This window comes from Cololabis saira, chromosome 14 (assembly GCF_033807715.1).
Source record: "Cololabis saira isolate AMF1-May2022 chromosome 14, fColSai1.1, whole genome shotgun sequence".
NCBI lineage: Eukaryota > Metazoa > Chordata > Actinopteri > Beloniformes > Belonidae > Cololabis > Cololabis saira.
Genome location: NC_084600.1, coordinates 21,746,331 through 21,877,921, shown reverse-complemented (window position 1 = coordinate 21,877,921; position 131,591 = coordinate 21,746,331). Strand labels below are relative to the sequence as shown.

General features: G+C 41.3%; 2 protein-coding genes across 11 annotated transcripts; one reads left to right on the top strand and one right to left on the bottom strand.

The window, feature by feature from the left end:
- The first annotated feature begins 12,899 nt into the window (after nucleotides 1-12,899).
- Nucleotides 12,900-105,146, top strand: camkk1a (calcium/calmodulin-dependent protein kinase kinase 1, alpha a). Of its 9 annotated transcripts, none has more exons than XM_061740137.1 (19): nucleotides 12,902-13,207; nucleotides 15,946-16,082; nucleotides 46,346-46,376; nucleotides 46,975-47,422; nucleotides 53,674-53,721; nucleotides 56,236-56,289; nucleotides 71,437-71,488; nucleotides 73,154-73,287; nucleotides 79,476-79,512; nucleotides 79,791-79,812; nucleotides 82,137-82,225; nucleotides 85,561-85,760; nucleotides 87,348-87,401; nucleotides 87,726-87,799; nucleotides 90,360-90,447; nucleotides 91,399-91,527; nucleotides 97,471-97,574; nucleotides 101,835-101,882; nucleotides 103,102-105,146. In XM_061740137.1, the coding sequence occupies exons 4-19, from the start codon at nucleotides 47,096-47,098 to the stop codon at nucleotides 103,172-103,174; spliced, it is 1,533 nt and encodes a 510-aa protein (XP_061596121.1). In that variant the 5' UTR covers nucleotides 12,902-13,207; nucleotides 15,946-16,082; nucleotides 46,346-46,376; nucleotides 46,975-47,095; the 3' UTR covers nucleotides 103,175-105,146. The 9 variants fall into 9 exon arrangements, with proteins under 9 accessions (XP_061596127.1, XP_061596121.1, XP_061596119.1 ...); XM_061740135.1 differs by lacking the exon at nucleotides 46,346-46,376 and adding an exon at nucleotides 19,098-19,229; XM_061740140.1 differs by lacking the exon at nucleotides 15,946-16,082.
- Nucleotides 105,147-108,139: 2,993 nt separating this feature from the next.
- On the bottom strand, nucleotides 108,140-128,961 carry p2rx1 (purinergic receptor P2X, ligand-gated ion channel, 1). Of its 2 annotated transcripts, none has more exons than XM_061740146.1 (13): nucleotides 128,622-128,961; nucleotides 123,671-123,815; nucleotides 116,464-116,535; nucleotides 116,054-116,123; nucleotides 114,778-114,865; nucleotides 113,520-113,600; nucleotides 113,244-113,385; nucleotides 112,970-113,115; nucleotides 110,682-110,772; nucleotides 109,598-109,663; nucleotides 109,411-109,506; nucleotides 108,767-108,802; nucleotides 108,140-108,673 (listed from the first exon to the last, which is right to left on the bottom strand). In XM_061740146.1, exons 1-13 carry the CDS (start codon nucleotides 128,756-128,758, stop codon nucleotides 108,668-108,670), a joined length of 1,176 nt encoding a protein of 391 aa, XP_061596130.1. In that variant the 5' UTR covers nucleotides 128,759-128,961; the 3' UTR covers nucleotides 108,140-108,667. The 2 variants fall into 2 exon arrangements, with proteins under 2 accessions (XP_061596130.1, XP_061596131.1); XM_061740147.1 differs by having other exon boundaries at nucleotides 116,066-116,123; nucleotides 128,622-128,960.
- Between the last annotated feature and the right edge of the window lie 2,630 nt (nucleotides 128,962-131,591).

The window sequence follows — 131,591 nt, the reverse complement described above, 5'->3', positions numbered from 1 at the left end:
TGCAGTTCTGTACTCTGCACCTAAAACCATACAGGGAACCAAGTCATGTCTAAAGAGCATCAGCAGTAAAGCGGAGACCAGATTGAGCAGAAGTTCACGTACATTAGTGCCAATTAGTGCAGCATGGGGTCCAATTAAAGCTTCCATCTGGCCAAGATATCCTCTTAAACACTGGTGGCAGAAAGGCCTGCAAACATTGAAGGTTATTGAAAAAAGGCCTAAAAAAAAGGCCTGGAAAAGCACCTCATCTAAATGTTAAAATAATGATCATATTTACAACTATGACAATGTTGAATATCATATTTAAGAGAAACATTTTAAATCAAAGCTGTCTACACTTTGATCACATCTTGATTGTTTTATTTCAAATCTATTGTGTTGGTAATTAAAGCAAAATCGTAAAAACTCAAACATGTGATGCCTAAACTATCTTTACTATACTAAAAAAAGAACTATAACTCAAGTATTTTAACTATTTTTGATTCTCCAGTAAAATGTAAGGATTTATTCACTGCAGCACGAGACTTAAGTAAAGCTGCCGTCGATTGTTTCCTGAGGGTTTCCTGTCGTACTTTGACGAGAGGTGTTGAGAGCTTTCACCTTCAGACACTTTTCCTCAGCAACCAACAGCTTCCTCTTCTGCTTTGTCTGATGGTTCACAGTTATACCAGATTCACTTTCTCTCTCCATCAGATTCACACCTAACATCTTCTCCAGGAGCCTGGAGGCTGATCTGCTGCATTTTCCCATCCTTCTTTGGATCTGTGACTGGTTAAAATGAAGATACTGGAGTCATTCTATAATTAGGGGTACATTTCATATCAACCAAAAGTGACAAAATCAGTTTTCTTTTTTGATAATTAATCTAGTTGTTTCCATAATATACACCCTAAATGTGCTAAATTCCTTAATTGCCAAGCTTAAACTCTAATTACATATTAAATATTTTAATGAAAATAAACATTGGACTCATTATTTTGTCAACCGTGTTACGGACAGATGTTGTGTCATGTACAACAAGAACTAGGTACTACACATTTGATAATACATTTGTTTGAAAGGTTTTGAGTCTATTAACCAGGGGTTTTAAGGTTGCCTGTCTAACTGATTTGAAAATATGAATTTTGAGCTTCATAATGGACATTCTAAAATTGATAAATAAAATGGATAAATACAGCCCATGGACATGACATGTACCCCTAATTATAGAATGACTCACTGAAGCAAAGTCAGTGATGGAAATGTTTACCTTTGGTACTGTCATGGTTTAACTGGAGACAGTTTTACACGTTTATATTCACATTAACTCATGTATTTGTTTACACATCAGTATATCTATGTCAAAAGCTGTGGGAGCCTCTTCTCTTTTGTCAAGATTCATCTCAAGTCAAAATCAAATCTCTTCGTTTGTTTCTACATGCTGCGGCTTTAGTATGTCGCCACCTGATGGTCATTTTCTGTCACTGCAACTCTGCTGGACTTCAGCCTGAAAAGAAACAACACAGATAAACGAGATGCCACATGATGTGTACATGACATGTAAACTGTAGGGTAGGGATATTCAATTGGCGGCCCGCCAGGAGCTTTTATGTGGCCCCTGGTCATATTTCAAAAAAGGGGTTGTTTGTTGAAAAAAAAAAAAAAAATTACATTTCAGATTTTTTGCCAGTAATAATGTTTGTCACATTATTATTGTTATTATTGTGTGGACTTTGCATTTCAGATGGAACTTCTAAGCCTCCTATAATTTCATGTGATTGTTTTGTTTTAATGATATAATGCACAGATGTGTCATTAATAAAGGAGCTTGTGGTTAATATTTTAGTTGCTTATTTATAACATCAAACTGGCTACTATGGACTGAAATGCTTGTGCCCAATGCTTAATATAATATTCAAATAAGGAAATCTTGGTGGAAAGTGGTGCTTTGTCATTATGGTGTGTTTTATTAAAAGTAGGTCGATATCAACTTTGCACAATGCATGGTTTCAAAATGAACTTGCATTTAAAATAATATTTCTTTATTTGAATATTATATTTAACATTCACAATGACTAAATCTGGAGACAATTAATACACAATTCATATGTAAACTAGATATATTCAAATGTATAATACAAATGTATTATATACATAAGTCTTCGTCTTTGAGTGCAAAATACATTTTGAAAACCCCCAAATTTTCAAATTGTGCGGCCCTCTCCATACAGTCCTTTTGCAGATGTGGCCCCTGGCCGAATATAGTTGAATACCCCTGCTGTAGGGTATGTGACACTTACGACCCGTTGGGTGAAAAAGCAGTGTAATGTGAATTTTATTTGAGAAGAATGATACATGTGAGCCTTGATCCGTTATGTTTCACTTGTGTGACATCAACGACAAACACAGTGTCAACTGTTGCCAACAAGTGAATTTATGGAAAGGGTGACATTGACCAGCAGGTGGCGACATTCTTCCACTCTGGTAGAGGGAACACGCGCTGCAGGTAGAAACAAACAAGGAGATTCCATTTTTGTGTACAACTAATAATCAAAACAACCTCTTGTATGGACAGATTCTTTCTTCTGCTTTTGTTGGACAGAGTAATCACAGTCGTCATTATCCCACTGATGTAACCTGATTAAGTCATATTAAAAGGCTTTTATTAAAAGACATTTTATTTAGTTGCCTTACTTTCTTCCTTCAGTTAATAAAGGAAGAAAAAGAAAAATCGAATCAAATCTAAACATATATTGATTTCTATGGCCAAAATAATCCCAGTAAATCTCCCTTCCATCACCACCGTACAAGCTTCTGTGATAATGTTCGTGTGTAATTTCAAATTTGGGGGGGTTTAATCGATCCCTGTCTGTCTTTAGTGTCTCATGTTCAGAACCTGGTTAATAGATTGAGACTGACGTCAAGTTTTTACTTCAGAATTAGATCTTGTCTTTCCTGTAAAGCCAGTTAGAGGCTGGGTGAGGCCACCTTCATGTCTGCTGGAGTGTGGCGATGTGATTTCTATGCCTGGATCATCAGTGTCCCAGTACTCTGGAGGCTGTTTATCACAGTGGACTGATGTGTATATCAAACCTCAAAGCCAAGGGTCCTTATAGGTGAAGGGGAGGGGACTCTGGATGCCATGTTGGTGGACTCATCTGAGGGTGGATGCTTTATTGGGTTAACTCGTGCACTCGTCTCATATTCTTATTCTGTTTTGAATATACAAATCTTGATTTTAATATTATGTCTTTGACATATTGTACGATTGTTTTGGTGTTCCATGTTCATCCCTGTAGCCGTGTTTTAGCTGCTGCCTCTTGGCCAGGATGCTCTTGTAGATCTCAATGTGCTCTCCCTGGTTAAATTAAGGTTTCATTGATTGATTGAAAAATACTGCTTCTACCTTTAAAAATGTGAAACCCTGCAGGTTGAAGGGACCCTCCTCTGTATCATATCGAAGGGAATAAAACTGATTGGAGAAGACTTTACTGCAGCAGAACTGAAGGAGTCTCCAACTACTTGGGATGACTCTTGACGAAAGAGAAGAGGCTCCCACACCATCTGAAATAGATATTCTGATTTGTATACAAATACAGGAGGTAATGTGAATGGCTAGTAGCTGTTTGTTTATTCAAAACTTAAGTATCTTTACTGCATTTCAATTGGTCAGTCTTCACAGTTCTTGTATCTTGTATCTTCAACTCTGTCAGGAAAAAGGCTCAGCAGAGGTTCTACTTCCTGCGTCAACTCAGGAAGTTTAACCTGCCACAGCAGCTGTTGATCACCTTTTACACTACCATAATCCAGTCTGTTCTCTGCACTTCCATCACTGTCTGGTTCGGATCGGCCAGCAAACTAGACAGGCACAGACTGCAGCGGACAATCAGGTCTGCAGAGAGGATAGTTGGGACTAATCTCCAATCTATCGATGACCTGTACCGGTCCAGGACCAGGAAACGGGCAAGTCGAATCTCTGCTGACCCCTCACACCCGGGACACAGTCTGTTCCAACTCCTCCCCTCTGGACGGCGCTACAGAGCTCTGTGCGCCAGAACTTCGAGACACAGGGACAGTTTTTTCCCCCAAGCGGTTGCTCTGATGAACTCCCACAAATAATAGAGTCTCAGAGTAACCAATCACGTGCAAAAATCATCTAGCACCTTCCTTGACAACCATGTCTGCCTCACTCAGCTGCACCCCTCACTGTGTATTTCTTTGTATAATTTGTATACCGGTAATCTTTTGTATTTTTTTTTTTTGTATAATTGCCCTGTAAAATTGTAAATAGGTTATGTTTATTTTATTCAGAACTGTCCCTTTTTCTTTTCTTTCTCTCTCTACCTCAAACTGCTGCACCTTAAATGTTTATACTGTTTATTCTGTATCATAGAAATACCACATTTGTTTTATTGTTTATTTTATTTTATCACCAAAAAGCGAAACTACCGGAGTCAAATTCCTTGTTGGACAATGTTCGAACCTGGCCAATAAAGATGATTCTGATTCTGATTCTGATTCTGATGAATAAATGTATAAAACTGTCTCTAGTTAAACAAAGATAGTACCAAAAGTAAAAATTTACATAATCTCTGATTTTACTTCAGTATCTTCGTCTCCACCAGTCACACATCCAAAGAAGGATGGGAAAGATGCAGCAGGTCAGCCTCCAGCGGGTGGATGACGCAGGGTGTTTGGTTGGAGGAGATGTCGGGTGTGAGTCTTTTTTATTCTTTTTCTTTGTGAGTCTGATGGACAGAGAAAGTGAATGAATAAATAAACACACTATGACCTTTCTGACTGATTTACCAGTGTTTTAATATGTAGTTGAAGAAAGAAAAAACGAAAGAGAAATTTAGTTTACATTGTAAAAATAACATCTGTATTGTGATTAGAAAACTCTTTTCTGCACTTGTTTTAAATGTGTAAAACTGATTTCCATGTGAGAGGTTTGTAGAAAGGGCCATTAGCCATAAAATGAATGCACTTTAAACAGTTAAGACTACATAAACACAGGTCCAGTCGCTGAATTCTGAGCTGCCTTGAATGAAGAGAAAAACAGGATCACAGTGAGGATTTTATTCCAGCAGGGGGAAATGTGAGACCACAATTTCTTCTTCTGCGAGGCTGCCAAGTATCTGTTGATGCTGAAGTGTTTTTAAACTTATTAACTGATTTCTTAAGACTTACTTATTTGAATTATTTTACATTTTCATGAAATTGTACTAAATCTACCAGTTGCTCTGTGGATATTAGAACTGTTTCAAGCTTTGTTAGATTTCACTTTGGGGAAGGAAACAAAGTCACATCCTCTCCAGAGGAGAAAGTTCCTGCAGAGGAACTAAGATCCCGAGGGCTGCACATGTACATCTCTCTGGTGTGACGCTGTTATTTCCACACTGGACCGAAGGGGTGTTGGATGACAGAAGTCAGCAGGGACTCTGTCCTGGGGAAGGATACACAAACACACACACGGGCCAAGATAATCAGCTGAGAAAACGAATGACAAGGCCACTCTCAAGGATAGTAAAACTTGTGTTTTAAATGGAGTGGATCCTTTTTGTCTTTGTGGGACGCAGGATGTCCGCTGACTGACTAGAGGAAGTTTGAAAAGGTACAATGAAAACTGAACAACAGTCAGAAAAAAAAAATCAAAGTCTAACATGAGTGGGTTAAAAATCTGTACAGATAAAATTCAAATGAAAAGTTCAAATTTAAAAGTTCCCTGTAAGTTGGATTTTTTTTAGTCCACACCGATGTTTCTGAAATGACTCATACATTTACTTGTTTTTCTAAAACTAACTACAGCCATATCTCTAAATTGTTGTACTGTTTATGTAAAAGACCACACATCATGTTAAACTGTTTAAAGCATCCACAGCAAGTATTACTTCAAATTTCCCTACAGATGAAACAAGATGCAGCATGTCCACTTTGAACTACTCTCATTTGGCTGCCTTACCATGCTCATACAGTACATGACTATGCTGCAGCTGATTCTTGACAAATGTCAGCAAATCATGGTCATCTGGGAGGACACTTATCTTGAAAGCCTGTCTCAGGGCACAGACAGCGGGAGAGCACTGAACTTTAGGGACATCTTTCTGTGATGGAAGAAGTGTGGCCCTTATCCCAGCCTCAGTTGTGAAGTCGTTGCCAAGGAACCAAATGAACTTGCTGTGAACTTCCACGCGTCTGCAGCGGGGAAGGGGAAGTGGTCTCGAAGGCAGTGACTCATGTCCACCCATTACTTCAGCATTTTGGCTTAGAACTGGTCTCATATAATGCTCAATGTGAACAGCAGGGTAGCTACAGGACAATGAGGCTCCAATGGGAGGTTTCAATTTTCATGCCTCTTATCTCAAAATGAACAAAAAAAAACAATGTGTTTACTCCCTTATATTTACTCCACAACAGCAATACTGCTATTCCAAATAAATGTACAAGGGAGGAGCAACATTCAAGCTTCAGCACATGAAAAAGCCCTGAAATAACTACTTATTCCCTAAATAAGTTAAGATGTGCAAAGTTAGTATGAGTTAGGCATGTTAGGGTGTTGTTAAAGATGGCAGGACAGGAGGTTTTATTGGAATAGGAGAGTCCTCATTCATCATTGCTGTGTTGATGGGACCTCAAACATGAACAGCGTGGATGGGATTACCATGTGGATAAGAACAGCTGTAGCAGATGATGCTCCTAAAGGAGGACAGTGGTAAAAAAGTAGCTTTACACAATTTCTTGTGCTTCAAATATTATTTTTTATTGATTTTCTTTTTCTCTAAAAGAAATCCATTGTTGGGTGCACTGATAGTCGGGAATGAAAAATTAGTTCCATCTATTAAAGATTTATTTGAACGTACAATTCCTTTTAATCCAAGGGAATATGTTGTGTTTCCTGTGTAGATGAGGCCATGTTTCAGGAATAACATGGCACAGTTTTGAATTGTGTACATAGATTCCCAGGGGAGTACTACATACTGCAAAAAGGAGGGGGTCCAGCACGGAACCTTGTGACACCCCAAGACCCTCGCTCTTCACATTAACTACATCTACATATAAAAAGCCTCTTAAAATAGGATTGTTTGCATAAACTTACAGCAGTCACAAAAGTAAGGCAATTTGACCCTGTGGAGACCTGAGTAGCTCAGCTGGTAGAATGTCAGTCTTTCCTTCGTGGGTCTGGTGTTTAAGTCCCCTCTCGCCTGTGCTTGTGGGGTTGCATCAGGTGTAAAACCTGTGTCAGATCAATGTAAAGACTGTGCTGCTCAAAGAGCAATCCATCATTGTTGTTTTGAGTGCAAATTAATCTAAAATATTTTTAGGCTATTCATGAAAATCTATACTAAATGATTAATTAATTATAAAACATACTGCGGTAATGTACGGAAGCATAGAACTGCCACAACTTGAAAAGAAAATTAGAGCCATATCACGTTATAATGTAAAATGTAATGTTATTACAATATCCATATTTATCATTATCGTTACAATAAAAAAATATGTAATATTTATATTATAATAACGTGATCATATATTATTGAAACATGAAAGATATATTGTAACTTCCAAGTTGTGCCGGGCAAATGTACTTGGAAATGAGTATTTCAAAGGAGGTAGGTAATTCTTGAAAATGAAAGGAGGATAATTACTCTTAGTCACAAAGGAGCATTTTTGGTGCCATTTCCTTTTAGAAGTTGAATCAGGACACAAGCGGCTTCATGTATTACTCTGAAATATACTCTCACATCGTATAATCCACCCTGTAATGATTTTTCAAGTAGCATTAGAATGTAGGGATCCACTGCTACAGTCATACAGATAAGACATATCAAGTGTTGATTTACATTTGTAACATAAAATATACATCCTCTGTGTGTCTAAGTTACACTAAGAAGATTTAAATAAACATTTGATTTAAGGTGGCCTCCTGTGTTAAACATTAATGCCTTGGTGGTCATTTTCAGTTGTGTTAAAAGTGAAATACTGTATATATGCACACTTTTTGAACATTCATTAGCTTATTTTGATTCTGAATGAAGTTTCTGAAGATCTCTCCAAGTCCAAATGTTTGCAACCCATCTTCCTCTACTTGAATGTTTGTTTTAGTTTGATAAAAATGCAAAGTCTGACACTCATCATGCTGATGAGGATGTTCCTCTGTCATGTCAAACTTGTTGTGAAGCAGTTCTTGCTTTTTGACACTGTAGATTTTGTCCTTTAATGTTTCTCTAGCTGATTTTGAAATGTTGGATGTTTATGAAGTTTTAAATACATTTCTTTTTCGTCCCATCCTGACTACCAGTGGCAGTAAACAAAGTGGATATGGCTTCTCGCATTCCGTGCACTTCAGGTTTTTATATAAACAAAGTCACATTTGTGACCCGTTGCTACCGTTGCGCTTGTGGTATACATACCGCGTGGTAGACATTGTCCAGTCTCTTAGATCTTCTCGAGCGGTGGCCTGGTGTTTTTCGCAGATTGCTCTACTCCATATCTGTAATCTGATCAAGACTGCAGATTTAACGGAGGTATATGTTCGGCACTTGTGATCCTACCTGTGGTCCAGTGGCCAGAGTGCAATTGCTGCCCTCCAAGGCTGTGGTTAACAAGCAGTCCTAACTCTAATAGTTTTCCTTTGTGTACTCCCGGGAAAGGCGTGTGGTCGCGTCGCTCACCTGGTTTAAGTGCTGCGGTCCCGTGGGGTCCCAATAGCGTCCATGTCTGCTCAGAGTTCTCGCTTGGCTGCTCTCAGAGCATTGTCAGAGAAGGTAAGTCACTAGACGGTGACAGTGGTCATTCGCCGTTCTTGTTGGATTTGCCGGCTTCCCGTGTTCACATCCTGTACAGGTTGTGAGTGGTTGTAAGACAACTTTGTATGGAAGTTCCAACTCTGCTGTTTTCTCTGGAGTGTGTCCTCGGATTGCCTGGTTTATACCCCTTGGAGACATATAATGCTGCTGTGTGCATCCTGCCACCTGTTCTTCTGCTCCTCTCTGTGAGGAAGGAGAGGTTGCAGCAGGTGGAGAGCCTCCTGTTTGGGTGCGACGCCCCACCCTCTGAGCCTCCACATACGGGTGCTGGCTCACACAGACCCAAAGGTCAAACGCAAAGGCTGGTCCGGCATTGGCTGTGAAAAAGACTGTGATGGCCCAGGCTCCTTCTCACCAAGAGGTGGAAGTCCTATGGGTAGAAGACCCTGGTCAGATCCCAGTCACTGACACCAGTGCCACTTTCTGGTACATGGCCAGTGAAGGCCCCATCTTAGGCTCAGGTTGGCTTGAATGACAGGCCGGGATGGCGTTGCTCACTTAAGCCTACAACATGGCTGCTCGGGTGGCACATATTGGGAACTCCCTCTCGGGAATGACACAGCCCTTTATGCCTTTGGCCTGATGACCAGAGAACTTGGGTTGGCTGATGTCGTCTTTGGTGTAGCTGGCACGGGCTCCCCTTGGTGGCAGACTTCTTGTTGGACGACTGCCAAGGGGGGCCATTATGATGGCGCCCACTTGTACACAGAGCAAAGGCTTTTTTTTATCAACTTATTTCTTAATTGCCTAACCACACCTGGCTTCTTTGAGTGTGGTGCGCTTGCCAGGCAGAACACATTCTGTGACAGAGTACCTGTCATGCCAGACGCTGTCCCTGGGGGAATGGAGACTGCATCCCCAGGTGGTGCGAATGATAAGGGAATGGTTCGGTGGAGGCTTGGGTGGATCTGTTTGCCTCAGAGAGTGAGAGGGACAAGACCCTGAAAGAGACAATTGCCCCACTGGGCCTGGATGCCCTCACCCCACCTGGCCAGAGGGCCTCCTCTATACCTTCCCTCCAGTGTGCCTCTGAGTTTACCCAGAGGTGTGTTCATCCTTGGACCCAAAAGGAGTGTTCTATGACGGGACTAGGGGCCAAACTGTGTCCAAACAGAGGCTCTCCAACTGAGGCAATCAAGTTGGCATATGCACTGACAAGTTCGCCTTCCCTCGTGAAGGTGGTCTGTCATTCCACCTGAGGCGTGGCCAGCTCATGGCCATCAATGACAGACGTGTCGCTCCGTGATATCTGGGCAGAAGTGTTGCCCTGCACCTCAACATGGCCCATCGGGCTTCATTGGCATTGGCCATCCTGCTTCTGGCCTCCACCAGCTGCTTTTTGGGTGAGTGTTGTCCCTCGTGACACTGCTGGTATTAGTCATCCACTTTGTTTACTGCCACTGTCAGTCAGGAGGGGACGAAACAGAGCAGAAGTTACATAGGTAACTATGGCTCTGTGAGTCCCTGGATGACACAGGTCAGTTGCTTCCTCCTTGGCACGAAAAGATCTTGTGAGACTGAACCTCATCTACTACGTGGTATTTATAGCACAACCACAACGGCAGCAAGCAGGTTACACACGTGACTTTGTTTACATAAAAACTTGACCTGCACGGACTGCAAGAAGACAAATCCACTTTGTTTACTGCCACTGGCAGGCATCCAAGGACTCACAGAACCATAGTTACAGTACCTACGTAACTTCCAATGACTCTTACACGAAAGAATGTCTCAGGGAGCACAGCGAGTCTTAATCGAGTCTTGAGGGTATGTCATTCCACTGGAACTGGAAGTGCTCAGTGTTTAAGAGTAAGAAACTGCTATGGAATTGCATTGAACCATGATTCAACTGATTCCTCTCAGGCAGATGTTATCTGACAATTTACCTGTCTGACTGAGCTTCGGTTCAGCATACTCAGTACATAATTGGTGTGTGTGTGTGTGTGTGTGTGTGTGTGTGTGTGTGTGTGTGTGTGTGTGTGTGTGTGTGTGTGTGTGTGTGTGTGTGTGTGTGTGTGTGTGTGTGCTTTACCGAGGAAAGGACAGGCAGCATTTCCTGGTTGTTGTCTGTCAGGGACTTTCCTGCATAACAGGTGAGAATTACCTGTCACATGTTTTTGAAGCAGGTTTGATAAACATGACTCAAAGTTACTCTTAAGAGCAGTGGTATAAACTGGTGACTGCTTTCATGTGTGTCAAAGGAAAATATGACATTATTTGTCTGGTTATGTGTTGCAGACATTAGGAATATGTGGAAAAAATGGCAGGAGCTCCAAGTTAGAAAGACCATTAGGCCGGCTTCTGCTTCATTGCAAAGCAACTGTTCTTCAATTTGGAGCTTTGCAGGAAACATTATCACTGACCATGATGCTTTAATGTAATAAGTGAAAACAAATTCCCGGTCTGGCATGTTCATACTTGGCCAATAAAGCTTATTCTCTAATAAAAAATAAAAAAACATTTTAAATTTCCAAAAATGTAAATGTAGGACGTATTCAAACTATCAGCAAGACTAATCTTTTACCACTTATATACAGCCGGATATTCTACGATAGTTGCAGTGAATGAACCATAATTACAAAGATGAATGGAGGTCTGTGCTGCAGAAACCACAAACATTGCTCAGCAAAAAGTGATGTGGATAGATAATTCACAATATTTTTGAGAAATGTGATGGTGTATGTGTGCGTGTGTGGTGACCATTTTTTCATGGTCACCACAAGATAAACATAAATATAATTTAGATACCATTTTTGAATAAAAATATGTCTTGTATCTGAAGCATTTTTTTTTGTCCAGAGATCACATTTCAATACAATGTACATTATAGACCACCATGTTTGATATCACTCCTGTCGTCATTAAATGTGTTGTGGAAAAAGATTTCTCATCCCTACAGTAAGTAATGAAAAACAACTGTTTATTCTAAGGTGTTCATAATATTGTTCTTGCTTCTATATTTTATTCATTTTTATTACATTCATGTCTACATGACAACATGATACATTTTGTTTTAAAGAGTTAGAATAGTACTGTTGAGGTCAAGCCCAATGCCCTCAACCTCCTCCACTCATCAGTGGGATCTCATCGGTATGGGCTATGAGCTAGTATGTGAAATCCCAGGTATCAGTTTACCTGGCTTAGCTTATGCTGACCTATGATGCTAATTGATATTACTGTATGTTCATTCTTGTCACATTTTTCCAAACATCAGCATTTCAAGTGTGTTGCTACTGAAGCAAGTGCCATGAGAGCCAAAATGAGAACCAGCAGAGCTCCGCTGGGACCTACAGTCACTGTGGTATATAGTTGAAGGTTGGCCCTGATGGATCCAAGGATGAAACATCATGTAAGTGGAGTAATTATTTCTGATTTTGCAATCAAACAAACACTTGAAATGGTATATGGAGATTGACTCAGTTTTGGATGCAGCCCATAGTGGACAGTTCAGTCAGAGGCTTCTTATGTTCGTTGAACATAATCTTACGTGGGTTGAAAAATAAATAATTGAATTAATTAAAATGGGTTAAACATGAACTGCCTGCAGTATGTTGAGTAGACTACAACAGAGTGTGTGTAATTAGACTATAAAATAGTCAGGTTTGTGGATTTTTATTGCATTTTTTTTGTCATTTGAGCAGTGAAGCAGAACAGTGACCAATAGAGGCGCTCTTTTCTTTCTACTTACTAGTTTTTAATAGAGAGGCAATTTCATGATTCCACGTGTGGTTTTAAAGCCTATTATCAAATTCAGGGCAAGTATAAAGCTTCATTAAATAAACTGGGGAAAACTGAACGCTGCAATTCACCGCCAGCAGAGATGCTCGAGATGTAGCTGCACAAACCTGGCGGTTTCTAGGACCATGGGTGTATCCCTTGTCGAATAAAGCCCGATGTATGGTTCCGCGTTAAACCTACGGCGTAGCCTACGCCGTAGGGTACGCGGCGACGCGCACCGTAGGCTCTGCGTTGGTTTGACGCAGAACCATCAATCAGCCTTAATAAAAGTTGTTGGACCTGTGTGTGTGTGTGTGTGTGTGTGTGTGTGTGTGTGTGTGTGTGTGTGTGTGTGTGTGTGTGTGTGTGTGTGTGTGTGTGTGTGTGTGTGTGAGAGAGAGAGAGAGAGAGAGACTAGTGCGGCTGTGCAGCAGCTGCAGGGTCTGTCTGCCTTCACGCTGGGAACCGGAGCGTGCGCGCTGCGCTGTCCTTGTGCTCCGGGAAAGAGAGAGGCAGAAACATGGGACACATTTCAGGTCAGCAGCTGATCCCGATCCCGATCCCGATCCTCACGCACGCCTAGGAAAAACAGCCAGCACTGTACAGCTGAGAGGTCGGCCGTGGAGACAGAATCCAAAACATTCTGCGTGAACGGGACACCCCCTGCGGATCCGCAGGCACGCTCCAGAGCGCGTTTGTGGGTAAGTGAAACTTTCAAGACCGCCTCATGCCTGCTGCATTCATATTAAAAAAATATGCATTGCATAAAAAATATTCATTGCATATTTTTTTGTGGGTGCAAAAGTAGATGATCCTTGTGCAGTGCAGACGGATCTCAGCACACGTGCGTCCTCACCGGGTTTTATTGGTGTTCAGTGAATCGGTTGCTCTGCAGTTTGTTGCGCTGGATTGTAACCAGCCTGCACTGAAAACACACAGCATGCACGATCTGTCATTGATCTGTGTCACGCACCTGGCATGAGGTGATGCTGCTCCGTTCACGCTGCAGGGAATTTCCTTAGATCTAACTTGTGCGAGCAAATTCTGCGCAAGTGGCCTCCGGTAATATCTTGTTTTTTTCTTCTTTTGTCTGGGATTCAGTCCATCGCTGCTGTCAGGTTTGAGCCACAAGGGTGTGAGCATGTGCTGCAAAGCAAGGTGCCTGGCAAACAGCAGCCTGATTTATTGATTGCAGCAGGGCCTTTCCTAGCTTTTAGTGGACCCTTTTGCAATATTCTGTTTGGCAGGGCAGCTATTTTGTAAACCTCCCGTGTGCTGCAGAATTCACATTTTACACTCAACACATAATTCTTTTCTTTTTAGCCAATTTATAAACAAAAACAACAACAAATAAATAAACAAAAAAAACTAAATGTGGCCATATTCAAGTGTAAATATGGGAGAAAAGCAAATGTACAAATGGGGAAAGACAGTGCATAAGAGATTCTCACTAAAATGTTGCTTTTTTTAAAATAAATGTGCTGCATTTCTACAAATGAGGACAATTGCATTTTATTTTTCCCCAAATAATGCATGTCATCCTGACCTTTATGGCGGGGGAGGGTAAGGGTCTTTCTGGCTTCAGGGTCATCTGCATAATCTGCATACAGCAAGAAACAGCTCTGGGTTGTGTTGAAATGGACATCTTCAGGGTTCTATTGACAGCAAGTCTGTGGTGTGCAGTTACTGGAATAAAGTCTATTTTGAGACTTGATCTCATACTGCTGCGAGCCGCTCAGACTGCCTCTGTTCAAAAAGCATAAAACAAGAGCATCTGTATCTACATCGCTCTGGAGTGACTCTGTCTTATTATGGCAAGCAAAGGCTTGCCAAAGGCTTCCTGTCCACCTCAAGTGGTGCTCACTTGTCACTGTTTACATGTTGTTAAATCCCTCAGTTATGAAGCTGGATACTGAATTGCTTCCTGTACCTTATCAAGTGCAGGGGAGGACTTTGAAATCAAATGACTCCCTTTGTTGATACCATTTGAAGAACAAGTGCAATGCATTCCCGACACATTAGTTCTTCAAACCTGCATTGTGGCCTGGTGCAGGATAACGACGTCAAGACATCAAATGAGTTCAGCTGAATAGCTGTGTTTTATCACAATGAGGATGTGTTTAGTCAGCACATAACTGACTTCCCTCATTTGAGTACATTAAATGTTTTGCATGCGGCTTTATCAGGCATTAGTTGCCATATATGGGACTCGGAGACATGGTGCCGGAAGGTTTGTGTGAAGACCAAGTGGAGGATAAAATGATTCACTCCTTTGAACAGACCAACAGTGAGTGGAATTTTGGATATTTATTTTGGTCATTTATGCACCAGAAAAACCAAAAGATCACCCGGAAAAAAAACTGTACAGGTCGTACTTGACTTCCTTTCTTTCTATTTCTCTTTTCTCTTTGCCCTCCTCCCCCATACATTGTTAACAGCTTTCTTCCTCTTTTTTGCATGGCCTTTAGTAACCATTACAAAAACTGCAGCAGTCACACTGGAATAGACAGATCATCACCAGACCAAAGGCGGAGTGAGTGAGAAATTAGTATTGCAAGTGTATGAGTGAGTTTTCCTCTATATGTATAATGATGTTACCATATTACTTTCTGTAACTGAAGCTGCAGTTGTGCATGAGTGAACATCACATCTAGAGCTGTTTTGCAGAGCTCCACTCTGGGGGGTGGGGGGTGTAAACTCTTGTCTGAGCTTGTCCTGAGCTGGCTTACGAACACCCATGATGGTGTGCATCACAGTTTTGGTCCTGGCAGTCAGTTTAACTTTAATTTTTGGTCGTCTTGTCGGTGGACTATGATCACCACATCTCTGTTGAGCAACATTCAATCTTTGATATCATCACGCCGAACCAGCAGATGCTGTCTGATGTGTGATTGGCCAGGAGAGAAGATCACGATGATGTGCACATTTCATGATCTTTGTGTGTGTGAAAGCAGCAATTACTGTGATGGATTTACAATCAACTGGAATATGGTGAGGACAAGTGGGATTTTTTTATAATCGAATCATTTTCTTTTCAGAAGCTGATAAACATTCTTGAGGTATTTATACCACAATGATAATGTGAATTATTATTTTATTATTATTATTATTATTATTATTATTATTATTATTATTATTATTTTATTACTATTACTTTTTTTAAGCATAGCTTTTTAAACATACAGCAGGTTTTTAGTGGGTGGATTCAGCCGCTGAAGAGTAGGTTTAGGTAGGTTTAGCCATGTTCCAGCCTCATTATCTGTGTTATTTAGCCCATATGAGAAATGTGATTTATTTCCTGGGCTAAGATGTTCACGTGCATGAAAAAGAGACTCAAGAAAATAATGATGGATGAGGATACGGGACCTAAAAGCAGCTGTACATGCTGTAATGTCTGTTTGTATAGTCACACGTGCCCTCCCCTCCTCTCTGGAATCAGCCTCCAGTTCCTGGAAGCTCCCATGCTGTTTGCGGAGCTCTGCTGTCATGGAATCAGACAAGTGTCAGAGGATGGACAGCAAGTTAACAGAAGAAGAGGGAAGGTGTGTGCTTGCTGAGATGATGGTCAGAGAGCAGGTGAGGAGGAGTGCATGTGTCATTCTGTTTTCTGTGTTATTTCACTTCCCTGCTGTGGCACCTTCTGCTTGCACATGGATCACTTATTAGGGATTTGAGTCAGATAATTATATTCAAATCTTGGCTTCAATCTTCAGTTCCTTTGTTTATCCAGATATGACTTAAAGACTGCAAATTGCTCTTGGGAGATGTTTTGAGTATCAGGGATGAGGGGGTGGGGGGTGGGGTCCTTACTGAGTGGAATGAGCTGGAAGTGGCAGCCCTTATCAGAACTGGCTGTATCTTGTTCTTACCAAGGAAACGCCACTCAGTCACTGGGTTTCCATCTTGTTACAGCATTCTGCCAGTTTGTTTTTCCCCAAAGTTGACACAGCTTCCTGAGGTTTTGTATCGCCCTTGATGCGTTCACCAGTGTATGTTAGGAATGATACAGGGTAAAGAGCTGTTAAGACAAAAAACACAAAAAAACGGCATAAAATAGGAAGTTTTATATGAATGTGTAGTATGAATGTAGTTTGTACTGTAAATATGGTGAGTTGCAAGTTTAGTTTGTGTCATTTTAATTGTGGACTGTTTATTTTATTCTATTTTATTATTTATATTTTGCACCGTGGGTCAGAGAGAAATGTAATTTCATTTCTGCTGTATGTCTATATAGCATATGACAATAAAGCTTGAAACTTGAAACTTGCCAATAAGACTAAACAAGCAGGACATAAATTTGTAAAAGTAACCCACAGTGGAAAAACACTTTTTTACTGCTATCTAATAATTTGGCTTGCTAGAGTATGTAAACAGCTAGATGTGTTTGGGGGAAAATATTAAATCATTTGGAGTTTTGGATCAGTTCAGTTGCGTTCATTAACAACGGGACACAAGAACTCTCATTTTTCTCCTTTTAGACGTCAGATGTCATAAATGACCTTTCTTCCTATAGCTATCCTCTTTAATTTTTTCCATTCTTGTTGCACATGAAGTTTTAAAGCAGTCGAACAAAAGATTTTATTATTTAGCAACATGGTAAACTTTTGCCCTGCCATGTTTGTTGTGTGATGTCAGACACCCTGCTGTAGTAATCAAGGCAGGGAATCTCAGCAGCCACAGGATAAACTAACATGCAGCCAGACACACAACTATGAGGGAAGTTCTGAGAGAAAAAATAAAAAAACAAATCAGGTCATTCTGGATCCGCTATAATCCTCATGTGCATAAACCTACAGCCTTGAATGAGATGACTCTTTAACGGCCTGGGGAGGCGGCTTATCGCTGTTGATCACCGCTCGCCATGTATTTGCAGCACGGCATTATGTAAGTTGTAGAATTTGCTGGTTTTTTTTTTGTTGTTTTTTTTTGTTGTTTTTTTTTTTCTTTTCTTCAAAAGTTTTGTCAGTTCGAATCTGCTGAATCCAAATCTGTCTTATTCCAATGTCTCTAAGACTCATAATTCAGTTAAATATGTTTCCCAAATGTATTTGTAAATGGAAAATTCTGTTTTTTTTATCTTAGAGTATGAGGTGTTTGAGTGGCGTCACCGTAGTCCACTCACTTCTGTAGTCCATCCCTACCCATCCACCCACCCATGATATATTTATATAGATAGATAGATAGATAGATAGATAGATAGATAGATAGATAGATAGATAGATATCTGAATGTGCATGTACTGTACATGCACAGTAACTACAATTTACTATTCCATGCAGTAACAGTTACCTGCCGTTATGTTCTGTTATGTCCTCCCTGTAACTGACTGAGATGGACGAGTGGCGGTCCGGTTCTGGCTCCGCAGCTACAGGTGGACTCATAACGCAAAAGTCTTTCAGGGACAGCTGGGTCCTGCAGTGTACGTGGTGAACGTTATATTTGCAGTATTTGGTTGTGTAGGCTGCGATAGACTGACGACCTGTCCAGGGTGAACCCCTGCCTCTCGGCTGGAAATTAGCTGGGATATGCTCCAGCAGACCCCCGTGACCCTGCAGAGGATAAAGTGGGTAGAGAAAATGGATGGATGGATGGATGTGTAGGAGCACATAAACAAGCATGGTGTAAGAAAGTAACGCTGGCAGTCACCGATAAATGACTTCCCGTCACTCTTAACCTTCATTTATAAACTATATAGATGTGTATATTAGGGATGGGCGGTATGGACTAAAAAATGTATCATGATAATTTCTGGCATTTATCCCGGTAACGATAAAAATGACGATAAAAAAAATACCAATTCAACTCCACCTTTGTAACTCTTTCTTTCTTTCTTTCTTTCTTTCTTTCTTTCTTTCTTTCTTTCTTTCTTTCTTTCTTTCTTTCTTTCTTTCTTTCTTTCTTTCTTTCTTTCTTTCTTTCAGGCTCATATCTATTTTTCTTTCTTTCTTTCTTTCGGGCTCATCTTTCTTTCAGGCTCATCTTTCTTTCTTTCTTTCTTTCTTTCTTTCTTTCTTTCTTTCATGGCTCATTTCTTTCTTTCTTTCTTTCTTTCTTTCTTTCTTTCTTTCTTTCTTTCTTTCTTTCTTTCTTTCTTTCTTTCTTTCTTTCTTTCTTTCTTTCTTTCTTTCTTTCTTTCTTTTTTTCAGGCTCATCTTTCTTTCTTTCTTTCTTTCTTTCTTTCTTTCTTTCTTTCTTTCTGTCTCATTTCCTTCCTTCCTTCCTTCCTTCCTTCCTTCCTTCCTTCCTTCCTTCCTTCCTTCCTTCCTTCCTTCCTTCCTTCCTTCCTTCCTTCACGTACGTTGTGTGTCGATTTAACGCAGAACCATAAATCAGCTTTACACAAAAACATCATCAACATTTATCGTTTTTACCGCGAGATGACAAATTCTTATCGTGGGGAATTTTTTTGACGGTTTATCGTGAACGGTAAAATATCGCCCATCCCTAGTGTATATATATACTTACTGTATAATTTGTAATTCAATTTTCAATTTTATTTATATAGCATCTATTACAATACTAGTTGTCTTTAGGCGCTTTCCAGAAACCCAGATCATGACCTGCGAGCAATTAATACATACTCCCCTTTAGGAGGGAGGAAACCTTGAGCAGGACCTGGCTCATAAGGGGGGACCCTCCTGCTGAAGACCAGCTGGGCAGAGCAGGAAAAGAGAGATCAGAAAAAGAGGATGAAGAACAGAGAGAGGAGAGACACAGACAAAGGTACAAAAAACACAAGATTTATTAGCATTAACTATCTGGATAGAGCAGGAGAACTAATAGTTCTATGTTCATATTACTGATACACGGTTAGTTGGTGTACTACAGGGATGACTGTATAAACAGACAGCAGACGTTGAGGTGGTCAGAGGTTGGGACTGCAGGTCAGGATGTCAGTAGGTATCCAACAGAGACATCTATACAGACAGGTGGAACCAAGCAGTGGGATGGTCAGAGGGTGGGACTGCACAATTAAGTTCAACTTTTAATTATAGTTTAACTAGACTTAGACAAACACAAAAATAAGAAAAAGATGGCCCAATCTGGCTGGGGAATAAAGAACATTTTTGTATCTGTATACATGTCATTGCTGGTTGTTATGGAAACACAGAGGTGGACAGAGTACTCGACCCCAGTACTTGAGTAAGAGTACAAATACTACTGGTCAAAATTTACTCCGTTACAAGTAAAAGTAGCTCAGTCAAAATATTACTCGAGTAAGAGTAGAAAAGTACTTGCTTTTAAAGGTACTTAAGTATCCAAAAGTAAATGCTTTTAAATTTACTTTAAGTAAAAGTAAGAGTAAGAGTAAATTTCTTATTTTCCACATCAGTAAATTACTATATTTTTTAATTTGAATTTAATTTGAATTTAATTAAATTTTTTAATTTTGTCTGTGGTTTGTCTGTGCCCTCGTTTTTTACTCAGTCGAACTCAAACATTGAGTTAAGATACGGCCAAGGATTTTGTGAAAGTCCCTGCTCCGAGTCCGGCTCATTATCAGACTCAGATGACTCAGCGGATTGTCTTTCTTCTCCTGACGCAGGCGTAGCCGTTGTTGCGGCTCTGTCTTGACAAACGCAGGCTACTTTGGCGGTATCGTTTTGAGGAGGCTTGACGTATTTCCGCTTTATGTACATCCCAGTGGAGAGCGTGCACTGTGATAGGTCTCCTCCTTTGACAAAATCAGCTGGTGTCCAATAGGATTTTAGGGAAGAAGAAAAAAGAGCAGACCTTAAAGTAACGAGTAATTTTCAGCCTTCCTAGAAATTTACTCGAGTAAAAGTAAAAACATTTGTCTTGGAAATGTATTCAAGTAAGAGTAATAAGTACCAAAGAAATCTAATATTCAAGTAATGTACAAATCCTCTGGATATGTACTTAAGTACAGTACTCAAGTAAATTTACTCCGTTACTGTCCACCACTGTGGAAACACAATGCTCAGCCACCACTGATGTTGACCTACGACAGCACTGAGTGTTGTCGCGTGGCTTCTGGTGCGGCGTTTCTTTTGGATCGTAGACTATGTATAACAATGGACCAAGCATTCAGTCACATGACTGAATGCTCACCCAAACACACCCTGATACCGATGGCTGTGTCATTAACAGAGTTGTGCAGACCTTGATGGCAAGCGGATAACGATCTGTAATTAGAATCAGGTGTGTTGATGCAGGGAACCATTTGAAACATGCAGAGAGATCTTGAGGACCAGGGTCGACAACGACTGCTCCAGAGTGATTATTTTCTCCTCCTCCACCATGAAGCTTAGCTTGCAGCTGACGCGCAGAATCTCAGTCAAAATCACATGAAAATGGGCATCCAGCTGTGACTGAATGTTACCTTTCACACTCTTACCTTTGCATCACACTGAAGTCTAACTTAAACTGTCAGCTACCCTAAAAGAAACATGCACATTTAAGCTTGAGTTGCAAGTGTTTTTAGGTGATTCAGAGTGAATACATGAATACATTTATATATCCTCTTTAGTTGATTCTGGGCGACATGTAGAGTCGCATCTTCATCTTTGCCTTCATTATGCAAAGCACGACCAGTAAGGAGTCTGGGAGATCTCAGATCTCTCACTTTAGCTCAACCAAGGGCTACACTCCACTCTACCCACACTACATTATTCTGCATGAGAGACACAGCATGCATGTGATACCCACTGGGAGTCTGCACCAATGAATCTTTTTGATCGGAAGGTTTATTGATAAATTATTAACTGATTTTTTTATTTTTTTTTTGCATCTTTGAGTTTCCAGCTCAAGCTGAAAGGTTTGGGTGTTCAATCATAATCCAGGCTCTTTTAGAATTTGTATACTGTATTTTTTTCAAGTTAATAAATGAAACTCAACTGTCATTTGTATACCGGCATACCATTACGTAAAATACCTTTTCCTAATTTATTTAAATTAATTTAAAACTAATCATTTGACCTTTATCAGTATCACAGATGTTTTACACAACTTTAAGAGCCATTTAACTCATCTAAAGGGCCATTTAACTCATCTAAAGGGGAAAAAATGATGTATTTTGGCAAAAATCGATACTAAAAATAGTGCGATGTTGGAATGGGTAGTGCCTCCCCTGCTGGTTATACTTCCCGGAGTTAGTTGGTTGTTATAAAGAAATAAAACCGGAGTTTGTTTCTCCATAACAATTTAAAATCCTAAAGATCGATCAATTAAGCACGCCCATCCCTAGGATGCCTGTTTAGGATCCCAGTTCAATAGATTGGCTTTTAAATCACCAAATGACTTTTAACACATTTCATTTGTTCATTGTCCAATATCACTTCTGTGACGCCTTACCTCTCAGCAGACACAACACTGATAATGCACAGCAGAGTTAAAGCTGCGACAGGTTTTCACTACGCACATTCTGCCTCTCATTCATGATTCAAATATATTCATTCATGTTTATTTTCTCTATAAAATATTTTCATTCAGATCCAGATTCACATGACAATAAAGACACAATTATTAAGGTGGTTATTCAATGGTATGTGCGTAATTCATAAATAGACTATCACCAGTTCACTGCTGCTGCACAGGACACAGTTGCAAGCACTCTGCCTCGCCTCGCCAAAAAGAGACGAGAGAAACTACAGTATATAACGTTACAATAAAACACAATAAAAAGCAGTAAAAGTTTATTAATAAAGTTCATTCATGTTATTCATGTGATTAATGAGTATTCATTGCATTATTACATTTGTGGGAAGTTATTACAACATTGAAAGTTGAAGATTTTCACTTCCCCACGAACGTAATAAATCTCTACAAACGTAATAGTTATTACATTTGTGGGAAATCGCGTGTTACGTTTGTAGTAGGCAGCGACTATTACGTTTGTGGGAAATGTATTACATTTGCAGGATTATTACATTAAAAGCTGCATATTTTTATTACGTTTGTGGTTTATTACGTTTGTGGGCAATATTACATTGGCGGGCGTTACAAGGACTCTGGTCAACCTTGTAGGATGTGACTGCAACAGGAAGTGCTACCCCAGGCTGATGAGAAGGACAGTGTGGATGGTTGTTGAAGAGCCAAGAAAACATCAAATGACTTAATCCTATGAAAGAGCAAAACTGATATAAGTAAAATATAAGCAGAAATATAAATATTTTGTTTTTCCTTTTTCTCATACATGTATTCCTTGTATTTATTTTCCCTTGTCTCCTCTTATGCATTTCTGCCTCATTATGCAAATGGAAGGTCTGGTGGGGCTCGACCGGGGCTCTGGTAGACCTCATGTCGGCTCCTCTCAGGTGCTGTTTGAGTAGTGACATTTGAAACATTCTTTCTGACGATTAAGTCAGAAAGAATGAAAGGTAAAGCTAGTCAGCATCATGTGTTAACCATAACTAAGTTAAAGGAGCATGAGGCTCCTTTTAAGAAATGAGACTCATTAGCGCCACCTTCGCCACGACGGCCGCCGGGGGTACTGCAGCCAACAGCGAAGCCGGCACGGGAAAACGGGGTGAACGCGCATGCAGCGTCATTTGACGTCACATCCGCAGGACAGCGCGGGAAATTCGGCCCCACAATTGCAGCACATTTTGCAGCACACAGCCTGTTCAAGGCAATGGAGAGATACGGTAGAGGGCTCATTCTTTTTGGTTTGGAACGCTTCATCTGACTTTATTACTAGAAAACTTAAAACGTATACGAATTTTTTTCATAAATTCTGCCTCCATCCTGCCTCATGCTCCTTTAAGCTGACGTATTTATCTTGTGGTATCTGAGTTAAAGGGGACCTATTATGAAAAACACGTTTTTTCTTGCTTTAACATATATAAAGTTGTCTCACCTCAGCCTGCCAACTCAGAGAAGGAGGAAAGCAACCAAATTCTGCAGTGTCTGTACAGCTACCTGGATGAGCCGTCCAGTGTGATGTGGCTTCTACGAGCCGTTCATATTCTGCTCCAGTCGTTAGGTAACGACGGGAGCGATTTACATGTACATAGGTTGGCCTCCGATGTGTGAAACCACGCCCACAACTAACTCCGCCGGCCGGAGCTTCTGCCATTTTTTCGTAGCGGTGTATCGCGTCATTCAGGCAGCCAATCAGCACAGTGTCTCATTATCATAGCCCCGCCCACTCAGAATCCCACATAGAGAATGAGGTTAGAGAATGGGAAGACAAAGACATGGCTCAGAGGCGAAATTTCTAATTTATTTAGCAAAAACAATCAAAAGCTTGTTTTTAAGACATTCAAGGCCTGTTTAAAATAGGTATTAGATGCCATAATAGGTCCCCTTTAAGTTGGGTGTTTCATCTGACTTGCAGGCTTGTTCATCCCACCCGTTTTAGCCTCAACTGGGGTTGGCCCAGTTCCTGCCAACATGGCATTCCTCATCGGCTAAAAAACTGGCTCAGAAACTCTTCAGAAACCCGTGGGTGACGTATCGGAAGCTTTGTCTATATAGTTCATGGAAAACATCAAAAGACATTCAAAATGACCTCCAAGGTCAAGCTATGCCACTTTCTGATCCTTTACTCTTTAAGCAACAATGACAGAATGACCCTGGAGATCCCACTATTAGAAGAAATGCATAAATGCACAAAAAAATTATGGCATTTAATGTATATTTTAAACAGGCCTTGAATGTTTCTACATAAATCAGAAATCCAGCCTGTGGGTCATGTCACTAGTTTTACCGCTTCTAACCTCTTTTTCTGCGCCTCATTTTTAGGGAAGGGGGGGGGGTATGATAATGAGGCTCTGTGCTGATTGGCTGACTGAATGACGTGTAGCAGGGGAGGAGCATAAACCTCGCTCCGCCAGAGCAGCCCGAGCCTGTAAATTATCACAACACTGAATTTTCACAAATGGAAACTTTATTGTTAAAAAAATAAAATATGAGTTGTATATAAATAACATTTATGCACTATTTCAGCCGGATCTGCCCGGCGGATGCTGAACGCTGGCCCCGGAGCCACGCCGGGCGCCCGGCGTGGCTCCGGGGCGCATCGCCCGTTACCGGTGATCAAACCGACAGATTTCGATGAAAATCTCGCAGGGTGAAGCTGGTCCAGCCTGGGACGTACCCCAGAAATCCCTGCTCCCAAAGCGGCTGGGAACCTGGACAATTTAGTCGGACGGACCCCGTTTTGGTAACCAGGAAGGAGACTGGAGCAGCGCGCATCACCGCGGCTTTAACCAGGGAATCTGACCGGTTCCGACCGGCCGGGACCGCAGGAACCGGCCTGGACTGGTAGCAGGGACTCCCGGGGACCGACCAGCGGAATTTCAGCCGGATCTGCCCGGCGGATGCTGCGCGACGGGCGCCGCAACCCCACGGCGGGCTCACAGAACGGCTCCAGAGCGCATCCGCGGCGCATCGCCCGTTACCGGTGATCAAACCGACAGATTTGGCTGAAAATCTCGGAGGGTGAAGCTGGTCCGACCTGGGACAGATCCCCGAGGACCCAGCTCCCAAACCACCCGGGAACCTGGATGATTTAACCCGGATCCGCTCCGCCGCGGCGCCGCGTCCGACTGGTTGAAGGAAGGACCGCTCCAGCAGTGGAGAGAGCTGGTTGTGGGCGTGGTTTCAGCAGCGGAGGCTGAACCTCTGGAAATCTGCTCCCGTCGTGACGTCACGACGGGAGCAGATTTTAATCGGCTCAAAAAAAACCACGAGACACTGGGGGACTCTGTCCGGCGGGGGTCAGAGAGCTTGCAGAAATTCATGGTATTTTGTCTCCCCTGTGCTGGCAGGGTGAGGGGAGACCACTTTATATATGTTAAAACAAGAAAAAACGTGTTTTTCATAATAGGTCCCCTTTAATGTTGGCATGCCATAAATATTCTACGACTGATGAGATAAAACTGGAGCTTTTTGCTCTATGTCCACAGATGTGGGGAAAAAAACCCAAAACAACCAAAGCTTTCAGATGAAAGAACACAATACCTCCTGTGAGACATGGATAGAGCTTGGTTATGTTTTGGGGCTGGTTTGCTGGATTTGGTACGGGCGGACTTGAACGTATGCAGATGACTCGGCAAGCTACAGTAAGCTTCAGTTACAGGTGACAAGTCCTCCAACAGGACAATGAGGCAGGACATACATGTATAGCTCAAAGCAGGAAGGAAAGCTACTGAAAGACACAGGATTGTTTTGAAATTGGCACTGATTTGTAATCCTATTAAACATGTGTTTGGACAGAGCAGAACAATGGAGAAGGCATCCTTCCCACTGAAAAAATTATGTGGGAAAAAAAAGAAGAATTAATTAAGGCGGCCGTCATTTTTGCCCGTGGCATTTTCATTCGATTTTATTTCGAAATATATTTCAAATATATTCTGTACAAATAATGAGTACCATTAACTTTTGTCAGTTTCAGGTTATTTCAGTGTGGGTTTCAGGGCGTCAATAAATCTGTCCAGTTTCGTATGCAACAGCTGAGCCCTGCTTTCACTCCAGGTTAGCCTCCTGTTTCACACCTGAACATCCTTTTCTTTTATAAGGGCGGACAATGTGCAGAAAAGTCATGATTGACGCATTCACACGCAGGGTTTAAAATAGTAAATGCAGATTTATTCCGATTTTTTCTTTTAAACATATGCCCACATATGCACAGATGCTTCTGCCACCCAGGCTATCTGGAAGTGCTATGTGATGCGTACAGTAGTAATGAGATACGCATTAACAGATGGTATTTTCTTTGTTCGGATCTGAAACTGTTGGTTTATGGGTAAACTTGATTAATTGTGTGGAAATGTTTTTTGGAACTGGCTTTGTGGGGCAGTGAACATCCCAAAACAGATGTATTTGGTACAGTCTGTCTTCTTCCTTTAAAAACGGATGAGTTGCATGAGCGTGTTCCTGCAGGTCTGGTCTTTGCAGAAATGAGATCAGCACGGACTGCCGCTAACGGTGCTTTAATTATGAAGGCACAGGCTACTGTTTTGCTGCTGTTAGTCATACAAATTGCTAATTTGTGATACAACATTGTGCAAATTGTTCTATGCCAGCATTTGGCATGCGAGCTGCATGGTGATGAGGGTGGTTTGTTTTTCACTTAAACACTTCGGTTAAAACAGAAATTAATGGATTCCCACCGCAGGATGAATCCCAATGAGTCACCAGCAGGTTGACATCTATGATTTGGAGCGAAGCAACTCATCAGCCAGCGGATTGATTGAATTTTCCCTCAGAAATACGTGTACCCCTTGGGATTAATAGAAATAAATTGGCTGATCCCTTTTCATCATGCAGCTTCATTTTCAACTTTCACTTATTCCAGTAGATTAACCAGCTAAATGCCACGTATAAGAATTAAATCACAAATGAATATTGAAGTTTGAAACCTCCCTGCCTCTGTAAATGTGCACTATGGTGGTGTAGAGAGTTCTGGTGGATTGTTTGCAGGTTTTTTGTTTGCTTGATGAGGAATTTGAGGAATTTCCCAGCTTCAAAAATATGTTTGTGATTTTGAAGATTAAAACAGCAGAAGATCAGCTTAAACCGTTGCTTACAGTAACCCCTCTGCTGCTATTCTGTATGACTCGCTTTACTATATCTGTCCTTGCAGCAGCCTTGTAAAGATGTGTGTGTGGAGGAGTGGAAAGCAAAACCTGACCCCGGCTTTTTGAGAAAGAAACCCATTTTAGCGAACACACCTCTTCTTGAAACCATAGCAGCTCTGCAGATCGACCAGCCACAACCTCTGCAGGCACCAAGGATTAAAATAAAAGATTCTTACGTCATGTTTTCAGCACTGAAAAAGGGAGAAAGAGCTGCACAGCCAATTATACCAATATTTTTATATTGTTGTATTTCCCACAGCGATCTGGCCTCCATGATTTGGAAGTAAATGAACAGGCCTATCAAGGCTGAAAAAAATCTTGTTAACAGTAGTTTCTAATCTTTGAAGGGCAAGTGTTTGGTGCTAGATTCAAAATCTTTTTTTCCCTCTTGAAAACATCTTGTAACTTAATTAAGGTGTCTCTGTGTTTGCCTGGAGGACACAATAATTGTCCAGCAACACCATGAGAATGAATATTCAGAGGTTTTGATGGGCTGTTCAGACGTGACTACAAAATAATTCACAGAAAAAAAAACCTGAAAAATTACATTTCAGCCATGATTTTCAGTTTTGTCAATTTCTCCATATTTTGATTTATTCTTTATTGTATAAACCCCCCAAAATTTAATAAATATATATTTAATGTGAATCTATTAATCATGAAATGAAAATTAGTTTGCTCTGATATGAAATGAGAAAATATATAGATATAAGTTAAAAAAGAGAATATATTTTAAAAAAGAAAATTTGTACAAAGTGTAGCAGAGAAAAGTGTGACTTTAATCTCCAAGCATCGCTATAAATGTAGCGGGGTGTTGTCTGTATTTAGGACCAAACTCATGGAAATTTTCAGCCCAAAGCTCAATAGGGGTCTTATTTTTTTTTTCTTTTTGAGATCAACTGCACACATTTGTTTCTGAAGTGACTACAAAGTCAACAACTGTAGATAAGAATGTTTTAGCAGCAACGGCATTGTAACTGTTGTGATAATTGTGGCTCTGTTGTGTTTTGGGGAAATTTGGCCACAGCAGCTGCCCACGTGGATCCCACAACAGAGCTGCTGAAACATCTGCCGTTGCAAGGTCAAAGAAGCTGGGTAGGCTGCTTGTGGTTTTAATCCCATCATCCAGAGAGGTCAGCCATTTAGAAGTTTGAAAAGTTAACGAGACCGTTAACTTTAAAATGATTGCTAGTGGTTTGATAGGACGAGCCCTTGCTTTACGCACTTGTTCATGGATCACATAAAGTCCTGTCTCCTACGTTCAACCGTCTGCAACCGTCTTCTGTCCGCTGATTTTTTTCTTTTTACCTTTATTTTACCAAGTTAGTCCCATTGACATCAATGATTTCTTTTTCAAGGGAGACCTGGCCAAAAATGGCAGATGATGCGAAACAAAAGGGACTAGATGGGTTCAACATGGACTACAGGCAGGTTACCGGTTTACTGTTGACCTAACGTCCTGAGCTCATTAGGACACCATTACACTGGGTTCAGAAATGGATATTAATCAGATTATTCAGCACTGTACAGGTGTTTGATTTCTTGTAAAATTCAATGCAAGTGGACTAGATGTCCTACAGGAAATAATGCACCCCTATCACGGCTGTTAGAGCCTTGACTTGATTATGTTCCAAATATACTAGAGTACTCTAGTGCAGTTTACTACGTGCATGCGTATCTACATGTGCATTGTTGTCATCAGTCTTAGATTCCAAACAAAATGAACCCATTTTTCCTTGTTTTTGCTGCTGTTGGTTCTGAATACATGATACCTAGTGTTAACAAAGGAGCGTCCCACCACTTCCCAAACGTCAATAAAGGCAGCATTTGAATATGTGAAGAGTTCCACACTTTATTCCTATACCTTTTTTATATTCATTGTAGTCATGGCACATATTTGCTGTGTGTTGGGTTCGTGGGAAAAGTCTTACAACGTTCTTTTGGACACAACATTATTCAGAAGAGTCGTCGCGGGGCTGCCGGTCGTGGCATTCCTCTTTCTGTGATACCAGCAACTCACGCTGACTCTTCTGGAGTCTTTTGTCTGTGAGAGAGCACAGCCATATCTTTTTCCTCTCCCTTCCTTTATTTTAGAGTATTTTTTTTAACTTTTTTTAATTCCAGAATAAGCATTTACTAACTTGTTTTAAGGAGATGTTTCCCTTTCTTTTAAGGGATTATCCTCTGAAACAGCTCAGGATGGTATGTATTTTAGCGAGCAGATAAATAAATCCTAACCATGTGTGACTAACATAACATAACTTAAAGGGAATAATTATCACTGGCCACAAAACGCTGTAAATTGCACTCATTAGATGATTATCCACAGTCAGACGTCGTGAACTATGACAATTGTAACACTTACTGTACTGTAATCTGCTCTTGCACATTTACATGCACACAGGTTACACATCGTCTCAGCATTCTGCTGGATGTTTATGAATTGGGTTCAGCACATGTTTGTTTTGTTTGAATCTTCATTAGTCAGTCTTTAATATATATATATATATATATATATATATATATATATATATATATATATATATATATATATATATATATATTGAAGGCTGGGTGAAATAAAAGCTTTCTGGGTGCCTAATTGATCAATTAAGGTACATTAAGATGCAGCCAGCAGAGGCTTCTGTGCATACGGACTGCCCCAGGAGCCTATGATGAGAAAGGATAGAGATCAATGGGAAGTTCTTCCTCTCTGAAGGCTTTAAAGGATCCCTCACATGAGAAGAGATAAATGACTTCTCAGTTTCCTCTGCAGCAGAGTAATCCTCTGCAGGTTGAAATCCTGACACGCTGCAAGCTCTAGGTGACAACTGTGAGGTTGAAGGATGGGTTGTGTTGTACTCCTCTGCCATATCATCTCTTGCATTTCTCTCATCCTAAGTCCTGACTACTTCTAAAAATAGATAAACTCCAAGCTGCTGCAGCTGGCCGGTGACCAAGGCCCACCCTACTTAGTGGGAGTATCTCATACAACACAGATCTGCACACTGGTTTTTATCAGTCGAGGCGGGGCTGGTGGCGGCGTTTGAGTGGGAAGGAAGGGAACGTGGTTGATGATACTAGACAGGGCTGTCCTTGTTGGAAGGAGCCTTTTCAGGTGACATCTCTTGGATTCCAGGAAGGTCAGCCACGCCGGACACTGCAAGGTCACAGTCGTGTGAGCAGAGGAGAAATAATTGGCTCATCCAACTTGTCAGCTTGCAGTGCTGCACACAGACAGGGTAATCCTGGGCTTATTAATGTATGAGGCAGCCACGCTCAGAGATGCCGGTGGCCCTTAAGTGACACTGGATTTGTTTGGGATTGTCCCAGAGTGTATTTCTGTCGGGTCCGATCGATCACTTCTCACAGACTTGGTGACTGCCTGCTACAGTAAGTCCCTCGCATCAGGCGGGCTGGTTACACCCGGACGTCTTTAACGGGTTTACAGAGACAACTAACCGTGTCTCATCAAGTTACTTACTAATCCTGTAAATTAAATTAAAGAGCTCCAAAATCAGTCTGACATGTAAACGACACGGAAAGTGTTTACTGGAGATACTCGTATTCAGATTTCTGGCTGGCTTTAAGCTCTGACCTTCTTATTCCGATTTTGTTTTTTTTTTGTTTTTTTTCCCCAAGAACTAAATTCAACCGCATGCAAAATAATTTTTTGTGATTTTTGTGTGATCAATTCAACTTATTTGGGGAAAAAAGAGGAGGAACCTAAACAGCTTTTACATTTTCTTTGAAAATGACAACAGTTTACAATACAGTCTTCCCTCTTTGTCATCTATAATCCAACAGAGAACGTGCTTGAGGCTCCTGGATACAGGTTTTTATTTAGGCATTAAGAGAAAACCAATATATAGCACAAGAGACACGATATACATTTTAAAACTCATTAGTATATTTGCTAAATAAAACAGCTAATACAAATATATAAATAATCCGACTCTTGAAAATAGATTAAAAGGTTTTGTTGGAGAAGTGTCTCAATGTTGTGTGCTCTGGGCTCAAGAGATGGATCTAATTGTGTTGCAGCCATCCTCAATAACAGACAATCACCCACCGACGGGTTGTGACTGAACAAATGGACGTTCTGCCTGAAAATACCCTGCTTTGGATTGTAAAAACTCCAAAATCTAAGCATCAAAATTTCAACTTTGAGTGGGAACTATGTCTTTAGTGGCCTTGAACAAGATTTAGTTTGGGCCACCGCCCTAAATCACCCAGACTGCTTACAACCGAATGAACGGAGACCAAGAAATGTCTTACTTTATTTCCAAATAAAGTATTATTTGACCTTACTTTCATAAGGAAAGGGTTTTTTGGAGTATGTTTTTGCATTTACATCAATTGAAGTGAATCCCCAGTTGGGACCCCTTTGACGAAGCAGCGCCCAAGCAAAAGCATTAGAGCATTAATACCAGGCACCAGCTCTGAGAGGGAAACCCTGGAAGATAGCAGAGGCTCTGTTAGCTTTATTTTTAGCCTTGTTCACTAGGGTGATGCTGTTTTATGTCATCATATTAATCCATGAAGCTTTTTCAGACATGAGATGCATGAAAAGTGCTTTCATGTGCAAGTTTGTTCAAGCAGCAGCATTCAGTCTCTCAGACATTGACGTTATTACCACTAGAGGCTTCATTCAGACGTTTTCACAGAACTGGACTGTGAAAACAGTTTTAATAAATGCATTTTTATGGGGAGACAGTTTGCCTACAAGAACAGAATGAAAAACAATAAAGTGTAACAAGCTGACTGGATGACTTTAGTTGTTTTATGATGCTGTGAGTGGATTTGCTGGAAGAATTAAATGTATGATATGAACAATGATAATAGAAGATTGTCAGGACATTTCAGTGGAAAAGGTGTTTTCCCTGAGTCCCAGCGGGGGAGTGGAGGCACTGAGGAATGGCCGCGCCCTGCAGCCGCCGTGAAGCGCAGCCATTTTAATCAACGAGAGCCATCTCACCAGAATCACTGGTTCAGAAGTGTCCCTGAAGCAACCGTTAGCTCTGCTCCGGTAAAGATCCGCGCAGTCTGTTTGAATGCTCGCCTGTGGTTCAGTGGCATTAATCCACACAGAGCAGATCGAGCTGGCAGGGGATCAGATGCAGGATTGATATAACCAATCTGGTCAATTTTCAGAGATGCTCAGCAGATTACCGTCCAAATCTCCAAAAATATTTGAGTAAACTCATGTAACAACCCAAACAGGCAGTGCTCCTGTGCTGAGGACATGGAGTCAGACTGCAGTGAAGCCAGACTGGAGTTCTTCAGCTCCTAATGACACAATTCTGGTCTTACTCGGCACCTGAAACCCAGGTTTGGCCTCAGTTTCTGACCTGCACCTCATGAGGCTCAGTCAGTTTTAAGTGTCCGTTAAAGCAGCAATGACATGATGAAATGCTGCTCCTGCATGTATGTGAATAAGGGAGAGAAGGCAGTCTTTGTCCACCTAGGGATCCCCCTTCTGGACTTTCTGTCCTCCCTCAATACTGTGTTTTATTTCCTTCTGCATGTTAATGTGACCTGTTTTTTATTTGAGTAAGATGACATATGACAGGAGAATGCAATTTGACCTGCTCAACCTGTGGGACTTAGAGAAAAGAGCTGCATGAAGGAAGAACAGGGCTCTTATTTGATATGAAGAAGCGTATGATGATTTGATTATTGTTTTGGGGCTTGTATCGAGTATGAATTAGGAGCCAGCGCGGATGGTGTCTGTTATCAATAAAACCCTGCAGTGAAAAATGTGTTTTCTGTGAACTGGAACTATGATTTTGAACCTCATGAACGTGTCAACAAGCCAACTCTATGATGTTTTTACTGACAGTCAACTGTGACAAAGTGCTTAAATTAGTGTTAAATTATCGGCAGATGTAATCGTCCACAATTGAGTATAGGGCTGTTTAATGAGACACCTGCTTATTTTTGGCACCTTTTATGCCTTTTTTAAAATTTGCATTTTTTTTTTTTTAATGAAGTGAACAGTTGAGTGTTTCATAATGGACCGAGTGTTTTTATATATAATCATATGATGAGCTTCAGCATGAGCAGGGCTGTAAATGTTTGTTACTCATCTGTCTGTTCAGAGCAGCAGGGAGTGCAGCTCAAAGATTCCTTTCGTACTTTGAACCCAGAGATAAGACCTGGCGTATTTGATTTCTTCTTGATCCACTGACATTCATTTGATTTTTGACGGTGTTTTACATTAAAGGATGTGTACTAGTTCCTCTGATACCATATCTCACCTATTAAAGAAAACACACACGCACACAGGGCTCCAGAGTGCGACCTATTAGGTCGCATATGCGACCTAATTTATTAAGGTGCAGTTAAAATTTAATGAGGTCGCTCCGGTGCTACTTGCAAGAGGACTAGTGGAAACAAAAAAATATTTTATATTTTTTTCACTCGGCTGTGTTAGTGCATTAATGGAGTGGTTGATAATACAATCTTACTTTCTGGCTCATTCCTGCGAGTCCTATTTCTCCTCTCTCTGTCTGCCTGCACCTGGTACGGTCTGCGCACGTTACGTGCACAGCAGTGCACGCGCGCGTACACGCAGCGCGCTCAAAAAGGTAAACAAAGCGCAGTATGAAGCGGTCTATAGTCGATTATTTTAAGAAGAAACTTGGAGGCAACAAACAAGGCTGGTGGTGGTGGAGGAGGAAGAGAAGGGTTAGCAGAGGGAGCGACAATAATCATGGATTCTTCTGATGAAGAGAGTGACAGGTTGGCGAAAGAGGCGGGGGAGAGTGGGGAGAAGAAAAAAAAAGTACAGCTTTCAACAACGGCTGGCACGGTTCTCGTGGTTAAGATACGAGGGGCAGGCCCAGGGTTCTGCGAGGGTGCATAAGCAGTTTATGTGTTTGCTCAGTTGAAAAGACGGAAAAAAAGACAAATGGGCGCACGTAAAGCCTTATTTATGGTTCCGCGTTAAATCGACGGCGTAGGGTACGCGTCGACGCGCAGCGTACATTCGCGTCCCCGCGTATCTACGCCGTAAGTTCTGCATTGGTGCAACGCGGAACCATAAATCAGCCAGTGTCCGTCACTCATTTGCGTCCAGCGCGCAGTTTCCTGCACCAGCAAGACGCTGCTCTTTGCTTCTCCGTTAACACAAAGTAACGATGGATATTCAGAAGTGGTTCAGCACAACGACACAAACAAGTTTACAGGACTGTTATAAATTAGAATATTGTGATAAAGTCCTTTATTTTCTGTAATGCAATTAAAAAAAAAAAAAAAAAAAAAAAAAAAGTCATACATTCTGGATTCATTACAAATCAACTGAAATATTGCAAGCCTTTTATTATTTTAATATAGCTGATTATGGCTTACAGTTTAAGATTAAGATTCCCAGAATATTCAAATTTTTTTAGATAGGATATTTGAGTTTTCTTAAGCTGTAAGCCATGATCAGCAATATTAAAATAATAAAAGTCTTGCAATAATTCAGTTGATTTGTAATGAATCCAGAATGTATGACATTTTTGCATTACAGAAAATAAAGGACTTTATCACAATATTCTAATTTTCTGAGACAGTCCTGTATATTTATGGTTATATTTATTTTTGTTGCTATGTTTTATTTTCTGTTGCTAGATTGTCTGATGGGTGAGGTAGCCCAGAGTAAATGTAGCATTTTCTTTGTTCTGCAGCAATATTGCTGAAAAAATGCACTTGAAAGACACTTTAAATATTATTGTTTGACTGGTATCATTCCACTTGAAATGACAGTCATGTTTAGTGATGGTTTTGAGCTGTATAGTTTGAATTTCTATGTTTTATTTTCAGGGTAAGAAACATCTGTTGCTAGATTGTCTGATGGGTGAGGTAGCCCAGACTAAATGTAGCATTTTCTTTGTTCTGCAGTGATATTGCTGCAATAAAGCATTTGAAATACACTTTAAATATTCTTGTTTTGCTAGTATCAATCTGCTTGAAATTATGGGAAAATGCATAATTTAGTGTTGAATAAGATGCCAGGCATGTAGTAAACATTAATTAGCCTAACTGTAGGCTATGTGTTTCCTATACATAATGATTGTTAATCTGTAAACAGTTAATTAATGCTTAATAATGTAACTAATGTTAGCAATGAAAAATATGGTGCTACCTAATTTGTTTTGGTGCTACTAAATGAAAAGCTAGGTGGCACCAGTGCTACCTGTGAAAAAGTTAGTCTGGAGCCCTGCACGCACAACAAACTCTTTAGTGATGGGATGGTGAAACAGCAAAGTTTTACTCTGAATCAGGCCCCACACATCTAAAGTCCTGAATGCAAGAATGTGATTTGGCTCAATAAAAGTTCTTTATTGACCTTATAAACTTTTTTGCCTTCGAGGTTACAACAATAAACATCTTGTTAAGGGGATATGAGATGATCTTAACAATGCTTTACAGAAACCTCACTGACTAATAGACCAATGTGTTGTGGACCACCCCATCCACCTGATCCTCCTGTCTTCATTAAGACTGTGTAGCTCCACCCGACTTCCATCATTTCTGTGGTGGCTCTTAAAAAAAGATCTCAGGGAGTGCTACTGTTGGTGATGTTGTTAAAAGTCCCATATTTTATATACACTGTGTGCGTGTGTGTCTTCATACAGTTGCTACCAATAGAAATCAACAATGGTATATTATACATGAATTCTCTTTTCCCTTGTGTTTTTATATCCATACATTGTGGTCACACTGGTATAAGAGGTTCCCAGCAGGAATTAAATTATGTATTCATTATTAATAGATTGAATTAAGTAGTTAAAATGTGACTATGAAATTACAAAAATAAATCAGTCAATCAATCAAAATCCCATAAGCAAATTCTTTACCATCGGAAGATAATATTTATTAAAAATATCTGTTGTCAGGGTGCCCCCTTGTAGAATAGCAGGACCTTTGCAGTTAGCAAGAAATCGTTCACTTTTTCTGATCAAATCAGCTGCTTGAGAATAGCGTTTTTTTAAGGCTCATTTTCTTCATACAGGGTACAGCCATGTTGCGCGGGAAGCTGACAGGAAGGTTCTCGTTTGTGTATCAATCAAAGTGAGCGGGGTGTGAAATCAAATAATTGACCCTTTGTCAGCCTTCTGATTTGTCCCTCACTGACCAATCAGAAGGATTTTTTTTTTTAACGTAATGATAAATGGTATTAATCATAAATAAAGTGATGTAAACCCCTGTTTTTACAATGGGAGTGGACAGGAGAGATGACAGTTTTGTCGGACCTAGCAACAAGGCCGGGGCTTGACAGAGGATCAATTGAAACCAAAACAATTTTTTTGAACCAGGCTGTAAGTGTGTGTATTTCTGCTCTAAACATTTTAACATGGGACTCAATGGAGATTGACTTGCTTTTGGAGCCAGCCTCTAGTGGCCAGTCGAGGAACTGCATGGATCTTAGTTCAACGTGGCACTCACCCTGGAAGCTGGATGGTTGGCGCTTGATTATTATGCCAGCTGAAAACAACTTAAGTTGCTGCAAGCAGTACCCATAATTGTGTAGACTTCACGTATGACATAAGCAAGTGCTAGCCCTCCTGGATCCCTCAGAAATTGTACTGAAGCGCCTGAAATATGGAAAAAACTGATACGGTAATACATGAGAGTCTATGGAAGAGACCTTGTAGGAGTTTGAACCTGGCTGAAATCACCCTAGCAGAGGCGGGACCACTGGGGTCATGACTTTTATGCTGATTGGATGCAAACAGCGGTAGCACAAACGGTCCAATCAAATCAGTCACGACTGTAACAGAACGTTTGAATGCATGTGTGGTGGTGGTGCATCGCCCCCGATCACCCTTATGAACAAATCACTACGGCTTCATTGTGTTGTAACCACCGGCAACCACGACCCAACAGTATTACCATGAAGAGTACTACATTTCTGAATGTCAATTAATCTGGAAGAGTGTATTGTTTCAACAAGCTTTCCAAATCCGTCAATAGGCCAGTTTCCATCAGCGGGGGTAGTTTTCCAGGGCCTCGCCTGGTTGTGCGCCATTATCTGGAACGGCTTACTGACACGGACTTTCAGGAATTTAGATGGACCTGCAACAAGTCCTTGCCTTGGGTACAATACCTCAACACACCTTCATAAAATGCTGGCTGGGGTGTCCGCCGGGGAACACATGCTCAGATATTCAGGTATTTATTCAATAGATGGACATCTCTGGCTTTTTATTTGACCTATCTGGATTTTTCTTTTATTTGCAGTCGCAAGCAACCGACTGCAAAAGTCAGTGCTAAAACTCACGGGCCTCTGTAAATGTCACCCTCGGTAATACTTCGGTTTATTTTACTATTAAAGGGATGACAGCTGTATGAGCTCTCTTTTGATGTGTCATATCACAAGCTCAGTTGAGAAGACGGTACCTTTTGTTGCTTTGAATATTTGCTGTAATCTTCTCTCAAAGCTTCAGTGCCCATAAAATGGTATCCAGCTCTAGAAGGGGGTGTTGTTGATTTAATGTTGATTTGATGCTGATTGGACATGCTTTAAGCAGGAGATGACTCTGTTCTCCCCTCTCAGCCTCCTTTTCAAGTCGGAATCTTATTTTCTCGTTTATAACCAGTACTGGAGTTGAGGGGGGATGAGGGGGGATGGCATCCCCCCTGAAATAAAAGCGGTCAAAATCATCCCCCCTGTAAAACTGCCATCCTGACTTTAGAGTCATCACCAGAGAAATAACTTATTTGACAATTTTCACCTGTTTCAAGTAAATTTTCACTTGAAATAAGTAGGAAAATGTGCCATAGGGACAAGATTTATCTTCTCATTACAAGCAAAAAAATTTTGCTCCACTGGCAGATTTTTCTACTTATTTTAAGTGAAAATCTACTTGAAACAGGTGAAAATTGTTCTTTCCAGTGATGAGTCTTGTTTTAAGTGTAATGAGATTTTTTTTTTTACTAAAATGAGACATTTTAACTAGAGATAAGACACATTTTCTTGTTAAGATTGTGAGTTTTTGCAGTGATCCATTTTACTTATCCTGTGAAGGACAGAGGCATATTGATAAGTTCAGAAAACTGTTTTTTATTGTTGTGTTTTGATGTATTAGATGTAAGCCCAGTGGATATTTAAAGCTTACAAAAGGCTGCATTTAACTGCTGCTATGTCATTCCTGCAGTATTTTGGTCAGTGCTATTATTTGTAATATATTATATTATTTGTATTCAGCACAAATTATCTGTCCCCATATGATAAAATCCACCATCCCCTCCTGATTTTTTTTTACAACTCGAGTTCTGGTTATAACCAACCTTTACTATATGGAATCACGGTAGCCAGAAATGCAGCCACCACCTCAAATCCCTCCATGTTGACTCTGTTGTTGTAGATTGTTTTCATTCTTCTTCGTTATGGTCTTCTTTTATTCCATCAGTGGTTGGCTAGTAGTATTGGGAGACAGTGGTGCAGTCCTGCCACCTAGTCGTGCAGAGTTGTATTTTGCTAAGTCGGTGGATCCTGCAGACGATGTCTCGGAGAGGATGTTGACCCTACTCTGTTTTACATCGGACCCCTACTAATGGAAATCCACCTTTGCATTTATTCACCTTTATCATTTATCGTGAGGTTGATGATATCTGGATGTGGACGTTGAACATCCAGAAGTTATCTTTTTGAATAATGAATCTATAAACTATGAAACAGCCTCTTCTAACATCGGTTTCTAGACCTGCTTGGTGTCAAGGCACTACAGCCACTTCCACATCAGTAACTTTTTCCTCTTTTTTGACCTGGAGCACTGCTGCGTGTGGCCACAGTATGGTACAAGTTCTGTTCTGCATCAGAAGTTCACAGCTTGTCAGCTGCATCTCCTGAGCAAATTCTTTCCATCATGCAACCCAGATCTTTGAAGACTGATAATGTGGCTCGATGGTGGTTATCTTGTGACTTAAAATAACAATTCTGAAGTCATTGTCTTCCAAACACATCTAGATAATCAGATTGGACTTAATTTGAACCCGAGATGAGCAGCGCGGTGCTGCACCTCCCTTTTTAAAATATTAAATGACAGCAAAAGAAGATCAGAGGTAGCTGCTATCAGCTCATGGCACTGTCTTCCTGGTGTATTCTACACTAACACAGATATGGGCCGGGGTTTTCTTAAAAAATCATTCATGGCAGGTCTGCAAGGTCGGACCTTACATTGAATAAACTGGTACAAAGCAGATCTGATGTGAATAGCAAGGAAATGTGCATTTCCTTTTCTTATCTCTGAATAAACTATTTCATTTTGAATTTGGCCTTGGACATCTCTGTTCACCGGCAGACGACCCAGCGATTGGGGGGGGGGGGGGGGGGTGACTGCAGGCACATCAGGGGTGAGAGCAAATGGAAATGGAAAGCAAATGGATTTTATTTGTTCGTGTCTACAGCCCACCTCTCCTCTCTTACTGTAATAACACTTTCTGAAAGGTTTTTCCTTCAAAACTCAGTTGAAAGATGGACAATTTTTTTTTCAGATGTATGCATAAGTATTAATGGTTAAAACCAAATTTGACAAAACCTGAAAGCCACATACTGTGTGTGTGTGTGTGTGTGTGTGTGTGTGTGTGTGTGTGTGTGTGTGTGTGTGTGTGTGTGTGTGTGTGTGTGTGTGTGTGTGTGTGTGTGTGTGTGTGTGTGTGTGTGTGTGTGTGTGTGTGTGTATAATAATAATGATTTCAATAGTGATTCTTACAATAACAATGGTGGTTGTTATCATCATTGATCACTGCCAACATCCTCAACTGGCACCGACCCCCCCAGGCCCCATCGTGTCCCCATCCATGGCAGCGGTGCCACCAAGGGCAACCAACCCAGCAGACTCCTGCCCCACACAGCCCGGCAGCAGCAGCTCCACCACTCCTGCCGCCGATCAGAGAAAGAGAGAAGAAGATGATGAGGAAGGATAGAGGGGAAAAGGAAAACCAAGCCGACATGATGCGGGTTGGGAGAAGGAGGAGGGAGCCAGGTCAGGGGCAGAGGGCCCGTTCCCGCTAACAATCCCGGGTCGGTCACAGGAGCCCAAGCCACCAACGCGGCCCCCGTACCACCAGGAGGGGCCCATGCCGGGCCGACACACATTCGTAGCTGCGGACCACGTACCCGGGCTGGACCCAGGCAAGGCCACCGGGCACAGCCATGCAGGACCGCTGCCGACTAGGCACAACCGGGTTGGCCATATAATTTAAGTCCTCTCTGATCTGGGTCTGTTATTTCAACAGTTTCAGTTTCCTACAAATATAAAAAAAACACTGAGGATTCCCCAATTAAAGTGAGAGGATTGTATTATTGTGTTGGGAGTCTCTTCAGACACTCAAATATATTCACTCAAGCACTTCTTCTTTGTTAATATGCAGTGAATTACGATAAAGGAGAACCAAGGTCATCGCACTAGATCATATTATTGCATTTCCATTGCACCACATTTATTTAATAAGCAATAGGAGTCTCCAACATTTTCACAAAGTTCTTTGGGGCAAAAGAAACATAAATATAAACATATAAAGGAGAGATGAATTGCAAAAAGAGTTCATGGAGCTACCAAAATAATGATAGATGTTGTGTGGCACCAGAGAGGTGTTTTTTCAAAGTGTCTGCAAGATGAAATGTTACAGAAGGATAAGATATATAAAAAAAATTGAATGGTTGTGCACTCAGGTGCCAGTAAAAGGGTAGAGAAAAAGGGATGTGCAGTCTGAGGACTGGTGATTTGAAAAATTGCAGCAGCTGATCAATCAGGGATAGCTGAGCGGAGAAGGACTGACGCAGGTGCGCCAGCTAGATTGTAATAGTTACTACTCAACAGATTCTCATTTCTTGTGAAAGATTGACAAATGGCTGTCAAAGAACTGGGTGAGAGTAGGAGCGAGTTTGTCATGTGAAATGTTAAACTATGTGAATTTCTTTTTGGGGCATCTTGTGCAAAATCACTCACATGGACAGTGATGCCTATAAAAGGGCAGGAGTGGAACTCATTCTGGCAGTTTCACTTGATAAATATGTGAAAGTTATTCAAATGATGTGGCCTGTGTTCCTTTTTAAAGGCCATATGATAATAACGAGGAGAAATGAAGCACTTTGATTTAATTGTACCAGTCAGAAGTAAATTGTTGAATTAATTCTAATGGCAGCAAAAGGAGTTTTGAATTAATGAGTGGCGCGATGGAGCGCCGCTCGTTGACATTACCTCAATCCTTCATGCATTAAAAGCTTGACAATAACAGACACAAATATTAAATGCTTGTACTCTGTATGGGACTTAACCTCGCATGAGATGGTCACAGTAGTTAGTGTTATTGTGATAGTGTGATGCAGAGAAGGAAAAAGTGGTTTGTTTCCTATCAAATCTGATGAGATGGGTGGAAGCAGCTTAAATAAAAGCTTCAATGTGAAATGAAATATTAATACTAATGCATGATGGAAATGTGTTGCTTCTGTAAACAAACGTGTCAGTGCAGCTGAAATGAAAAGTGGCTGCTTCTCCTCCGCCTCCCGTCTCTGCCAGGATAAAGCTCACACATGCAGCGGGCTGAATGGCGCTGCAGCAGAGAGAACCCGTTTCAAGAGACACATAATCACTAGTTGTGAAGAGAATTAGCAAAATATGAAAGTGCCGCTTTGTTTTTCCTTAAATGACTCAGGACCCAGACAATGCATTTCCCCTGGCAGCTGAAAGGCCTCCTCCCACACTCACAATTTATATCTTTCCGATAACTGTTATTTGGAATCTGCAAATGCAATTGTAGGATTTTTGGAGTGTGTTTGTGGCAGATGCTATGACTCCGACACACGAGAATCACTTTACAAAGTACTCCTATAAATGCTAGTTGGAGTCATGGAAGAGATAAAAAGTTTAACACCGAAGCGCCACAATATAAGCTAATTATCATTACATTATTATGGTTGGTGCCATTAATGAAATAATGATTTAAAATGATGATGATAATAATAATGATAGTGGCTTTTGTCGTAGTATATTGTCTGCTTATAAATCTGTGCCTATAATCTGTGTCTGCAAAACAACTACCGGTAGTATCCTTGATGCCATGGAAGGTGGTGAATTTTTTATTTTTTTTATTTTATGGAAAGCTTGGTGGATTTAGTTTGGTCTTAACATTTATGTGGATGTTTTAATTGATGTTTTCATCCCGGCTGGCAAAGTTTTTTGTTATCAATCAAATATTAAAGTGTCAAGGATCAACAGGGCTGACAGCTGTAATTCATTTATACAAGAGGAACTTGTTTGTAAGCAGTTTAGTTTATAAAATATTCAAAACTACTGCAGTATTCATACGCAAGATGGAAATAAGCTGCAAATTCACTGGCTGTCATCCATCCATCCATCCATCCATCCATCCATCCATCCATCCATCCATCCATCACTCCATCCATCCATCCATCCACCCATCCACTAGCTTAGCCTTTCTTGGCTCATGCTAATCAATGATAATAACTAACGTTTCTTCAGGTTTTGTTTGAATCTGTATATGCATCCTAGTTTTAGATGTTGTGGTAGTGACACCTGACCAGTCTGTGATTCAAATGTGCATTAGACTCCTTGGTAGCTAGCATCGCCTCCAGCCGTCGTCCTGTACTTTGCTGCTATGTCTCGTCGGCCAAGTTGAATCCCAGACTCCATCCTTTTACCTCTTAATTGATTTAAGGCTCTTGATGGACTTAGGTACTATATGGGAATCTGTCATCTAAACTAATCTTATATGTTGCCATCAAACTGATCTTAAACCTGCACCTAAAATGCTGTTTGAGGTGTTGAGGGGCGGGGGCACTGTTTAAAGTGGTGTTTCCTAATGAATTTGAATGAAGCTGAGAACAATAAAACAGCCCAGCAAGTCATATTATCTTTAAAATAATATTGATTACTTTTAGGTCTTAATTCAGAACTTAAAGGTAAAGTTCATCGAATCTACTAAGTAGCCAAAGTGATGACCACAAGCTCCATGACATTATATATGCTACATGACAACTGTGACTAAAAAAAAAACAAAAAAAATAACTTGCCCTTACTTACCTATACATAAAATTGTGATTTATAACATTTTTACCTGATGAAAACACAATAATTCAACACGCTCACCATTGTCATGAGTTGGATATCTAACAATGGAGAACAAAATCACTTTTTGTTCCGACTTTACATTGTTTGCTCCAAAAGTGCCTCAGATTAGCAGGCAGCTCCTAATGGCCATTTGAAGAACTGCACCTTTTCACACGACCACATCAGATTCCTCTCACAAAACTGCACTTTTCCCTTTTCAAAGACAAGTGAAGAAAATACTCATTTCGGTTTTGTATGAAACCAGGTAAAGTTTATTTGGATTACCATTTCCAAATCACAGTACCACACTGGTTGTTCTTTTTTACTTGTTTTTGGCGGTGACCACACTGTACCAGTTTGGCTTCCCTGAAAACAAACATGAATTCCAGTTTTGTGGACCAGGGTGGTGTAGGGAACCGACATTGACTATAGCACAACTTCACAATATGACGTTGAAGCTTGAGTTTGCATATGCATGAATGACTGACACACCTGGACAAAGTAGAACACAGTTATTTTTGAACATGATGTTATACCTTCCCGACACACTTCAGGAATAGCAGAACACGACCCATTTACAGAACATCTCTGAACTGACCTTGTACCAAGATTGGAGATTAAAACACTATGAAGTCCGGCTTTACTGGGATAGACTCCACTTCATGATGAAGGGTTGAAAGATGCGTGGTCAGGCTCAGTTTTCATCACTATCTTGTGCATTTCCAGGAGTAAACCTGCTTCTGACATCCAAGAGGGTTTGGATATTTCTCCTTTGTTAAAGTCTGCCCCTGACTGAAATTTCATTGGAGATGACAACAAAACTCACAAAATATAATAAACATACATATCCTGATTTATGCTGCATGTTCAATCTTTCTGATTTTATGATTCAGTCTTTGAGTGTTTATGACGTACATTCAGCATGTTGCAGGGATACAGTGAGCCACGAGCAAAGGCATAAACCAGAATTTGCCTCCCAATGTTTTTGTTTTTTTTACATTTCTGACATTTATTTGAATTAATGAGCATATGCAAACGGATGGCAAGTTAAGCCATCAGGCCACCCACATGCACAAAGAGATGACATCTCCCATTTCTTTCAGGCTGCTTGATTAAGCTCCAGCCTCTGGCCTGCTTCAGTATTTTATTATTTTACTTGTAAACAAACCCTGAGCTGACTTTGTAAAGACTTGCACATTTATTCAGGCTGAGCTACATTTTTGTCATTACACCCTATTATTAAAATAATCATCCAATTACCTGTGTCCATGTCTGTATAGCAAGCATCTTGTTATGGAATTTGTGTTTGGTTTTTACAAATTGAGTTTTATTTGCTACTGTGCTTTAACTGATGTTCAATGATTTGTGAGGATGAGGGAGTAAATACCAGTACACGAGCAGGATAAAGTGCACATCACAGCCCTATTAGGATGCAGTTATCCAGGTGGGTTCTGTTTTCAAAATTTCTTCAAGGCTGGACCTGCCAAGACAGATTTGGGATGATTCCAATCAGTTTTTTTATAGTTTTTATTTATCTTGGTTTTAGTTTGTTTGATTATTTCAGTTAAGCTTTCTTTTTGGTTTTAAAAAGCACACCAATAGTGTTAATTTTGAGAAATGTGTTAGTTTTAGTCTTTGTCTTAGTTTTTGAGGTATTGACTTAAAGATATTGACAAAAACATCTTGAAAGAATCTTATTAACAATGTCATACCGAACAAAGCTCCTTTATGCTCTCCTTCGAGTAATGAGAATTGGTAGAAACGGAATTACTGAGGAAAAAAACAAAATGGAGTGCCGAACACAAAAATCTTTTTATTTCAGTTAACAGCATTTTTTTCACTGTTCATTTTAAGTTTAGTCTTAGTTTCCGTCATTATGATATATCTGATTCCAACTTTCTGCCAGAGTATGGTAGTTGAATGCTTCCACTCTCATGATCAACACGTGGAAGATAGCAGAGGCTGCAGGATGTGTACGTTAATAGTGCTATCCTTAGCCTTTTATGCGTTGTTTCTCTATGCCCTCTGTATATCGTGCATGACATATGCAGCAGGCATCAACAGAAGGAAGTACACTTCTTTGCGGATGGATCGAACCTTTAAATGCCAACTCACTGCTTTGCACTAATAATTTTTACCATCCGGCACTTGGAGCCTTCACAACTTATCAACATATTACATTATTACATATGTAATACATTATTATTACATATTACATTTAAAGGCAGTTGTTTTTCCAAAGAAATAGTCTTCTATCCATTCAGTTTTCCAAGGAGTGATGTGCTTTGTGTTGTATTAAGTTTGTTGTCCCAAACATTGTGGTTCTTGTTTGCCACCAAGGTAGTCCAACAGTTATTATAACCTCATACAAAGATAATTAAGACAATTCACTGGATTTAATTAGATTATTGTTGAATTTAATCATGTTTAAAAGTATTTGCTCTGATCTGAATATTAACCTTGCACCTTGAGGTATATTTTGTTGTGAATTGCCTCTAACCAAAATAATCATATTTCACTACAAACGGACTGACAAAAACACTATCAGATTTCTCTAATTATTAAGATACAATGATGTATTTAATGGTCATGTTTTTGACCAGAACGAAAGTGAATCGACTTATTTCATGACTGTCATCTAAAAATCAGTTGATCCTGATCACCAGCAGTGTAACTCTAGTTTACAGTAACTGTAGTGGCTTTAGCTGTAGTGGCTTTAGTTGAATTGTAGTGGGTTTAGTGGTAATTGTAGTGTGTTTAGTGGTAATTGTAGTTTTTAGTTGAATTCAATAAAAAATTCTATAATAATTCAATGTCAATAAATTATTTGTAGAGTCATGCATATTAAAATATCTATATTAAAATTCATAGATATTGTATATTTAAAAACATTAGAAATTTTGTTTCGAGTTAAGAATAATAGCCTTCCTGCTTGTTTTCAGCATTTCTTTAAATTAAGAGAAACAAATTATAATTTAAGAAGGCTGTGGGTCTTTGAAAGATGTCGTGTGAGGACTAATGTTAAATATAGATGTGTTTCATTTTTGGGAGTCAAATTATGGAATCAATTTAGTGATGAAGTGAAACTGTGTAAATCTCTGTTGAATTTTAAAAAAATATTGAAAAGTAAAATAATTAAGGATTACAATGCTAAATGATTGGAGTATAATTTGGTTAAGCAGAACAATTTAAAGGGAAATTTCTCTTTTTGTTTCTTTTCATATTGCAGATAATCTGGGTTTTCTGTTGGAAAGTACAGGGTAGGCAAATATAAGCTTTGGCTTCAGCCTATTCCTTTTTCGGTTACAGAGTTTATTATTATTTTTTGTGTGAAACTGATGAGTGTAAACTTGTATGAAAGTATTTTGTCATTTACACACACACACACACACACACACACACACACACACACACACACACACACACACACACACACACACACACACACACACACACGCACACAGTTTGAATTGCAAATAATGTAATGTAACTGAAATAAACAATTCATTCATTCATTCATTCATTCATTCATTCAATTGCAGTGGGTTTAGTTGAATTGTAGTGGGTTTAGTGGTAATTGTAGTGTGTTTAGTGGTAATTGTAGTTTTTAGTTGAATTGCAGTGGGTTTAGTTGAATTGCAGTGGGTTTAGTTGAAGTGTAGTGGCTTTAGTGGCAATTGTAGTGTGTTTAGTGGTAATTGCAGTGGGTTTAGTGGCAGTTGCAGTGGGTTTAGTAGAATTATAGTATCTTAAGTGGCATTTGTAGTGGGTTAAGTAGAAGTAAAGTGGCTTTAGTGGTAATTGTAGTGGGTAAATCAACCTGAAACCTCACAGCCTCTTTCACTCTCTCCTCTCCAGTCCCGGTGAAGCCCTGAACGTTGGGACAGCAGGTTGGCCCAGGTCACGTTGATGCCGGTGGCTGCTCCTTGGAACTCTAACCATCAGAAGCTCTTTCACCGCTTTTACGCCCCTGGCCACCATGGCTATGAGCAGCGACTCCGGCTGTGACGGGTTGGAGCCCAACTCTTCCGTACAAACGAGGGGTCTCTCAGACATTATGGCTGCCATGACCACAAAAGACTCTGATGGATCGAGTGCTAACGGTGTGAAGAACAGCAAAGTCCAGCCAGATGGAGCTCAGGACAAGAGGGCGCACGTACCGCGGCCTCACCTTACTGGGAGGAAGCTGTCTCTTCAGGAGAGGGGATCTTATCCAGCATCTGATGGAGGGTTCACACAGACGTCCTCTCGTGCGACTCATAGACCCACGGTGGAGTCTAAACGCGTATCCATATCAGACTCTCAGGTGAGGCTGGCACTTTTGTTAATATTCAGATTTATAAGCATTTGGCTGTTACAATCATGAAGAAACGGATCACAGATCACAGCATTTGTTACTGAACTTTTGGCCAGATAAAACAAAGGTCATGACTGATCAAAGACCACCGGCCGTGCTCTTACACTAGTCTTTCTGCCATTTAAACCCACTTATTCCAGCTGATATACTGAAACTTTCCTGTCTGATACTTTTCTCCACAGTCTTTAACAATATCTTTAACAAAAGAGTGAAAATAAGGAAGTTTATATTGTAAAATATCAACTGTTAATTCAAAATTGAGTCCATGGAATCAATTACTGATTTCTCTTCTTAACAATTATAGTTATCATTACTTGTCATAACAAAGGCATGCGTTTCCACATTCAGAGTGTCATCTGGAACTGAGTGATGCCAGATCTCAAATATCCACTTCCTTTTTTCCCTGATTCAGAGTGAGGTATAAAAATTCATGAGATCCCGGGGTGTGGAACCTCAGATGCACAGACGTGTCATTGTGTCACTCGTCTATCATTAATGCTTTCTTCTGGAGTTTGTCAATTATGACAAAGCTGCCAGCAGTTAACCAGTCTGGATGTGGAAGTCCCACAGGATCCACCACTCTTGGATGTATCTCTTCTTCATCCTCACTGGATTTCTGGTGCCTGAGACATTTACTTAGCTCTTTATCATTATGTGTCATCTTCTTGAGGTATTCCTGGATCTTTGTTGAATCTTTCATTCTGGATGGGGGCTTTGACTCTCACTAATCCCCACCTTTCCTTCCTGGGCTTCACGTAGAGTCTCACGGTGTTGGACTTGGGGTAGAATCCTCCGTGCATCGTGAGGAGCTTCCTTGTCTTGATATCAGTTGCTTCCATCTTCTCCTGTGGCCGGGCGAAGCAGCAACATTATGGCCCCATCCACACAACGACAAGCTCAGCCCTAAACGCAGAAGTATTTCATAAAACCAGCGTATCATCCACACAAAACCGGCATTTTGGGGGTCTGTAAACAATCATTTTGAAACCAGGTTCCAGAGTGCAAAGATTTGAAGACACTGTTTGCGTGGCTCCGTTGTTACCGTCTCTCTGCTACTTTTCTGAAATGCTTGCGTCATACACTTGTACTTTCTTTTTTCCATCATCATCCCCACAGGCCTGGCATGCATTTTACATCTTCATATTGAGTACATTCACATGGACGCATGTCTCTGTCTTTACGAAGAACGATTTTGAAATTATAAGCGTTTCATCTCCATGTGGATATACTCTAAAACTTTGGTGTGAAGTCTAAGGGGCCTGATTTACTAAAGGTTTGCGTGCGTAAAAACGTGTGCAAACTTGACATCACCCGCAAACCAATGTGCAAGTTGATCTACTAACAGCGTGCAAAGAGGACTGCGTCTCTCAAATGAGCAAAATAGCACACGCAATTCATTTAGTACTTTTGCCCTGATGAATAATCAATATGGGCCGTACCCGCCAGAAAGCGCTAAATACTGGGAGGGGAAGATGCAAATTGGTCCATTTACCACGCGCAATGAGATTTACCAAGCCTGAAAGTTATTGCGGGGATTGTGATTGCGTCTGTATTTAATACGTTCGAAAGGAAGGTGCTAATCTGCTGCTGCTGTTATTGTGGCAAGGAGGCGACATCCAAAATCAAAGAATACGCAGAGAGAGAGTCTTTATTCTGCTGCATGCTATTTTAAAAATGGTTACACAAGTTTTATTAAAGGCCACTTTTTCTTTAGTTCTTCGCTTATATCTTGCCACCTTCTTTTAACCTCATCTGCCGTTCTTTTTGTGTTACCAACTGCATTTATTCTATCGCAGATTTTCTCCCATATTGCGTTTCTTTTGGTAATGTTTAAATTTCTTTGCTGTAGTTCATGAATGTATTTATTTGCCTCTTCCACTAATATCTCTAACTCCAACTCGTCAAATTTCATTTTGCGCTTGCGACTATCCTGCTTTCCATCCAGACTCTCCATGGCGCAAACCGTAAGACACGCAACACCTCATTTAAATACTGCGGTTTGCACCTGTTATCAATTGCGCAAGCATTCTTAGTTGATCACCCGCAAACCACACAACAACACGTGCAAACTTTTTCAGTGCACACACAATTTAGTACTCTTTATTTAGGATCTTAGTAAATCAGGCCCTAACTGGGAAGTAATAAAAAACTGCAGTTCATCAACTGAACACTAGAGGCTGGCTCTGAAAGTGAGTCAATCCTCATTGACCTCCATGTTCAATGTCCAACTTTGCGGCAGAAACACACATTCAGTATTCACAGCCTAGGTAAGGTTACTAAATGCTTTTTGTCTTTTGCTTTTCCAACCACATTGGTTTAATTTAAATTAACCAATGAATATTTGCATAATCAAGAGGATGGTCTTTTGCTACTTAACCATTAACATTGTATTGACTTCTGAGCTGTGAATAAAGACCACACAGAGAATAATTATTCATATTTTAAAGAGAATACACATATTATATTACGCTGCTAAATTTATTCTGGATGTAAATGCAATCAGAATGTGCAGGAAAATAAAGCAGCCCAGCTCTATGTTGTGGCAGTAAATGCAAATGTATTTGATTACATTTTTAAAATTAATTAATACATTCATTTAGATGTAAATGGATACAATCCTCCTTGCATAGTCTGGTGGTTTGCTCACGAAGCCACTATAATAAAAACAGTGTTTACTCCCAAGACTTGCAGCATTTGTACTATGTTTTGTACACATAGCGTACTCATAATTTTCACCCACTGTGAAACTGTGTTTGTTTTTAACACAAAGAATACTCTGTTGGTTGGATTAAAGTTAGAATTAAGATAATGTTGAGAAAACGGAGGGTTTCATCAGTTCCAGAGGAGCAGATTTAATCCTGCATTGCACAACATTGTAGTGTGTTAAATGTGTGTTTGGTTATGTGAGCTCGGAGCTCGCTCACCGCCGGCATAGCGACAGTCAGCGCTGAAAGATACTGGAACAAAAGGTAAATCCAGATGTAGACATGATAACATGAATGATCTGCTGTTTGCAATGTATACAGTCTAGATGTCAACAACGGGTTACCAAATGTTTTCACATGAACTAATCCAGCAGCACTCTACGGACTCTGTGCTTGAGTGTTCAATTCAATTCAATTTTATTTATATAGCGTCTATTACAACAGAAGTTGTCTCTAGGTGCTTTCCAGAGACCCAGAACATGACCCCCGAGCAATTATTACATAAACATAACATGAACAATGGCAGGTAAAAACTCCCCTAGTGGGAGAAAAACCTGTCTGTGGCTGTGTGTCTACACAGCTTGAAAAATGTTTCAGGCATTGGAACCAAAATGGATTAACATAAATTACTTGTTGTTATGTGTGACTAACTGTGAGTTAAAACCATCAGTGGAGGCTTTTTTGACTAACATGTGCATTCGTCAGCCACGATGCAGCACTCTCATTTTGCTTCAACTGTTTTGTGAATCTGCTGAATTTGACATCAAAATTATAGGATCAGAAAATGATTTTACACTTAAATGCTTTAAATACCATTTAACTTACGGTTCCCAAGGCTTGAAGTCTGGTTATTTATTGTAATGAACAGATATTAATGTGGAATTGCACAGTGGCAGGGATGTATTTGAATAAATTGATTATTTTTTGGTGAAAGATGGAGAATTTGATTCAGGTTCAGTAAAAGTAAAGATGGCATGTATTTTTTCTGTGAAGCAAAAAGCACAAATGAGTTTAAAAACAAAATCCCACTTAAAGAGGACATTGTATACCTTTTTAAGCTGACAGTTTCCTGTCTGTGACCTTTGTTGGTCCAAATATCTAAGACAGACAATACAAAAGTACCCGTTTGTCAGCCATTCCACTCGTCTCCACCTCCCTCTTTCAGTGGGTATGCCTCTTTTGGAGTTGGTTTTACAGCTTTTAGCTGCCCACTTCTTATACAGCAGCTGGGTGAGAATAAACACTGAGAAGTTGATCATTTCATGTGAACCTGATCTGTGATGTCTGCCAGATAGATCAGACCCACATCTAGAGAGATGTAGATCTGAAAACAATCCATGGGGCCTCCTGATTTAAGGAGGCCCTATGGATTGTTTTCAGTTGCTCATCAAACTGCCTTTTGTTCAGTTTGTTAGTTATGACCAATCCGAGCAACCAACATGGGCAGTACTCGAGTTGAGGGGGGATGAGGGGGGATGGCATCCCCCCTGAAATCAAAAGGTCAAAATCATCCCCCCTGTAATACTGCCATCCCTCCTTTCCATCCCTTATGTTATTTCATCAATGAATGTGGTTTTACTGCTATTTCAACATTTAGAGTCATCACCAGAAAAATAACACCAGAAAAATAACTTATTTGACAATTTTCACCTGTTTCAAGTAAATTTTCACTTGAAATAAGTAGGAAAATCTGCCAGTGGGACAAGATTTAAAAAAAAATCTTGTTCCACTGGCAGATTTTTCTACTTTTTTAAGTGAAAATCTACTTCAAACAGGTGAAAATTGTTGTTTTTTCCAGTGATGAGTCTTGTGAGAGAAGACATTTGAGAAAAAAGACAAATATTCTTGTTAAGATTTTGAGTTTTTGCAGTGATCCATTTTACTTAATCTTGTGAAGGACATTGATAAGTCCAGAAAACTGTTTTTTATTTTTGTGTTTTGATGTATTTGATGTAAGCCCAGTGGATATTTAAAGCTTACAGAAGGCTGCATTTAACTGCTGCTATGTCATTCCTGCAGTATTTCTGCAGGTGTTTTGGTCAGTGCTATTATTTAATATATTATATTATTTGTAATCAGCACAAATTATCTGTCCTCATATGATAAAATCCACCATCCCCCCTGATTTTCTTTTACAACTCGAGTACTGAACATGGGGATGTATTCAGAGCGATAAAAGCGAGGCAACTGGAGGGCGTGTTGTGTAGGAGAGTATATTAAACTCTTCTGTTCAATTTTAGAAGAAAAAATCTGAATATTTAACTGTCAAAGCCAAAGCCGTTAGTCCTCAGCTGCAGCCGTCTACACCGTTTACATCCAGATCGCTGCTCTAAACCCGCCCAGAGACTCTCTCTCTGATGATGGACTGATTTGACCGACTACCCATGACTTTGGGCATATTTAATAAGCTACCACGGATGGTAGCTACATGTACCTTTAACCTTGCAAGGCGCTAAGGCTTGAGTCCAAATGAGCCAAGCCGGGACAAAGGCCCCCAATCCTCCCAGTCGGGGCTTGCCTAGCCATTAGCACCTTGCAAAGGTTAAAGGTACAAATTTAAATCTGCTAGCAGTACAGATAGACTTTTAGGCTACTGTCGCAGTTTCCTCCAGATTTTAACCAATCACTGATGTATTTTCAGTGTTTTCCTTTCTCTTTTATCAGTCCATCCTCTGTCTTAACTCATCTTCTTTCAGCCAATCAAAGCACTTGTTATACACCTTCTGAAGCTCGCATCTCCTCTTCTGTCTCTCGTCCTTTGTTATAATATCTGCTCAGTGCTTCCCAGCATCCCCCCCTTCATATTTGAAGAGTTATTTCAAGCACAAGCAACATAAACAGCAGGTGATCTAACCGGTTATGTATTTGATATTTTCTGCAATGCCCCGCCTGCCATCAGGTCCCAGTCACGAGTACATGCTGCGCTTGTAGTCCTGCCACATGGTTGCGTTTTCCAGCATGAAGCCTCCGGCTCTGGTCTGGTTCATTCGTGATCACCACCCCCAGCTGTAACAAGAGAAGCACTTTGAAGCCTTTCTCACGCAATTGTATCACCCCACTCACTTTATCTTTGGTACTTTGCTGCTCATGTGCCTCGGCTCTCAGGCCTATCCCCCGTAAACCCTCCCCAGCACCAAACTCTCACCTATCCTCCTGCGTCTTCCCTCCTCCCACTCTGTTCTGCTGTGGTCTGCTCTCCGCTGCCGTGCCCCTGGCTGAATCGGCGCTGTAGCGGTGGTTGCTATGGAACTGCAAATCAGTCGTGGAAGCAGTGGCTTTCTAATGGATTTGCAGACAGTAAACAGAAACTAGAGACTTCATCGTTACATCTCAGAAAATAAATGACTTTCATTTCATATGGAGGCGCGCACATGGCAGGAACATTTTATTAACTATACAAAAGATCTGGCTCCCCTTTGCTTTTAGATGTTCAAAATGTGCTCATGATCATGTTAATGATAATGATTAAGTTTCCATCTTTTCTCCTCCTCCCAGGATTGTGTCCAGTTGAACCAGTATAAGCTGAAGAGTGAAATTGGAAAGGTGAGTTTCATGCAAGTCCTCTGGTTCGCTTCTGCTAAATTTCAAGTACCTTGGGAAAAGAAACATCACCTCAAGGAAGAAGGAAAACAGGCTTTGCTCTGTTGAAAATGTACTGCATGCATCACCTGCAACATGCTGCCGAATGTTTCTTTTATTCAGCCACACGTGCTGAGCTTTGATTGGACCAGGAATAATGCTACATAATGTACCATCTAGGTTACATCTACTCTACTGAAAGTTCCTGAAAGAATGGTTCTTTCCCAAGTGGTTTCACACCGTTCACTCCTTGGTTTATGTCAGCAAAACATCTGACATGCTCATAGTTCAACAAGTTTCAGTAGAAAACAAGCTTCACGACCCGGTGGAGGAGCAGGCTGGTCAGCAACTTGGAAAGTCTTGAAATGAGATCAGAACTGGAGAAGTCTCTAGATGACGGGTGACTTCAAGAAGCAAGAAAATAAGTCCACGTTCACTACTTTGAAATGAATCCTCGTAGTTGGAGTTATCAATTATTAGGCCTCTTTTTCTTGGAAGATCGGAAACGATCAGCAAAAATAGCTTTTTATTGACTAGATAACGGATAAATGGATCGACTAGTTTTTCTGGAATATTGCCACATCCATTTGTTTGTTTTTTTTAATTGGTAAATATGCTAAGGATTTTGGCAATTTGCCGATGGCAAAAAAAGGCTAGTAGAAGACTGTTTAAACAAAACCAGAATGAGGTTTTCAGGAGAACCTGAAGGGTTTGTGCAAAATGAAACGTTTAGAGCAGAGAAACAAACCAATGAGTCTCTCGGTGGTTAAAGTCGTTTCCTTTGGAGACTTTAAGCCAAAAGTCAACATGTACCTCATATTTTGAATAAATCCTTCTCCTTTCGGCTTTTCCCTTCAGAGGTCACCACAGCGAATCAGTTACTTCTTCATCTTTTATTTATAAAGCATTTTAAGCTGCTACGATGGACTAAAGGACTGTATGCTGAAAAAAAAATATTAAATAAATAAATAGAATGAGTTGGTCAGTTTATTTACTTAGTAATGGGGAAATATCAATCTTAAAATGTTGCTTCAGAGATCTGAGTTTTTAATACGGGCTTTAAGGTGACAACATTCACGAATGGTTTCCTGGTTGTTGATGACGGTTTTGTTTTTGTGGATCTTATTCAGCTATTTCTGCAGTCTAATGTTTTGTTAATTTCTGAGCGCTCAAAAAGTCAAAATTTTCATGACAAGGACACTCACTTTACGATGGGCATGTGTCATCAGGAATTGTAATAAAACATATACAGAACAGACCAAAAGTTTGGACACACTTCTCCATTTGTTTGAATGAAAGGTGTGTCCAAACTTTTGGTCTGTACTGTATGACGCAATGACTTCCAGCCCTGACTGGCGCTGATATCGTTGTTGGCTGAACCGTGCTGCTTCAATCTTAAATTTAAATTTCTTATTAAATATACAAAAAAAATGACCAAATCCTAACAACATTCCCGGCGATTGCGCTACGACAGTCCATTAAGAGACAGTAACTGCATTGTTACCCTGTTTACTGAGACACCACACGTTTATGCAAAGGAAAGTCTTCCTGAGCACAATCCTGAGATGCGTATAATCATGTTTTCCCATGAGACGGGATCAGAGTTTTTCATTCCTAAGACATGAAGTGGAGACTTGCAGGGACTTTCAGTGCTTTCCAGGACTTGCAGGACGGCAATGCACCGTTTTACTGGCCCGTGTCCAACATGTGGTTTTGTTGTTGAGAAAAATCCGTTGCACCCTTGATTTACTGGACAATTTCAATTCACCTTTTTTTGGTGGTTAGTGAATTCAAGGGCTTTAATGGCGCAGTATTCTGGCTCTGGTCACATCCGCATCTCTGCGAAGACTTTGACAGAAAGTCGCCTTGTGGTTCAAACCACAACCACAACTCTTATGTACACCAAGGTCATGCATGTGTGCAAAGGGCGTCGCAAACAAAAAGACCTACACAGTCTTGTTAACAAGAGGTATATTGTTATGAGAGACACATTTCTATTAGATTCATGATATTTGCAGATGCCTGTTTTTAATAATCAGTAATAATCAGAGTATTGCAAGATTATAACTTGAGGCAGCGAGTTGAATGATTTAAGGGTAATTTATTTGCAAAACTTCTGGCTTCTCTAAAGGATTAGTTTAAGACAAAACAAAAAACAGAAGAAAGTATGCAGAAATGGCCTGTAAACACGTTCCTGGAAGCGACGTGCGTGCATGTGTGCACGCACGCGTGTGTGTGTGTGTGTGTTGGAGGAGTCATTCTGTGCTGCCAGAGAATAAAAATGTTGTTCTTGAATGGGAGCAAACGTTCTGTCAGTGTGATGCCACCTTCAGTTCTCAAAGTGATGCTTCAGAAATATTGATAATTAATATTCTCTCAACATTTTTTATCTTTGTGTTCTTAATGTGAAGCTGAGTTTTAACGCTCGGCATGAAATGTTGAACAACTGAAAATCTGGCCTCTTCTGCTGTTTTGCAGGGCTCCTACGGTGTGGTGAAGCTTGCCTACAATGAAGATGACGACAAACATTATGTAAGTCGAGGCAGTTATTTTGAATCCAGCAGCTTCTTGTTGCCATTAGTTCAGTCTTTTTTTGTTTTCTTCCTTTGTTCCCCTTTCCTACCTGTGAGGTTCATGAATTGCCTCAGAAAAAAAAACTGAAAGTAAGAGTCACATCTGATGCCACTTAAAGTGCATCCACTACCTTTTTATCGTTCCTAAAAGCAGCTGACGGTGTGATGGCTGCTTTGAGGTCAGCTCACGTGGGAGCATCTCGGTATGAACCAGCGCGCTGGCACGAGGTCATTTTTCAGGTGTTTTATCCATCAAGGTGATGATTTGTCCCTTCAAAAGCTCAGCAGCCCTGAAAAAGCAAGCGGTTGTTTGGCATCGCATAACAGTGATTGGATGAGTCACGTTGACTTAAGCTGCCAACTCTGGATGGGTTTAAGATGTACTTTTGAAGCAGAGCCAGTAGGAGCTCAGAGTTAAACACAATCCAATATCAAAATGGAAGCTCATGAATGCGCTGAAGCAGAATTGGAAATAACCGGATGGTTATGCAAGTGCGTGGACAAAGCTGCACGACAATGAGGAAAATGATATAACGAGAGTGTTTACAAAAGCCTCGACTTTTGTTTGGGTATCATGATATTGAAATAAATATATATATATATATATATATATATATATATATATATATATATATATATATATATATATATATACATATATAATATTGAGTTTGAAACCTTAATGACCTGGAGAATAAGCATGATTTAGATGCCTGGGCATCGCTTGCCATATTTATCTTGCATAAAAGCCTGAACTAAAAAAGGAATTTGATATTGGCCTTACCCAAAGAAAGAAAGTCCACTTATGCAAGTGAATCTCAAATCTTTCAATGCAATAATGATGGTACTGCACGTAAATGACAGGACTGAATATACATTTTTACATGCTATGGTTTGCAGAGTTCTACGATCGCCATATTCACCAACAGCGATCTCTTTTTCTCTTTATGACGGCAAAGTTGCAATGAATAACGCTGACAGAAATAATGCTGATACTGTCCGAATGTCAAGTTCAGTGATGAGTCGATTTAATCTTTCTTGACATGAATGTTCCAACATACTGTACACATGACTACAGAGTTTTACATTATACAGTGAGTAGAGGATTACTTTGAAGACACAACTTTAAAAAAAAAAAAAAAAAAAGTCAACAGAACATTGCAGGATAAACTGAATCAAGCGACGTGAGTTTGAGTGGAGCGAGATTTAGGAGACTTGGAGGAGTTAATAATTTATGCTGTGAACCTGCATTATGGAAATTGGAGGCTGCAGTGTTTTCTGGATTGGATCTATGCTTTTAGGCTAAATGTCATCACGTCCAGGTCTTGCCTACTTCTATTCTGACAAATTCTAGGTTTTTGCATCCACCACGCGCCCCCAGCTCCATTGAAGTGCAGAGCTGAACTGCTTAGCTTCACGTTAAACTAAAAGGTTTTCATTGCCTCGTCAACATCAGCCCTCATTTCAAAGTATATTTCATCAATTTTTTTCATTCATGAATTTTGGATTCACGCACTTACAAATATTTACAATTGGCTTAAATGGAAATGTTTTTATGATTTAAAAAAAAACACACACACTTACAAATAGTTTGGTGTATAAAGCATGATGTATAAACAGTTTACAAATATAGATAACCTCAAAAGAAAATATAAGTGACATGCAAAGAATGGCCCTCTTCAAATGTCCAGTTATCTTTCTTCAGTGCCTTAAAACAACCGTCATTAACCCTATTAAAAAACAATAGTCACTTGTGAACAGCTATAGGTCCATATCAAAGTTTCCCTTTCTAAGTAAAATCATAGAAAAAGCTGTTTTTCAACAGCTGTATAACCTCCTGACACTAAATGACAGTTTTGATGTTTTCCAGTCAGATTTCTGGCCCCATCACAGCACTGAAACAGCTCTAGTAAAGCTCCTTAATGACATCTGCAACATTTCATACTTTTTCTTACCCGACCTCAGTGCTGTATTCGACACAGTCGGCCATAACAACTTGATAGACGGGTTGAATAACTGGATGGGACTTTCTGGCACAGCACTTCCCTAGTTGGAGTCCTATCTAAAAGACAGGGACTATTTTGTGTCTTTAGGTCACTACAGATCAGAGTAACAAAATAACGTGGAGTTCCTCAAGGTTCAATTCTGGGGCCTCTGTTGTTGTTTAACATCTACAGTATATGCTCCCACTAATGAAAAAGAACAAAATGTGTTACCATAACTATGCAGCTGAAACAAATCTATATAACCATGTCGCCAGGAGACTATAATCCAATTCAAACACTGATCAAATACATTGATCAAATTAAAGAATGAATGTGCCAGAATTTTCTTCAGTTAAATGAAGACAAAAAAGAAATAATAGTGTTTAGACCCAAGGAAGAAAAATTAAAATTCAGCACACGGCTTCAAGCAGTAAAGCTAAAAACAAACAGCCAAGCCAGTAATCTGGGAGTGGTTCTGGACTCAGACCTGAATTTTAACTGCCACATTAGACAGTAGTGAAGTCAGCCTGTTATCACCTAAAAAACATATCCAGGATTAAAGGACTGATGTCTCAGTAGGACTTAGAAAAACTTGTCCAGGCTTTTATCTTCAGTAGACTGGACTATTGTAACGCTGTTTTCACGGGTCTCCCTTAAAAAATTCATCAAACAGCTGTTAGTTAGCCCAGAACGCTGCAGCCCGAGTCCTCACTAAGAGAGAGAGTGGACCATATAACTCCAGTCCTAAAATCTTTACACTGACTTCCTGTCTGTCACAGAATACATTTTAAAATCCTTCTGCTGGTTTATAAATCTCTGAACGGTCTCGGGCTAAAATACATCTCTGATCTCCTGGTCCATTATGAACCAACCAGAACTCTCAGGTCATCAGGGTCACACCTACTTTCTGTACCCAGAGTTAGAACCAGACATGATGAGGAAGCGTTCAGCTTTTATGCTCCTCACTTGCTGAACAAACTTACAGAATGCATCAGGGCTGCTGAAACTCTCAGTTGCTTTAAGTCGAGGTTGAAAACCTTTTTATTTACTGCTGAATTTCAGTAATCCAAAACAATGTACTACAATCTTAATTTCTCATTTGTTTTATTCTATTTAACTTTTGTCTGTGTTTAATTTCGGCTTTTAAACTCTTTTACTTTTTAATGCATTCTTACATTTTTTTTATGAAAAGCGCTTTGAATTGTCTTGTACATTAAGGGCCCGATTTACTAAGATCCTAAATAAAGAGTACTAAATTGCGTGTGCACTGAAAAAGTTTGCGCGTGCTGTTGTTGTGTGTTTTGCGGGTGATCAACTAAGATTGCGTGCGCAATTGATAACAGGTGCAAACCTCAGTATTTAAATGAGGTGTTGCGCGTCTTACGGTTTGCGGCGCAAACTTTGCGCCATGGAGAGTGGATGGAAAGCAGGATATAGTCGCAAGCGCAAAATTAAATTTGACGAGTTGGAGTTATAGAGATATTAGTGGAAGAGGCAAATTGTTGTGCCGTATTCAGCACCCCTGCCGTGAAAAGCACCCCCTCGTATATTCAATGATAAGTAGACCAAGAAAAAAAACAACACACTGACACTTCAATATATTTATATATACACACTCACACAAACACATACTTAGGAGTTTATATTATATATATTTACAAATATTATGGAAGACAACACAGTAAGCAGGCTATTAATTAATGACATCAATAACCATTTACCCGATTTTTTTATTTTTTTTACCCGAATCCATGAGCGCATTTAAACATGAATCATTAACACAAAACTGGACGCTAAACAGAACATTGACAACAGAACATGAACAGAACACGGAATGAGAATATAATTTTTGTCAGACGAGGAGGTGCTTTTCACGGCAGGGGTGCTGAATACGGCACAACACCGGGGTATGACTGCAGAACAAGGTAGGCGCACAATGAGAAACACTTTTTTCTCCATGAAAACAAGTGATTTATTTATTATCACAAATAAAAAAATGAATGTGCCTCCTGTGGCAACCTTTTGCTGAATAATACTCGATTTAACATTCAAATAAAATATTTCTCCTTTTGCATGTGGAGATTAGCACCTTCCTTTCGAACTTATTAAATACAGACGCAATCGCAATCCACGCAAAAACTTTCAGGCTTGGTAAATCTCATTGCGCGTGGTAAATGAACCTATTTACATCTTTCCCTCCCAGTATTTAGCGATTTCTGGTGGGTACGCCCCATATTGATTATTCATCAGGGCAAAAGTACTAAATGGATTGCGTGTGCTATTTTGCGCATTTGAGAGGCGCAGTCTTCTTTGCACGCTGTTAGTAGATCAGCTGGCACTTTGGTTTGCGGGTGCTGTCAAGTTTGCACACGTTTTTACACACGCAAACCTTTAGTAAATCGGGCCCTAAATGTACTGTACAAATAAAGGTGCCTTGCCTTTACTTCTTTTAGTTGTTTACCAACAGTTTGTCTGACTTCCTGCTAATTATGTCACATTGTGGTACCTTCATCTTCACCTCCAAAGGATGTGATGGCAACCGACTGGGTAATGCATGCCAGAAATATCTCACCTCAGCTGGACTCTGAATAATTACTTAACTTTGATGGATGGAAATGATCAGAATTATGTTTTCACTTTAATGTTTTCAAGGGATTTAATTGCAAACCTAAATGAGTGTTCACCATTGACATGCGTCCTGATAATGCTGCCTATTCACGCAAAACTGAAAACTTGCCCTTAAAATTGCTTTTTTTTTAAGAACTCATCCATGTTGTGTGATGTATTCATCTAAAGCCTGAAACTTGTGATGAGAAATATATTTAAAAAGATAAATAAATCTTCCATTTATCATTCACATGCGTGCAGGAGTTCAGGCTGCACGTGTCTACATCTAGTTTTTGCAGATCCATCAACACTGCTGGAAATTGCTGCTGTTCAGGACTCGCTGAAGGTCAGAAATGGCAATGACAACAACCAGTTATTTAGGAGATGAGCACCAACATGGAAGGCTGATTCTAATATCAGGCTGTTCTGATATTGCTTCAGACAAGACTGAAAGGATCCTTGTGTATAGAGCAGTGGTCTTCAGCCCTGGTCCTCTTGACCCCGTGTCCTGCATGTTTTAAGATGTTTCCCTGTTTCAGCACACCCTGATACAAATGACATCAAGTGTCATTAGCAGACTTGTGAAGACCATGGCGACAAGCAGATGATGAATATCAATCAGCACAGATGTGTTGATGCAAGGTAACATCTAAAACATGCAGGGCAGGGGGTCCTGAGGACCAGGGTTGAAGACCACTGGGATAGAGTGTCTGCAGTTACAACAAATATTAGTTTATTTCACTCTTTTCCAAAGAGACCACCACTCACACAAGAAAACGTGCCAACTGTCCTTCATGAAATCCAACAGGCTGCTGAATAAATGGGAGAAAGTAATTAAACATCTACTGCACCTGTGATGTTTGTATGTACCTGTATATGTGAGTGTCTATCTATACATGTATACTATGTATGCAGTGGTCCATTTTAAGGCTGAATTTTGTTTTAATGAGACTGTTTTGACATATTAAGAAAAAGATCTTCACATTTGTTATGGACACCATGGTTTCCATCTTGGTGTATCCGTACAGTCCTTCTGGTTGCCTGATAATGTGAGTGTTGGCTGCGCTGTGTAATTACCGTGCTCATAACCGGATTGACAGTTATGCATTTGTGGTGATACCAGGCCTTCTCAGCCTCAGGTATCAAGTAAAACTCATTGGTTCTCTGTTCACTCAACTTATATTAAACTGGGGAGTAGAGAATTGAAAGGGCTAATTATTTGCAGATATTTGCACTCACACGCGTTTGCAGAATGTTTGTCCCTTTTACTTCAGTAGATGCCTGTGTCCTGGAGGAGAGGTCTGACGATGCCTAAACCCACTGTGCAAACGCTGATTGCTATTTATTGGAAATAGTCATTATTTTCTATGTTGTCCAACAAGTGAATTTTTTTTTTTACATTTTCTGTGTTGTTATGATTACAGATTTGCTTGGAAATATGAACCCTTTATACCAAAATATAAACTGAAATCCCAGACACACCAAGGGCCTGATTTACTAAAGGTTTGCGTGTGTAAAAACGTGTGCAAACTTGACATCACCCGCAAACCAAAGTGCCAGCTGATCTACTAACAGCGTGCAAAGACGACTGCGTCTCTCAAATGCGCAAAATAGCACACGCAATCCATTTAGTACTTTTGCCCTTATGAATAATCAATATGGGGCGTACTCGCCAGAAATCGCTAAATACTGGGAGGGGAAGATGCAAATTGCTCCATTTACCACGCGCAATGAGATTTACCAAGCCTGAAAGTAATTGCGCGTATTGTGATTGCGTCTGTATTTAATACGTTCGAAAGGAAGGTGCTAATCTGCTGCTGCTGTTATTGTGGCAAGGAGGCGACATCCAAAATCAAAGAATACGCAGAGAGAGAGTCTTTATTCTGCTGCATGCTATTTTAAAAATGGTTGCACAAGTTTTATTAAAGGCCACTTTTTCTTTAGTTCTTCGCCTTATATCTTGCCACCTTCTCTTATTGTGCCCCCCTCCACTCGCCCACAAGCAGGCCAAGCCTTTGTGCCAAAACTTTGTATTTTATTGATTACTTATCTTATTGAACGTGAAATCATCCTTCGTAAATTACATTTAATTAAAACCCGTGCTCTGTGGGGTTGCCGGTGGCCTGGGTTCCGGGCTACCGTGTCGGCCTCTGGTCTCGCGGGTGGCGGGGTTGCTCCCCCCCCTCCCCCACTAAAGATACACTTCAGGTAGACCTTTGTTTGGTTTATTACACACACACACACACACACACACACACACACACACACACACACACACACACACACACGCATGATCATATACATACACACACACACATAGACATACACACTGGCTTGTTCACCTGCATGCTGGCTCTCTAGTTTTTGGGGTTAGGTAGCGGTAGCGGTAGCTTAGCTCAGACTGCGATCAGATCTCAAGATTTAGGTCGATTGCTGTTGTTGTTTTGGTTGGCTCCGTGCCGGTTTCGTGTTTTGTTTGTGGTTTTTTGTTGCAGATTTCCAGTGCTTGACGTGTGTTTCCGTGTGTTCCTGCTTCCTGGATTGGCAGTGGATGTCGTCACCTCCCCCCACCCCCCCCACAAAAAAAAAAAAAAAAAAAAAAATCCTGGGTTTGTATGTGTATATTCATGTATGTGTACGCATATGTATGCGTGTATATATATGTATATATATGAAATATAGTAATAATGCACTTATATATGCTTTTGGTTTCTACCGTCATGGTATCAATCATTAATATGTGTGCAGACAAGGGAAAAAAAAACAAAAAAACCTGTGCTTATTAATCACAAAACACAGGTTAAACATCATGACCAAATCCGCTCCGACCCGGTGTGTCAGGATCAGCGCAGACAGACTGCAGCTTCGCCTGAATTATGGTTCTGCGTTAAATCGACGGCGTAGGGTCGCGGTGCGGTGTGCGTCGCCGCGTACCCTACGCCGTCGGTTCTGCGTTGGTGTGACGCGGAACCATAAATCAGCCAATCAGGGAGCAAGGGGTTGGGGGAGCTGGGTTGATGTTGATCCGCGGACAAAACTTGTTAAGGAGAATCAAACTCACTCTTATCTACGCGGAAATAACGCTAAAATATAAAGAAGGCTTCCCAAAGTGTGATCTATGGTGAAATAGGAAAATTAAGATGTGCAACTCTTCTAAAGGTGAGACATGCATTTAATTGACTTCATGGCGCCAGCCTTGGCGTTTATTATTACGCAAATGTGGAATGTTTGGGTCTGTCTAATTTCGTCAAATTAAATTTGGAGATTCACCGTTCACATTTTTATGTGTATGCGTTGTATGAGAGAGAGATGGAGAGGGCGAGGGAGGGAGGGAGACAGGGCCGGACTGGGCCCCCAAATCAGGCCGGGAGACATACATCAGTCAGGCCACTCACTCAATGCGCGTGCACATTTTTAAAATGAATTAATTCCCATTTTTACCATCCTGTGGATGTATTTTCATACCAGTATTGAGGACTCTATTTCTTTCTCCTGTAGACCTGTACTGCCTTTTGTCCAGCATATGGGCTAGAGTGTATGTGCATATTCTATTACCTTTGTATTTTTGTTCAGACCAACAAACTACTTTGTGTTTAAATTAGTAATACACAGTCTCTTTACATTTCCATTGCCATGGGAAAATAAATAATTAGTTAATTACTTTCTTACTTTCATGAATATTGGTCAGTGATCAATATAGTATTCTCTTTGTATTAAATTGTTTCATGCTATAACCTATTGTAAATCTCACACATGCATTACTCAATATTATATAATTCAATGACTTGTCCCAATTGTAGTCTTTGTTGTTCTGTACCTGCCACTGCCTGTTCCTCTGAGCTAGTACTGGGCTCTCCTTCTGGAGTTCTGGCACTGGTATGAAATCCACCTTTGCATTAGGAAACATTGACAAATATTGTAAAACTTACTCTAATTTACAACACGGTGGACCCCACCCCATTGTAAACAAGTGTAATGCTTTATGGTGTTATCCACAGTTAACATTTTTGTATTGAGTTGTACTTGAAATGTACTGTAATTCTCCAAATCTGTTAATAAAATTCATCAATCAATCAAACACACACACACACACACACACACACACACACACACACACACACACACACACACACACACACACACACACACACACACACACACACACACACACAGGCAGGCAGGGATATAAAACTGACTGCAACCAGCCAAATACAGCACTGAGCACAACCACACTGGCAAACACAATATTGACTAGGAGACAGCAGTATCACTTGTGTTTGATGTTGTTTTTAAATTTAAGTTTAATAAAATCTAATGTTGTTGTTGCTGAGGGTACAGTGGGGGTACATGGAACAACAAAACAATTTAACAAAAGTGTTCTATCAACATTCATTATCAATAATATCAAATTCATTTTTATATCTGGCCTGGCTCTCATGCTCCCATTTCCAAAACCACTCCAGTAATCAGTGTGACAGTTACCAGCCAGAAAGGAGAAAGCAGTGTGTGTTTTACTTTAAACTTACTTTTTGATTGCACTTGTATGACTTGTTCAGAAGATGACGACTGGCTGGCAGTGGGGCCCGGGCCACTGGGGGGGGCGGAGGGCCTGCCGAACATTTCTGTTAATTTTAGACATTTTGAGGCTTCCTCCTCGAGTGCCTTTTTTTTTTGTCCCTCTCCCGTTCCGCGCCACCTTTCCTCTTATTTTTCCGATCCATAACGTCACATTAACAGTTATATTTAATTACATTCGCCTGATCGCCTCTTCTCTCTTGACTGTCTCTCATTTTGACCAATCCGCTGCACTGCAGCAGAGGTAGGGGGTGTGCCCCAACCAGGCCAGCTGAGAGCGAGAGCCATGCAGTCCTGGGTAGAGTATCATGTTACGGTGCTCACTCACTGAGTCTCTGTAGCGCATAGAAACGCTGCCTGCCCTGAATGCCTGGCCTGCGCTGGATTTTTTTTAGAAACACTGCACCTGAATGTCTGGCCTATGCTGGATTTTTTTTTTTTTTTAAGAAACGCTGCGCCTGGATGCCCATTGCCTGCCTTTTTTTTTTTTTTTTTTTGCAGGCAGGCAGGCAGGCCACTAGGTGGCGGGCCACCGGGAAATGTCCCGGTTTTCCCGATGGTCAGTCCGGGCCTGGAGGGAGAGACGTGGCCTGTACGTCGTTGTTTTTTGTTTTTTTGCAGTTTGGGTGCACAATACACTTGTGTGTGTGTGTATTAAAAAGAAATTTTGCAGTATGTTGTGTAATTGAAACTGGTTTGCTGTGATCGTTGATGGCAAACTCATATTAAGCATTTACATCGCTGGTTATTATGTGCCCCCCAATTAGATCTGTTCTGCCGCCGACTCTGTTTTAACCTCATCTGCCGTTCTTTTTGTCTTATAACTGCATTTATTCTATCGCAGATTTTCTCCGATATTGCGTTTCTTTTGGTAATGTTTAAATGTCTTTGCTGTAGTTCATGAATGTGTTTATTTGCCTCTTCCACTAATATTTGTAACTCCACCGCGTCAAATTTCATTTTGCGCTTGCGACTATATCCTGCTTTCCATCCAGACTCCATGGCGCAAAGTTTGCGCTCACAAACCGTAAGACGCGCAACACCTCATTTAAATACTGCAGTTTGCACCTGTTATCAATTGCGCACGCAATCTTAGTTGATCACCCGCAAAACACACAACAACAGCACGCGCAAACTTTTTCAGTGCACACGCAATTTAGTACTCTTTATTTAGGATCTTAGTAAATCGGGCCCCAAGAGTCTTCTCCTAGTTTGCATGAAAGCGTCATGTTAATATTGTTTTATATTTGTTTCCTGTCGAACACAGAGGACCGACAGGAAATCATCCAGCGTGACATTGGGCATAAATATTGCTTCTAAATTACTGAATTGCTGAAACCCAGCAGGTGGCCAGTGGTGCTCTTTTATTTTGGAGCACTCAGGAAATTAAATCCATTTTTCACTAAGGATATCCCAGCTGTACAATCAACACAATGTGGTTATTTTCAGCATTTATTTCCAATTGCTGATGTTCTTAAACCCTTTGAACCCTAAGCCTATTTGCTCATACTTGCATTCTCTTATTAACGTCCCCAGATCTGGGGACTTTATGGTTTTGACAGTTAAACAGCTGGAGTTTACTTGGGGGTGTATTACTATCTTTAGGCAAGAGTATTTTTTTGTTTTTTGTGAGAAAGCCTCTGCTTTCTTACAAATCTACTGCTTCACTAATCTGGTTTTCGTCTGCTGCTTGTTTTAAACGTGTACTAGAGTCCCCTACAGATGATTGTTTACTGGCTTCACAAGACATATATAGCTTAATTTTAAATTAACACTGTTCATTCGGATTATATAATGTGGATTCACATCTATAAACAACTAAACATCAGAGATTAATTAAACCCTGAGTATAACTGTATTTCTGCCCGTTCGTATCAGTGATCACCTGTGCCATTAACACAACAGTTTATAAACTGAAGGAAAGAAAGAAAAGACAAGGCTACTAGGATGAAAATAAAACTGTCGATTGCAAGGCAAGTTTATTAATATAGCATATTTCAGCAACAAGGGATTTCAAGGTGCTTTACATAATAAAAACATGAAAAGGAAAAATGGAAAAAAAAATCTGTTACAGTGTAGTGGCAGAATAAAAACAAAGTTAGACTTAAGCTAGATTTTGAGTTTAATACTTAAATTAACATTGTTTAAATCTAAATTCAGATGGTTTAAAGTTTGTTCCAGATCTGTGGAACATCAAGGCTGAATGCTGCTTCTCCATGTTTGATTCTGATTCTGGACACAGAGTAGACCTGAACCACAAGACCTGAGATGTCTGGAGGCTTGATATGGCAACAACAAGTCTCTGATGTATTCTGGTCCTAAACCATTCAGTGATTTATAAACTAAGGTATTTTAATGTCTATTTTCTGAGGTACAGGGAGCCAGTGTAAGAATGTACACACACACACACACATATATATATATAGTCAACAATATCAAATGCTGTGCACGACTTGGGGAATCTAGGACTCACATGCTGAAGACGGAGGCGAGACGAGTTCCAAACAAAAGTGGTTTATTGAACTAAAAACACTGCTGAGCAGGATTCTAATGCATAAAAACAAAAAGGCAAAACTAGACAAAACCAGGATGGAGTTCATGAACAAAACAGTAACCACAGCAAGAAACAATACAAGAGAAAACAGTACGGCCCAGCAGGGAGGAAGAGAAAGTTATGACTAGATATACTCGTAGGTCTTAATGAGACACAGGTGCAAACAATTAGGGCGGATGTGAACAAGGGAAGTCAAAACAGAACTAAAACACAAGGAAACAGGGTTTCAAAATAAAACAGAGACAGATAGAAACCAAACCGCACCAGAGCCGAGGTCCAATAATACCAGCACTGTGGTTCTTCCACAGTCTGTATTTATTTGGATGATATTGAACAGCTTGACGGGGGCAGTCTCAATGCTGTGGTGAGCACGAACCCCAGATTGGAAAACATTAAAGTAGTTGGTTAGAGTTAAGAAAGTATTTAACTGTTGAAACACAGCTTTTTCATTAACCTTACTGATGAATCAAAGATTTAATATGGGTCTGTAATTTTGCATTAGCAACCTGTCCAGATCGTACTTTTTCAACAATGGTTCGGTGACTGTTGTCTTCAGGATCTGGGAGAAAAAACACCTGACAAAAGGGATGACTTTACTATTTTGAATCAGACCAGATGCCATGACGGGTAAAACTCTCTTCAAGAAAGCTGTGGTTAAAATATAACGACAACGGGAGGATGACTTTAGCTCATATACTGTATAATGTCCTAGCTGGGTACAATTGTGTCATTTTGTCCATATTGGTTTTGATTGGCGACAGCACTGTTCCTGGACTTGATATCGAATGGACTGACTGCTTTTCCTAATCTTCAGGATTTTCTCAGTAAAGAAGTTGGCAAATACATTGCTGGTTCAGATGCTACTCACACAGGTCAGGTTTGTTTGTTAACCGGTCCACAGTAGCAAACAAGGCGCGACTATTATTGATGATATCAGAAAAGAAGGATTCCTTTGCATTTCTCTGTTTTAAATTATAATGATAGATATACAGTATCACAGAGAACCTGGAATACAGTCTTTTCACCACCTCTGTTCAGCTTTTTGACACTCCCTTTTTTCAATTCGTACTCGTGGGGAATTTCTCCACACGTTATCAGACAGTCTGAAGTAAAGAAAATCCTCTTGTGTTGCACAAAATATTTCGCTTTACTCTTCAGGCACAATAATGGAAATGAAAATATGTAGGAATTCATAATGATTTTTTCAGTTTGGGATTGATATTTTATTGTAATCCATCCTTGTTTTGTATGAAAGCGTACTTTTATGCCCATGTTCATGTCTCCTACAGAACGAGAGGGCCTCCCTCTCCCGAGTGAAGCAGTCAGATATGTGCTTAGTCTGCATTGCTTTTGCCTCTTGGGTTCTGAAATCCTCTGATCCAAAGGCTGCTGATGCCTGCAGCTTCACACGAATTGTATAATTGTTAACCATCGTTGTACATATGGAGGGCTCTATCCAGGTTGCTGCTTTGACAGCAATAAGGTAATGGAGAAAGGTAAAATGTTTACAGCAGAAATAAACATTATTATTACTTGGTAGGAAAAAAAGTGGCTGGAGATTTTTGATAGGGTTATGGCAAAAATTAATGTATGAATAGTAAAAACCTGCATGAAGAAGATGGAGTGGAGGAAAAGGGCTCAAACTGGGGAGCAGGAATCAGCAAATATCCATGAGTCCATCTGAATGAGATGACAGTCTTATGAAGGAGAGAAGTGCATTATTTGACCTTTAAAAAAAAATAAAGTATTCAGCTCTCACCTTGATAAGATACTAATTTAATTGAAGATCGTAATATATTTAACAGCTGTGGAGCTCATGTTCAAACGGCTGATCAGATAAATGTTCTGACAGCCAAAAACCACATGCGTTAGATTTTCATGGGCATGTATATGTATATTTATGTATGTGTACGCATATGTATGCGTATATATATGTATATATATTAAATATAGTAATAATGCACATATATATACTTTTGGTTTCTACCGTCATGGTATCAATCATTAATATGTGTGCAGACAAGGGAGAAAGAAGAAGAAGAAAAAAAAAAAAAAGATTTTCATGGGTGGGTCTGAGGGGCAGCATGGTGGGGCTATCAGCCCAACAGCAGGAAAGGAAAAAGGTATTTCTGCCAGTCAATTGAGACTAGGGGCGATTAGTGTCTAAGCCTCGATGGTGGGTAAACAGTTAGTACGTCCTGGGCTGTACTGAAAGACTGCTCATTTGCACAAAAACGCCATCATACTGTACATAAGTGTGAAACATAACCAACCAACACACAACCATAACATCACGGACCTGTCTGTGTTGGTTTGATTTGCTTACCTTAACTGCTCTTATTCTTCTCATTTCTCATTTCCACCACATCGTAATTATGTTTTAATTTGTCTGAAGCCTTTATCGTTCATGTTTTTGACTGTTTTGTCATTGTCTTTATTGCATTATTTAGATGTACAGTTAATTCGTCAAATAAACTTTGTAAAACAGACTCGTACTGAAAAGGTTTTCTTCTTTCCTGGCAACTAGATGCACTTTGTACATTTCTTGGCGGGTGAAAATCATAAACCTGCATATGAGCATGTACTGTATGGCTGTGGAGTGAGATCTAATCACAAGTTGTCACAGTTTGAAACTCATGTGGAGACACATGTTAACACCAGGTGTTAACAGACCCGCTTAGAGCTGTCCACTTGGAATTAGATCACAGGACTGATGTTGAAGCCAGTTGTAAATGTGGTCATAACCAAACATGTTTCATTTGGCTCGAATGAAATCCCTCACACACAAACGCAGGCCAGCATGGCATGACAAATATGTACCAGGAGGCTCTGCTTTCTAGTCCACCGCTCTGCATGTTCATATCCATGGCGACCGCAGAAATAACTGAGCTGCACCTCAGAAACACAGTTTGTGTTGTTGAAATAAAACATGTTCCACTTTCCCATGAATTACTTAACAGTGAAATTGTTGTGACGTCTGACAGCCCGCCAGAGAAATGTCCAACATGCACTTAATGTTATTGAGTGTCTGTTTTCACCTTTTGGATTCAACTCCTTGTAAAGAGACCGTGTAATTTTCCCTGAGCCGTTTCCAGCTGAGAGACGCACAGGAGCATGTGTGCAAACAGAAACACAAGGTTGTTTCTGAGAAACCACTGGATGTTTTCTTCCATGAGAGATTCAGTGTCTCTGGACTCCCCTGACGTCGTACAAAGAAGATCCATTTTCTTGATCCGCCACCTCCTATTTCACATACTGGACGGGTCACCAGTGTATTATTGAAGTTATTTACACTGATGCTTATTTTCTTTAGCAACTCGCATGTATCAATAATTCATTGTGTGTAGTCACACCGTGTGATCTAAATCAGTTTTTACTTTCCTAGGCCATGAAGGTGTTATCCAAGAAGAAGTTAATGAAGCAGTGTGGTTTTCCACGTAAGTACCCGCTTAATTTTTTGACCTCCAACACATAAGAAAGCAGTAGAAAATGGAAATGAGTATAAACCATTGGAAAATTTCTAGAATTCGTGTAATTTTTATATGAAACTTGCACCCCGATTGGCTGTTTTTATGAATCCTCATCTTCCACCAAATAAAAACACAAGTGATGACGATAATGTTCCTCCTCAGTGTGAAACGCCGTCACAGTCCCGAGAGGATACAAAGACAAAAGACCACAACATCAGATGGGACGTTTTCATAAGTCTGTCTCTGTGTGCACTTTTACAAAGCCCAAAATCTTAGTCATGGAGCCAAAGTGTGTCGCATCTTGTAACGGCTGCACAGTAGAGGTTGGAATCAGTTAACAGTTATGATCTTTAAAATCCTCCATTTTTAACTAACAGACAACTAACAATGTAGTGGAATCAGACAAATGGACACATTCAAAGGAATCGTTCCATTAAATAAATAAAGATCCACAATTGTCACTAAAATAATTTGAAACTGACAAAACACTGAACACTGACCGGCGAAAAACAGACATTGTTTTTGAAATGTGGTGTAACAGGATCATTAAAAACAACAATACAAAAACAAACTGGCCTGAACACATTTTTGGGTATTATGGTAATGTTAAACTGAAGTGTGTCCAGTAATTAATGTCACAAGCGTCTTCAATATTCAGTTAGTCTGACAATTTATGGTGTTCACGACACTAAACATGGACCAGAGAATGCAGAGGAGAGGGTCGTCTGAGGAGATCAGAAAGGACACTTGAAACATCCTGTACATTTGAGACAAGCATGTTAAAGTTTACGGCTAGAAGACCTTCTGCAAGCAGCTTGATTGTCCCGTGACTATAATTGTAAGGTTAGATCCACAGGCCTGTAGACAACCTCCCTGGAGAGAGAAACTGATGACAAACCGAAGAGACGGATATAAAGAATGGAAGACAAAGAGCCCAGAACAACTTCCAAAGAGATTCAAGGTGAACTCCAAAGTCAAGGTCCTTCAGTGTCAGATCACACCATCCAACCAACCAAAGCAAGGAGGACGCCACGATGGAATCTGCCAAAACACCAACTGACGAGTCACAAAGCTTCTGTGAGGATGTATTTTGGAGCTTTTAGGCAAACCCCCATCAACTCTTTGTTGCAGATGCAAAAATGAAGCCTTCAGACAAAAAAGAGGACTGTTGCTACTGTGAAACGTGGAGGAGGCTCAGTTATGTTCTGGAGCTGCTTTTGCTGCATCTGGTTCAGGGTGTCTAGAATCTGTGCAGGAACAATGAAATCTCAAGACTATCACAACATTCTAGAGACAAATGTAATGCCCAGGGTCAGAGAGCTTGGTCTGGAAATGCACATTACAACTGAATTTCATGAAATTATGTGGAGAAGTGTGGCATTCTTGTAAAATACAGCATTGGGCTTGGTTGAGGATACGCTAGTTTATTATGGAAATCGGAACAATTTTTAAAGCACAACAGTCTTTTGCAATTACACATCGATATGTATGGATGCAAAGAATAAAATCAGCTGCTAATGTGCTGTTTTAATCTGCCTTTGAATGTTTTTTAACTTTATGTAACGAGACTAGTGCCAGCTCATTATGATGACATTGATCAGCAAGTAACCTTGTTTGTATGGTGCTCTGCAGGTCGTCCGCCCCCAAGGGGTCCAAAGGCAGCCAAAGGAGAGCAGCCTAAAATCTTAGGACCCCTGGAAAGAGTTTACCAAGAGATCGCCATACTTAAAAAGCTGGACCATGTCAATATTGTCAAACTGGTAGAGGTGAGTGTTCCTTTATATTCCTCATACTGTAGCTGAGAATAAAAAGTGACACAGACAAAGCACTAGCTTTTTAGAACTCGTTGATACGAAATTTCAATTAATAATCATTGAGTTGTTTTCTGTTCAAGAGCTGTTTGAATAGAAGCGTACACCTGGGATCTTTGATCTATAAGTAAACATTTTCATCCCAAAATTGTTCAGATTATTATTTTCTTTTAAGATTTTTTTTTTTTAAACATTTTGTTATTGATTAAAATATCTGCATGTAAAATGTCATAACTGACCAGTAAATGTGCGCATCCAGATGGCCTCCGGCAGGAGGGTCCCCCCCTATGAGCCTGGTCCTGCTCAAGGTTTCTTCCCTCCTAAAGGGGAGTTTTTACTTGCCACTGTTTGGCTTAAGGTTTTTCTACCACCAGGGGAGTTTTTATCTGCCAGTGTTTATGCTATGTTTTTGTAATAATAGCTCCGGGGACATGTTTTGGGACTCTGGAACGCGACTAGAGACAACTTCTGTTGTATTAGACACTATATAAATAACATTGAATTGAACTGAATTTTGGACCAACGTGGAGCCACTGTTGGTCAGAAATTGAGCCATGTGGCCGAGAGCATGTGTGCCCTGTACAGTCGGGGCCAGCTGGTGCACCAGCAGGACAATCCAAAGTCTGGGGGGAAATCTAGCAGATCAAAGAAGGAAGTGCTGTTTCTGCGAGCCCTGACCTGCGGCGCCCACAGAAAACCTGCATGGGTTACAAGAAATCAAGAGTTAGTGGGCCTTACTCATAAAACGTGAGCACAACATATTTGTGTGTAAGCTGAAGAGCAAAATGAATGTGTTAAATGTGAGATGCAGTTACCTTCTAAGGCACGTTATCACGAGAATACATTTGAAATGTAAGACATTCAACTTAGATGATGGGAATTTTGCATAATTTGGAAATAGCAGGTGAATGGACACACACGCCACTGAAAACACCAATTGCTACTAATTTACCAAAATAGATGAAAAGACTGCTTTGATTTAATCGGCTTTTGAAAGTTACCTTTGTCTGCAGATTTATTGGAAGCCCAACATGTTCTCTGATTTGGCCACATCAAGCCCAGGTGGGTGTTCTGTGGGATAAGTAGAACACTCACAGAAAACCCACATCCACTAATGGGAACCCTGCAGGTGTGTGTGTGTGTGTGTGTGTGTGTGTGTGTGTGTGTGTGTGTGTGTGTGTGTGTGTGTGTGTGTGTGTGTGTGTGTGTGTGTAAACAGAAACACTGAGCAAGTATCAGAATATTGTCGTGTTCCTACTTGGACAGCAGGTTAAGAAGTTTCAAAAAGCGAGTGAAAATTGACCGTTTTAAGCCGAAACATCAGCACGGTTGGGCTTTTTAGTCCTTGCAGTCCTACAAAATGAATGAGCAGGATAAATCCTGAATAAGCTTGCAGCTTTTCTTTTTTTGGAACATTTGAATAGAAAATGGAAGAGCAGGTTCTCACAGGGACTGCAGGTTTACCAGCCTTTGTGATCAGGATTACGTTTGCATCACCACTTTGTCTTGAGATGACCTTTATGCCGTATCAGTTTATATAAGACCAAAAGGTGGCTCAACCCTTTGTAGCTGGGGGACAGGTGCACAATATGGAAGAGCTTTGTCCTTTACTGCTCTTATTAACATTTATGATGTTTTGACAATTTTATTGTGGGAAGACTAGCCGTACCCTCCACAGATGGGTTCTTACGTTTTAGTAGAGATGCTTTAAGGGGTGATATGGTTTCAGTTTCTGCAGAGGCGGTTGATTAGGAAAGATGATAGGCAGTTTTGAAATGCGACTCAAGATGCATACCGCTCCCTTGTGACATCACCAGCACATTTTTCAGGCCAGGCCAGATGGTGGGGGCACTCAGGACGTGGTCGGGAGCTGAGCTGGGGCGGTTGGGCTCGAGGAAAGCAAGGCTGGCTTGTCTTGGTGATGTGTGCGTGCCAGAAATTCAGTTTATAGGAAAAAAAAAAAAGCAAAGTATTTGCTCATTAAATATTAGAGAGCTCCTGGAGACGACACCCACTCTCTCCTTCTCTCTCATCATGGCCACATAAGAGCAAAGGAAAAACCTGCTCTCCTCCTCTCCATCCCTCTGTGTTCATGCATTAAAACGGTCTGTGTCTGAGCCAGGATCAGATTCATTACGGGTATCAAACTGACTCCCGGGAGACTGCAGTCCACTCCGTCTAATTATGACCAGACTTCTTCTCCTGTTTTTAAACACGGAAGCCCACGCCATGTGGAACAGATTAAAACTGATGAAAAAGACTTGGTCATTTGTCACAGATGGGTGGGAAGAGACCGTCAAGCTGGTCCCACTCTCACCAACGTGTTCGACTGCTGTGAGAGTTGGTACTCTACTTAGAAATCCACAATTCAATTTCCATCATTTCCCCTAAAATCCAGATATGCTTTCATTTAATTTGAGGCTGTGCTTTTATCATCTGCTGCTAATACAAAGTCAAAGCCACTGATGGTCTGCACATAACAATATTTTTTTTCTGCAGTTAGAAGGAAAATAGAAATTGAATGTGCAATTTAAATAAAAACAGTGTTTAAAATATGTGAACTGCAAATATTAACACACTCAGTGTTTCGAGGCGAAGAAGCAAGGATTTACTGAGCTGGTTCCTCTACTGCTGCATCCTTGGCTGCTGCTAACCTTCTCAGCAGTCAATTATATTCACCAGGATGTTGTATTTAACGCAGGCTTCATTAATTTAGCGCCATGCTTTGTAAGAGCAGTGAGCAGTCACCTCGACAAAGTGAAGCGCTTTGTTTCACTTGCTGCATCTGGCTGAGGCTGGATTACCAGCTCCACAGATCCACTCTTACTCAGCCGCAGTTCATCTGAATGTAATCAACCAAATCTGGAATGAAAATTAAAGTCAGTCACAAGGGACAGTCTACAGAGGAATTAATCCGTAGTGAAGAATACATTACCCACAATGCAGTTCCACCAGCCTTGGGTTACATGTGAAGACAAACCTGCTTCATGCTACACTGGGCGTCAGACTTCACCGTCTTCTCTCCATCCACTGCTGTTTTTCATTTTCACACTGATTAGTCTTCAGCCTGAGCCTACGCTAACTGAAGTGACGACATGTGAGTCATAGAGGGATTAATGTCACTGTTTCAATAAAAATCACACTCAGACAATGATGATGTTTAAAAATGTCCTGCCTGTACTACCTATAGGGCTGAATTGTGTGTGTGTGTGTGTGTGTGTGTGTGTGTGTGTGTGTGTGTGTGTGTGTGTGTGTGTGTGTGTGTGTGTGTGTGTGTGTGTGTGTGTGTGTGTGTGTGTGTGTGTGTGTGTGTGTGTGTGTGTGGCTATCAAACGCAACCATCCTGATTAAGGGATCAGAAAGAGTAGCGGTGCTGAGGCAGTTACCGTGGTAACCAAAAACAAACGATGGAAGCTCACCAACCAAATTTACCAATCAGGGACAAAAGAAATGAGAAATTATCCATGAAAATGAAAAGTGTTCATACCTCTAAAAGAAAGAGTAACGGATGTTTCGCGTTTGAGCTTCAGAACGAAAGTAGAAAACTACACGCACACCTAGTGTGTCATAAATGAGGACTGACAAAGGATCGCATTTATTTGACATTATTTCCTTTTAAAACAAATTTTCACAATTGTTAATGAAATATCTTTGACATTTTTTAGCCCAAATGCCACAGAAACTATACAACAGCCCCTTTTCAAGCACGTCTGCAGAGCTTTGTTCACAGCAGCTGGTTTCAAGGTTGTGTTATGATATAGTTGGTTTGTTAGTCTCTTCAGACACTCATGTGTTCATGATAAATGCAGCACAAAGGAATTTTTGCACATTTTGTTTCGTTTTTTTTGTGAAGGTCAAGCAGTTGTTTGTTTGTTTTTAAGATAAGATTTAAGATACTCGAGTTTGGGTTCTTCAGTGGCTCTTGTTTCTGCTTCTTTTATTACTTTCTTGGTTATCTTAGTTGCCTCTGCAGTTGTTGCCAGAGACAACAGGGACAGGAATGCTGCGTACTTTGGCAGGTTTTTGCTGATAGCGGGGACAAGAAACCAAACCAAAAAACTTAGAGGACAACTTCTTTTGGTCTTCACCACAGTGGATCATTGTGTTAGATACCCTGCTGGATACAACTCCCACGTATCTGGGCCTGGACCGGTGCTTTGAGAACATGCAAGACTCTGCAGTGGCTTGTGGGTTTTTTGTTGTGTTTTGTTTTTTTTTTAAGCGTGGGGTTCGACAAATAATGGAGCTACCCACCCACTGCATCACTTTAATATTCTCACTTTTATTTTGAATCGCTTTGTTTTAATCCGACTGAGATCTGGACAGACGTGTAAACGTGAGTGGTGGTGCAGAACAGCTGGCAGAGGAATGAGTTAACTGCTTATTTACAGATGGTTAAATGTGTGTGACTGAGGGTGACGATTTGATATAAGCTTGTAAGAGCCAGGCAGGGTTGGAAAGGAAGAACAGAGAGCTGAACGGTGGAACCAGGAGAGCAGTACCGGCTCACACGGGCTGGCAAACACAATGCTGATAACGCAGGTGTGTGGCAGGAGCATGAAAAATGGGGTTAAAGTGGTGTAAAGTTGTGAAGGAAGCTGGTGGCAGAGCAGGTAAGAGATTGATTGTAGCTGGTGTCAGTGGGGGGTGTTGGTTTCTGCTATCAAGTGAGGATAGAACCGAGCGTTAGTCATTAATTTCACCTGTGACATTTCTTATCTCTCCCTTGAAAAGGTCTGTTAAAATGAAAAGATGTTGCTCCTCTGAGGTGAATTATGATCCTACTAATTAATGAAACCTCTCGGAGTGAGTTTGATTCATCCTGTTCCTGTTCCTGCAGACCTCTGCAGCCGTGCACCGCTGCTCGGCAGTGACATCCATCAATCCCCGCGACCCGTAAAGCACCTTTGACACACGAGTGGTGCTTTGAATTATGAGCTGCTGTATTTCTTTCTTTCAGTTTAGTTTTTTACTTCTCGTACTGACAGACAACTCCACCACATGTCCTCCTGCTTTTTTAGAATTCAAGCTCTTTAGCATCATGTACTCAGAAATCCTCATCGTCAGTTTGAGTACTATCAGTATCTTGGGTTGGGTTAGGGATCATCCCGGGTATCTTTGTGGAAGAGGTAGTGGTACAGTGAGGAAGTTGAGATGTAATGTCCTTAAAGGAGACATATTATTAGACTTGATTAAGTTAGTCTCAGTGAAATATCTGTGAAACCTGTGGCATAAATATCACATCGATACAGAACAGAAATGACCTTTTTCAGCCAAATCTTCACCTCAGTTGATGGAGGCGGATCGTGGAGGATGGACTCTGTCTCCTCTCTTCAACGGAGTTATATCTCTGTAAAGTCTGGTTTGGCTCAGTTCGGTCCAGAGATCCAGCAACAGCAGCATCTTGTGAAGTCTGGTTCAGACGGGGAAGCTGGATGTATCACCACTCACTGATTGACATGTTGTCAGACCTTAATGGCCAATAAGTGACTATAGAGGCTCTCAAATATCTGATTAGGATTTAAAGGGAAAAAAAATCCTCACATTTGTCCAAATCTGTTCACTCTTGCATCATTTTCTTTTTTTTCTGTCTGATGTGTCCTCTTTAACTCTGCTTTTTTGTTTCCTAATCTCTTTGATGTTCACTGTTTGATAATTTCCTTCCACACTCGGTCTGTATGAAGTCAACAACAGTTGTTTTTATTGACATATTGATTAGCAGCCTTTCTGCACAGAGGCCACTGGATGAGAGGAAAAGTTGAATTTACTTTAGAGTGCACTTTTATTTAAACCCATAATGTAAATTCATTGAAACAGCGGTAATTATTTCATATTTAGTTTTGATTATATAACTTTAGGGTAAAAAAAAAGAGACATTGGCTAATGTTTTTCACAGTCAAAGGCATTCATAGTAACACGTTTTATTCTATCTGTGAATATTTATATCAACTTGCCAACATAATTATGTGATTTCATTCAGTTTAGTTTGTTTTCACGCTGCAACAGTTCATGGACAGGATGTTTGTCTGAAACCTGAACTACACGTTTTTAAAATGATTCAGAGAGAACTGTCCCATAAGCACCTACTGTACTTGAGCTTTCCTGCTGGACGTTCTACATTGCTGACCGTGTTTCTGTTGCAGGTTCTGGATGATCCAGCGGACAACAACCTCCACATGGGTATGCATGTTTGCTTTGTCTTATCCGCCGTCGCTTCATCTTTCCCCCAGCCGTTAGTGCTTGACACAAACGCCACCGGTGAGCGTTTGTGTCCTTTACTCAGGTTCAGATCCTCCCTTCAGATTAGCACCACCTCAGGGCTCATACTCATAGGTTGCAGTTAGGATGCCCGTTATTGAGGAACATTGAACCTTTTATGGCAAATTCAGTGCACCAGTGATCAAATAAATATGTTTTATCTAACATGTGTCCTCTTTCTTTTACCTTTTTTCTGATAGTGTTTGAGCTGATGCGCAAGGGGTGAGTAGAGATGCATCTTTCTATTATTAAATAATTGAAGCATCATCCCTGTTTCCCTGCCTTCTCTTCCTCCTTTCTCCATCCCTCCATCCCAGCCTAGCCTCTGCAGTGCTCTCCTCATTTTCCCCGTCAGCTAACCGAGTACCAGCGTTTGTTCCCCTCCCAGGCTTCAAAGGGACTCCAGTTATTCACAGTTATTACAAACGCCAGACGGCCACGCGAGTGTCTCATGTCCTGACGTTTGTTCCTTCCTACACCCCTGGAAAATGTGTCTGTTCATCATTTGTGATTTATAAACCCTGGGTCGGGGGAGAGACAGAGTCATTCACGTGTGCGCATACGTAATTCATGACAAACATTTAAGTGTTTCCTCTCTTGTTGTGTTGGGGCTAAAGACTGGCAGTGGAGCTTGTTACTACGCCCGCTCCAGGATGGCTCCCGGTGCTGCAAAGAGGCTTTTATAGATAAAACTGTGCTTTTAGAATCACTTCTGCTGCTGTCATAGAAGCTGCTCCCACCACGGCTGCTGACAATGTGGATGTAATTGAGCAACACTCCTGACTCTCATTACAAACCTTGACAAATGTCAGTAAAGTCAGAGCTGTGATCACATTTCAAGCACTGTTTACACTTCATGCCTGCACAGCTGCCGTAAAAAAAGGACTTGACACAGAAACGTACCGGCTGAAATAGATTTTGCCGTCATTAAATTTGTCGATCCGCAGACTATTTGGAAAATGGATTAATCGTTGAGTGAAATAATGAGAAAAGCATGTTAGTATTTTACTTCAATTACCCCAGCAGAGGAAGTGGAGGCACTGGCAGCTGATCGATGAAAGGTCGTTTATGCCATAACGTACCGTCATTACTTTTTCATGGAAAGGGAGGATGAGTTTTAGGGTGGATTTTAAGGGCTGTTGATTTGAATTCATGCACTTTATCGATTGGTGGAGGCAATTTCTTTATGTTTGTGTTTGAAGAGCACTGGCATGATTGTTTTTTTTCCCATGTAAGGGTGCTCTGACACTCAGTAACCCAAACCAACCCAAGCATGACTGATGCAGTAGCAGCTGGTTTTTCATATAAGCCGTGGAAATTACATCACTTGAATTTATTCTGACAGTCGATGTGAAAAAGTAAGTACATCCTCTTCCAGGTTGCGTATCAGGACATAATTAAAACAGATTCTTCTGGTTTTTAACAGGTCTTTAAGTAACACAACAGAGCTTTAGCAGGTTTTAGCTCAGCAGACCCCCCTATAGACGTGGAGGTGAAGTTTTTATTCTTGTTTAGTCTCTTGCGCAGTGATTTTTGTTTTCTCCTCCGTCGTTACTTTCTGGACTAGCCTCTGTTGTCTGCTGTCCTTGTGTGAGCTGGTTTCATGATGCCTGACATGCTGATGAGAACCCAACTAAAAAAGTAAAAGATACCGGCAAAGCTCAAAACTGAGATGAGCTGTGAACATGAGCATTAATTTTCTTCTCTTCTCTCACTAGCTGTAGTGATCCACTTTGTTTCTATTTAGTTTTTTACTTGAATATTAATCAAATCATTTTTATTCTTTTCACATATTGCACATATAAATGCACATGTTTTCACCAGCTCTCACACGAGCCACAAAGTTGGAGACTAAATCATCACATATTACAGAATTGTATAAAAGGTCACATGAGACCTTTCTTTTCAGATTTTCCTGAGGTCTTCCTGAAGTGTCAAAATAATACAGAATTGCAGTTCAACAAATCCGTTTCAACCAAGTCTTTGCGGTTCTGTTCAAAGCAGCCAGTTTTAGGACTATCGCTCCGAACCTCTCTTCTGACGGGTTTGCCTCTTCTTTTAAATCAGTGTTCCACCTTTACACAACCACCTCCATGCTGCAGCAAACGCTGCTTTAGTGAAGTTAAAGACAAACCCATGAAAGCTGAACGGTTCTTCCATGTTCTGGGTCTGTGATTTCATACCACCCTGCGTAGCTATTTACACACCCAGGTGGCTCCAAACGAACGATCGGTCGTGTCCCCGTAGGATATCAGAACCCTAAATATATGCTTTCAAGCAATGAAAATAGTTTTTTTTAACATGTCACGGATGTACAGACTCATTTTTGTAGAATAGATCAATTTTAGCTGTTAATCTCCTGTAAAGAATAACTTTAGTAACAATGTAAACATTTCTGACGTGAGCGGAAGAGCAGGATTGTTTAAACTGATTTGAAAGGGGCTGTGAGAAATCTCCTTATCCTTCCTTTCCATCCACAAGTGAATCTCTGTGGTGTTTTTTTGGTCTGTAGCACATTCGAACAATGTGCTCTTGCCTCTCTGCAGTCCAGTGATGGAAGTGCCCACGGACGATCCTTTTACTGAGGAGCAAGCACGCCTGCACTTCAGAGACGTGATTCTGGGGATCGAGTACTGTAAGTATCTCACGGCTGGGAACCGTTGAAGTGAAATAAATTAGCATGTCTTTGGGTATCTCTTTTGTGCCATAGTCCCACTTTTTAAAGTGCTCATCTGCGCCGTCATTTATTAACACTAAAAGATTTGGTGAACAGATGTGGATTCTTTTCCCAACCACATGCTCTCTTGGTATTCTTAAAAACAGCAATGGTGTGGTTGTTTTTTGGTATTTTTGTGCTTCTGCTTCAATGCCCCCGGGGTCTGGATGCAGTCCTCGTCTCCTCATCAGTACCGAGCTTCTGTTTATGGTTTTCCTCTGGCTCTCCTCTTTTCTGTGGGTGATCAGTTTCACCCATTTACAGTTTGTTCAATTAACAGGCATTAGGCTTGAACCCTTGAAAGTTTACTTTGTGACTCATCTATTATTTGAACGCTGAACATTTGTGCACAAATTAAATATTCCTCCAGCGCATCACCGACAGGGGGAGGGGTTTGTGCTCGTGCACATAAGGAGAGGTGGGAGAGGTTTGTCGGAGTTCATGACGGGGTGTGTTTTCTGGGGGAACACCAGAGGGAGGAGGGGCTGGCTGTCTGTCCTCCAGAGTAAACTAGAAAAAAAAAACTGGAAACAGAAAAAGTTGAATGTGAGTTCCTTCTAAAGCAGGCAGGCGGCCACATCTTTACAGCGAGGAAGATGACAGGAAAGTAACCAACAAGACATGGTGTGAGTAATTTAAACATAAAGACTGAGGTTACTGGAGGTTCTGGAAGAATACTAGGGTAACAGTATCTGACTGATGTCTGACGAGGCCAAACTCACATCTCATCTTCTCTCAGGCTGGAGCCTAGAAACCTGGTAATATCCAATTTTCTGTCAGGTCATGAAAACCCAGAAGTAACTAGTAAGAATATTAAACCGCATAACATTGAATATTTTAATTCTTCCATCTAGTGCTGGGCGGTATACCGGTTCATACCGAATACCGGTGTTTATTTTTCTTATGATATGAATTTTTCATATACCGTAATTCCGGTGAGTAGCGTACACAACGTTGGGAACGCCGCGCGGCGCTACGTTCGCCGCTGGACACTGTTTGTGAGGGGACTGAAAAAAACACTTTTGGTGTTCGGTGGAATAAGTGGGAAAAAAACGAACAATTAATAACAGCGTTGTAATATAAGGAAATAGACTGGCCGCTCCCGTAACTGTTGCGCACCACAAACATAAATCGTTGGCCAACCAAAAAGTAACCACATAAGAATTTTACCTAACATTCACCAGGAGGTGGAACCAAAACAACATAATGCTGGGAAATTAAAAAATGTTCAGTTTTTTCATGTTCAATAAATATTTTCTACCTTGTAATTTTGCAAAAGATTTTTTTCTTTGAAAAGCATGCCTAAATCTAATTTATTTGATTTATGCATCCTCCTCATGACAGTAAAATAGGCCATTCTAAGCCAATTTACTGCAGCAATTCCTTTCCAAATCATTAGAAAATGTGGTTAACACCCAGTTGTGCATGAAAAAAAAATACCGTGATATACCGTGAAACCGATATAATTTTGAAAAATACCGTGATATAAATTTTTGGTCATACCGCCCAGCACTACTTCCATCACAATGACATCATCCAGAATCGCTTACCCTGCCTTTAACAAACGTATCCATGTCTGTTGTTTCTCCTGCTTAACTCAGTCCAACATACTAAAATGTCTTCTGTTTGAGTTAAACCAAATCACAAGCATAAACCATTGTTCTCCACTTTATTGGCTCACGAGTGTCATTAGTGCTGCAGCTACAGCCATAATTGCTGAGGCCTTTTAGGAAGATAATTGCAATCATGTTTCAATAAGACCTCGTCAGACAAGAAGGCACAGCTTATCCAATCAGTGAAGTGTCCAGGGCTCGCATCCAGCAGGCTGTTAAGAGATGTGCTTAACTTCCAGCCCTGCTCGACCTGCAGGTCACCGTCTGCACATATTTCTCCTGCAGCAGCAGGCGAGCCTGAGATCATGATTTCCTCTGGGACGGGATTCCGACTTCTATCTGATCCATGTTGTTTTTGCATGAATCTATTTATAGATATTTTGGCAGAATGAAAGGAAATTGCACATTATTCCACAAAAAAGACGGATTAACTGTATTCTGAAACACTGTTATGGCAACTGTCATGTTGTACTTTTAAAAATATGGACATTATTGAATAAATGATGTGGCTGGTCAGCTACTGCGGTGGAAAGCAATTGGTTATATTTACTTAAACACTGGTTGTACTCAGAGTACTACAGGGTTTGTTCTTGGACTTTTGTATTTGTAATCTAGCAGCTACAGTCGCTGGTTAACATAGGTTATATGATATAAGATATTTCTATTATACAATGCCCCATTTCAAGATTAAGAATAAATAAACAATTGAAAACCTGATTGTCTGTTTACACCGTAGTGGATAAAGTGACCAGCTGTCCTGAACTGCTGTCTGGAAGCATCTTTGTACAGGAGTTTATTCAATAGATGTCCAAGTTTCAATGTCACAAGGAAGCAAAGGCTTTTTATTGTTTTTTTCATATCAACATTTAGATAATGACTGCCTTTATGATAATGTTTCAGATGGTAACAAGATATTTAACCCCAACTGATGCAGGAAGTAGCTTCTCATTTCTTAAACAACAATGTTGGAAGAGAAATCCTGCGGTCGAAAAGATATAAAACTGTTAAAAGGGTGAAATAATCTCCATGCAACAAGCAAAGAAAACATCTAAAGAAATAGCTGAAACATCTCAAATTTGGTGAAAAACGGCTCAACACATCATTAGAAACTGGAAGGATAGTGGGAAGAAAAAAAATCTTGAATGATCATTGGATCATTTAAAATACTTGGTGAAATCAAATCATATAAAACAATAGTAGAACTCACAGCTATGTTTAATAGGGAAAATAAGAGCATTCCCAATGCACAATGTGAAGGGAAATCAAGGGATTGGGACTAAAAAGCTGTGTAGCCTTAAGAAAGCCACTTCTCAGTGGGGCTTATCAGAAAAACCTTCAGAAAAATACTCAAGGAGTATAAATAATTGGACTCTGGAGTAATGGAAGAAGGTCATGTGGTCTGATGAGTCCGGAGTTACCCAGAGTTCCGGTGTTGGGAACATTAGGGTAAGAAGAGAAGCGGATGAGGTGATGCACCCATCATGCCTAGTGCCTGTTGGGGCGGGGCTCTGATGTGGGACTTCTTCATCAATTTTCTTATTCATTTTCTAAAAATCCCGTCATGAAGTTTTCTTTTGAAAGTGCCACAAATCTAACAAAATCTTAATCAGTAATGAATGCCCTACTCTCTGTTATTGTCAGTGCATTACCAGAAGATCATCCACCGAGACATCAAGCCCTCGAACTTGTTGCTGGGTGACGACGGTCATGTGAAGATAGCTGACTTTGGAGTCAGCAACCAGTTTGAAGGCAACGATGCTTTGCTGTCCAGCACTGCTGGCACGCCGGCTTTCATGGCCCCCGAGACCTTGTCAGAGGCCCACAAGAGCTTCAGCGGGAAGGTGAGTCAAATTAGGGACGGATTCCGCTTTTCTCTAATGATGGGGCTGATTAGTCTGACTGTGCAATGAATGTATATGCTGATACTCTACATCTGTAAATATCCATCTGTTTTTCTTTTTGTATACTAGAATTTTTTTATTTATTACTATTTTTATTCTCCTTCTTATTCTTCTTATTATTATTATTGTATATACTGTTTATAGTGTTATAGTGTTTATTATTATTATTATTGTTGTGTGATATTGTGTGATATTGATGCCTCTTGTTTTGCACTATCCCCTTTGCTGCTGTAACCTGGAAATTTCCCCTCTGGGGGACTATTAAAGGATTTCTTATCTTATCTTATCTTATCTCATGCTCTATTCTTATTGAATACTACAGTGGGGCGAACAAGTATTTGATACACTGCCGATTTAGCAGGTTTTCCCACTTGCAAAGCATGTAGAAGTCTGTAATTTTTATCATAGGTACTCTTCAACTGTGAGTGATGGAATCTAAAAAAAAAAAAATCCAGAAAATCACATTGTATGATTTTTAAGTAATGAATTTGCATTTTATTGCATGACATGAGTATTTGATACATCAGAAAAACAGAACTTAATATTTGGTACAGAAACCTTTGTTTGCAATTACAGAGATCAGACGTTTCCTGTAGTTCTTGACCAGGTTTGCACACACTGCAGCAGGGATTTTGGCCCACTCCTCCATACAGATCTTCTCCAGATCCTTCAGGTTTCTATGGCTTATGCCTAGCACCGATGCATTAAATCTAGAAGTGCAAATTAATTTATATACCTGCATATCGATAAAAACATTAAACACACCAAATACTTTAATGTGGCCATGTTTTAGTAAGTTTTTTGTTTAGTTATTTTTTTAGCTAAATCCATATTGGCAAGCCTTTGTTCCCAGCTCCATGTCATGGTTCTGTTCTGATGTAACTGTTTCCTTATCTGCGTGGATCGTGTCCCCTCCTCCAAGAGTTATCTAAAAAGACTTGTTGATTTCCTCAAAGAAATATCTCATCGGTCCACAGAAAGATGAGCCAGAATAGAACATTTTTTTTCTGTTTTTAAAATCAAAAAAAGGGTGAAATGGGGGTAAAAGAGCCACTTATGTGCCTCAGCCATGCTGTTTTCCTGAGTGCTCAAGTAACGTATTCAGACCCAGCGCTCTTTTCTCTTTGATTAGCCCTCTTTCAGAGTTTAGTCGAGCCATCGAGGACAAATGTTGTCCAACATTCGTATGTCACTTTAATCCCCTCCAGCTCTTGCTTCCAGGAGTACATCATGCATCTGATAGCACGTATTTGGTGGCACTGAGGTAGATTGCACTGATATTGAAGGCAGCTCTATTCATCATCCCGTATTTATTAAGGAACACAAATGGATTTTCTTCTGAAAGTACAGAGAGAGGCAGCTGGAAGGCACACGGCCTGATGGGTTACAGCTTTGCCTCTGCTATCTAATCACACAACTCCATCTTCAAGGCATTTGATGATATACGATGAAATCACTCACATTTGTCCTCGACAGTTTGTTTTCCATTCATTTGCATTTAATGTCACATCTGGTTCTTTGTTGAAGGCGCTGGACGTATGGGCGATCGGAGTCACCCTCTACTGCTTCGTCTTCGGGAAGGCAAGTGCGAACAGTTTTCCACTCACTCTTTTATCAGCATCTGGGCCTCATATAGGAGCCGTAACTGGGATAGATGTTCATTTCACACACTGCCCAGCTTGTTAACGGCACCCAGCAGCACGTCTGTGGAAACACTATCTGCCTCCTTTTTGTGAGCGATGCAGCCGCTTTCTGGAGCAATCATTTATCCGAATCAACACCAGAGGCTGATTACTGCTGTTGTAATTTGTCATGTCTATCTTTGGGGATTAAAAGCCCCTCTGATTGAGTAATGCAGTCCTTTTTCTTGTGGTTTTCACTCCCTTTGCTCTGCTCCACCAACAGTGCCCATTTATCGACGACTACATATTGGCTTTGCACAATAAGATAAAGACCAGGCCTGTGGATTTCCCCGAAACGTGAGTCCATCTTTTGCATTGTGTTCCCAGTCTTGTGCTTTACTGGTAATCATGGCAGTGCTGCTTCAACTATTTTTCTTGTCTCACAAACTGCAACCACAGTCCTGTTCAAGGACACTTTAAATGTTGCCCGTCTGTGATCAAAACAAGCGTGTAAAAAGCACAGCAGTCAGGATACACACCTGCTGCTGGGCCTCCCACGGTTTCTTCTTTCAAGTAAAAGGTTAAGAAAAGGTGCAGGGGCCTTGTTGGGTACTGATAACAAAAGAAATTAAGCCAGAAAGAGGATAGATGGCGAGCACACGCTGAGTCAACAAAGTGGTAAACTCAACCAACATTCATGAAGCTCTGTCAGAACAGTGTTGTTTTCCTGATAATAAAATGTCTTTCCTCATTAAGGTCATGGTTGTGCAGATGTCTACCATTAGTTGCCATCCTCCCACATCTTATCTAATTTGTACTAATGAAACACTTGTAGCACCGCGTTGTTGTTAGAAGCGATGGGAACGCACTAGTATTACTGTAGTTACGTGACCCCATGTCGCATCACTGTCACGCAGTTGTTAATGACTCCTGACACCGCCGCTCTTCTCCTTTTGACTTAATTTTAATGTCATTTAAATCTTTATAAGTATTATTTCTCCTTTATCTCATGCTTTTGAAAATGCTTTACTTACAGTAGCAGAATAACACATAAGCAGGACATAATTAAATTAAAATTGAAAAATTGAATAATATCTCATTCATACATTTATCTCAGGATTTTAGCCAACAATTTTCACCTCTTTAAAGCCATTTTGGCCACTTTTTTTTTTTTGTATATATATTTTTATCACCGATTTTTTTTCCCATGTTATCACCCAGTGCTCCTACGTAAGTCAGTCCTAGGCATTGCTCCCTCTACCAACCCCGGGAGGGCCCACACTGAGCTCAGGTCTCCTTCTTATACTGAGGAGTGAGCAAGCCGCTTCTTTTCACCAGACAGGGTGGGGCTTCTCCGGCCGGACGTAGCGCGTGGAAGGATCAGTTATTCCAGCCAGATCCTCCCCACCCCATCTGGCGCCCCGGTTGGCCAGAGGGGGCATGTATAGCCCAGGACTGTGTGCATGTTTTTGTGAGGGTAGCTCACATTAGCTACCCAAGGGGACACGGGGAGAACATGCAAACTGCACAGATAAAGGCCCTTTCGCCAACCCCACCCAGGGTGTGGGCGCTGAAGTTATTGGGGGGAAGTAAATACGTCCTCAACACCCACAGCATCCCCGGCGAGAATTGAACCCAGCCCCTTTTAGCTGCACCACCATGCCCCCCTATTTTGGCCACTTTTAAGCATTACGCTTTACTTGTCAGGTAGCTTACTTTTAGCTAGCAGTGATCAACGTCAATCTTCCCTCACTTTTGTAGCACAAGTAGTATTCTTAGTAATCTTTTCCTCCATTCACTTACTAGCTAAAACACATTTTCAACATGTGAACCAGCAGTAAGCAGGTTTGGATGCTGCATGTCAAATCCCCTTAGAAATTGTTTTTGTTGTTTGCTTCAAAACACTGATTAGTGACACATCCAGTGAGGTACAGGACAAACATCCCAACTTGCCTTCCAGGAGGTCTATAAACATGAAAATATCTCTGAAATCGCTGCTCAGATTTTGTGCTGAGTTTATTTTGAGGGTGTTTTCCTTTCAAAAGACGGTGTGGTCACAAAACCACTTATTTAGTAAAGCAACAGATGACAGGTGGACACATGATTGACACTCGGCCACTTGTTCTGAAACCTGAAGACGGTCAAAGCATTTCACTTGTGGTTAAAGATTTAAGATTGCCTTTATATCTGATTTTCAAATGTGTCTTTATTAGCTTTAGTTAAAAATGTATAGAAATATTCTATTTGAGTCCTTTTAAAGAAACAGCACAATTATACACAGTTTTCGTGCTGTAATGGGCAAGAAAGAAAAAAAACTCCCTTCTCACTCCGGCACACACTTTACTAATCATGACATAATCAATGAAATGCAGGATATCATTCCTTAAAAAAAGAAATGATAGGAGTCAAATAAGGCTGCTTGAATTATTCCTGAATCGTCACTGTGATGGCCACAGTAAAACACAGTAAAAAGTAGAAACTTCTAACTTTTAGCTTCTGTAGTTACAATGGACTGCCAAGTTGACTTTATTTGAATAAGCCAGATTTTTCTTTTCTGTTCTGTTCTTTCTTTTAAATTGAGGCTTTTTAAAACCTCACATTAGTTGAATGATCACACTTATAACCTGGGTGATAACCTCTGCTTTTCTGGAGACGATACTGGATGGTTTTGAACATTGATGGTATTAACATGTGACAAGATGCTTTTATTTAAATGCTGTTTGAAGAATTTTAATTTCAGCCCGTTTTCATGAATCGTGTTCTTCATTACGTCTTTCCAGTGTAAAAAGGAATGATTTCATTACAAGGCTTAAAACTATTCAACGCTGGCTGCCTTGCACAGGAATTTGGAGGGACTTCTCACCGTGATCTTCAACCAGGCACCAGAAGCTTCAAGTTGGGTTTTTTTTTTCTGCAGACCAACGATCAGTGGAGAGCTGCAGACTCTGATCTTGCGGATGCTGGATAAGAACCCGGACACCAGGATCAACATTCCTGAGATCAAGGTAACGAGCTGCTGTTGAGGATGACGGTGTTGACATTGATGCAACACAGCGGTGCTTTTCTCCCTCGTGATTGGCTGGTGTGACTCTGATCTCACCATCATATGTAAGAGCGGCGTTCATTAGCCACGCCGTCTTGCTCCGGGGCATGACGGCACCAGTTCCAGCGCAAGGAGAACTGGACTAAAAGTGCCTGGGCTCAGGCGGTGCAGGGCATGGCGGTTTCAGTACCAGCCACGGACACATGACAGTCCCCGTTGCCCTGCACGTTTCCACGACACAATCTAATCATGTGTCACTGAGTCATTTTCTCACCAGAGACTGTTTGTTTTGGTGGAAAAGAGATAATGAGGGTGTCATGCATGTCCTTGGGGACAAACACTCGCATGAGTACACTCAAGTCAGTAAATATCAATAAATACACTTCGTTTCCTCACTATTTAGAATATCAATCATTTAAACAATATTATTTTAGAGATTTTTAGATTATTTTGCATTATGTCTCGTTCATTATGTTTTATTTTTGAAGTATGATCTATATGTTCATAGATTTGTATTTAAGCTTAGATTGTGTGAAGAGACCTGCACAGATCCTTCTGTGGTGTCACTGGTAGTGTTACTTTGTTAAATTAATAATCCCGCTTATTCATCTAAATTTCTCTCTTCTTACACAGTGACCATCATAGATGCATCACGTGCCAGAAACAGATGTTCAATGTTTACATTTAAGGTTTTGTATTTTTTTTATGTTTTCTTTTTAATATATATATTTTTGACTACTTGATTGATGCTTAAATGCATGTACAGTCCATGACTTTAGAAGAAAAGCAGCAGATGCACAACAAAGGTGTTTTTTTTTAACTCACAAAACAAGACAGAACGTCAGTGCAAAGGTCCCGACATGAGAGTGTTGTTTGTTAGGCGCTGCTGACTGCAGAACCTGTGTGTGTGTAGATGGACCCGTGGGTGACCCGGGGAGGCACTGACCCCTTGCCTCTGGAGGAGGAGCACTGCTCTGTGGTGGAGGTGACAGAAGAGGACATCCAGAACTCGGTGAAGTTCGTCCCCAGCTTTTCGGCCGTGGTAAGAAAAGATAGAGATGGGGGGGTGTGGGGGACTGAGTCTCAGTTTCTTCTGTCTGAAGCAGCCACCGCTGAGTACTGACGAGGCGCTGCTGTGTCATTGTTGAGTTACTTTGAGGCGACTTTGTGTTGTGAATGATAAAATATGACTTTATAACATCGCTGCTGTTTTAATCAGATAACACCTAAATTTATCAAATCATACATACATTTTTACTGCTTCATTTTCAATCAACATGTATTTTTAAAGTCTCTATTTCTATCATTTAATTTTTTTCCACATTCCCCCCCTCATTCCAACCACCGTCCAAACCCAGACATTGCATGCTGTACATACCGTGTCACTAACATACCGATTAATCTCATCCCTGACAAGAACAGCCAGCAGCTCCTCGACTTCACAATCGCCTCACATCCACATAACCGTGCTGTCAACATGTTTAAACCATCGGTTTTCTTTCAAACTAAGAAAACTTCAACAGTGGATAAAATCTAAGGGGCTCCCTCCTCGTGAGAAGTACCCACTTTTTGGATGCATTCAAATTAACTACGTCACTGCTGTATTAGAGGCTTCTGCCATCTGTCAGAAAGGGATATATATATAAAGAAACAAAGAATTACCACACAAAGCTGCACAGGCCACACACTTCAGATTGATTTTTACTCAAATAATGTTGGCATCTTTCATCAGAAAAGGGAGAGATATAAATACAACCCCTAATATAGGTGGATTGCATGAGATCATTCCAAGCGCAAAAAGGACTGTGTGTTAGTTCCTCGATTACATGCATCAACATGATTTGTTTTTTTGTTTTTCAAGTAAAAAATGCCAGCAGAGCTCTCAGGAGCTCCTCATCCCAGCTCCAGTGATCATAACATAGCTAGATCCAACCTGTACAGGAGTTACTTCTACATATGAACTTGTTGGTGTTTGGCATGATATTTCATGTTTTTAACACCAGAAATAAAGATGGACACAGCCAAGTTATGTGACGCATCCAGACACATAGTGATGGAATAATATTTTTTTTTTTTAAACGTTGAATAAAGTAGGAAAAGACAGCAGATAACTTCAGAGGAACGTGTTTGAGTTCAGTAAGCGAATCAGACTTTTGTTCTGTAAAATTTAAATTCTGGACTCGTGTATGAGTTAGCGCTCGGTGATGCAGGCTGGAGATGGTTGATTTAGGTTTTGATTGATCAGGAATAGTTAGATCGGGCACGTCTTAGTGGTCGTCTTCCAGCTAGACGATCGGTGGACGGATCTCCAGTCAAGCCAGGTGTTGAACACTGAATCCAGACATCACCTCTGATACGTCCATCTGTGTGTATCTGTACAAGCGAAGCCCTGCATCCTGCACATTAGAGTGTATAAATACGGAGAATTGCTGTACACAAGTGAGAAACACCTGTAAAGAGCTTTATAGAGCCGACACCAGGTTGAACAGGTCCCATGTAAATGTCAACAGTTTTCCTCCTTCTCCAGGTATCACTGGTGTAATCTGGGGACATCCATGTGGTCCCTGCATCCTCTTGATATTTAAATGTTGGGAAAAATGATGTTTATCCTGAAAACATCAGGGGGGATTTGTTTGCCCTCAAAGCAGCTTCCTGCTTGAACATCTAACCCATAGACGACACGGTCGCATATCTTTTTGGATAAGAGGTCCGTCAATATTAAACCATTAAGCCTGAGTTTGGACCTGGATAGGTTTTATTCATCGATTTTTTTTCAACTTTCTATGTTGTCAGAAACCAAAACAAAAAGTGTTTCCTCCATTAAAGCTTTAAAGTTAACTATTGAGAGCACAACAGTGCTTTATATCTTTTGGTGTCCAACAAAGTGGGAGAATGCACACAGACCCATCAATCACGTCTGTGGAGGGAGGATAGACTGGCAAATAAAAATAAGCACAGCCTCGGGGGAACGACGGCATCGACGACATATCTGACACTCCACTGGCTGGGATTTTTTCTGTGAGGGTGGATAAGGTCACAGGAATAAAAAAAAAAAACAGGACAAAAATCTAATGTCAGAGCAGGACATCTGCTGGTACAGCAGTGAATCTCTGTGAAGGCCAATTAAGTGTGATGAGAGATCCCAGGGTGCAATATGTAAACCAGGAAGCAAGGAAGCTTGTTCTCACCTTGAATAACAAACTCTAAATTACAGACAGTAATGTGCCTCTTTGTTTGAAACTGGTAAGTTAAGCAGGAATCGTAGTAGCTGCTTCCTGACAGCCAGGATCTCCTCCTCACCACAGTTGTAACAAAAACAGACAGGTATTGTTTTTATTTCTGTTGAAAACAATGAAACCCAGCTGAAGTCCCTAATAGTGCTTTAATGAGAAAAAGTTTTGACATTTTAGATGACTTAGAAACCTGGATGTAACAATGTGGTTTCTTACCGACGGCTCAAATTGAGGATTAAGGGGCTAAAATCAGCACACTCTGGTACACATGTCATATACTCGCCACCACTACTGAGGAGGATGTTAAAATATGGTTTTCATTTTCTTAACAAAATTACTTGTTTTGAGAAAAAACCTTGTGCAACCTAAAACCCGTCCCGGTCGTTGAACACTGGACCAGCTCTACACCCTCCACAGGGTGCTCGAGGGTTCATGGGAATTTGCCCAACCAGTCTACATGTGTTTCGTGGATCTGGAGAAGGCATTTGACCGTGTCCCTCGTGCCATTTTGTGGGGGGTGCTGAGTGAGTATGGGGTCCGGGGCCCTCTACTAAGGGCTGTCCGGTCTCTGTATGATCGAAGCAGGAGTCTGGTTCGCATTGCCGGCAGTAAGTCAGACTTGTTCCCGGTGCATGTTGGACTCCGGCAGGGCTGCCCTTTGTCACCGGTCCTGTTCATAATTTTTATGGACAGGATTTCTAGGCGCAGCCAGGGGCCGGAGGGGATCCGGTTTGGGAACCTCAGGATTTCATCTCTGCTTTTTGCAGATGATGTTGTCCTGTTGGCTTCATGGGACCGGGACCTCCAGCATGTGCTGGGGCGGTTTGCGGCCGAGTGCGACGCGGCAGGGATGAGAATCAGCACCTCCAAGACCGAGGCCATGGTTCTCGACCGGAAAAGGGTGGCATGCCCTCTCCGGGTGGGTGGAGAAGTCCTGCCTCAGGTGGAGGAGTTCAAGTATCTCGGGATCTTGTTCACGAGTGAGGGAACAATGGAGCGTGAGATTGACAGACGGATCGGTGCAGCGTCCGCAGTAATGCGGTCGATGTACTGGACCGTCGTGGTGAAGAGGGAGCTGAGTCGAAAGGCGAAGCTCTCGATTTACCGGTCAATCTACGCCCCTACCCTCACCTACGGTCATGAACTTTGGGTAGTGACCGAAAGGACAAGATCGCGGATACAAGCGGGAAAGAGATGAGTTTCCTGGGTGGCTGGACGCTCCCTTAGAGATAGGGTGAGGAGTTCGGTCACCCAGGAGGAGCTGGGAGTCGAGCCGCTGCTCCTTCACATTGAGAGGAGTCAGCTGAGGTGGCTTGGGCATCTGTACCGGATCCTCCTGGACGCCTCCCTAGGGAGGTGTTCCAGGCATGTCCCACCGGGAGGAGACCCCGGGGAAGACCCAGGACACGCTGGAGAGACTATGTCTCTCGGCTGTCCTGGAAACGCCTCGGACTCCCCCCGGAAGAGCTGGAGGAAGTGTCTGGGGTGAGGGAAGTCTGGGCATCCCTGCTGAGGCTGCTGCCCCCGCGACCCGGTAACGGATAAAGCGGCGGAAGATGAGTGAGAGATGAGATGAGCAACCTAAAACTAGATTTGCTATGTAGTATTTTAACCATAAAACCAAAGCGGAAATACTCACAAAGCAGTCGACAGTTTTTAATATTGTTCTACTCTACAGGTCTGTGGCGTCTGCTTACCACAGTCGTAGTGTTAAAAAGAACTAAACAACCCTCTTAAGTCGCCCACAGGTTATTTGGAGGGTTCATTTGAAGTCTTTGTTGTTGTTTTTTAATCAGTTCGGATGACGCCATGCTAGCAGGAACAGAATGGGCGGAACGTATAAATCCAGCAATGACACATGCCCACCTAAGCTCAGCCACCACAAATAGCTATTCTGGCTTCACTCAGCTCATGTAACTGCGATGCTAACTAATGTTATCTCACAGTACTTGTGATTGGCTCGGCCTTCATTTCTAATGTTGCTTCAGCAGCATCAGAAATGAAGACTGTGCAGGCTCAGCGAGAGCTGCTACTACCCAATAGGGCTAGCCTCAGCCCAGCGAGTTGGTCTTGAATGTTATTTGGGTTGGGTATGTTGGGCAAGGGTGGCTAACTCGGAGAAGGCCACAGACCAGAACGGTTATCTGCAGTCACCCCCTCGACTGACATCTCTGGCCAAGAAGCCCACTGAAAAGAGAAAACGTTACGCTATATAATAGATGAAGAAAATGCAGTTTTGATAAAGAATTGAAAATACAGCCGGGAAATATACATTATATATACAGTAAAGACCAAAAGTTTGGACACACTTCCCCATTTCTTTGAATGAGAATGTGTCTCCTTTTTTTTCAAAAAGATTTTAAAATCATATTATTAAATAATTAATTATGTACATCATTCCTTTTTAGGAGAAGCTCAATAAAATACTCTCTAATAAAACACTTCATGGATTAGACTATTAATGTACTTATTTAATTAATTTAGTCATATGGATATTTAGTAAAATTGATATTTAGTCATATGGATATGTATTTCCCAATCAAAAACTGATGATGAAAATCCCTTCTTACCATTTCCATGACACTCATGGTCTCACTTTATATTTCAAACTTTCGTGACCAAAACCATTTTTCTTCTTTTTTTTTTTCCAACGTTTTAATAAGAAAGTTGGTGGAGGTTTACTCTCGTCACAGTCCCAGTCTCATCTCCTTCCTTCTATGTCCTCCCTCAGCCTCTCAGTCACTAGGGACCATCCTCCAGCGGTTTTTCTGGGAGCTTCACATCTGCATCTGCTTGAAAGAGGAAAACCAGATGTTGCTCCTTGGCCTCAGTATACCGTAGATGAAATCTGTAAAATCTGCCAGGAAACTGTGATTTTGTTGATCTTATCAGCAGTACTCACACATGGTCTCGCCCACCCCAAAGTCTCTGCAGCACACCAGTAGCCGGTGGTTATACAGACCAGTGTGGAATAAAGTCTTTGTCAGGCAACATTTCTTCAGTTGCAGCCAACTCTAAGCAGACCAAACACTCTGCTCCTCGGTGAAGCAGTCATGATGTTGTGCAGCCGTGTGAAAAAGATGTCCTTTTGTGGTAATTTTATGCCTTAACGAGGGATCAAAGTGTTTGTCAACTCATTTGAGGAGTAAGCACTAAAAAAAACTAAGTCAATTTCTGAGCTTTTGAATAACAATGCTCAGATTTAAATCCCATGAGTGTATATGTGTATTCGGAATACTTAGAATAGACTTCGTGTAGCAGCATCTTTGTAAACAGCATCCTGATAAAGACTGACAGTTGCTCAGATCAGGCAAAAACTACATCTTGAGATAGTCAGGCAGTCTCGTGTCTTATGGACACTGTGACTTTAAACTCAGATGCTTGCGGCGTTTACATGCAAAGCCTCACTCATGATAAGCTGCGGTTAATAAATTATTTAATGTGCATTAATGATTAGCTTGCAGGGGCTCTAAAAGGGAGGGTTCGCCAATCCCTTTCTGAAAAAAATTGGATATAAAATCCTGATACACTTTTCCCCGCCACCAGGCTTCATCTCCATCAACGGCTGTCAACATATTGAGCATTTCCCTGAAATTACTTTTGACCTTCATGCAGATTTTTCAATGTTAGCCTCCCTCAAACTCTATAATTCTGTTTTTTTGTTTTTGCTTTTCACACTTTATATGTAATTCATGATCACTTGGAGGCTCCCCTTGTTGCTTTTTGTGAAACTGTGCTTTTGGCTCTTTCAGATCTTGGTGAAAGCGATGCTGAGGAAGCGTTCCTTCAGTAACCCCTTCGAGTGTCCAAGCAGGCGAGAGGAGAGGTCCATGTCTGCGCCTGGCAGCCTGCTCATGTAAGAGACCAGCATCATGTCCCCCTCTCTCTTACATAACCAAGTTTCCCATCCATTAGATAAAGCCACACAAGCCCAGTCCCAATGGTGCTATTGATTCTTACAGAAATCTGTACTTCACACCTTTCTCCTTACCTATTCTACCAGGTTACCTTGCACTCAGTCTTCTTCCTGCAGCAGCAGCTGCTTTGTGTTGCCATAGCACCGTGATTCAGTCTTTCATTGTATGCAGCAGAGCTTACAGCCTTTAAAAGTGTTTATTTTCGTGTTGCTCCTAGCTTTCAACACTGGAAGGTTTCAGTGTGACACAGAACGATATAGACCAGCTTGTGCCTCAGGCTGACCTTGGTTTTCCTGTTACACGGACTGAAAACATAACACGGGGAAATGACCAATCGCCTCATCCCATCATGCAATTTCAACATATAAACAAGAGAAAATTGGAACGCGTACAGTTGCCTCTGAGCCAACAGTCTGTGATCAATGTCCAGCAAACTTTGTTGTGCTGAATGTGCAGCAGAATTAAATCTCCCGTAGTGATGGGTTTATTAGATGATTTATGCTCTATCTGGGCTGAGGCTTCCCCTGATATGCTGGAGGCTGTGGGAGAGCTGCAGTCTTAGCTGAGGGTGTTTTAGAGGACATGTAAAACATTCGGAATAATACTGCCCTCTTCTGGCCAACACAAATCGGAATAGTGTGTCTGTACTGACAACATGAACAGAAATGTTCAGTCTTTAAAGTCTTTAACATTCAGATGTGGGAGCAAGCACATAACTGATTTTCAAGAAAACATGACCACAGTTTGAGGTTCTGTCTTTTTCAGAATTACAGGAGGAACACTTGACTGAAAAAGGTCAGAGTTTTCCATCAAAGTGAATGAGATGTGGGATTTGTAGCATCCCTGCAATGGGAGCGCACCGCATTGGAAGTACAGTCGTCCTGATTATTCTCTCATTTCTCATACAGCCTACTTGATATGGAGCCAAATCAGGGCCAAAAGTTTTGCTAATTTGAAAATAAAATTTGAACCTGAAATTTTTTTTTTACAGTTTCAGTTTTATTTTTTTCAGTATCAGATCTTTTTTTCAGTTTCAAATCTTTTTATTTCAGTTTCAAATCTTTTTTTCAGTTTCAAATCTTTTTTTTTCAGTTTCACGTCTTTTTTTTCAGTTTCACATCTTTTCTTTTCAGTTTCACTTCTTTTTTTTTCAGTTACAAATTTTTTTTTCAGGTTCAGACTTTTGGCCCGGATCTGGCGTGGGGGGCGTGGCATCAACTGAGAGGGGCGTGGCATCATGAGTGACAGCAGAACAGAGAAGGTTGGGGACGTTCCTCACTCATGTTGCCTTCAGGAAACGTAGGTTGCAGAAGTTATCAGTAGAAGTATGAATCAACACTGTATATACACTATATTCACGTGATTGGCAGTGGAAAAAACTGATATTAGTGACACATTTCTGTTTGAAAGGCTGTTTTAGACCGTACTTGGCACCAATCGCAGTATAAAAGCAATAAACTATGCCAGACTGTACAGTTCAACAGCCACACTTTAAAGTTTGACATTTCCCACTTCTACATACTACCAAGTACGGTCTAAAACAGCTTTTTAAACAGAAATGTGTCACTAGTATCCGTTTTTTCCACTGCAAATCACGTGAATACGGTGTATATACAGTGTTGATTCATTCTTCTACTGATAACTTCTGCAACCTACGTTTCCTGAAGGCAACATGAGTGAGGAACGTCCCCCGCCTTCTCTGTTCTGCTGTCACTCATGATGCCACGCCCCTCTCAGTTGATGCCACGCCCCCCACGCCAGATCCGGGCCAAAAGTCTGAACCTGAAAAAAAAATTTGTAACTGAAAAAAAAAGAAGTGAAACTGAAAAAAAAAGAAGTGAAACTGAAAAAAAAAGATTTGAAACTGAAAAAAAGATTTGAAACTGAAATAAAAAGATTTGAAACTGAAAAAAAGTTCTGATACTGAAAAAAATAAAACTGAAACTGTAAAAAAAAAATTTCAGGTTCAAATTTTATTTTCAAATTAGCAAAACTTTTGGCCCTGATTTGGCTCCATAACTTGACAATCTTCAGGAAAACCCCAGGGAAATTAGACAATGCATTGCTGTTTCAGATGTTCAATCTATCATTCTGACTGGTCTGACACATCATAATAATAATAATAATAATAATAATAATAATAATAATAATAATAATAATAATTAAAGCTGCAAGCAGCGATGAACGGGCCCTCGCACCCTTGTGCACGTTCAGGCGTGCTGCAGTGGAAGCGCTTGTATGACTTGCATGTAGATTCTTCAGGCCTGGACATTTAGCGGATGACACCAGCCACGACTCTCTATATCCAACCATGCAAAAGTTATGCCAGAAAGTAGGAACTATCAAATATGGACCAATCAGATGAAAGGGGGGCACGCTTTTTGGCGTCTAGCGTCGCCACGGTAACGCTCTTGAAAGAGAAAAGTAATGCGCGTTGTCGCAGGATGGAGACGCACATTTTGATGTATAACACACCTGTGTGCACATTACGGTTCGGGCCGTATTAACTGCCGAAGGAATAGCATAAATTGCGCCAAAATTACACGATTAATTCAAAATGGCCGACTTCCCGTTCGGTTTCGGCCATGGCGCCAAGAGACTTTTCTTTAAGTTGCGACATGATACAGGCATGTACATCAAACCGTATTGTGGGGCTTGAGGCACAAAGTTTTCTAGGGGGCGCTGTTGAGCCATTAGGCCACGCTCATTAATGCAACCATGAAATATCAAATTTATCGCCAGGCCTGGCTTGCGTGCAAGCTTGTTGGTGACTTTTGGGGCACGTTTAGGGGGGCAAAAAGGCCCTCCTTTCGTCAGAAAGAAAAGAATAAAGAAGAATAAAAAAATCCTACAGATACAATAGGGCCTTCGCACTGTAAGTGCTCGGGCCCTAATAATAATAATAATAATAATAATAATAATAATAAAAATAATGGATATGTTTTATATCGCACTTTTCTAGGTACCCAAAGAAGCGTCACAATGGTTGCATTATTCATTCACTCCATTTATACTTGGTGATGGTAAACTACACATGTAGCCACAGCTGCCCTGGGGCAGAATGTTGTGGCATCTTGAGATTTTACTAAATCTTCTGTGTTATACTGAAATCAGAATTGTGTTTTTCCTGTAAAAAAAATCACATTTTAGTCAAAATATTCGGAGTGTCAATGTCCAACCCTCGTGACGTTACCTCGACATCCCTAGGACGCATCTTCAAAAGAAAAGAAAAACCTTTTTTAATTGCTTATTTTGTCATATGGTCCAATGCTGTGCTGTATGAGGTGTTTAACAAGATTGCAAATATGGGTCCAATTACTGGTATCTAATGTCAGAAGCAAAACCTCAACTCAGGAAAAGCTGAGAAGATGCAGAAAATGTTAATTTAAAAAGGAAAAGCTCTAATTTTTACTGTTGTTTTGACTTTTATTTCATTCTGTGTTCATTCATAACAATTTTTGTATTTCAGATCTGCAACATTTTCAAAACAAAGTTGAGAAAAATAAGCTTTTATGTTGTAATTTCTTCTCATGGTCCTTGAGAACAACAAGCAGTGAATAATGTCCGTTATTTTGTGCCGTTCTTTCAGCAAACGTGTTTCAAGGTCTTTAAATCACAACACTGTTGTTGCATTTTTCATTTCGCTCTTCCACACACACTCGCTCATGGAGACGGGTCAGGACTGCAGGCGGGAAGTGCCCTGTTTTTCCTCAGCCTTGGCTTTGTGATGTGCACAGAAAGTGATGTAAAATGCATGGATGTCCCTGGGAAAGATGTTGTCTAAGATGCTCTAAAATATCTGTGTATTTTTCTGCATAACTGCTGCCATCATGAGCGTGTAAATCAGTTTTGTCAAGGTGACTGATACAACCCCGCACCATCACGAAGCCTGGACATTTGACTTTTTGCCCCATATTAACTTTGCAGGCCTGGAATACATAAACTGATGTATATTAACACATGAAATGACAAGAAAAATGTGAAATCTCCTGTGTTTTTAATATCTACAGAAAGAAGCACTGCTTTATTTTTAATTAGTGTCCTCCCTGGCGCCCCAGCCTGTTCTGAACTGGGCTTGAAGTGTTAAAACGACCCGTGACATTAGGCACCTTCATGTCGGGTTGTTGTGTCATCACATATGAGCGTGTCTCTGCTCCCTCATCTGAGACTTGTCCATCTTTTCTCCCACTTTGCTGCAGGGACTCGTGGCCCTTCCGGCCCTCTCTAAAACGCCACCCCTCACGCAGGTAACACTTTGTGCAAAGCAATCTGGCCTTCTGCTTGTCTCACATCCACCAGCTTCTGCGCCCATCTCATCTAGAGCCTTCACCCCACGCTTATCTTCACTGTGAGAAATTATCCAGTAGCTTTTGCCTCGTTGAGAGATTTTATTTGCTTGTCAGCTTTCTGTTGCTTTAATGTCGGTGCTGTTTTGTGGTTTCGTCATAAGCCCCTCACACAAAGAACACCCCACTTTGATGCAGTCTCTTGCCTTTGCTTGTTCTCGCTGGAGCCACGTGGGCCGGGCTTAAGTTGATCCGGAGCATGCTTTGCAATGATGGCGTTCCCAAATCAGAGGTGTGATGTGTAACACAACAGTGTGGGTGTGTGAAGCTCTGCCAGGTTTTCTCTCGGTGTGGTCCTCCCGCGTTTTCGGCTCACTGGCCGTGTGGGAGAGGCCACTGAACGCATTTTCAATGCTGAAAAAGGTTTAAAGAGCTTCTCTGACTGCCATACTGCATTTGGACAGAGAAAGCTTGAGCTTAATAGTGCAACTTTCTCTCTGTCCTCACTGCATTTGTCGGATTGTCGAATTAAAAACTACCAGGGGGGCGGCTGGTAGTCAAATACAACCTCATACAAAATGTGGGCAAACTATGCAATGCTCAGATAAATGCTAAAAAACAAAAACCCAAGAGCTACATCTTGGACCCTACAGGTCTCACTGAGGATGTTAAATGTCCGACCCGTGACTGTACAATTAGGAAAAACTGAACAAGTACACTTTGTTTGGAAGAACAGATGAAACCGCAGTGGATTTGTTCGTCCTTAATGCCTAGTGTCTTATTTTTAGAAAATCAAACACTTCAAAGTATTTCAGCAAAAACACTGGATAGACTAGTCAAAGTCCAGAACACTGAATGAAATGAATCATGTTGTAAAGACAAGTGGGACAAAATTCTGAAATGATTGCACCTACAGGTAGATCTAACCATGCTGCTACCTGGTCTTCCCTCACTATTTTTTTTCTTTATAACATTTGCTAATTGTTAAATGAATAAAGGCACAATGAATAAAGTGCCTTGTTGCTGTTCATCTGAGGTTGTATTTCTCCAATACTAAGACCCACTATGATCAGATTTCTTTTTTAATTGTTTTGAAACAAACAAAAAAGTAGGATTAGCCGAGGGAGTACTAATGTTTACACGACTTATTTCCATCTACCTCTGTTTATTGATCTTCTAGAAAGAGCAGCGCGGGAGACGGACCCAGAGAAGGAGAGCTGGAGGACCTGCATGAGGACGAGCCCTCCTCCTGAGAGCAGAGCTTTGCCCTTAACGCCGCCTGCTTCACATTGAACCGCTGTGGCCAGCTGACTTTATCCTCACATTTCTTCAAATCAGCAACACAATATACGTCTAAGGGTTTATACATTTGAAATATGAAAAAAACCAAACCCAAAAAACAAACTGAAATATGGCTTGTTTGAAAACTGGAATGCTCAGGCATGCTTCCCTTCTTGCTTCCTGTCAGCCCCAGAATGCCTTTTCTTACTCATTATTTATTTATTTGTTTGAAATCATGACTCTTTTTCCATTTGCACTCTGGAGCTTCAGGGACTCGAGTTTGATCCACGTTGAACCCAGTTTTAACTGCAGACCCACCCACAGCTGAGACTGGTCTAATGAGAGAGACTGGATCGTTACCACTCAAATCAATGTTGCAGGAAAGGGCATGCTAATCGGTGGGCATTGCACATCATGTGGGAAAGCAAAAAAAAAAACACGTCTGTTTACGTCTTATATGCAAGGTGAATAACTGGGCCTCATCATCAGACTGTCTGCACAGCCTCAACCCCCCCTCCCACTGACTGCAGCATGTAAATGATTTAGTGTTGTGTCTTCGGTGGACCACAGGGCTTTTATTTACTGATCGGAGATCAGGTATTTTAATATTGTACATACTGTAGGTGTCTTTTGGTGTCTTTTGTGTTACTGTTGCAGCACTTTTCTCTCGTCTGTGCCATTGGGATCTTAATAACGAAACAGGTTGTATTCCCTCCTGAACTGCCTTCATGGACCTCTGCTGGGACCGCGGGTCAGATGCTGGAGCCGGGTCAACCAGAAGTGATGTCGTTTTCTCTGCCTGAACACTCATGTTTTACTCTCTCTACTGCATGATGTGCTATGATTTGAGATTTAATGTTTATGCTATTTTTTTTCCAGTGAATCATGCATTGCATGTTAATATTTTCTTTCTATATCAGTCAGCTATTAGATTTGAACACAATTGGGATGGAAATTGGAACATTAGCGCATCTTGCTGGATGGAGAGTGTAAACGTGTGAGAGGACGGCGGTTCTCTACACTCACAATGACCCAGTTCTTTATTTGAACAGGATTTAAATGACGTTGTTGGATGAAAGAAATTCCACAGAAAGTTTTCTTTTCTTCGACAGATCCTTCAGAAAAGGGGCTTTTAATCATTTTAACCATCTTTCGTTTTTATGACAACGGTCTTTTGTGAGATCCATTTACAAAAAAAGGGATCAAGTGGCAGTAAATTTCTCAGGTGTGCACACGGGACCAGTCATTTAATGGCCTGTTAAAAGTCCATATGCAAAAGACTACAATACTGCTGGTCATTTTGTCCTCAGCTTTGTAGTAAAACACAACAGTTAAAGGAGATTAGTTTTCTTTATTTTTTTTTAGAAACATACAGTTTCCTGAGGTTTTCTGGAATGTCTGTGATGTGTTTTTCAGAGATACAATCCAACAGCTCCCTTATCAACCATTTCTTCACTACTCCGTTGATAGCGGCTGGTTTTAGGAGGTGGAGACAGCCACCACTTCACCTTGCTCATCTGTGGAGGCCTTTTGAAATATCACAGCAAATTAGTTAGGTGGAGATCTACTGGATCTACTCTGGATTCTAATCTGATCTGGGTTTGTGATGTCACAGTATGCTGAAGGTCTGTAAGACTCACAGATTTAAGTGGCCACAAAGTAAAAAGTTGGTATTCTCTTCAGAAATCTTCAGATATGCTTCTAAGTATTTATTTTTTCCTTAAAAGGTGCCCTTTAAAGTCAAATTAAAGTCATATGAAATCATGCAGCAATATTGTGGGTATTCCAATGAATGATGGCCTTAACACTTTTTAAATTACTTTATACTAAGTCAATTATAAGATAAGTTTCCATCACTTCTCTTTACTATAACTGCCAATTTCACTTCAAACCTGCACAATAAATCTCTTAATATCGGTTTCTTATTAAAATATTAAACATGTATTTCTGTTTGTGGTTTTCATACACGCCCTCATTAAAAATCTAAATGTATTTGAAAGATGGTTGGGGAGATTTAACTGTATTTACAAAGGTTTACATCCAAAGGTACGTGAAAGATAAATGTACATATCTCTTGCAAAAATATCTCTGTGCTGCAGATTTGCCTTAAATGTGTTATACAATGTTTTTGTTGTGGTCGGCGGCCGGCAGAGGACTGGGGCATCTCAAAGTCATGATTTAGCCCAGACCACCGACCACAGTAGTTCCTCCTCAGCACCGTCCCCGGGGTGACTGATTACAGGTGTAGAGTGGAGCTCTTTTTGTCTCCTTTGTTAGTTTTTACCTCAGTATTCTGGAGTGAGAATAAACCGAAGCGCAGAGGACAAAGACCAATTGACTCTCTGTGGGAAAACAATTTACAAGGTCCACAGGGGTGTAAAATCCATGCACGCTGCTCCTGGAGTCGCCTTTTTTTTTCTCATGTGGGTGTTGGAGAATGTAAAGCTTTATATCTTTTCATTTTAGCTTCGTTTTAGGAATTGGGGTAACATGTCCACCTGCCTGGTGGTCTTAAATGAAGGGCTGTTCAAACCAAAAAAGTGTGGCGTGGTGTCATGTACATGGGTGTATTTATTTACTGACAACCTATCGTAACTCACAGCATTCTTTCAGACTGACTTTTTAAAATGAAAGTGTTTTTGTGTTTGTGTATCTGTTAATATAAGAAGTGTGACACGGTCACCTTTATCATCAGTTTGTTGGCTCGTTCACTTCCGCTGTTCTGGCACAGGCACGTTCTCTCATTTATATTTTGGTTAATGAAAGTCAAACACTGATTATGATTAAATATTTGCACATTTACCCTTAGCAGTACCACTTTGTGTCAACCCTTGGCAAAAGACTCAAAGTGCACCTCTAGTGAAATAAAGTCGTATTACAAGTGAAGCACCTTCCCCACGTATAAGCAAATGCGTAGGCCCTCATGTGGTCAGGACAGGAGTGGCATTGCTCCAGAGATCATCACCAAGCTCCAACCATCTAACCTCAGGGTTGAGGCTCATGGGGAACTGAGATTCGCTGCAGTTCCTCGACTGACCGATAGAGGCTGGCTACAAAAGCGAGTCAATCTCCATTTACTCCTGTGTTAAGATGTCCATCTTTAGAGCAGAAATAAACATATTTACAGCCTGGTTCAAAAAAATACTTTTTGGTCTCAATCATTTGATTTCACACCCATGACAACTCTGAGGGCGGTACATTTTTTTGGTACCACATCAGGAGAGTTTATATACAGCAATAGATTTATTTCTGATATGATCGACAGTGGGCTCAGCTAATGGCTTCCAGCTATCACTTCCTCATCCAGAACCATCATGTGACCGCGCTTAGCACAGCAACCATCCATTTGTATTAACTCAGCCTCGGGTAAACGAGTTGACGTGTTTAACGGTATATTCCGCTGTAAATGGCTGACGGCAGCTCTGCAGATTTTTCGCCCGGAGGAACTAGGAGCAAAGCTCACTTTGATTGACATGTGTTGGGCGTGTTCCCGTTGGCTTGCTGAGCAACATGGCTGCCTGAGCCTTGTACAAAAAAAATGCTTCAGAACTAGTCTTCAGAAACCAATGGATACAGTCTTATGATCTGTACACCCCCATGTGCTCAGGAGAAGTACTGCTGCCTAGATCTGTATGGCCCCATGTGCTCAAGAGTGGTACTGCTATATAGATCTGTATGCCCCCATGTAGTTAGGAGGGGAACAGCTACATAGTGTCTTTACTGGCAACATCAAATACTGAACACTTGATGAGAACAGCGATATGGTTCACCTGTGAAAGACCATGTTTACTGTGCTCACTGGTGCATCTGCCTTTGCTACCCATCTGCACGTACTGATACTTGCTCTTTGAAACATTTATACAAGTAACTTATCCCGTCTGTGTGAAAATGCTGTAATGCCATTGTTTTATTGTATGTGTATAGGGCGAAAAATGTGAATATTGCATAACAGAGGCAAATAACTCTTTTTGTTTACTTTATTTTACTGCTGAGAAGGCACATAATCCCTAAACAAAGAACTGGGTTCAAGAGTTCAACCCGAAGAGGCAGCATTGTGCATTTGTGGATGAATGATCACTGGCTGCTGTCAAAAACATTTGTATTTTTTTATTTCCTTCAGTTTTTTTTGCCTGTCCTGCTGTATAGGTGTCTGTTTGGCAAAGCATATCTACCACAGTAAACATAAATAAAAGGACTACTTATGGGATACAGTTTGTTTGAGTCGGTTCACCAAAGATACTGGTTCAGATTCATTTATCTGAAGAAGCTTCCAAATCCATACTTTCTTTAAAGGATTCCCATTAACGTTTCCCAGTTTACATTTTTCTCTTTTTTGGGGGGGGGGACTATAAAATCTTTAAAGTTGATGACGCATATTATATTTCAGTGGCCATAACTTTGCAGTAAAGTTAAGTGACTGAATGTATTGTTGTAGAGAGCTTTAACACGCAGGTTCCAGGTTGGGTTTTTTTTCTCTTCTTTTTTTTTTAATTCCCACCAGAGGTTGGCTCTTGCTTTACAAGCTTTCTTGTTGCTCCTGCAGTGAAGCATGAGAGGAGGTAGAACGCCTGGATGCAGCTGCCACAGCACGGCGAGTGGCGGGACTAGGCCTATCAGGATTTTGGGTCATGATTAAGACCATCCGAAGGAGGACTGTTTGAGTGTGTACATAATGTGAAGTCAGGATTACTGTCCTGTACGTTTCTGTCCTGATGTGTCGGCTGTCTCTGTGTTTCTGTGTCATCGTATTGTGCACATCTGAATGTATTCACAGCCAAGAGGCTGAAATGAAGCATGGCACATCCCTATGGGCTACAGTTGTCACATTGTACATATGTGCCGATATAAATAAGCTATTTTTTGCATGCTTTTTGTACTTCTGAACATAATCCAGCACAAAAATAAAAGAGACCTCTTACCTTTGTCTGTTGTTTGTAAAAAAAAAAACGTTATTGTATACGCTATGGTACCTCTTTTATTTAGTTTGACTCTTGATCACATATTCACACACTCAATTAAAGACTTAAGAAGCACATCCAGACACACGCTATGTTTACCTATGACAAAGACACTGACAGACATCTAAAGTGCCAGGTATTCCTCTCTCACATGTTCGTGTGCAGAGACCGTCAACGCGGTGGAGGATACACCCACAGTGTGGACAAAAGCAAACCGAGCAACACCCAAAAAAGTACACAGAAACGGAGCGTGCTTATCTGCAGCTCTACATACACCATGAGAAGTCCCTCGGCGTGGCTTTTATAGACGTCGACGGTTGAACATGCCACTGAGGTTCAAAAACAAATAAGAGGACATGTGACACTGCCACTTGATATTGTCCTTCCTCGTTTCAGGGGTCCATCAAGTGTGTGTGTGTATGTGCATTTTCTTGCAGGGTCCAAGGCATTGTTCTCCTGCTGTCCAGCTCATAAAGCAGCATTCCTACAGGCTTGTGTGCTCCCAGGTCACTTCTGCACAGGAACAGCAAGTAAACAGGATGTCAGCCATGACGGAAATCAAATGGTGGTGTTATTCTTCATCATAAAACCCTTCACTTGAGATACCTCGTTTTCTGTGCTTGCTTCCTCTGAATCACGGTCCTGTAGGAAATAAGTCAAAAGGAGCCATTTAGACCCTTGATGTGCAAAATTACACTCGTTATGGAGACACAAGACAAACGGAGGATGAGGAGTCTGCTTTACTGTCTGGACTTCGTCGCACACTCACGTTGGACTTGGCTTTGCTTTGGGCTTGTCTTGCATTTGCTCCAAGGGTGTGATAGATGCTTGAGTCTAAACCGAGCGACTCGGTGTCCTGCTGTAAATACAAAATGTTCTGCCTGTTTCAGTTAAAGGCAGGACACTGTCTGCGTGGGAGAGGGGCAGATCTCTGGTGGGATGACTGGCTGAACTGTACGGAGCTCAGAAGGTTCTGCACTGTGCCCGGATGTTGGGAACAAACACAGCATTAACCTGATGCTGTTAATCTGATAAACGACGTGGGAGTTACAGCTTCTGCATGCTGGGGAGATTTAGGGTGGGGATTTTTGGTGCATTAAACATCCAAAAAAAGTTCTCAGAGAAAACTAGATCTTAGACTACTACATTAACGGCTGCTCTGCCTCTCTGGAGTTTTGTGTTTCACTGCTGCCATCTGGTGCTCGAAATTAGCTAAATAAATAAAAGAAAAACGACAGGACAAAGCTTACCTGTTCATGTGAGTCTGTGTATTTGAATTTCATGTTTTTGTAAAATTCCCTTTTTGGTAGCAAGTGGAGGAGTACCAGGTCACAAACCACAGTTGCCTGAAAAAAATAAGGAAAATAGTTCATAAACAAATATTCGACAGATGGTGCGTGAGTTTTCATCGGGGGCATCATGGAGGCCGCAACATACCACACCAAAGATTCCCACGCCAGAGCCGATTGCTGTCAGTGTTGGGATGATGTCAAATTTGCGTGCCTGTGAAGCACACGGTTCAAGTAATAAAAACCTATTGTCATTTCTAAACAGTGTTGGGGTAGTTACTCAAAAAAAGTAATCAATTACATATTACTAGTTACTTTTTATAAAAGTAATCACTTACACTACTGAGTTACTGGTTGCTGAAAGTAACTAGTTACATTACTAGTTACATTACTTTTGGATTTCTCCGCAATATCACCTGAGCTGCACCATAATTTGATTGCCAATGAACAACATATACAGGACTGTCTCAGAAAATTTGAATATTGTGATTTTCTGTAATGCAATTACAAAAACAAAAATGTCATACATTCTGGATTCATTACAAATCAACTGAAATATTGCAAGGCTTTTATTATTTTAATATTGCTGATCATGGTTTACAGCTTAAGAAAACTCAAATATCCTATCTCAAAAAATTAGAATATTCTGGGAATCTTAATCTTAAACTGTAAACCATAATCAGCAATATTAAAATAATAAAAGGCTTGCAATATTTCAGTTGATTTGTAATGAATCCAGAATGTATGACATTTTTTTTTTTTTTTTTTTAAATTGCATTACAGAAAATAAAGAACTTTATCACAATATTCTAATTTTCTGAGACAGTCCTGGTTGGAACTTTATTACTGCAGTGCCCAGATCAGCACAAATGTGTATTCATAAAGTCCCGTAAAATCCCGTAAAGTCCCGTAAAATCACGTTAAATCAGATTGACAAGTGTTGCGCAACGCGTGAAGACGCATGAAAGGCATGTTTGATTTTCTTTTCTGTTCTCCCGTTCTACATGTAGCTGAAAAGCTTAAAGTAACTAAAGTAACGTAATGTTTTTTGTCTTAGAGTAACTATAATGTGATTACCCAAATTACAACTGTAACGCGGTACATTACTGCGTTACTGGCGACTGTAATCTTGTTACAGTAATGCGTTACTTTGTAACGCGCTACACCCAACACTGTTTCTAAATGAGAAATTCATATAAAGCAAAAAGGTGCATGCTGTCTGAACGACTCACCAGTGACTGCACGATGATATCAAACCTGATGCCAAACACCTTGAGGAGGGTTCTTTTCGGAACGCTGTTCTCCATGTAGTGCTTCGCATATCTATAAAGAGTCAAAAGGAATCATCCTAATAAGTGTAGATAAGTGCAACCCCAAAGGTTTTAGTGATTTCTTACTGTTGCCAGTAAGAAATCAGCAAAGTCACAGAAGAAACCAGAACACGTTCAACATCAAAAGACAAATAATGAGCCATGCTGAGCTGCGCTAGTGAGAGCAGGTAACCCTCATAAAGTCAAGGCTCTTGAAGTCTGAAGCGGAGCAAAATCAGGAACAAACAGCACCGCCAGTCCAGTCAATGGGAAATTAAATGAGCAGTAAATCAACATGAAACATTTTTCCCCACAGCAGTTTGTTGACATTTGTCGGGCAGATTGAAGATGAGGCCTGAAGCTTTTAAGCAGAACAAAGACGATGACTTCATAACAGGATGTCAAACATGACAGTGACATTTTTGTGAAACATTTTTTATGCTACCATTTATTGATATTACCCAAAGCAATAAGAAAGGCAGAGGGAGTTAACACATCATTAAAACTTAGCAGCTCTGTCTAAAAGTAAGAAAATAATCTATAAGCACCCCAAAAGCACTTAATGAATAGCTTACAAAAAAACAGTGTGTAAACAACAACACTGTGATATAACTTAATATTTATCAGACCAAAGCAAGATTTTGCAGCAAAACAAGCAGATCTCAAGCTATTAATTTACTTCCTATAGCAGGATCAATAGGTTCAGGAATGTTGAGCTGTGACACTTGAGAAACAGTCCATATAAAGAATAAATAAATAAACTGCAATACATTTCAGGGCTTTGTGCACTCCATTATCTCCCCCTTCTCCCCAAAGCTTGAATTAATTTGAGAGTCATTTTATACTATTTATAATTGCAGTAGAAATAAAATGAGGGCATTTTTTTTCTTTTGATAAATACTATGTATTCATATTGTGCTTAACATTGAATAAACACTGAAGCTGATCCAGCAGGAAATATTGTCCACCCACAGTGAAGTGCATCAGGTGAGATGCTCACCAACTCACACGAGAACATTGGAAGAGTCACTGTGGGAGCTAGTCAGTATGTTGCGTTTTTTGCTATTTAATATTTTGCTAGGTTGTATTTTAAACATTTATTTAATGTATGTTTATTGTGTTTTTGTTTTGCACATTAGTTCAGGCAGTCTTATTGTTAGGATAATCGCCTCATTCCATCCTGTGGTTCCTGTCTGATCTGCGTAAGAAACGCTTACCTGGTGCCTCTCTGTGGCCTTTCGTGTTTGTTGTTGCTGGCAAATGGCCATTACAGTCACAGTTGATTCTGAAATCACGGGACTGTGTCAAATATTTGCAGTTTCTTTGGGAAAACAGGGCCATTTGTATTCTGCGCCACATCCACTAATCCTGGGCAGTCTGATCTCAACGTGACGTCATCGCAAATGAACACCAGCCCCCCCAAACTTGGCTCATGTCTGCAGTTTTACTCTGATTCAAAGCAAAAACTGCTCAAAGATCATGGATCCACCAGGACCAATTGTTCTCTTTCTTTGGGCCAAGGCTGGCCCTTATATCATTTCCCATGTCAAAAGTAGCTTATAAAATATAGGCCACACCTGGTTCTTACAGTTCAAACCAAACTTAAGTGCAGCCCAGTTTTAGCTTTAAGACACCATGGTGCTTGCCAGTGTCTTAAAGGTATAGTCTGTAATCGTATTCAAAAACATTTATTGTTATACTGGGTGAAATGGTCCTTCCATCCTGAGAGTAGCCAGTGAATAATGTGTTCAGAATAAGGAAAGAAAAAAATCCGACCTCTCTGACAGCTTTAATCCTGTAAAAAAGCCTACCCCTTTTTCAGTCTAGATGTTATTTGTTTATTTGTATACTGGAAACTTTTTTGTTATGTTTTCTTTGAACAATTGAACGTTTTCTTGTTGTCAGTTTTATTCTTGGTTTTTTATTTACCGTATTTATTTTTTTTGTGTCATGACCGAAAATAAACTAAACTAAAACTAAAACTAAACTAAATGTGTTTGCTATCAGAGAGGTTTAAATACAGGCAGACAGAACCAATATCAAACCCACTGTTAACTTTGAGTCTCCAACCTTTACTGGAAAAGTCAACTCCAAATTAAGCCGAGGCTTTATAAATAACCGAAGCGCTCCTACGTGATCGGGACCTGATCGAAATGAAGAACTGAGAAGTTTGGATGGGAACGTATGTAGAAGAAATGTAATGTTCACACCTGAAGTTGTATCCCACAGATGCTCTGGCTTTGTCCTTCTCATCAGGGTTTCCATAGAGACCATGAAAGTTGTATTGTGGTTTACAGTGTTTCACATCCATGTCCAGGTTGCATGTCCAGTCAACAACAATACCAATGGACCCTCCCTGTAAGGAAATCAAACCATAAGTCACAATAGTGCTTATCACAAAAAGAGAGACGGAACACGGAAAGACGATACATGTCCAGATGTGCTTAAGAAGAAAATAAATCTGCTTCTCCACAGCAAACTCACCTCTTGGGCTATCGTTTCGAAGCTGAAGCCAGACAGTTTCACAATGTCTCCCAGTTTGAAGATGGGACAGAGTGGAGAATCCTTTGGATGGTAAAAGCATTTACTGATGTATCCGCCTTCGATGCCCTCCACCAGGTTACTCCTGAAAACCCAGGTGAATGTTATAAAGCATATAGGATCATACAGATCATTGTTTTTTTTTGCTGTATCTAAATGTTTTCATATTTGTATCATCTCCTGGATTTAATTATGTTTGAAGTGAGTGAGCTCAATCACCTTGTGACCCCAAATAAAGGGAAAGTTACAGAATTTTTGATGAAAAGTGTGTAGTTCTCTGCACTCATCAATAGAGGAGGACTGAAAAGAGGAGAAAAACAAGATGCTACATTAACGCAAATACATAGATATAAAATCTTTATGTTAACATGGTCATGTTATTTAAATATAATTGTGGCAGGGTGGAGGATTGGGTGTGGGCTGCAGGGAGCAGCACAAAATAATGAAAAATGCACTAAATCATAGAAAATCATCAGTTTAGCAGCAATTCCTTGAAAGGCCTTGAAAGCGACATCACATCAGGCACCCGGTGTCCTGTTGGAAAATATTGCGGTGACGTACTAGAGAAATGGTAGACCTATTAGCTTAAGATAACTCATAATACATTTTACATGTTAAATAGATAATCTTAAAATATTAATGATCAGCCAACATTAAGCAACATGTCGGTTTCTTAAGTTAATTGGGCCCTGGTGCCAAGTCAGTGTCAACTTAACTTTTCAACAATGAATGGGGTAAGACATTTAACAATAACTTAGACACAAACACGAACCATTTTAAAATGAGTAGGGTGTAGGAAATTGAGAGAAACAATCTCTATTGTTTCTATTTGTAGGTGAAGACTGACTTGAGAAACAGGCTGCAGGAGGAACACCTTGCAGCTGGATGCTGCTGAGCATCAACGGGCCACCTTTTGAATAATTTCAATACAACAGAGGCTTGGAGCTGTTTTACAAAAAAAAAACAGAAAAATCCAATGTTCTGAGCCTGGGTCCTAACTTTGCAGCTGATTCTTCATATAGGAGTTATTATTTATTTTATTTTATTGATGTAGTTTTTAGTTTTACATTCAGCCTTGAAAATGCCACTTTCAACTGGCCATTCAATAAATAGTTTGTAACAGTAAAATCTAGATTTGAGTGTCATTGCTTTACGCAGCAACGACTCTCCGCAGAGCCGGCCCCCGCTACTGAAAAAAATCGTAGCGGAAACGCTGAGTAATGATTTGGTGAGATAACAAATATCTCTTATTTGTGGATTAAGATTAAAATTCTGACTGACTGATTGGAGTCAACATCAACAGTCGGTATCTGATCTCAGTCAGGTTTGATCCAACGGTTGTTACTGAGATGCAGATGTAGAAAAACTTAGAATTTCAATCATGACCAACAAAATGAAGAAAACAAACAAAAAAACTAGTGGAGCAAAATGATTGACCCACAGCTGTGCAGAATAAGTGGTGTGTGTGTCCACCTACTCTGGTATGCTGCGGTCGTCTTCAACTGGGCACCAGGTCAACACCTCACAGGTATTAGTGGTTCTGTTACACACTCCAGTCATTTGTCCTTGAAAGAGAACGTGCAAGAGACGAAACTTTGAAATGGAACAAATGTGCGGCAAAAGAACAATGTGTTCTCTGAGCAGCAGTGAGGAACCGCGGCGGCGAGGCGAGCATTAAAGTAGTTTTAACAGTTTCTGCCTCAACTTTTCATCTTATCTCCAATAAGCATCAACAGTAGCGAGCGAGATATAGCCTACGAGGGAGGCAAAGCAAATGCTGAAATGTGCTGTTTCCTTTTATCTCGCACCAATCTTAACGTATCATTCCTCCACATGCAATTAGCTGCTGCTGCTGCTGCTGCTATCAGTTTCTCTCATCGTTGGAGAGAAGTTGGATGAGTTGTATGAGCTTGCAGACAATTTCCCAGCGGGCTCTTGGTCACTCAGCTACAGTGTTTTGACCTTTCACTCGAGCCCACAAGTCTATTTAGCTACAGGGACGCCCCCACGTGCGTACTTGTCTACAAGAAAACAGACAGCTCGCCTCTTCTAAAGGGACACTGACACCTCAAGGTGAATTTGACGGGTCTGAAACAGACAGATGTAAAATTTTGCGCTTATTGAAGCTGATGTGGGACACAGAGGACTTGGAAGGCTCTGAATAAAAGCTCGGGACAGATGGAGAACATTAATGTTATGAGATTGCTCTTCCCCACGCAATACTGTTTGTTTAGGCTTCTTTAAAAAAAAAAGATTGTTTTTAATTGCTTTGTTTGATCATGACATGTACTATATATCATAAACGTGTCTACTTGCTTAAGGCAGGGTTTTACTGGCTTCCTCTAGCGACCAACAAGCCACGGCCCACGATACAATCACACGCACCAAATGTTTGGTTGCTAAGGCTAAGCTGTGGATTTTATCCCTTGTGATCCTACAAGATCAATCCACGTATTACGTGTAAATGTTTACCTTCGCTGTGATGTGCGATTCTATCTGTGACAGCTCTAAAAAGCCACGGCCCATTTCACAAATACACTGTTTCATAACTGAAGTGATTGGCCCGCCTTCCTCGCCGCATCGTCAAGCACGATCACTGGTTTTTATCAAAGTTTCAGAGCCGTGTCTGTCGGTGGCGAAACAAAACAACGAGACACTGAAAAGCCGAACGGTCTGGACTGATCTGCTTCTGACATAGACAGTTAAGCCGTGGGGACTGTCGAGGCCAGCACTGTCAGGCCGTCAGGATTTACCATGTCCCGTACGTTTGAAACTCCCTCCTTCACAGTCCGCATCTGAGCTGCAGTTGTGCTTCCCTGTAAGCTGTAGTAAACAAAAGACTGGGGTCAGTAGTGTGTAGTGGCGAGGAATGTGGATGTGAAACAAAGAGCAAAACAACATGGCACGTAAAGTAACTTTCACATTCACTGCAAAAGGCTTCAGTCTTTTCTCACATCCACATATTGAGCCCATTAAGTCGAAAAACTGTTTGTTTTATTCACGCAACACAGAAAAGAAAAATCAGCTACCAATTACAGAAACAGTCTTGGAATGAGGCCCAATTTCCGCTTCGCTTTACTATTTAAGGCAGTGTATAAGTTAGAGGGAGAGGGAGAAAAGTCATGAGGAAGCAGAGACTAAAAGAAAGAGTCGTTTCACATACCTCTGGACACTCTCCCATATGCTGGCCTTCTGTTATGATGAAGTTTGTCATTACTACAAAAGATGAGTCCCCCTGAAGTTTTGGATGGAAGAAGAAGAAATGCGTCACCACTCTTGCAGATTAATGCCATGAACTTACATAACAAATGATGCAGTCGTTGCCATATTGCTACAGTTAGGCCGTCCTTCATGGGGACCTATGGGAACGTATACAACCCAGAGAGTCACGTCTGGTTTCATCTTTGGACACTTTTTAGCCTTTATGATTGCAATCTTCCTTTTCTACAGTTTGAGAGAGGACTGATATCAAGCTCGTGTTTACATCCTTGGTATTAAACCAGAGCCTGGATGCTGCTAATTAAGTTCTAGCCGGTTAGGTCCAGAAATGTGTTTTTGTCAGTGTTCATTTTTCCCAAACAACAAAATTACCACATACACAGACATAAACTTTGAGCTAGTAAACAATGAATTGCATTCACTTTTTACTCGTCTTAAAGCAGAAAGCAAATACAGCATTTTATCAGAAGTCATCAGTAAATTCTGCAACTTCTGGATGGGAAGAGTTTCAGCAGTAGAGGGTCAGCCATGGGCGTAACCCTCGGCGTAACACAGGCGGTTGTTGCATCAGTGGTGCAACCAGTGCAGCCGCACCGGGGCAGCTGCACCGAGGTCCAGGGTCCAGACACCGTCAGGAACCAGTGAAGGAGAGAGAGAAAACGTTTTTGTGAAGGGAATAGTCCAATCACCTTAATAGGTTACCTGTCAGTCATGTTAAGTGCCTGATGACGTGATGGCGTGACGTGAGTTTTCAGTAAGAAAAAAAAATAAACAAATGCAAAAATGACAAAACTAGATACGTTTTCACTGCAACCGAGGAAAAAGCCAGCATCCCGCCGGAGGATAGCTTGCCAGCTACCTCCATAAATGAAACGGCCTTGACCGGACCGCCGGGGGACCAGGAGGACACAGTGTGCCCAGTCACAACGTTAGCCTACATGCCGACAATAGAAATTCTCTATAGTGGCTGTGCATGTGTGTGAGCACTTTTGTTTAGGGCAGGGGGGAGGGCACAAAGAAAAAAAAATGGTACCAGTGCCTATCGCCATGATGTTATGCCGCTGGGGTCAGCATACCAAGACTCATGCCTTTGGCTGCTGAACAACACACTCTGCACCTTAATGTTCCTGGGGCCCCTATGGGCTCAACCCAACTGGGACCAGTAGGGGGAGGCCCGTCCACCGTGCAGCGTTTCCATGGCAGAATAGTACAGATTTATACTTTCGGTTGAGTTGTTTTTTCAATGAGAATTCTATCGATTTAAAGGTATAGTCTTTAATCGTATTCAAAAACATTTATTGTTATACTGGGTGAAATGGTCCTTCCACCCTGAGAGTAGCCAGTGAATAATGTGTTCAGAAAAAGGAAAGAAAAAAATCCGACCTCTCTGACAGCTTTAATCCTGTAAAAACTCTGACCAATCTGTTTTTTGTGCACCGAGTGGCACGGATTGGTCAGAGGACCAGAGGATTGGCAGGGGGGAAAGAACCAATCAGATGCCTTCATTTTAAGTCCCGCCCACACCCCCCTCTTTCCCATGCACGCACTCGTCACGTCGAAAATCTTGCTGGAAAACTTCACAGACTCCAGTCACGTTTTCTGAAGAATGGCACAGAAAACGAGAAAACGCAGCCAAAAATACCACCTCCCCAGTATGGGGGTCCGTGGGGATGGAAGCGTCTCCATCCCGGCGAGGGCGGAGAGCGCCGGTGCGGGTGGCGGTGCGCTGCGGTGCCGTGCAGGCTCTGTTGCCACGGCTACGCCGTAGGGTACGCGGCGACGCGCACCATTCTGCGGAACCATAAATCAGCCTTCAGTGTGTGCTCTGTGTGCTGTTCTGAACACTTCTCTGTTGTGCTCATTTTGCTGGGACCTCGGGTCCCTCCGCCGAGACACAACTTTTAAAAATGATGCGCAGAGCCCACCCAATCAGAAACGGTACAGATATTCTGTGATATTTTTTTATATTTATAAAAAAATAAAATGATAAAAAAATAAAGGATCCCCATAACTTTGATTGGGTGGGCAGGACGCACGTTTGGGTGGGCACAGCCCACCCCTGGCCCCCCCTAAAACCGGCCTCGCTTACAGGTGAATGAGACATGGGGTAGTTTTGTTGAAAATGTGCTGTCCAAAATGTCCTGGAAAACTGTACTCCTGCAAATGCGCGTTCCCCAAAGTTTGTGGGGGCGTGGCTTTGGACGGAGCGCTGACGGGAGGGGGAGGAGGGGGCGGGGCTTAGAGGAGGTGCCACTTTCAAATCTTGCTAGCTCTCCAACATTACTGACTATACCTTTAAACCAGAATTGTTTGTGAGGTGAACTGGACTTCATGTTGTAATGTGGCCAACAGTGAGGCCGTTACGACATTGTGTGGCCTGTTCTGAGTTGCTTTTTTTTCTTTTCTTTTGTTTGGATTTTAGGTGGATTTTAGAATAAAGCGGGTTGTTGATCTGTGCTTGATCAAAGTGTGTGCTGATAAAAGAGACCTTTTCATCCCGACTGGTTGGGTTCATCACACTTGTGTTGGATCAGAAAAGGTCCACACCCAAAACTCAAAGCAAACATGGCAACCTTCATTGTGTCTTCTTCAGTTCTTTCCCACAGATACCTGAACTTAGCTAGGTTGTAGTGAAACTCTCTCATCAGGTATTTGCTCATCTCAAAAAAGTGGTAGTTGGGCAGCTTGGTGGCTTGGTGGTTGGGACTAATGCGTCACAGCAAGACGGTTCCTGGTTCAAGTCTCGGCCTATGTCTTTCTATGTGGTGTTTGCATGTTTTCCTGCTCCTTGTGTGGGTTTTGTCTGAGTGCTTCAGCTTCCTCTCACACTCCACAAACATGTGTCAGGTTGACTGGTGATTCAAAATTGCCCCGTATGGGTGTATTGAGGGTGTATGGTTGCTTGTCTCTTTATGTGACCCAGGGATGGACTGGCAACCTGTCCAGGGTCTACCCCTGACTTTCACCTGTAATGAGCAGGTTAGTTAGACCCAGTGACCCTGTAGGGAATTAAGCAGGTTTAGAGGATGGATGGATGTGGTAACTTTTACTTTCTTCCTTTGAGAATTAAGGCTGGATCACTGGATCTGGTATTAAAATACAGTCATGTGATAGGTTGTAGGTGTTGCTACTCAGTAACTATTGATAAACTGATCAGGGCTCGGGCGGGGGGCTGTGGCTGGGGCGTCTCCGGGCCTCCCGGGGGGGGCGGGGCCGTGGACGTGGGGGTCCCACCCGGAGGGCCCGGCCCTGCCTGGGTGGGGGGTGGCTGTCTGCGCTGGGGGGGCATTGCTGCCTTGGTCCTCCGTCGCTGGGCGGGGGCCAAGTGCCCCTGCGGATGTGGGGACTCCGGGACCCTTGGGGTGTCCGCCGGGGTGGCCTCGGGGGGGGGGGGTGGGGCCGGGTCCGGGGAGCGGGCCTCCCCTGACCGGGGGGTGCATGGGCGGGCGCGACGGCGGGGTGGCACCATTCCCAGGTATCTATGTCTTATGTTGTCAGTATGAATGGGAGGATGTTGGACCGTTTCCCCCTCCATCTGGGGGCTCCGGCGGCGCCGGGGGCGCCCTTGGGGGTACGGTGGGGCCCTTGCCCGGCTCGGGGGGCCGGCCCCCGTCTACTGGACGGCCGGTGGGGGGACGCGGGTGTCTTATCAGGGCCGGCTTTGCTGGTCCTGCTTCCTGGCTTCGGCCTCCGCTCCCCCTCTTGCCCCCCCTACACGATTCATACGCACATAGGCGAAAGGCGGGGGGTCCGGGTCGTGGGGGGCACTGTCCCGCGGGGCCTGGCACTCCCCGCCTCACGGTTTTAACAGCAAAATAGACACTGCACATTCAACACTTTATAAATACACTTGACAAGGACACGTAGTTCGGGAGGGGGGGGGGGGGTCGGTGTCAATCGATACTTGGCCCTCCCTCCTCCCTGTTTTTATGGCATTAATCACATGCACTCAACACAAGGGGCGGGGGGGGGTCCCACATCACCCGCGTTCCCTCACCGGCCTGGGCCTGGGACGGGTGGGTCGGGTTACGCGGGCCTGGCGGGGCCCGCCGTGCAGCCTGGGGTGCCTTCTGGCGGTGCTGGACCCCCCCGGGGAGGGGGAAACGGTGCGTGATTGTATGTCTGTGTCGGTGAGAATGCGGTATGGAAGGGTCCTGCCATGGAGGATTTGAGCCTCCATTGGCAGGACATCAAAAACTTAATAATTTATCAATATTATATTATACAAAGATGGTTATTATTATTATTATTATTAGTATTATTATTAGTATTATTATTATTATTATGTATAGTATATTATATTATTATTAGTATAGGTATCGGATAGGTGAATGGATGAATGAATGGGATGCCTGGGTCTGGGGCCCTCCGTTGTCGGGCCTGCGCGGGTGTCGCCTTGTTGGGGGGTTCCCTCTCTCTGGGCCCGTCTCCGGTCCCCCCCGCTGCCTCTACGGCGGGGCGCCCCTCTGGTCTTGGAGGGCCACTTTCGTGGGGGACGGGTGCGCCTGCCAGCGTCGGCGGTCGGGGCGGCTCTGTCTCTCCGGGCAGGCTGGCCCCCTGCCGGGTGGGGGTCGTTGGCCTGAAGGGTGAGGGCCTCCTGGCCGCGTGTCCGGCCCGGACCGGGTGGCCGGGGATTGCCTGGGTCGCGGTCCGCCGCCGCGGGATCCCTGGCTGCTTCTTTCCGCGCCGTGGGGGCCCCGCCCGCGGGCCCCCTCGGCCGCCGCCGGGTGGGGGGGGGGCCTCGCAGGCGGTGGGTTGCCTCCCTCCTACTTCTCCCCTCTGTGGGGTTGCCGGTGGCCTGGGTTCCGGGCTCTTCCTTGTCGGCCTCTGGTCTCGCGGGTGGCGGGGTTGCTCCCCCCCCTCCCCCACTATAGATACACTTCAGGTGGAGCTTTGTTTGGTTTATTACACACACACACACACACACACACACACACACACACACACACACACACACACACACACATACACACATATAGTCATTTAGTCACATGCATACACACACACACACACACACACACACACACATGCATGATCATATACATACACACACACACACACATAGACATACACACTGGCTTGTTCAGCTGCATGCTGGCTCTCTAGTTTTTGGGTTTAGGTAGCGGTAGCGATAGCTTAGCTCAGACTGCGATCAGATCTCAAGATTTAGGTCGATTGCTGTTCGTGTTTTGGATGGCTCCGTGCCGGTTTCGTGCTTTGTTTGTGGTTTTTTGTCGCAGATTTCCAGTGCTTGACGTGTGTCTCCGTGTGTTCCTGCTTCCTGGATTGGCAGTGGATGTCGTCACCCCCCCCCCCCCCCCCACCCCCACCCCCTCCCCCCCCCCAAAAAAAAAAAAAAAAAACACTGGGTTTGTATGTGTATATTTATGTATGTGTACGCATATGTGTGCGTATATATATGTATATATTACATATAGTAATAATGCACATATATACACTTTTGGTTTCTACCGTCATGGTATCAATCAATAATATGTGTGCAGACAAGGTAAAAAAAAAAAAAAAAAGAAAAAAAAAAGATAAACTGATCATTAACAGTTGTGCAAACCTATGTAAAGGCATGCTTTGGGCAGTTTCCTTTTCTGAAGAGATTATATATTATGTATATTTCAACACACCTCTAAGAGGGACAAAAACAAGCAAGGGTCTTTGCTTTGCTCAGATATGAAAAGAAAGAAAAAAAGCTACAGCTTGGACTTTCGAGGCCTCATTTAAAATTTTGAAGTCAATAACAGCAAATGCAAGGCTGAACAATGACAGTTTGTTGGGAGGGTTTCTTCTGTCTCAAGCTCAACTGAGATTCAAAACAGCTAAGACTTCTGGGACAATGTCCGATGGACCAAAATGGAGTTGTTTAGCCTAAAACAGCCAGGGTTGCAAAACCCAGACACTCCATTTAAGCAGAAGCACCTCGTATCCACTGTCACGCACAGTGAAGGAGGGGTGATGATGAGAACAGAGAATTCTAGAGACGAATAGGTCAACAAGACAAAATAAATCAAAATACACCAACAAATCCACATCATAATGACTAACAATTATAAATAAATACATACATGTTTTTTATTATTAGGTTTAAGAATGTCTTGGAAAAAGTCCAGAGCTCAGCCTGGCTGAAGTGCTGTGGGAAGACATTAATCAAACCAAAACCCTCAATGACCCCGGTCATGTTGGGAAGAGGACAGGAGCATAATTCTTCCAGAATTATATGAAAAACTGATAAACTAATACAGAAAAAAAACAACTATGTTAAAAGTTGTGGCAGGATGGAGGAGCTGCAGCCACTCAGACTGATGGGACACAGGTGTGTCCCGTCAGCCTCTCCACCCTGCCAGCCTTATAAGACTGAGACTGAAGCTGAAGGGCTGGTTGGAGAAGGTGCTTGGGCACGTGTGTCCTGGGTGTGAGGTTCGAGTGAAATAAAGGGTTCTGCACTAAACTCCGTGTCCTCTCTATCCTGTCGGTCGGGCCCCGTAGCACTCGCCCTGCTACAAAAGTTTATCGTTGAAGATGGAATTCACAGGCCCAAGCCGTTGAATCAAGGGGGTACTTAGTACTGCCCACATTACTTTTCTTTTTCTTTTTCAATTCAAATTCATTTACAAAAGTTCATTATTAATCCCCAAAAGGTAATTTATTAATATTGGCTTCATTTGTGTAAAATAAATGAGGGCCAAGTTAAAAATAAATAACCCATTTTGTTCTCCATCTGAGGTTGTATTTGCCAAATACCAAGACCCACTGTGATTAGATTATAATTTTTTTAGGCATGTTTTTACACACACAAAAGAAAAAAGTAGGATTAATAGAGGGAATGCTAATTTATGCACCAAACCGCAAATACATTTACAATAGCTTTAGAGTTTGGCATAATTACACCAGACCCCAGCTTTATTTTTTTCTGTAAAAAGTTTTGCTTTCTGACTCAGCCTGATGTTTATTCACTCTGACAGTTTGATTCATGGACTGTATAGATGCTGACTTCCTCTGACTCTGACCTACATTTACAATTATCTTAACACTGGTCACTGACTTGTTCCAGGTGCAAAACAAGTTCCTATATGACATACACAGTCACGTCCCCGTGAAATATCCTGAGCGTGAAACACATCCGCCGCGCAGTCACTGACCTGGGGAGGGAAGACGTAGTCGGCCACATCCCACGCTCTCTCCTTCCCGCTCACGTTGGTGTAGCCCACTCCCTTCATTTTGGTGAAGACGGAGCTGACCGCAGTGTCGGTGGACTGGTAACCTTTCTCATAGATGAACACCCACCTGTGACAGACACAGAGAGCATCCCGTCAGTCCCATCAGCACCGCAGACTCTCCGTCGACCCTGACCCAACCACCCAACCAACCAACCCCCGCCGGGAAGGACATGTGTATGTGTGATGTTCGCATGATGGTTCACGCGGCCAGCCCTGTGCCTGACAGGGACACATGTGCAGCCGCTTGTCCTCTCCCCTCCAAAAGGACACTTCTGACAAACTGAATCTCACTTTGTTGCACACATTTTACCAGTTTGGCTTTATTTTCTTAAAAAAGATCACAAGAGCTTTGCAGCCAGCCGTTTTGGATGTGTGTTCGAGGGGAAAGTAGATCTTAGAGTGGTCAATGGAGACGTGGTCCTGACTGGTGAAGCATTATGAAAGTCATCAGTGAAAGTAGACGAGCACTTCTAAAGAACCTGATATGAACGGATGTGTGACGTCAGCGTCTCGCTCTCCGAAATTTCTTAAACGTAATTCTTTATAAGATTAAGCATTACACTTGATGTCATTATTTCCACACAAGTCACAACGTGAAATATAAGAATATTTTGGAGTAATTAGGAAGTTTATGTTGTCACTTCGGTAGCAACCCACTAACAGTGATGTGCTGAGCTAGTGGGAGTTTTGTCTGAAGGGATTATTGGATGGAGAGAGAAAATAACTATGATCTTACTAAACAAAATCTTGGCTTATTCATTTGACCGAGACATGATGTCTTTTTCTTTTTGCCACAGTGTTCTGGGGTATCAATGAATCTGGGGGCACTTGACTCAAGTCTAGCTCCTTCTTTGTCACAGCTGCCCTCTTCAGAGGTTCAGAATACAGCATGATGTGAAACTGGGCGGAGATAAACATTGGGAAGGTTGATCTGCTGATACCACAGTGTCGCACAAATCTAAACACTTCTCTAAATGACATATTGTTAGACTAAGGCAGCCCCAAACAAAGTGACAAAGTCTTTGAGATACATCAGACACTGCGATATATGCTCTCAATCTCTAATCTGTCCCCTTTAAGTATTAGAGACTCGTGCTGAAACCTGCTGTCACATCGAGATGACAAAATTAAGCCTGAAATGTGTCATATGAAATAATTTTCATGACATTTTGATTTTCTTCAGGCTCCTTTTGTTGGTGCTTCATGCCCGTAGCCAGGGTGTAAAAGCAACATCTGGTGTGCACTGGGAAGACACCATAAGTACTCACAAATATTATGATATAATCAAACATGCACAGCTATTTAGTGTAGGATTAGAGGAGCAATCCACTTCTGGCAGGATGCCCACAGGACAGAGAGTGTTCATCATTAGTTCAGTTGTCTGTGGATAGTGAAAACAGACTAAATAAGGCATGTGCAGCAACTGTGAAATCAATGAGGGAAATTATGTAAGTTGGGGCTCACTTTGAAGAGGAAGAGGAGAAAAAAAGAGAGTAAATTAATGAAATAAATCAGATGAAGAGCATGAAAAAAGCAGTCTAAGTGAGATTTGAATCTCTGGGAGAATGGAGAGGCAGGGAGGAAGCTCCTTGATGTGCGGAGGGCTTTTCTTCTGGCGGTTGTGCGGCTCGGAGATTAGACTTTATTTTGTGACAAAGATAAATTAGAATAGAAAAAATATTCATGACAAAAAAGCTGCACATTAAAATGGGAGGAATAGTGTTGTGTTTAATTAAATTAAAACGATTCATGACGGTTTGCAAGAGCTGCTGTTCTCTATTTGCTTCTCAACTTTAAGAGATTTGTCCCCATTAAGTGATATACTTTCAATTTAGTGAAAATACAAAAATCTTGTTATGAGGCAGTGCAGCTCTATTATTTCTCATTTGTGTTTATTGAAATTACATTTAAGGGCCAGTCTATGGTTAAAATGAACATCACTGAGGGTGGTTCTCCGGGTCACTGAGCAGCTGCTGAGTCGTGATTTCTGCTCCGACCATCAACTGCAGAAGTGGACAAACCCAAGTGCCAACCATCTGACTGCGTCTCATGCAGAAGTAAGATTTGTTGCAGGTCCTCGACTGACCTCAGGAAGCGAGTCCATCTCCACTCACCCCCATGATAAATGTGCAATTTTAGAGCAGAAATTACAGCTTGGTTCAAAAAACCATTTCTTTCGATTTCACACCCTCGATTCTATGGAGGGCCAAATCTGATATATTTCAAAATAAATGCAGAAATCCTTTTCCTTATACGTGCATTTTTGTCAAGAAATTTATATATTTAGTTTTTCCTTTTCCTTATACATGCATTCCTTGTTTTTAAATTAGGGAAAAAGAAGGATCCTGCTTCTTCCTGTTTATTGAGTAGCTGGACCAAGAAGGGCAGCCCTCCTCATTTGCATAATGAAGCAGAAATGAACTAAGGTAAAGTAAAAAGAGGAAATGAGGGAATGTAAAAACAAGCAATGCACTATAAGGAAAAGGAAAAACAAAATATATATATATTTCTGCTTTTATTTTGAATTATGTCCTTTTCGGTCCTCCATGCGGTTCGTCGAATGGCTGGCCATTATCGCTTCCTCATTCATAATCATCAAGCTACCAATCTTACCAAAGCAACTGGCAGTTTCAACTAACCAAGCGTCATTAATCACAAAAATACATTTTTAATTTCGACATCGAATCAACATGTTAAACGGGATATTCCACCGTAAACCGCCGCCAGCTCTGCAGCTGAAGGAGCTGGTATCCACAGTTATGTTTGATTGACATAAGGTGTTCCTATCGGCTTCCAGAGCAACATGGCTGTGCTGCAGAAAAAGAAGCTTCAACACCAGTTTTCAGAAACCAGTGGGTCACGTGACTAATGCGTCAAACATTGTTTTTACAGTGATGGACAAACCCCCCCAACCACAGGTTTTCTGAATAGGTTTTCAAGCCTTTTCAAGCCTCATACTACAGGTCGTTGCAAATGTGGGGGTTTGGAAGTCAGCTGGAACACACCCACCTTACTTTAGTTACCTTAAGTTACCCATTTTTTAGTTTGGCTTAGCTCATGCTAACCTTTGACGCTAACTAAAGGTATCTTACATTCATTCTGATCAAATCTGTCAACCCGTTTTCATTTCTGATGTCACCAGCGATTGCGAAACAACATTTGAAATGAGGAGTTGTAACATGAATGGCCTGAAGGCTAATGAAGCAATACCCTCAAGCCAATGCTAAATCACTGCAGCCTTGTAGTCCCCAGGGGCTTTGCCACGGCTGGCTCCCGACTACTTCTGGCAAGCAGCCGGGGCAAAGCAAATTGTGTTACGTCAGAAATGAGCAGTGAATCCACTTCCTGCTCCGGACCGGGAGCCAGAGATCCTATTGCGGACCCCCCCCCCCCCCCCCCCCCCCTCCCCCCACCCCTTTTCAAATGTTGCACAATTAGCACAACATTCCTGATGTTTAATTTAAGCTTTTTCCTCGTGGCAACAACAAAATTAACAACCCAACGTTATTTGCAGCTCAGAAGCTTTCAATCAAAATTCTAATGTTGTTAGTTTTTGTAGCTTTATATGATTTTTCCTGATGTAAAGATACAATTTTTTAAAATCACCTCTCATACAGTTTTCATGGATAAGAAAACTAGCTGTGACCAAATCCATATTTTGAACCAGGTTGTAAATACATTTGATTCTTCTACAAAGTTGGATATTTTAACGTGAAGGTCAAAGGAGATGGAGCCAGCCACTCGTGGCCCTGCTGGGGAGCTGTATTTTATTTTATTCCACAATGAAGGCAACAGAAGTCCAGAAGCTAAGGAGCTGGACTGCTTCACAGTCAGATCTCCTATCATGGAAATGGTCATCCAACTTTTATGATGGCTGCAAACAGCAGGTAAACAGAGGTGAAACTGCGGGCAGAGGCAAGATCTGCATGTACAGCATTGATATTTCAAGATAAGATCCTTTTTTAAAAACACATTCATTCAAAGTTGAAGCAAATATCATCTTACTCCCACTTGGAATCAGAGAAATTATAGTTATAAACCTTTTCTGATTGGAGAGATTGTTAAGATGGCGCCGCGAACCCTCCATCTACTCATCTCTAATCACTTTCAATCAGCTCAACCCTCGAGACCCTCGAATCTTGGTACTTTTTTCTTCCATTTGTGGTCACCGTCAACATCCCCAGCAGAAGGTGACGCGTCTTTGCAGGGTTTGGCAGAGCATTGTGCAGCAGTTGATTGTTATCTGCGTGAGCACACGTCTCAGCGCGTTCATCACACTCGGTTCCACTGGTTCGGCTGCTCAAACATGCAGAAACAAAAATGAATAAATGAAAGGTTCTCCCACACCCAAGACACGGGCCGAGCAAAACTAAGAAGTAACTCTGACAAGTTGTGTGAAACGGAAACAAAGATATATATAATTAATAATAAAAAAACAAAGTCTTCCTCTTTCAGAGGAAACTCAAACATGCCAAAACAAGAGCGTGAGTGACTCAGTGTACCTCAGTTAACAAGTATGCATCGATTTTGTCTCAACTTGTAAAAGCTCAGATACTTTCTCTTCTGTTATCACAAGATCTTCAACCACGACTGCCACTCGATTTGGCTGCAGCTTGTGTTTACTGTGTCAACAGGACCTAGGAAGTTACATTGTGCATAGTTTAGGTTTTTTTTCCCAGGCTGATACCCTGCACAAGTCAAACAGAACATCTGTACCTGCCATTATTTCAAAGAAGTTGCTGCTAGAGACAACATCTGTTGTATTAGACGCTATATAAATAAATAAAATTGTTTCTTGGTGCCAAACATAGAGTCAACCCATGCAAAGCAGTTCAAATCATCCCTGCGCAACTTCAGTCAGTGTGAGTCTTACCCAATGATGTACACCAGGACCAACAGCTGGATCAGACGGCACACCACTCCCACCCTCCTGTTCCTCACCAGCACCTGGCGGGGGGTCTCATACTCGAAGAAGAAGTCAGAAAGTGCATTAGTGATTTGGCTCTTCATCTTCCCTCATCAGCTGACCCGCAAAGAAGGGGGTCTGTCCTGTCACCACGATGACATAGAGAAAAAATAAGCAGCAAAGGCTCCTTTTCCTCCTCTCCAGCCCAACTTTCCCCCTTTTTCCTCACTGGTGGAGAGTATTCTGCGCCTGTTCTCATATGCAGCGTCTGGCGCGCTTCATCAGAAGTCCTGAAGTGAAGAGGACTTCCTACCTCCCACGCTGCTCCCTCACTCCCTCCCTCTCTGTGCACAGGGTCAGTGTCTCATCAGCCAGTCACATTTGTGCATCTAAGTGAATCTGCCGGTACTTCATTTCACCTTGTTAACTAACTAAATGAGTTAAAAGACATTTGTTGGAATTCACTCTCAGCTTTCTCAGCTTTCTCAGCTTTCTCAGCTTCAGCATTTGTTGCACAGGCACGGTGAGGACCGGACCTCCTCCACACTTACAGCAATCAAGCCTTATCATCCCCCCTGACACACTCTTCCTGCATGCTGAACGCTGATAGAGAGCAGCACAAATACCCGGTGCATATTCCACAGTTCAGCTTGTTTTCCTACTCTCATGTCACCATTTGTCAGACGTTAAGCCCTCTTATGTTTATCATCTCTTTGTGTGGGGGGGGGCATTCAGGCAGTTTCTCTCTCAGCGCCACAATTCGCTCTCACATTCATAATCTGTAAATTGGTTTGCATTTTTAATCGTCACTCACAGAGGAATTGAAGTGGAAAACTCGTAATTATACAAAAACTGACACAGTTGGAATAAATTGGAATATTAGAGGTTTCCCATGAGGACACTATTTCTCCGGATGGTGTGAAGAGCTTTCGCATCTCTGGGGAGGAGAGTTAGTGGATCATCTTTTTGGAATCGTTTTTTAAAAATCTAAATGCCTTTTTCCTAAAACACATTTAAAAAATATATATGTTAAACGCAGCTTCAATTACAAAAACAAATAAAAAATATCAAAATCCCCAAAGGGAAATCAGTTATACTCAATGATAATTCTAATTAATTCTCGTCTACTCTGTTTACAAAGGTATTTATTATTTAGTGATTATTATGTTCTTTTTTATGTTATTGATTTATTGATCTGCTGTTTTATTCATTAATGTATTTATTTTTTTGCTTATGTTCGAAATAAAAGATATCAAATCAATAAGAGTCAGAGGCACAGATAGTGGATATGCTGTGAATTTGGTGGGTTGGCAAGGATTTTGAAGGATTGTCAGGATTTTGCAAGGATTGCAAAAGGGGCTGTATGACAATCTAAATAATCCAAATGCTCCGACAGACATGTAATGAGACAATTGGCACAAGGGCTTGTTTTAAAGGGAAACCAGAAGATAAGTCACTCAGGGTCACTTGGCATTGACCAGGCTGTTCTCTGTGATGCATTTAGTCATTTTATTTGTTTGTCTGATCTACAGTGTAAGCTATCTTCTTATTCTTTACATATTCAAAGCTGTCAAAAGAAAATGAGATATGGCACACCATGTGCTCTTTTTTTATCTGTGTTTATCAGACTGCACACATCTGAATTCATGAGAATCTCATCAGAAAGGAAATGTGGTGCAATACTGGAAGGATGAGGCGTGACATGAAGGCAACACAAAGTTCTCATAACTCACAGCAGATACCACGAAGTTCAGGAATTTTCCAACCTTTAAGTTGTTTCAGGTAGCAAAAAAAAACAACATTTAGTAGACACGCACACACCAGCTATAGGGAAGGATGGGTTGGGTATGGGAGCACATCCTTTTCCTTTTTTAATGCATCTTAGACACACACTACGGTACCTGCAAAAAATGAACACATGTTTACAATAGTTATTATAGTTGGGACCTCCCGTGTAGCAGGGGCCTTCCGGGGCTTGTGCTGGGTGCTGTGCTCGCTTTTGGTTGGGCCGGTTACGCAGGGGGTGGCGTGTGCAGCGGTCTTTGGGCCGCCTCATGGTACCAGTTGTCCCTTCTTGCTCATTCTGCAACATACACATGTGGGGGGGTTGGGGGCAGTGGCTGCCTTGGCCCCTCCGGTTTCTGGTCACATTGCTGTCCCTCCTCCCTTCTCTCCCTTTTTTTTCATCATCCCCTTCCTCTGTTTGAAGTTGATGGGTGATGGGGCTGGCGCCACTGCTGCCGGGCTGGGCGGAGTGGCGGTTTGCTGGGCCTGTCGCTCCCAGTAGCCCCATTGCTGTGGATGGGGTGTGGCAGGTGGGGGTGCTGGGGATGTGGGGTGGTCCCTCGGCTGTGATCTCATCAGTCCTGCTTCGGCCATCCTGTTGCTGGGGGGTGTGGCCAGTGAGGGGGTAGCAGCCCTGGGCCGCAGGCTCTGGGATGCAGCTGGCGTACGTTTCAGATGATCTGAGGCAACTGGGAAAGATGGAGGTGGACGGTGTAAAAATAACTTTTTGCTTCTCCAAGAATTAATTGTATGTGCAGGTTGGCTATGCGAAGGTCAACCTCAGACACCTCAGACGTTATCAAGGTCAAGCAGAAATATCCTTTGATTGTCTCCTTCGCCATAGCACATAACGTGTCTGTTTTAGGTTTACGGAAGTTAACTACAGCAGTGAAGTGAGCAGGGAGCAGTGGGGGATTTAGGCTGCAAGATCTAACATGTCAAGACCATTTGTGAGTGACGATCGAAGTAAAAAAGTTACTTATTACGGTGCTTGATCAATATTAGAAAGGATCAAAACGGTATACTACTGTACTGGACATAGAAAGAATTTGTCCCCGAAATGAAGAATGCATTAAAACAGACAATAACCTGAATCAATGCCGCTAATGTATGAAACTGCTCTCGAAAAGGCTAAAAGCTAAGAAGCTAAAG

What these genes read in the sequence shown, in the direction of transcription:
- p2rx1 (XM_061740146.1), bottom strand. Translation starts at nt 128,758, where the DNA reads ATGAAGAGCCAAATCACTAATGCACTTTCTGACTTCTTCTTCGAGTAT. An exon ending in GTCCTGGTGTACATCATTGG is followed by an intron (nt 123,816 to 128,621) that starts GTAAGACTCACA and finishes TGTCTGTCACAG; the next exon opens with GTGGGTGTTCATCTATGAGA. An exon ending in GACGACCGCAGCATACCAGA is followed by an intron (nt 113,601 to 114,777) that starts GTAGGTGGACAC and finishes TCCTCTTTTCAG; the next exon opens with TCCTCCTCTATTGATGAGTG.
- camkk1a (XM_061740134.1), top strand. Translation starts at nt 47,096, where the DNA reads ATGGCTATGAGCAGCGACTCCGGCTGTGACGGGTTGGAGCCCAACTCT. An exon ending in ATATTGTCAAACTGGTAGAG is followed by an intron (nt 73,288 to 79,475) that starts GTGAGTGTTCCT and finishes TTTCTGTTGCAG; the next exon opens with GTTCTGGATGATCCAGCGGA. An exon ending in TCCCCAGCTTTTCGGCCGTG is followed by an intron (nt 91,528 to 97,470) that starts GTAAGAAAAGAT and finishes TGGCTCTTTCAG; the next exon opens with ATCTTGGTGAAAGCGATGCT.